Below are 123,906 nucleotides of genomic sequence, written 5' to 3'. Positions count from 1 at the left end.
GCTATATTTCCATCTACATTGTCTAAACTGAACAGTTAATTTTCTCCATGTTGCTTTTGGCATGTTTTTATTTTCTCACAGAAATTAGTTTTTAAAATGTTATTATACTATAAATTAAGGTGTGGATACACCTTGACATGAATGACATGACATGGAATGACATGATTGACGGATTTCCCTGAAGAGACTGGCTATAGCCAGCCAGCTAACTTCACCACAGAATTTACCGTTATATACCTACTTATTTGGACTTTTCTGGACACATGCACTCACCTCAAGAACGTGGCTAATAAAGCCTCCAAACACATTAACATCATCAAGAAGCTCAGTGGACTACAGTGGGGAGCAAATTTCACCACTTTACGAACATCAGTTCTCACCCTTGTGTATTCCGCTGCTGAATACACCGCAGCTGTCTGGTCTCACAGCATCCACACTAAGGCTGTTGATGTGGTTCTCAATGAAGCGATGGGCCTTATCTCTGGGACCTTGAAATCTACACCAACTGAGATGCTCCCCATAGTCTCAGGAATTCCTACTGCAAGCATCCAGCGAGACTATCAAGTCCTCAAGCTAGCAGAGAAGGCACTTGAGGAGAATAGCCCCGTTCCACCAACTCAGGATGACAACACCCCTCAACGGCTATCAAGGCAGCACTTCGCCATCAAAGCTGCAGCGCTCATGAGAGCTGGACCAGCCTCTGACTCCTGGGTGGAGCAGAGATGGCTGGAGGAATGGAGTCGCTCATGCACCATCTTGCTTTGAATATGCTCCATTCCTCCATGTAAACGCGCTTCCAAGAAATTGAGCTACTTTTACGCATAAAGCTCATCAGTTTTAGACGTCGTGTCGGTTCAGGCGACAGACTGGAAATCGATTGGACTCTCCCCACGCAGTTTGGGATCCTGCTGACTACGTCCTCAGGTTGGTGTGACAAGGGGGAAATTTGTGTGACTGCCAGTGGTATGACCTCGCTCTCATTTGACAACACTGCTGTGAGACTGGTCTGAAACACTGCGCATGGGTATTTCAACAGTGACCCAAGCGCATAGCCGACTCTTTTGGTCAGCATAAGGCCACCTGCGTACGGTCAATGAGGCATCTTGCTTGCGTGTTGGAGTGGCCAAGCGGTCTGAGGTGCAGCGTTCAGCTTGAAGTATCGCGTGTTCTTCAATCTTGATTCCGACGTTTGTCACATCCTCTTTGCTGGTCATTGGCATTGATATCGTACTGAAATCTGTTGTTGCACCTTAAGAAAAAACGGACGCACTGAAGTCGAGAGGTTCAGGCAACGGACTGTGACAACCATTGTCTGTGAAAACCATTCTTCTTTTCAGCTCACGTAAAATTATTCCAATTTTTTCAATGAAATTAAGCATTTTTACGCATAACGCTCAGCAGTTTTTTTAGTTGTGGACAAGAGGTTAAGGCGATGGACTCGAAATCCATTGGAATCTCCCCACGCAGTTTGTAATCCTGCTGACTACGTCCCCAGGTTGGTGTGACAATGGTGAACTTCACTAGTACTGGTTGCTCACAATCTTTTTGTTTTCTTTTTTTTTTTTCAAAATATTAAAAATTCCTTGTATTTTTCTGTGACCTGCTTTTGTTTATTTTTTTTTTCACTGAGAAAATCAGTCCTTTTAGATGGCAAGAATCATGTTGCTAGGACAACAGGATTGTTTACTGGTATCCGTGTCAGTGAGATTTCACTGAGTGAGATTTAATCTTCATAAATGGGAAGTCTCTTGAGTCGTGTATTTTTTTGCCAGTAAAAATTATATGGTTACAGAAAATTTCTGACTAGATTTTTCGAATTAGAAGCCTTTCTTGTCACATATACATTGCAGCACTCTGTAATTCTTTCTCTGCATTTAATCCACCTGAAGCACTGAAGAAACACACATACATACATACAGAGACAGAGACAGAAAGTAGTCATGCCAGGGGATTTTTTTTTTTAAATTAGAAGCCTTTGTTTGACACCTCTGTGTTACCAAGTTAAATGACATTCTCATGTGTTGGTTACATTACAGCCAGATATCCGGTTCCAACGCCAATTGCTGTGCCTAGAGAAGCCTATTTTTACCAATATCATAACTTATAAAATGGATAACTTTTTGTTATAAATTTTTATCATCTCATCTCATTATCTCAAGCCGCTTTATCCTTCTACAGGGTCGCAGGCAAGCTGGAGCCTATCCCAGCTGACTACGGGCGAAAGGCGGGGTACACCCTGGACAAGTCGCCAGGTCATCACAGGGCTGACACATAGACACAGACAACCATTCACACTCACATTCACACCTATGGTCAATTTAGAGATAAATTCATCTCATCTCATTATCTCAAGCCGCTTTATCCTTCTACAGGGTCGCAGGCAAGCTGGACCCTATCCCAGCTGACTACAGGCGAAAGGCGGGGTACACCCTGGACAAGTCGCCAGGTCATCACAGGGCTGACACATAGACACAGACAACCATTCACACTCACATTCACACCTATGGTCAATTTAGAGATAAATTTTTATTTTTTAATTTAAAAAATTAAATATGATCCTGCTACTGGATCCACAGCTTCCTTCACAACAGGCAACAGAGGGTGAAAATCAGCAACAACATATCTTCCCCTCTGTCCCTCAGTACAGGCGCTCCACATGGTTGCGTTCTTTCTCCATGGCTTTTCTCCCTTTATACTAACCAGCTCAAAACACACCATAGATCTGTCAACATGTACAAATATGCAGACGATACAACCATCATAGGATTCATCACCAACAACCAAGAATCTGAATACCGTGCACAGATCAACCAAGCAGTGACCTGGTGCACAGACCATAGCCTACTACTTAACACATCAAAAACAAAAGAGCTCATTGTCGACTTTAGACGCCAGCCATCTCCCAAAACTCCTGTGTACATTCAAGGTGAACCCATCTCCATCACTGACTCATTCAAACTCCTCGGCACTCATATCAGCAATGATCTCAAATGGAACATAAATGCAGACCATATCTATAAAAAAGCTCAGCAAAGACTCTTCCACCTCCGACAGCTCAAGAAATTCAGAGTGAAACCTCATCTCCTGGTCCGTTTCTACACAGCCATTGTTGAAAGCATTCTCACCTCATCCATCACAGTCTGGTTCAGTAGTCTTGACACACTCTCCCGGAAGAAATTGCAGCGCATAATCAATAGAGCCTCAAAAATCATTGGCTCTCCCCTTCCATCCTTGGAATCACTACATTACAAAAGAACAGTATGCAGAGCCCACAAAATCGTCTCAGACCCCACTCACCCTGCACACTATGCATTTCAGCTTCTGCCCTCTGGAAGGCGCTACAGGTCAATTGCCACCAAAACAACACGCTTCAAAAATAGTTTTATCCCTACTGCCATACAACTTCTGAACTCTTGCAGATAAACATTGATCATGGACTGAAAATTGTTTGATGTTGGAATTGTCTGTGTCTATCTGTATGTATATATGTGTCTTATATATGTTTTAGTTTGTGTCCCTAGTCTTTACATTATATGTTGGAACCTGTACCATGCCGTACTGAAAAAAAAATTCCACCTGCTTGCAGTGTGGTCATTAAAGAATCATTCATTCATTAAACATGCCACATTCAAGGAGCTTGCCATGATTGGCAAATGGTGTTTATTTTTGGGTTTTGTTTCACTTTACTAACCACACTGTCATCTTTTTAGTGTATTTTCACACTTGTCCAAATTAATAAAATCGATTTTAGGCTTCTTTGGAGAAGGGGGTTCTCCAGGCATGTTTGTTTTCACATGTCATCCTTTCCCTCGCTGCTTTGATGTTGTGGTTTTTCTTTGGTGGTATCTTTTCTTGGCTTTGTTTCTTTCATCTACGATGCATAATGTAGCATCAGAGACCCAATTTTTGATGAACTTTTTTGGTAGATACCCAACAATTTGTTGCGCCATTTCTCTGATGATACTGACTGTATTTCTATGGACTGTCTCGGGGTAATCATCCTCACTAAGAGCTTCAAAGTGTTTTTTCAATTCTAGCTAATATTGTCTGTGAGCCTCTGGATCTTCTATGACTCTTGCCCAGTTATATTTCTTTCTGTCTAACAGTTTTTGCTTTGCTTTTCTGAAATGAATTTTGAAATGGCCACTGACAATCCTGTGATCAGAACTAAGCTCAAGGATATTGTAGGCTCAACAGTTGGTGATCAATCTCACCCATTTGCCATCTCTGGGTTTCTTCCTTGTGTCATCTGAGGGAGTTTTTCCTTGCTGCCATCACCACGGGCTTGCTCATTGGGGATAGACTGGGGATAAAATTGGCTCATGTTTAAAGTTATTCAAATTCTGTAAAGCTGCTTTGTCTCATCTCATCTCATTATCTCTAGCCGCTTTATCCTTCTACAGGGTCGCAGGCAAGCTGGAGCCTATCCCAGCTGACTACGGGCGAAAGGCAGGGTACACCCTGGACAAGTCGCCAGGTCATCACAGGGAAGCTGCTTTGTGACAATGTCTATTCTTAAAAGCGCTTGTGGCAGCGGGGGTGTGGTCAAGCATCGGTCTGTGACTGGAGGGCAGAGTCAGGGAAGGTAAGTGGCAGAATCACTGCACCTGATGTTGGTTAATCTGTGTTTGTGTGTCTTCCCGAGTGACCGCGCCCTATATAAGGAGAGAGACAGCAGAGGAAGGGAGCTCTCTCCCCAACCAGACGACTGATGTGTGTGTGCGTGTCTGTGTGACTGGGAGTTTGTTAAAAAGCTGAAAAGCTGCAAATAAAGAGTTTTTGTGAAACTCAGTTCTGGCCTGCTATACTTCTGTGTTCCACCCACCCGCTCAACGTACTACAATGGTGCCGAAACCCAGGACAGGAGCACAGAGGAGAACAGCCCCATGGAGTCCTCCCCCTTCGCAGACCTGATCCACGCCCTCGCCACGGCCCAACAGAGCCAGCACCAGGCGCTGGTTGCCCTCCGAAAGGAGCAAGCGCAATGGTTCGAGGCCCTGGTGCTGGAGCAACAGGAAGATCGTCAGGCGTTCTGACACCTCCTCGCGTCAGCGGGGTCCACCACCTCCACCGCTGCGGGCCCTCCCCCCTCACCCTAGCGAAGATGGGCCCACACGACGACCCCAAGGCCTTCCTAGTGCTCTTCGAGCAAGCAGCAGAGGCCTGGGGCTGGCCGGTGGAACAGCGAGCGGTGCGCCTCCTCCCCCTGCTAACGGGCGAGGCGCAGCTGGCCGCGCTACAGCTCCCCGCCGACAGCCAGCTGGTCTACACAGACCTGCGCCGGGCCGTCCTCCAGCATGTGGGGCGCACCTCTGAACAACAACGCCAGCGCTTCCGCACTCTACGCCTAGGGGAGGTCGGCCAGCTGTTCGCGTTTGGCCAGCAACTCTGGGACGCCTGCCGGTGGTGGCTGAGGGCTGACAACCGTGACACCGAGGGAATCGTCAATCGGGTGGTACTGGAACAGTTCATCGCACGACTCCCCGATGGAACCGCGGAGTGGGTCCAGTGCCATTGCCCGGCGTCGCTGGATCAGGCCATCGAGTTGGCGGAGGATCATTTGGCGGCTGTTCCCATGGCAGGATCGCAGATCTCCTCTTATCTCTCTCTCCTTCTCTCTCTCTCTCTCTACCCCCCCTCCTGTGTCTTGTCCTCGCTCCGTTCCCCCACTGCAGAGGCAGGGGCTGGCTCCACCCCAGCCGGCCCGCCGCACCCGCGGTGCCCTCCCGTTTCCCGCTTCCGTGTCTGTCTCTCCCCCCCCCTCAGGTGAGTGAGCCCCAGAGCGCCGGTGCAGAGAGAGAGCCCGGGCCGGTTTGCTGGTGCTGCGGGGAACCGGGGCATCTCCAGCATCAGTGCTCAGCAATGGAGGTGAGTGCGGTGGTCTGGATCCCCAATGCACCAGGAACCGCCCTCGATCGGGCCGGAGCGTATCGCATACCGGTGAGTGTCCAAGGGGATATGTATCAGGCTTTGGTGGACTCCGGCTGTAATCAGACCTCAATCCACCAAAGCCTGGTGCAAGACGAGGCATTGGGGAGAGCACAATTGGTGAAGGTGTTGTGTGTGCACGGGGATGTTCACAACTACCCTTTAGTGTCGGTCCACATTCTATTTTGAGGGGACAAATTTAGTGTAAAGGCGGCGGTTAATCCTCACCTTACCCACTCGATAATTTTGGAGACTGATTGGCCGGGATTTCGGGAGTTAATAGCACATTTAGTGAAGAGTGGGTCCTGCCGTAGTTCAGCAGGGGGAGGTCCCAGTGTGGCATTGGCAGGAGCAGCTGTCACAGAGCTGTCTACATCATCTCCGCATCAGAGTGAGGAGCCGCCGGCTCCTCCTCCCTCTCTCGGGGAATCCCTCGCAGATTTTCCGTTAGAGCAGTCATGAGACGAGACTCTGCGGCATGCATCTGACCAAGTGAGAGTAATCGATGGTCAAATGCTCCAGCCAAACGCCACCCTGTCCTTCCCCTTTTTCTCCATTATAAAAGATAGGTTATACTGAGTGATGCAGGACACTCAGACAAAGGAGCACGATCACACAGCTTTTGATCCCAAAGAGCCGCCGGGAATTGGTATTCCAGGCAGCTCACTTTAATCCCATGACTGGACACTTGGGGCAGGATAAGACACTAGCCCGAATAATGGCCTGATTCTATTGGCCAGGGATTCGCGGCGATGTCCGTAGGTGGTGTATGGCATGCCGTGAATGCCAGTTAGTAAATCCAGTGGCCATTACAAAAGCACCTTTGCGCCCTCTGCCATTAATCGAGACCCTGTTTGAAAGAATTGGGATGGATCTCATCGGGCCATTAGATCGGTCAACATGAGGATATCGCTTTATTTTAGTTCTGGTGGACTATGCAACGCGATACCCGGAAGCAGTGCCTCTTCGCAATATCTCAGCACATAGTATTGCGGAAGCACTCTTCCACATCATCTCCCGAGTCAGAATCCCCAAAGAGATTCTGACTAATCAAGGCACTTCGTTTATGTCACGCACACTGTGCGAACTGTATGGGTTACTACGAATTAAGCCGATCCGCACCAGCATTTATCACCCACAAATGGACAGTTGAGTCGAACGGTTCAACCGCACCCTCAAGAATATAATTAAAAAATACGTAAGTGAGGATGCACGCAATTGGGATAAATGGCTTGAACCCCTGTTATTCGCAGTGCGAGAGGTCCCACAAGCCTCCACGGGGTTCTCCCCATTTGAATTATTATATGGGCGTAAGCCGCGCGGCATCCTAGATGTACTGCAGGAAAATTGGGAGGAGGGACCTTTACCGAGTAAAAATGAAATTCAATACGTTATCAACCTGCATGCAAAACTCCACACACTCACTCACCTAACCCAGGAGAATTTGCGGCAGGCCCAAGAACAGCAAATCCGCCTGTACGACAGGGGTACGCGCCTTAGGGAGCTCGCACTGGGAGACAAAGTACTCGTACTGTTGCCCACGTCAAGCTCCAAATTGATCACCAGGTGGCAAGGAACCTTTGAGGTCACACGGCGAGTCGGGGACCTTGACTATGAGGTGAGGCGGACGAACAGGGGCGGGGCGCTGCAGATTTACCACCTCAATCTGTTCAAACTCTGGAATGAGGAGGTCCCCGTAGCATTGGTGTCAGTGGTTCCGGAGAAGGCGGAGCTGGGGCCGGAGGTCCCAAAGGGAACATTGGCATCACGTACCTTTCCGGTCCCCTGTGGAGACCACCTCTCCCCGACCCAACTCACGGAGGTTGCCCAGTTGCAGACCGAATTTTCGGACGTGTTCTTGACCCTGCCCGGTTGCACCCGCCTCATAGAACACCACATTGAGACGTCCCCGGGGGTGGTAGTGTGCAGCTGCCCTTACAGGCTGCCCAAATACAAGAAAAAGGTGGTTCAGGAAGAACTCGAGGCCATGCTCAAAATGGGCATCGTCAAGGAGTCCCACAGTGACTGGAGCAGCCCGGTGGTCTTGGTTCCCAAGGCCGACGGGTCGGTCCGGTTCTGTGTGGACTATAGAAAAGTCAATGCGGTGTCTAAATTCGATGCGTACCCAATGCCTCATATTAACGAGTTGCTTGATCGACTAGGCACGGATCGCTTTTATTCGACACTGGATTTGACAAGGGGTTATTGGCAGATCCCCTTGACTCCACTATCCTGAGAAAAAAATAGCCTTTTCCACACCGTTTGGCTTACACCAATTTGTCACACTTCCTTTTGGGTTGTTTGGGGCGCCTTCTACATTCCAGTGGCTTATGGACAGGGTCCTCCGCCCCCACGCCACCTATGCGGCTGCGTACTTGGACGATATCACAATTTATAGTAATGACTGGCCGCGACACCTGCAACACCTGAGGGCCGTCCTTGGGTCGTTGAGGCGAGCGGGTCTCACAGCCAACCCGAAAAAGTGTGCTATTGGGCGGGTGGAGGTACGGTATCTGGGCTTCCACTTGGGCAATGGGCAGGTTCATCCCCAAATAAATAAGACAGCAGTGATTGCGGCCTGCCCGAGGCCCAAGACCATAAAGGGGGTGAGACAGTTCCTGGGGCTGACTGGCTACTATCATAGGTTTATACTTAATTATTCGGACGTCACCAGCCCGCTGACTGATCTCACTAAAAAGGGAGCACCAGATCCGGTCCAGTGGACGGAGCAATGCCAGCGGGCTTTCTCTGAGGTGAAGGCTGCACTGTGCGGGGGGCTACTGTTACACTCCCCTGACTTTTCTCTCTCCTTTACATTGCAGACGGATGCGTTGGACAGAGGGCTGGGGGCTGTTCTGTCCCAGGAAGTGGAGGGGGAGGACCGCCCCATGCTGTACATAAGCAGGAAGCTGTCGGTGCGTGAGGGGTGCTACAGCACCATCGAGAAAGAGTGCCTGGCGATCAAGTGGGCGGTCCTCGCCCTCCGCTACTACCTCCTGGGGCGCCCTTTCACCCTCTGTTCGGACCACGCGCCCCTCCAGTGGCTCCATCGCATGAAGGATGCCAATGCACGGATCACCCGTTGGTATCTGGCACTCCAGCCCTTTAATTTCAAGGTGGTCCACAGGCCGGGGGTGCAGATGGTCGTGGCGGACTTCCTCTGCCGTCGGGGGGGGGGGGGAGTTGGCTGCAGGCTGGGGGTATGTGGCAGCGGGGGCATGGTCAAGCGTCGGTCTGTGACTGGAGGGTGGAGGAAGGTAAGTGGCAGAATCACTGCACCTGATGTTGGTTAATCTGTGTTTGTGTGTCTTCCCCAGTGACTGCGCCCTATATAAGGAGAGAGAGAGAGCAGAGGAAGGGAGCTCTCTCTCCAACCAGATGACTGATGTGTGTGTGCATGTCTGTGTGACTGGGAGTTTGTTAAAAAGCTGAAAAGCTGCAAATAAAGAGTTTTTGTGAAACTCAGTTCTGGCCTGCCGTACTTCTGTGCTCCACCCACCCGCTCAACGTACTACAGCGTTATAAAAATAAACTTGACTTGACTTGACATTAACAAGTATATGGACTGGTTGAGCTGTTGATCCTTGTGGGTGCAGCCAAGTCCACTGACATTTTGCTGGTTGCGGGAAATGTAACTGAACTTGCCTCATGTTTGTTTGTTGACGCATGTTGACCAGACATTTGCTTTTGTCATTACTTTGCCCCTGGTAATTGTACTTGCTGATGCAATGGGGATGTGAAGCATGAGCATCGTTTCCTATACACACAGTATGACTTCAACGACTTACACCAATCATATGTGATAGCTGCAATGAGAGCTTCCCTGGTGGCTATAGTATCAGCTGAAAAGGGGTCAGCCTCATATTTCTCCTTGTAAGAGGAATATATGACTGCAGAGTCAGGGGAAAGGCCAGGCAAATATTCAGTGCAGAAACCTCAGAGAATATGTCTTTTTGATGATGCCCAAACTCTGCACAAATTGATCGTAGGTGCAGGTTCCACATCCCCACTCGACAGCGCAAGGTCTGTCGTAAAACCCTGCCAGTGTGCCTTTTTGAAGTTGAAATGCCTTCACAGGGGTGTAGTTTCAGGTTGAACAACAGCCTGAAATTGAATCCCTATTGGGCGATGTTGGGATTTGGGAATGGGATCTCAGACAAGTTTACAGCTCATGGGTGCTAGGTTGGAACTGATGAAAATGAGGTCTGGGTAATTGCCCCTTCTCTATTATCAGCTATTGAATGACAGTGGAAGCTTAGGGTCACGGATGAGATGTAAGTTGTGTGAGTCCATCCAGTTTTCCAGCAGCTCTTCATATTTGTCTGTGTCCTGGTTGCCCCCATTGATTGCTATGCAATTAAAATCTCTTATGAAGATTTTGTTTTTGCATGTACTAACCACATCAGGAGACAGATGAAACTCCTGAGTGGGTGGTTTGTAGAGAGAAGTGATTGTGATTTCTCCATTGAGATGCACTGTCAATACTTCAATATCATCCTCAGCAGCTACAGATGTAGAACAGACTGGAATGCCAGATTTAACAAAAATCACACTCCCATACTGTTCATATGGCCTTTCACCCACCAATCTCATGCCAGGAATACAGGGCCAGGTGTTATTTTGGCCGTGATGTGTCTCTTGCAGACAAAGAACTTGGCCTTGACTTCTGACACAGATTTCTCAGAGAAGCTCCTGCTTAGCTACTGAGATTCCTTCAATGTTGAAAGATAGAACTGTAATTGCTGGGCCTGAAAAGGATTGCCTGTCTTGTTCTTCATATGACATTGCTTTGAATTGGAGGTAGTAGTTGGTAGCAGTTAAAAGCAGTGTGGGGGCCATAGTAGGAGCGTTCATGTCACGGTGCCTGTCAGGTTCTACTGTACTGGAATCTGCAAATCCTGCTACCACGCCACACACTACTTTTTTTTAAATAAATACAAATAAATGAATATATTTTAGATGAGTTATGGATTGTATTATTGCTTACTTAACTTTTTTTTTTTGGTCAGGTTCCCTTGACGTTAGACTAAGTTTAATGTAGCCTGTTACCTTAAACGGTTTTGACATCCTGTTTTAAAGGTTCCATATGCATGCATTTTATGGCTTATACACACTCTGGTCTCCAGAAAATTGGAACACAAACTGATCTAATAAAACTGGTAGTGGAAGTTTGTGAGGTTTCTTTCAAACTGGAACTACCCTCCAGTCCAGCTGGTGGCGGTAACGCGCTCAGTAGCGACTTCTCCAACCGCCAGAAAACCCAGAGGAAGAAAAAGACTGTGGATTTCTCTGCTGAACAGCTGATTTATGTGCTTGAGCTAATCATTTTCATTACAGCATTTTATATTTACACGTAGATTCGATCCAGTTAGAAATACAAGCTCGTCACTGCGCTTATGTCTGAGGATTTAAACATTATTTCTGCTTTAAACCCTGAGGTAAGTAAAACTGAAGCTGCGTGGTCGAATCCCCGACTGTTTAATTCCACTAGAGAAGGAATGAAATAATTAAATCTTTATTCAAAACCAATAGATTTGTAATTCGACCTTAGCCATGGCTTTAGCTATGTGTAGGTAGCAAACTTATTGATTTTGTATGTTTAAATTATTTAAATAATCTTAAAGAGAAGTCACTCTGCTTGCAGTGATACAAACAAGATAAACTTACTGACTTCAACAGCTAAAGTACTTTGAGGATGATGTTTAAAATTTCATTTATTAATAAAACGTGTAAAAAAGAAAAAAAGATGCAAGAACAGCTTTACATTTTCCTCTCATTGACAGATATTTCTGTTTCACTGTTAAATTGTTGTTGTTACTGATATTTGTTGTTGTTGATCACTTTTCAGACCTGTTACAATGAGTTCAGGAGGAGATAGACAGCACTCCTCCAGAAAGTCTCAGGGTGCTGATTCTGCTCACTCACAGGTGAAGCTTAATGATGTGTCTCACAGCTTCATGATCTGTCTGAGAAATCAGAGTTTGTCTTTTTTTGGTTTAGTGCTTTGCTTCATTGCTAGGCTTTGACCTGCCCTCCTTAATCACTCACTGCCCAGTGATTCATTTTGCTCCTAATGACTATGAGTCAAACTGACTCACCACATATTAAATCAGTGAGTCAAAAATTTCCAAAGTGAGTCAAAATTACAATACACACTTTGAAAACAAAAAACACAATAGTTATCACTGTCACACTTAAATCACTTAATTCCAACATGTGAACAATTGTGTGAGCTATTCATCTAAGCAAACAATAACAATTTTCAGAATAAAAAAAAGAAAAAAAGTATGGAATTAAACAGAATAGTTATTATGGCTGTTTTGACTAGAATTCAAATGCTCCCGGACCCCACAAAGAAATCAATTTGCTTTGCACTTTCATGCGTTTATTTGGCATGATTTTCACATTAAATGCGTTTTCAAATGTACTGCAGTAGCGTTGTTAATGTAAACACTCCTTATCGTTGACCGATGCTACTTCCGCCTAGTGTTTCTGTTAACTCGATCTCGATTGGTCAGTCTTTTTATATCATCCAATGAAAAATTTTCTACTATTAATTCATATTTCCTAAATTTCTAAACCTTTTTACTGAATACCATAGCAAAACTTTAACTGAATTTCCCATTTGATAGGCGCTATTCATATGTTTGGTAAGTAGAAACAAATTTAGATCGATCTTTTATTACCGCAAAGAAATGCTTTGGCAAACATAAATTTTATCGATTAGTACGAGACAGCTATTTTCACTTGCTTCAAATCGAGGCTGGAAAGGATTTGCATATGCCGAAGCTTTCCAGCCAATGAAATTGCCGACACGTTGCTGACGGAATTAAACGAAGCTAAATATAGGCCCGCCAAGTAAAAAAGACTATAGTAGTCGATAAACGAAGCATTATAACAACAGTTCAGTCATGTTGAACGAGAAAAATATAGCGTCGTTAGGACCTTGCCACTCGGAACAACCTCGAGCTACATCCCTTCGCTCTATATCCTGAATGAAGAGAAGTAACTCGAGGATGTTCCGAGTGCGACCTTGCGTCAAAAATACGCACCACAAGTAAAACATCTGCGTCATTTATTTTAAAATTGCGTAAAATACGCATGACGCAGGGCAAAATGAATCACTGCTGCCTGATTATTTTTAATGAGGTGTAAAAATGAAAATCCAAGACTGTTTTCAGATGAGCAAGTCACAGTATACAAATGAATGTTATTGCTGTTTCATCCTTAGCTGTGTGAAGATGTGAAAACGGAGACTAAAGATGGAGGGACGGAGGTCTGTGTGAAGAAAGAAGAGACGCTAGACCTGAACATCTGCAACCATGAAGACAACTGCAAAAACAGACCTGAAGTCATGGCCATTAAAGAGGAAGAAACTGATAATGAAGACTACCTCTGTAAGATATCAGGCCTCTGGAGCTCAGTAACACTTTCACTGATTATTCTGCCCAACATACTATCTAGTGCACTAAATGCCGATTAGGGAGACATTTGGGATGTAACCTCTGTGAATTGTGTTTAAAAGCTTAAAGATCAGTTTTTATGCTGTAGTGTTGCTCAGATCTATAAATCAGTGAGCTGATCAACAGTAAATACCTTTCAGTAGAATTATAGACATGTGCAGCTAGCATGGATTGGACTGCAGACCTGACATCCTCATTTTGTAAAACAATTATAAAATAAAGTAATGAGTCAGGACAGGGCATTCATTACAGTGGATTTGATCATAGGTCCTTAGGCACAGCACGAAGTGGGGTAAAACTCGCTTACCCATGATAACATTTTTATTATGTATACTCTCAAGTGGATAATTATTTTATAAAATGGCCACAAACACAATGTGATAAAGGTCAGGTCTAAGAAATAATATATTATTAGTAGTATTGTTTGCTGTAAGCAACTAATTCACCAAGCAATATTTCTATTATCCCTTAACATTCCTGAAAAATCTGGAATATGTGGGGGGAAACCGTCATTTGACATGTATGATTACTTTTAAAAGTTATATTGTATTTGCTGTAGTTCTTCCCGTTATGTTTTCTCTCTTTCCAGACTGTGAAGTTTGCAAATCTTACTTCTTCAACAAGTGTGAGCTTCACGGTCCTCCATATTTCATCACTGATACCCCTGTTCCCATGGGGGTTACAGACCGAGCCAAACAAACTCTTCCTCCTGGACTAGAGATTCGGAAGTCCAGTATTCCTGATGCAGTCCTGGGAGTGTTTAATAGGGGGGAGACTATTCCAGTTGGTGCACACTTTGGACCCTACCAAGGAGAGCTCGTAGACAGAGAGGAGGTTATGAACAGTGGATACTCTTGGGTGGTGAGTTATTATATATTTATTGTAAATATTTAAAGGTTAGTTGTTTGGGTAGAGTGTGGTACATTACTGAAAATGTTCTGGGCAGTTTTGCTACTTTTACTGAGTGCATAATGTGTCATGCTCACCTTTTTTAGAATTTAGTGGTATAATTCGTTACAGTGGTGCTACAAAATGCATTTTTTTTCAGCAGCAGATTGCCATCACTAGATAAACATAATTCCAATTGGTAATTTCTTTGTGCCAGTGATGTATGGAGGCACGCACAAACACTTTAAGCTGCTTCAGAATGCTTATAATATACTGGCACTCAAACAAGTATTCACTCTAAACTCAATCCAGCAGAAGGAGCTAATAACATTGATCTAGACTAGGCTTGTGTAATATACCAATTTAATTGTCTTTATATGATCTTACAATGCTGCAATCTCTAGTGACGATTATATTTAAGCGGACATTGTTTAAGTGTTTTTTTTTCTTGTTTTTGAAATAAAATACAGTTTATGGAAGTGACAGAAGTTTACTTACTCTCATCATGTCTTGAATGTCACATGTAAGCTCTTTCAGACGGGCACTGGACACAGACACAGAAGGTAGCGGTTCCGTGCAAAGGAAAGTGGTCTTTTTATTATAAACTTTGGTGAAAGTGGGGGTATGAAGTGTTTAGCATGAAGATGAGGTGCTCTGGGGTTCATGATGCAGACCAGGTAGCTGGCTCTCGCTGGCTGGAGCACTTGGGAGGTATCTGGGCAAGGCAATGACCTCAGCATGCCTGGAGTCCTCATTGTGGCTGTCTGTTGGCACAAGAAAATGCCATTGATACAGGCTTCTTGACAACGAAGAGCTAAACTAACATTGTGCTGCAGCGGCATCTTTCCCTCAGTGCCTCATGGAGTATGAATGATCAGCGCAGTCTAGCTGTGTAGAGTCAGCAGGATCTGCTCTCTGGTCATGTACAACCCTAATTCCAAAAAAAAAAGTTGGGACACTGTCAATAAAAACAGAATGTGATAATTTGCAAATCATGGAAACCCTATATTTCATTGAAAATAGGATAAAGACAACATATCAAATGTTAAAACTGAGACTTTTTTTATTTTTTATTTTTTTTTTTTAAAGGCATGCTCATTTTCAGGGAATAATTTGTTTGGAAAAAAATGAATAGCAGTAATTGCTATACAAGATGGAAATTGAGTAGCAGTTGGTGAAGATTATATAGCACTGGTGGCCGAAGGCCAATAGCCAAGGCCGTGAAGTGGCCGAGCAAATCAGCCGGGGTCCAGAGCTCACCTTGGGGTCCAGGGTCCAGAGCCCGCCTTAGGGCCCTGGAAGCCAAAGGCTAAAAGATCCCCTGAAATGCATTCTCCTGCATTTCCAGGGAGCTTGCAGGTGATTCCAGTGAGTCACTTTTCAGGCAAGACTATTCAAGGAAACATGCTAGTCTTGAGTCAGAAATGCAACTGCTAAGTCACTGTGCAAAATTTCAAAATTTATTTCCAAGTTGAACATGTAAAATTGTTGGAAAGCAAACAGCTCAAGGCAAAACAGTCCAGGAACTGGTTGAAGGATTGGGCCTCTTCCCATAGGGCTGCATGGTGAGTAGATTTGGAGCAGTATACCTCATCACATTAATTTATAGTACGTGTGATCATGAACACAGATCCAAAAATTATCTATTACAAGATTAATATAAACACACTAATATTTTATTATTAAAAATTTTTGAAAATGAAATTAAAAAGGAACACACTATTTTGCAATTTACAGTCATGATCAACTACAGTAGACTGTGATTCTGAAATACTATTTAGATCTAGATGTAATATTAATTAATTACACTATTTTTCATGTATGACTGGCTTGTACATCTGCTGAAATGGTGACAGGTACTGCCTAGGCCAAGCAGACTATGTTACAGCCAAGACTGAAACGTTCACAAGTCCAAATTAAACAATATGAAATAGGCCTACCTGCAGGTGCATGTCAGATTTTTGCATACTTTTGAAACTGATCCTTTTTTAGATTGTGTCCAGAGATCCTGTCAATGAATAACGTGTTAAAGTTTCTCAGAGCCCCAGGGCTCAACAATAACTTTTTAATCCACTTGTCTAGTCGGACAAGCAGCAAGATTTTTCACTTGTCCTGACCATGTATTGTCCTGACCATAACCTTTTTTTATTACTATGTATTTACTAGTTCAATGAAAGGAAAGTGGTTATCACACCCATGCACACTGGTGCGCACAACGGACTTTCACTCACGCACAACGGACTTTCACTCACGCGCACTCTGAGCAGCGCACGCCTCTAACGACAAGCACCTGCCCTGGATTAAGCGCAATCAGTGCGTGCATAAAAGGATGCTGCACACACCTACATGGTGCGAAATATTGCGTTGTTTATCACCATTACTGAGCCGTTGTTATTGCATTGTCTTCCTGGTTATTGGCTGTCGTTTCTGTATTTTGGTTTCCAATCTTGTCCTGCCCAGTTTAGTCTGTTTGTGCCTCGCTTGACCCTTTTACCTGTTTATCGTTATTGATTCAGCCTGCCATTTTGGACTATATGCCTGTTTGTTTCTTTTATAATAAAGGTGCTCTTCCTGCACATGCATCTGTCTCCTCTCCAATCAACCTGTGCTTACTGACAGTGGTTAACAAAGTTTATCAAAAAACAGGTATAATTATATTATGCTTTAATGATTTATCATTTTTCAATAAAACTCAAACTGTAACAATAAGCAGAAACTATCCAATGCCCCATTATGGTGTGTGTGTTGTTATAACCCCATTACCTGATCTGCAGTTTTAAGGGTTAGACTCACTCAAATTCAAAGCTTCCAGAGGAAATAAAGTTAAATCTTGATTAATCCAGTAAAACGTGAAGTATAAATTAATTTAAAGAAATGAAACCGAAAGAAAACAAGTTGGACTTGATAAGGGTGACAGTCACTTTGTGAATGAAAACAAACCGTGAGTTTGGCACTGTTGTAAAATTCCCCTGAAGTATTTTACGATAATATGTTAATGTGAACCATACAAAAGAAAAATACAATAAGAAGTCCAAATGAAATGAAGATTCACCACAGATATTTATTTTATTGAGTTATTTGATCACCATTTCTTTGATTTCGATGAATTCAGAGTCTAATAATCTATAATTAGATATTACGATATGGTTGTTTTTACACATGCACCTGCTGTACTCGGCTTCACTGGAATTTTGTAAACTCTAACACAGCCGGATCACTGAGGGGCTTGAACTGGTTTTGCTGGAACTTTATTGATGTAACTCTGGAATAATTACTATAAAAATGATGATTTTCAACAATCCCCAAAAGATATAAAAGCATATGGTATTGTTACTATATTGTCTGGGGTAGTTCTACGTAACTGTATCACAGGGGGGGCACGGTGGTGTAGTGGTTAACGCTGTCACCTCACAGCAAGAAGGTCCGGGTTCGAGTCCTGTGGCCGGTGAGGGCCTTTCTGTGTGGAGTTTGCATGTTCTCCCTGTGTCCGCGTGGGTTTCCTCCGGGTGCTCCGGTTTCCCCCACAGTCCAAAGACACGCAGGTTAGGTTAACTGGTGACTCTAAATTGACCGTAGGTGTGAATGTGAGTGTGAATGGTTGTCTGTGTGTCAGCCCTGTGATGACCTGGCGACTTGTCCAGGGTGTACCCTGCCTTTCGCCCATAGTGAGCTGGGATAGGCTCCAGCTTGCCTGCGACCCTGTAGAACAGGATAAAGCGGCTAGAGATGATGATATGAGATATTCGATTGCTACTTTAAGCAAGTCTTCAAGGAGTTTGGCCTTATGTAGCCTTAGCAGCGAGCCAATGAGTGTAAATAATATGCATATAAACAAATGACATTGTTAAACTCACCTCAACATGTCTTTTACAATCGTTTACCCCACCATGGGCAATCCTGAAGTCACTATTACAAACAGCACGTAACACTGTCATTATTTTATATTGCCTATTAGGCAATGGTACACTTTTTCGTGCAGTCTGAGGTGAATTGCGTAAAATTTGTATTTTTTTTTTTTTTTTGGGGGGGGCACTCTGCCATGACGTTCTTGGATACACTGACCTGATGGACTCTCGGCCCAGGATAAAGGATGTAAAGCCCGCCCACACAGAACGCTGATTACTCTGTCTTGTTAAGTAGACCAATCAGGATTCATGGTCGCTCCCTTTCTTTCTTTCTTTCTTTCTTTCTTTCTTTCTTTCTTTCTTTCTTTCTTTCTTTCTTTCTTTCTGTCTGAGAAGCCATAAAGCCCGCCCACACAGAAAACTGATTGCTCTGTCTTGCTAAGTAGACCAATCAGCATGTGCTCACGCTCTCTCTGAGGGAGCCGCTATCAATATACGGGAGACTCCTGGAACTTCCGCGAGAGTTGGGAATAATTCAACTTGTCCCGTCAGACAGGCAGATACGGATTTGACTTGTCCGGATCAAACATTTAGTTGTCCCATCCGGTCAGACAAGCATTAATGTCGAGCCCCGAGCCCGCAAGCAAGATTTGTGAGTCTGACAGTCTGCACAATGTGCACTTTGCACATGTGCACCTTCTAAGTTGTACACAATCCAGACAGTCACACTTCCCTCTTTCATCTTGCAACTGTACTTAGCTGGGGGCTATGTACAGTGTTATTATTGTTGTTGTTATCGGAAACACATGGGGCTTCTGTCATTTTGTCATATGTCACTGACCAGAACCGAGCACACATGAACACAAACCTTCTCAACATTCATCACTTTTGTGTGACGAATGTTGAGAAGGACTTTCGTGTTACTCACCAAAACACAGAAGATCTAGGATCCACCAATAAGGTTTTACTAAAGACTTGGGCATCATCAAAATTAATTTACAGTGGCAATCCATCAAGAAAAGCAGACATAAATATGAATGGCGCCTGGCTTGGTCACAAGGAGCTCAGTAAAACAGCCCTCAACATTAACTTTTGACACGGTCTCAAAAAAATCCCTCCCCCGAATTTCCTTTTGCCCTAAAATTTTGCAGTATTTCCGCAAGTTTTCAAGTACACAGTTCAAGGCAACACTATGTTTTCTAGGGGCTTCTGGCACATTGGGTTAATTAGACAAAAGTACATGTTTAAAAAAATATTTTTAAAAACATTTTTTTCTGCAACAGAAGAACAAGACAAGCCCTGAAAACATGAAACATAAATCAATATCATATATTGAAGACTTGTGTACAGTACTAGTATGTAATACGTCTTTTTATATAGAGTTTAGGACACAACACAAAAGTGTTTTGCCTTGAACAATGCTGAGCAATATTGCAAAGATGAATTATAAAACTGCAACATCACTCCCTGTTACAGATGGGAATTTAAATAAATGCAATAAAACACATTTTTAGATTGTAGGTATTGTATTTAAAACTGTATAGATGTGCCAGAAGCCAAACCATGCATGCAAGACATTCTCAGTCAAAAGGGATTAATGATCCAAAAATGGAGTCTGATCCATTATCACAAGAACTTATTGCGATGTTTGTGTACAGCAAACAAGCAAGTTATTAAAACCAAGAAGTACACTCAAAAGAAGTGGATATAGAAACCACTCAATTGGATAGATCCCTACACACACATTAGGATTCTTCCTATGAAAGAAAAATTTCATCTCATCTCATTATCTCTAGCTGCTTTATCCTGTTCTACAAGGTCGCAAGCAAGCTGGAGCCTATCCCAGCTGACTACGAGCGAAAGGCGGGGTATACCCTGGACAAGTCGCCAGGTCATCACAGGGCTGACACATAGACACAGACAACCATTCACACTCACATTCACACCTACGGTCAATTTAGAGTCACCAGTTAACCTAACCTGCATGTCTTTGGACTGTGGGGAAAACCGGAGCACCCGGAGGAAACCCACGCGGACACGGGGAGAACGTGCAAACTCTGCACAGAAAGGCCCTCACCAGCCACGGGGCTCGAACCCGGGACCTTCTTGCTGTGAGGCAACAGCGCTAACCACTACACCACCGTGCCGCCCCAAAATAAAAATTTATCAGCTAAATTTGACATTAGGGGAACAAAATTTGATCATATTGTAGCCTTAAATAAATACAAAGATGATAGTGATGCATACTATTAATTAACTTAATATGAAGATAATTAACAGATAATCAACAGATTTTAAACTTTTTCTCAAAAGATTGTGTATATTTTTAGTCTTTTGTATTTGTACTTATTTGTATCTGTACATGTATGACCCCAGCAGCTCTGCTGATCAACTTATTGTGTTTCAATAAAGTTATTCATTCATTATGAGTTCGAAAATTATCCATCCGTTGAGTTCCCCGACATCTCAGACTACTTGGTGCTGCAGACATCATTCTACACGGACAAACAGATGAAAATCCGGAACAGCATGGAGGAGTACAACTTTTTATATGTGACTGGGTTAAAGATCTGGGGATCAGGACACTACAAGATACAGTGCCTTGAAAAAGTATTCATACCCCTTAAACTTTTTCACATTTTTCCACCTTACAATCATGAACATAAAAGTTTTTTTATTGAGATTTTATGTGATAGACCAACACAGAGTAGCACATAATTGTGAAGTGAAACGAAAATGATAAATGGTCTTCAAAATTTTAAACAAATAAAAATCTGAAAAATGTGGTGTGCATTAGTATTCAGCCCGCCTGTGTCAATACTTTGTAGAGCCACTTTTTGCTGCAGTTACAGCTGCAAGTCTTTTGTGGTATGTCTCTACCAGCTTTGCACATCTAGACAGAAATTTTTGCCCATTCTTCTTTGCAAAATAGCTCAAGCTCAGCCAGATTGGATGGAGAGCATCTGTGAACAGCAATTTTCAAGTCTTGCCACAGATGCTCAATGGGATTTAGGTCTGGACTTTGACTGGGCCATTCTAACACATGAATATTCTTTGATCTGAACCATTCCATTGTAGCTCTGGCTGTATGTTTAGGGTCATTGTCTTGCTGGAACGTGAATCTCCTTCCTAGTCTCAAGTCTTTTTGCAGCCTCCAACAGGTTTTCTTCCAGGATTGCCCTGTATTTAGCTCCATCCATCTTCCCATCAACTCTGACCAGCTTCCCTGTCCCTGCTGAAGAAAAGCATCCCCATAGCATGATGCTGCCACCACCATGTTTCACAGTGAGGATGGTGTGTGCAGGGTGATGAGCAGTGTTACTTTTCCGCCACACATAGCGCTTTGCATTTAGGCCAAAATGTTCAACTTTGGTCTCATCTGACCAAAGCACCTTCTTCCACATGTTTGCTGTGTTCCCTACATGGCTTCTGGCAAACTGCAAACGGCACTTCTTATGCCTGTCTTTCAACAATGGCTTTCTTCTTGCCACTCTTCCAAAAAGGCCAGATTTGTGGAGTGTACGACTTATAGTTGTCCTGTGCACAGATTCTCCCACCTGAGCTGTGGATTTCTGCAGCTCCTCCAGAGTGATCATGGGCCTCTTGGCTTCTTCTCTGACCAGTGCTGTCCTTGCTTGCTCTCTCAGTTTAGGTGGACGGACATGTCTTGGTAGGTTTGCAGTTGTGCCATACTTTTTCCATTTTTGAATGATGGATTGAACAGTGCTTCTTGAGATGTTCAGAGCTTGGGATATTTTTTATAACCTAACCCTGCTTTAAACTTCTCCAGAACTTTATCCTTGACCTGTCTGGTGAGTTCTTTGGTCTTCATAATGCTGTTTGTTCTTCAGTGTTCTCTACCAAACCACTGAGGCCTTCACAGAACAAGTGTATTTATGCTGAGAGTAAATTACACACAGTAGGACTCTATTAACTAATTAGATGACTTGTGAAGGCAATTGATTGCACTGGATTGTATTTAGAGGTATCAGAGTACAGGGGGCTGAGTACTAACGCACACCACATTTTTCAGATTTTTATTTGTTTAAAATTTTGAAGACCATTTATCATTTTCGTTTCACTTCACAATTATGTGCTACTCTGTGTTGATCTATCACATAAAATCTCAATAAAAAACTTTTAAGTTCGTGGTTGTAAGGTGGAAAAATGTGAAAAAGTTCAAGGGGTATGAATACTTTTTCAAGGCACTGTAAATCCTGTATCATTTTTGCTTGGGTAAATAGGAATTTCTGGGTTTTTTGTCTGTGTCTTTGCGATGGTTGCTAGGATGCTACAATTTATCAGGTGTAAACAAACGACTGCCACTTGATTCCCAATCCTCCCTGCTCTTCTCTTCCAGCAGGCATCACAGATCCATAGAATTACCCACAAATGTGTATCTCTATCTCTCTCTCTCTGTGTACATGCGTGCGCTCTGTATGTGCGCGTTTGTGATCTCCAGTCACTTTTGATTCTTTTGACTGCTGAGAATCCCTGGTCACAGATGCTACTTGATAGGGGGGATGGTAAACACTATATGCACCACTTTAAGAACACACTCACAAATGCACACGTGCACCTGAAGCGAGCCAATCAGAATCGCCATTACAAATCGTGAAGAAAAAAACCAAAACGACGATCACAGGGGATGCTGGTTAATATGTCTTGGTTTTTTTTTGTTTGTTTGTTTTTTTGTAATGTACTCGCTCGAAAATCATTTTTGTGTTGAAAGAAGCTGACCATAGGTGTGCCCGAACGGGCCTAACTCGCTAAAATATTTCTGCCTGAATGTCTTCGTCGGGCAGATTGGGAATTTGGGCAATGCTTGGTGTTGAGGCTAGTAAAAGCCTATCTATTATGCCCATGGTCATATGGTACTGTGCATGCTTCTCAGATTTATAGGCAGTCAGAATTCAAGAATCGTTACAGCCCACCACACAAGTCATGAGCTCTCGCACACGAGTGCTCATGTGTTGACCGTTCATCTGACCGCAGTCAATATGATATCTTGTCCAAATTGCAGTTTACAAGGGACAAAGGTGCCATAAATTTGCATTGCAGTTTTGTGCTATGCATTGTTTGCTTTGTATCGCAGTTGGGGGAATTTCAGTAGCAAATTGTGATGCGATACTGAACAAATTATTCCCTGATTTTGAATTTGGTGTCAGCAACACGTTAAAAAAAAGGTTGGGACAGGGGCATGTTTACCACTGTGTTGCATCACCACTACTTTTAACAACACTCTGTAAACATTTGAAAACTGAGGAGACCAATTGTAGTTTTGAAAGAGAAATGTTGCCCCATTCTTGCCCGATATACAATTTTAGTTGCTCAACAGTTCAGGGTCTCCTTTGTTGTATTTTGTGCTTGATAATGTGCCAAATATTTTAAATGGGAGACAGGTCTGGACTGCAGGCAAGCCAGTTTAGCATCTGGACTCTTTTACTACAGAGCCATGCAGTTTTAATATGTGCAGAAAGTGGTTTGGCATTGTCTTGCTGAAAGAAGGAAGGCCTTCTCTGAAAAATATTTTGTCTGGATGGCAGCATATTGCTCTAAAACGTGTGTGTATATATCATTAAGCATTAATGATGTCTTCCCAGATGTACAAGCTACCCATATCATGCACCCTTAGACCATTACAGATGCTTGCTTTTGAACTGTGCACTGATAACAAGCTGGATGGTCCCTCTCCTCTTCAGCCTGGAGGATGTGGTGTCCATGATTTCTAAAAAGAATTTCTACTTTTGACTCGTCAGACCTCGGGACAATTTTCCATTTCACCTCAGTCCATTATAAAATAGCTCAGGCCCAGAGAGTGTTTCTGGATATTGTTTATATATGGTTTTAACTTGCATTTGCGGATGCAGTAATGAATGGTTTTCACAGACGATGGCTTTGTGAAGTGTTCCTGAGCCCATACAATAATTTCCACTACAAACATGTTTGCTTTAATGCAGTGTCGCCTGAGGGCCTGAAGATCACAGGCATCTAGTGTCAGTTTTCAGCCTTGTCTCTTGCATACAGAGATTTCTCCAGATTCTCTTAATTTTTTAATTATATTATTTACCATAGATGATGTGATCCCCAAATTCTTTGCAGTTTTACAACCCCGATTCCAAAAAAGTTGGGACAAAGTACAAATTGTAAATAAAAATGGAATGCAATAATTTACAAATCTCAAAAACTGATATTGCATTCACAATAGAACATAGACAACATATCAAATGTCGAAAGTGAGACATTTTGAAATTTCATGCCAAATATTGGCTCATTTGAAATTTCATGACAGCAACACATCTCAAAGTTGGGACAGGGGCAATAAGAGGCTGGAAAAGTTAAAGGTACAAAAAAGGAACAGCTGGAGGACCAAATTGCAACTCATTAGGTCAATTGGCAATAGGTCATTAACATGACTGGGTATAAAAAGAGCATCCTGGAGTGGCAGCGGCTCTCAGAAGTAAAGATGGGAAGAGGATCACCAATCCCCCTAATTCTGCGCCGACAAATAGTGGAGCAATATCAGAAAGGAGTTTGACAGCGTAAAATTGCAAAGAGTTTGAACATATCACCTACAGTATATAATATCATCAAACGATTCAGAGAATCTGGAAGAATCTCTGTGCGTAAGGGTCAAGGCCGGAAAACCATACTGGGTGCCCGTGATCTTTGGGCCCTTAGACGGCACTGCATCACATACAGGCATGCTTCTGTATTGGAAATCACAAAATGGGCTCAGGAATATTTCCAGAAAACATTATCTGTGAACACAATTCACCATGCCATCCGTCGCTGCCAGCTAAAACTCTATAGTTCAAAGAAGAAGCCGTATGTAAACATGATCCAGAAGCGCAGACGTCTTCTCTGAGCCAAGGCTCATTTAAAATGGACTGTGGCAAAGTGGAAAACTGTTCTGTGGTCAGACGAATCAAAATTTGAAGTTCTTTATGGAAATCAGGGACGCCGTGTCATTCAGACTAAAGAGGAGAAGGATGACCCAAGTTATCATCAGTGCTCAGTTCAGAAGCCTGCATCTCTGATGGTATGGGGTTGCATTAGTGTGTGTGGCATGGGCAGCTTACACATCTGGAAAGACACCATCAATGCTGAAAGGTATATCCAGGTTCTAGAGCAACATATGCTCCCATCCAGACGACGTCTCTTTCAGGGAAGACCTTGCATTTTCCAACATGACAATGCCAAACCACATACTGCATCAATTACAGCATCAGGGCTGCATAGAAGAAGGGTCCGGGTACTGAACTGGCCAGCCTGCAGTCCAGATCTTTCACCCATAGAAAACATTTGGCTCATCATAAAACGGAAGATATGACAAAAAAGACCTAAGACAGTTGAGCAACTAGAATCCTACATTAGACAAGAATGGGTTAACATTCCTATCCCTTAACTTGAGCAACTTGTCTCCTCAGTCCCCAGACATTTACAGTCTGTTGTAAAGAGAAAAGGGGATGTCTCACAGTGGTAAACATGGCCTTGTCCCAACTTTTTTGAGATGTGTTGTTGTCATGAAATTTAAAATCACCTAATTTTTCTCTTTAAATGATACATTTTCTCAGTTTAAACATTTGATATGTCATCTATGTTCTATTCTGAATAAAATATGGAATTTTGAAACTTCCACATCATTGCATTCCGTTTTTATTTACAATTTGTACTTTGTCCCAACTTTTTTGGAATCGGGGTTGTATATTGAGGAATCTTATCTCATTATCTGTAGCCGCTTTATCCTGTTCTACAGGGTCGCAGGCAAGCTGGAGCCTATCCCAGCTGACTACGGGCGAAAGGTGGGGTACACCCTGGACAAGTCGCCAGGTCATCACAGGGCTGACACATAGACACAGACAACCATTCACACTCACATTCACACTTACGGTCAATTTAGAGTCACCAGTTAACCTAATCTGCATGTCTTTGGACTGTGGGGGAAACCGGAGCACCCGGAGGAAACCCACGCGGACACGGGGAGAACATGCAAACTCCGCACAGAAAGGCCCTCACCGGCCACGGGGCTCGAACCCGGACCTTCTTACTGTGAGGCAACAGCGCTAACCACTACACCACCGTGCCGCCCTGTCCCATCCCAACTTTTCTGAAATGTGTTGCTGACATCAAATTCAAAATGAGCATATATGGGGGCGTCGTGGCTCGGGTGGATGAGGCGCCATGCCATGGATCCGGGGACCCGGGTTCGATCCCGGCCCAGGGTCATTTCCCGATCCCTCCCCGTCTCTCTCTCCCGCTCATTTCCTGTCTCTACACTGTCCTATCCAATAATAGAGGTGAAAAACAGCCCCAAAAAAATCTTTAAAAAAAAAAGAGCATATATTTTTCAAAAAACAATAACATTTTTCAATTTCAGCGTTTGATATGTTGTTTTTGTACTATTTTCAATGAAATATAGGGTTTCCATGATTTGCAGATCTTTACGTTCTGTTTTTGTTTGTTTTACGTAGTGTCCCAGCTTTTTTGGAATTGGGGTTGTATGTGCAGTTGGTCTACAGCATTGATAGTGCAGAACTGCTGCAACAGAGCATGGTCGAGTGGGTGGGCTGTTCCTTCAGCACCACCTGAGCAGAATAATGAGGTGTGCTTTCCCTATTTGGAGGCACATGCTTCTGGTATGTCGCCACACATGCCAGTTAAAATTAGATAATACTGACTGTACAGCCGCTGCCAGTACCTTTGATCTACAGGTAGGGCTATTAAATATTAGATCTCTTACATCTAAAGGGCTATTTGTTAATGAACTTATTACTGACCAGGAGTTTAACATAATTGGAGAATAAAATTTATCTAAAATTATCTAGATTTAAAAAAAATCTAATGCTAATATTTGGGTTAAATATAGAAAATACAGCCACACTTCCACAGTTTGAAGTCATCTCAGATCATTATCTCATCTTATTCAAAAGATGTATGAGCAATAATATATGCACCTCACTATGCTACTATATTGAATGTATATTCACATCAACTACTGCACAAAGTTTTATAAATGATCTCCCAGAGTTATCAGCTTTGATTGGATCACTTGGACCACCCCCGCAGAACTTGATCAGGCAAATGAATGCTTAGAGTCAATGTTCCACTATACTTTAGATAATGTAGCTCCACTTCAAAGGAAAATGATTAGAGAGCTAAAATTAGCACCCTGGTATAATGATGACACTTGCGCTTTAGAACAGACCACTCAAAAATTGGAACATAAATGGCATCAAACAAAATTGGTAGTGTTCAAATTAGCTTGGAAGGAGAGCTTCCTGAAGTATAGAAAAGCTCTTGGTGCTGATTGAGCAACAAATCTCTCCACCCTAATGGAAGATATGAAAAATAATCCTAGATTCCTCTTTAATACTGGAGCAAAGTTAACTAGGAAAAAGACCACTATAGACACAGGCACACCTGCAGTATGTAGTATGTGACATCCCGAGAAGCTGCGTCTTGGAGTGGCGCTATATTCCACATAGATGGCTCCAACAACAAGCAGCTATAACTCCATCTGGTGGTGGAGTTGGGAACATCACCCCTCAGCACCAGTCTAATGTCAATCCTGAGATGAGATGTTGACCTCTTCTGCTCCTTGGACCTGCCTGATCCATCCTGTTGCCCTATGTCTGGTTGGAGTCTCATCACATCGCTCCTGTGGAGGATGGCCCCATATGGACAGTTGAAAGTCACACTTGGAAGATGGCGCTGGACACTTACAATAATGCTTTTATGTCTGAGGACTACAGTTGACTTGCTAACTTCAGGACTGCAGTTGTCATGAACAGTTTTGCACTTGAGTTTCCATCAGTGAAGAGTTATAACATCAACGAAACAGACTTCATGTTAAAACTGCTAATGTTCTCACACTATCATCACCCAAATGAGGATGGGTCCTGTCGAGGGTTCTTCCTCATATCATCTGAAGGAGTTTTTCTTTGCCACTCTTGCCACAGGCTTGCTCATTGAGGATAGATTAGGGATAAAATTAGCTCATGTTTAAAGTCATTAAAATTCTGTAATTGCTTTGCGACAATGTCTATTGTTAAAAGTGCTATAAAAATAAACTTGACAGTATTGGTCTATCAGTGGTTCCTTTTCCTGTGGCAGAATGATTGTATGTACAACATCCCCTTTCAATAAAAAAAAAAAGAACTTGGTGCACAAGTTTTAATTTATTTGGGTTTTCTGAAAACAACACATGGTCAAAATTATAAATATGGGATCAAAAATATACAACCCAGACTACATAAATGTTGGGATGCTGTGTAAAACATGAATTAAAAAAACAATGCAGTGATTTGCAAATACTTTTTGAACTATATTCAATTGAATACAAAGGCAAGATACTTCATGTTCAAACTGATAAACTTTTTCAGTGGCAGACAGGCAGGCCGGTTTAGCACTGACACTCTTTTACTAAGAAGCCATACTGTTCTAACACATGCAGAATGTGGCTTGGTGTTGTCTTGCTGGAATAAGCAGGGACATCCCTGACAAAGATCTTGTCTGGATGGCAGCATATGTTGCTCTAAAACCTGTATGTACCTTTCAACATTGATGGAGATGTCACAGATGTGAAAAAGTTACCCCTGCCATGGGTAATAACACCCTCTCATACCATCACAGATGCTGGCTTTTGAACTTTGTGCTTGTAACAATCTGAATGGTCCTTGTTGTCCACAATTTCCAGAAATAATTCAAAATGTGGAATTATCAGATCACAGCACACTTTTCCACTTTGCGTCAATCGATCTCAGATGAGCTTGGGTCCAAAGAATTCAATTGCGTTTCTGAATGTTGTTGAGCTATGGCTTTGCATTTGTAGACGGAACAGTGAACTGTGTTTACCGACAACAGTTTGATGAAGCGTTTCTGAGCCCATGTACAGTGTCTTGCAAAAGTATTCAGCCCCCTTGGTGTTTGTCACATTACAAGCTGGAATTAAAATGAGATTTTTGGGGGTTAGCACCATTTGATTTACACAACATGCCTACCACTTTAAAAGGTGCACAACATTTTTTATTGTGACACAATGAAGATGAAAAAACAGAAATCTGGAGTGTGCATTGGCCTTCACCCCCTCTCGTATGAAACCCCAAAATAAGAGCTGGTACAACCAATTAACTTCATAAGTCACATAATTGAATTAAGATCCATCTGTGTGCAAAGTGTCATATGATCTGTCACATGATGTCTGTATAAATCAGCCTGTTCTGGAAGGACCATGACTCTTCAACACTACTATGCAACCAACATGAAAATCAAGGAACAATCCAGACAGTTCATCGACAAAGTTGTGGAGAAGTATAGATCAGGGTTGGGTCATATTAAAAAAAAAAAATCCCAAACTTTGAATATCTCATGGAGCACCATTAAATCCATTATAGCAAAATGGAAAGAATATGGCATCACTATAAACCTGACAAGAGAAGGCTGCCCACCAAAACTCACAGACCGGGCAAGGAGGGCATTAATCAGAGATGCATCAAAGATAATGCTGAAGGGGCTGCAAAGATCCACAGCGGAGATGGGATTATCTGTCCATAGGACCACTTTAAGCCGTACATTCCACAGAGTGGGGCTTTATGAAAGAGTGGGTAGAAAAAAAGACATTGCTTAAAGAAAGAAAAAAAATAAAACATGTTTGAAGTTTGCCCAACAGCATATGGCAGACTCTCCAAACACATGGAAAAAGATTCTCTGGTCAGATGAGACTAAAATTGAACTTTTTGGCCATTATGGAAAATGCCATGTGTGGTGCAAACCCAACACTTCCCATCTCCCTGAGAACACCATTCCTACAGTGAAGCATTGTGGTGGCAGCATCATGCTTTGAGGATGTTTTTTTCATCAGTAGGGACAGGAAAGCTGGTCAGGACTGAAGGAAAGATGGATGGCACTAAATACAGGGCAGTTCTGGAGCAAAACCTGTTTGAGTCAGCCAGAGGTTTGAGACTGGGACAAAGATTCACATTCCAGGAGAGCAATGACCCTAAACATACTGCTAAAGCTACACTGGGGTGGTTTAAAGGGAAACATTTAAATGCCTTGGAATGGCCTAGTCAAAGCCCAGACCTCAATCCAATTGAGAATCTGTGGCATAACTTGAAGATTGCTGTACACCAATGCAACCCATCTAACTTGAAGGAGTTGGAGTAGTTTTGCCTTGAGGAATGGACAAAAATCCCAGTGACTAGATGTGCTAATAGAGACATTCCCCAAGAGAATTGTAGCTGTAATTGCAGCGGGGGGCTCTCCGAAGTATTGACTTGGGGGGGGATACCTATGCACACTGCAGATTTCTGTTTCTTTTTTTTTTTCATCTTAATTACCAGCACCAGCTGTAGGTCATGTAAAAAAAGATTTTGCACTGTGAAGGCTCAACTTGCAGTGCAACATGACACTTTTTAAACCAAGATTCATGCACCCACACATTATACAAACTTTGCCACACACATTTTCTGTAGCTCATGTGGAAAAATTTTTTTGCAGCTTGAGGTCTCGTGTCTGATCCAGTTTCTGTTGGTGACCATCTGCTACAGCTGAGCAAGCGCACTTTGTATTTTCTCTGTGGAAATACAGTCTAGTTCCAGCTTGTGCTTTCTTTTTAGCATCACTGTGGCATTTATATGCTCCACATCTAGGCATACTTATTTAAAAACTGATAAATTCATTTAAAATATTTGTAAAACTAGCAAAACTACAATGTAAATAGAGAATATAAACAGCTGAGTGGCTCCAAGCAACCACTAACTGATGTCATTGCATACATCACTACCACATGAAGCCCATCCATTATTCTAAAAAAATGCATTTTTTTTCGACAGCTATTTGGTCTCTAAAAATGAAAGTTTATTTTAGGTAAAAGTTTGAAAATCACTCCGCTGGAGGAGCCCTTTAAGCACAGGCCACATATTTTTAATAGAATTGAGGGCAGTTAATTCGGAAGGCCATTCCAAAAGTTTAATTTTATTCTGCATTATCCATTCCATAACCATTTTTGCTGTGTGTTTGGAGTCATTGTTCTGTTGCAACATACAATTCTTTCCAAGTTTCAACAATCCAGTTGATGGTTTGAGGTTATGCTGAGGAATTTCGAGGTAGTCCTCCTTCATTGTTCCATCCACTTTGTTTAACCATGTTTGTTTGTACGATGTTGGTGTTTACTTCTCCCAACATACCTCTGGTCATTGTGGCCAAACAACTAAATCTTTGTCTTGTCCGACCATAGACCTTTCCTCCAGAAGGTTTTTTCCTTGTCTGTGTGGTCAGCTGCAAATTTCAGTCTGTCTTGAATGTGTTGATTTTGGAGTAGGGGTGACTTTCTTCGACAGCAGCCTCTTAGTCCATGGTGATGTAAAACTTGCTTGACTGTAGACAGTGTTCCAACAGCTTCCAGTTCATGGCAGGCCTTGGTGGTTCCTCGGTTGTTCCTGACCATCTGACCCAATTTCCTTTCAGCTCAGGGGCGCAGTTTGGGTTTTCTTCCAGCAAAATGGCTTGGCAAAGTGGTTACACCTCCCAATAACTTGTACTTTTCAACAAACCCTTTTAATGTTGTGCACAGAGAAGCTACCAGCTGAAGTCAGTCATGATCACTAACAGGAAGTTAAGAGGCCTTGGCAAGTTAAAAGGCATTCTGAATCTTTCAGCACCACTGAATTAATAATCTAAGTGGGTGTAAGTATATTTTTGCCTCTGTATGTATAATTTTCATCCTGTGTTGATTTCAGAAAATCTAAAATGAAGGTTTAGGAAAAGTCCGTTTCTGCCTCAATTCACTTCCTACATCTCTTCACTTTCTCCACCATATTTCTGATCACACAAACGTTGCTTGCACGAGTCTCTCAACTCCTCTCTTCCTCGTTACATTTCACTCTGATTCTCTCTCCCTCTCTCCACCTCTGTCCCTCCTTTGTCCGTTTGCGAGCGCAGTTTTCTGTGACAGACTTTTCCTGAAAAGCCAGCTCAGCTAAAGGACACAAACCATGTTATATATACACAATGGTGCTTGAAAGTTTGTGAACCCTTTAGAATTTTCTATAATTCTGTATAAATATAACCTAAAACATCATCAGATTTTTACACAAGCCCTAAAAGTAGATAAAGAGAACTCAGTTAAAACAAATGAGACAAAATATTATACTTGGTCATTTATTTATTGAGGAAAATGATCCAATATTACATATATCTGTGAGTGGGAAAAGTATGTGAACCTCTAGGATTAGCAGTTAATTTGAAGGTGAAATTAAAGTCAGGTGTTTTCAATCACTGGGATGACGATCAGGTGTGAGTGGGCACCCTGTTTTATTTAAAGAACAGGGATCTATCAAAGTCTGATCTTCACAACACATGTTTGTGGAAGTGTATCAGGGCATGAACAAAGGAGATTTCTGAGGACCTCAGAAAAAGCGTTGTTGATGCTCATCAGGCTGGAAAAGGTTACAAAACCATTTCTAAAGAGTTTGGACTCCACCAATCCACAGTCAGACAGATTGTGTACAAATGGAGGAAATTAAAGACCATTGTTACCCTCCCCAGGAGTGGTCGACCAACAAAGATCACTCCAAGAGCAAGGTGTGTAATAGTCAGCAAGGTCACAAAGGACCCCAGGGTAACTTCTAAGCAACTGAACTCTCTCACATTGGCTAATATTCATGAGTCCAGCATCAGGATAACACTGAACAACAATGGTGTGCAACTGGGCCTCTCTCACATTGGCTAATGTTCATGAGTCCAGCATCAGGATAACACTGAACAACAATGGTGTGCATGGCAGGGTTGCAAGGAGAAAGGCACTGCTCTCCAAAAGAACATTGCTGCTCATCTGCAGTTTGCTAAAGATCACGTGGACAAGCCAGAAGGCTATTGGAAAAATGTTTTGTGGGGAGGCATAAGACCAAAATAGAACTTTTTGGTTTAAATGAGAAGCGTTATGTTTGGAGACAGGAAAACACTGCATTCCAGCATAAGAACCTTATCCCATCTGTGAAACGTGGCAGTAGTATCATGGTTTGGGCCTGTTTTGCTGTGTCTGGGCTAGGACGGCTTGCCATCATTGATGGAACAATGAATTCTGAATTATACCAGTGAATTCTAAAGGAAAATGTCAGGGCATATCTCCATGAACTGAATCTCAAGAGAAGGTGGGTCATGCAGCAAAACAATGACCCTAAGCACACAAGTCATTCTATCAAAGAATGGTTAAAGAAGAATAAAGTTAATGTTTTGGAATGGCCAAGTCAAAGTCCTGACCTTATTCCAATTGAAATGTTGTGGAAGAACCTGAAGCAAGCAGTTCATGTGAGGAAACCCACCAACATCCCAGAGTTGAAGCTGTTCTATACGGAGGAATGGGCTAAAATTCCTCCAAGCCGGTGTACAGGACTGATCAACAGTTACCGGAAATGTTTAGTTGCAGTTATTGCTGCACAAGGGGATCACACCAGATACTGAAAGCAAAGGTTCACATACTTTTGCCACTCACAGATATGTAATATTGGATCATTTTCCTCAATAAATAAATTACCAAGTATAATATTTTTGTCTCATTTGTTTAACTGGGCTCTCTTTATCTACTTTTAGGACTTGTGTGAAAACCTGATGTTGTTTTAGGTCATACTTATGCAGAAATATAGAAAATTCTAAAGGGTTCACAAACTTTCAAGCACCACTGTATAGATAGATAGATAGATAGATAGATAGATAGATAGATAGATAGATAGATAGATAGATATTTTAATATGTCCATGATGTGGGTGGAGTACAGAAGCACGGCAGGCGAGAGATGACATTCACACACACTTAGGCCAAGTTTACATTAGACCGTATCTGTCTCGTTTTCTTCGGGGATGCACTGTCCGTTTACATTAAAACGCCTGGAAACGCCGGGAAACGGGAATCCGCCAGGGTCCACGTATTCAATCCAGATCGTGTCTGGTCCGGTGCTGTGTAAACATTGAGAATACGCGGATACGCTGTGCTGAGCTCTAGCTGGCGTCGTCATTGGACAACGTCACTGTGACATCCACCTTCCTGATTCGCTGGCGTTGGTCATGTGACGCGACTGCTGAAAAACGGCGCGGACTTCCGCCTTGTATCACCTTTCATTAAAGAGTATAAAAGTATGAAAATACTGCAAATACTGCCCATTGTGTAGTTATGATTGTCTTTAGGCTTGCCATCCTTCCACTTGCAAGTGGTAAGTGACGCGCATGCCCGATATGCACTAGGATCACACACACAGCAGCTCAGTCCCGAATCACTGCTCGTGCACTTCACTCGCGCGCTCTGTGAGCTGCGCAGGGCCGGAGTGCACACCCTCCAGAGGGCACTCGCTGTTCAGGGCGGAGTGATTTGGAGCGCAGGATGCCTGCGGAGCCGAGCGTATCCGTGTATTGGCGTTGCTGTGTGCACGCGAATCGTGTATTGGTGTTGCTGTGTGCACGCTAATCGTTTTAAAAACGTTAATCTGATGATCCGCTGATACGGTCTAATGTAAACCCCACCTTATTTCCTTCTTGCTTTTCAGCTTTAACATTTGTTTTAGTCTCTCACACACACACACACACACGCACACACACACACACACACACACACACACACACACACACACACACACACACAGTTGTGCTCTTTTCTGGGAGAGCTCTTCTTTCTGCTCTCTCCCTCCTTTTCTTCTATCCTCCACTGTCACTGCAACACACACACACAACATTAATTGACAACAGGTGCATTGACTTTGCCGCTCACCTTCCCTGGCCCTGCGCTCCACTGACAAACTGATGCTAGGCCACGCCCCTGCTGCCACATACCCCCACTGCCTGACTCAGGATAGGATGCCTGACTCAGGATAGTCCGCCACCACCATCTGTGCCCCCAGCCTGTGGACCACCTCAAATTTAAAACAGCTGGAGGGCGAGATACCAACCGGTGATCTGCGGGAAGTGTGCCAAGGACTGCATTGTAGGTGGCTGATAAATGGTGTCTTGTGGTCTAAGACACCATTTATCAGCCACCTACAATGCAGTCCTTGGCACACTTCCCAGACAACTGAATGCACACCAAAACCCAGATGTTTTCAGTGACTCACAGGAGGACAGAGAGAACCAACAAACCATTGATCAGCCCAACGACTCTCTAGGCCATTAATGCTCAGCCCCCACTGACCCACACCAGCAGGATGACTCAATGACACCTTAGGATTGCTTTTCATCCATGAGAGGATAAATACCTGATACTCCCTATTAGTCAGACAGAACTGAAGAAGCCTTTTGGATGAAAGGTGAAACATCTTCAAGAATCTTCAAGCAAGTCCAGTTGCTCTCTTTTACCACCCACAGTTTACTATGATCTGGATGACTGAGAATCTTCACAGACATGAATAATTAGGTATGAACCTGCAATAGTAGCTAGCCAGTCCCAGGAACTGTCTCACCCCCTTTTGGGTCTTGGGCCTTGGGAAGGCCGCAATCATTGCAGTCTTGTCAATTTGGGGACGCATCTGCCCGTAACCCAAGTGGAAACCCAGGTACCATACTTCCACCCACCCAATTGCACATTTTTTTGGGTTCGCTGTGAGACCCGCACACCTCAGCTACTCTAGGTTGGCCCTAAGGTGTTCAAGGTGCCACGGTCAATCATTGCTGTACACGATAATGTCATTGAGGTACATTGCCGCATAGGTGGCGAGGGGACGTAGGATCTTATCCATGAGCCGCTGGAACATAGCGGGAGCCCCAAATAACCCAAAAGGAAGCGTGACAAACTGGTGGAATCCAAACGGTATGGAAAAGGCTGTTTTCTTGCAGGATAGAGGAGTCAAGGGGATCTGCCAATATCTCTTCATTAAATCCAGTGTTGAATAAAAGCGAGCAGCACCTGACTGATCGAGCGAATCATCAGTGCGAGGCATTAGGTATGCGTCAAATTTAGACACCGCATTGACTTTTCTATAATCTACATAGAACCGGACCAACCCGTCAGTCTTGGGTACTAGAACCACCGGGCTGCTCCAGTCACTGTGTGACTCCTCGATTATGCCCATGTTGAGCATGGCCTTGAGTTCATCTTGAACCACCTTTTTTTGTGTTCAGGTAAGCAGTAAGGGCGGCTACGCACTACCACTCCTGGGGGCATTTCAATATGGTGTTCTATGAGGTGGGTGTGGCCGGAAAGGGGCGAGAACATGTTGGAAAATTCCTCTTGCGACTTGGCAACCTCTGAGTTGGGCCAGTGAGAGGTGGGCTCCACAATGGACCGGAGCAGTTTGGGTTGTTGTTTTTACCTCTGACCCCAGCTCCACCTTCTCCCGAACTACCGACGCCAATGCCACAGTGACCCCCTCGTTCCAACGTTTTAATAGGTTGAGGTGATATATTTGCAGGGCCCCACCCCATCCATTCGCCTTACCTCATAGTCAACGTCCTAGATTCTTCGTGTGACCTCAAAGGGCCCTTGTCACTTGGCGATTAATTTGAAGCTTGACATGGGCAATAGCACAAGTACTTTGTCTCTCAGAGTGAACTCCCAAAGGCTGTTGTACAGCCAGGCTTGACGTTCTTGTGCCTGCCATAAATTCTCCTGGGTTAAGTGCGTGAGGGTGTGGAACTTTGCATGCAGGTCGAGAACGTGCTGAATTTCGATCTTGCTAGTTGAAGGTTCCTCCTCCCAGTTTTCCCACAGCACGTCCAAAATGCTGCATGGCTTTCGCCCATATAATAATTCAAATGGTGAAAACGCTGTGGAGGCTTGGGGGACCTCTCGTGCTGCAAATAACAGGGGCTTGAGCCATTTATCCCAATTACGTGCATCTTCATGTACAAATTTCCAAAATAAATTAAGCGTCTAATTAAATCGCTCTACTAAGCTATCTGTTTGTGGGTGGTAGATGCTGGTGTGGATAGATTTAATCCCCAATAACCCGTACAGTTCACGCAGCATGCGTGACATAAACATAGTACCTTGGACCATCAGGATTTCTTCCAGGACATAACACGGAAGAGCGCTTCCACAATACTGTGTGCGGAGATATTGTGGAGAGCCACTACTTCTGGATATTGCGTTGCACAGTCCACCAGAACTAAAATAAAGCAATATCCTCATGCTGACCAATCTCATGGCCCAATGAAATCCATACCAATTCTCTCGAAGGGGGTCTTGATTAGAGGGAGAGGGCACAAAGGCGCTTTTGGATTGGTCGTGGGATTTACTAGTTGGCATTCGCAGCATGCCACACACCACCGATGAACATCCCCGCAAATTCCTCGCCAATAGAACCGTGCTGTTATTTGGGCTAGTGTTTTATCCTGTCCTAAGTGTCCGGCCATAGGACTAAAGTGAGCTGCATGGAACACGAGTTCCCTATGGCTCTTAGGGATTAACAACCATATTATCTGTTCACTGGTTTGAGTGTCGTGGGTCACTTGATATAGCCTATCCTTAATAATAGCGAAATACATTTGGCTGGAGAGTTTGACCATTGATTGATTACTCTCACTTGGTCAAATGCATGGCACAGAATCTCATCTCGTGACTGCTGTAACGTGAAATCCTCGAGGGAATCCCCAAGAGAGGGAGGAGGAGCGGGCTGCTCCTCACTCCTCGTATCGCCGTGATGTTAGGGCTGGGCAATATGGGAAAAAGTCATATTGCGATTTTTTTTTTTATATCAGTCGATATCGATATATATCACAATGTAAAACAAATCACTATTTTGTGAATTTTAAATGTTCCCTGTTACTCTTAATTGAGATTTGAAGATATCTGAAGATTAATTTTTAATTAAATATTTATTTTCTGTTGAAGTTGAACATGACATGTAACACTATACAACTGTTTCAGATAAATACAGAACAGGTATTTTAAATTAAAATCCTATATCTGACCGGTCAACTCCAAGTAAATAAAAAATTCTAAAACTTAAATCTTAAAGCTTTCAAGTTTAACAGGAGAACATAAACAAAATAGACATTATTTTGTCAATGTCAAATGTCTCGACTCTCTCTCTACACTCATTATACATTTGTGGGAGTACGGTCTGGGAGAAATGTTTACACCCAGGCAGGCTGTAACGAGGGCCCATAACTTTTAGCATCCACTTGAACCCCTTATTTTCCACTGTGCTTATTGGTAGCATGTCTTTTGCAATACAATAAGCTACTGCATTTGTAATATCACGGTGTCTCTTAGATTTTTTGTCATACGGCATGGCACTGGACAATGCAGACTCTGTGGTCTTCTGTTGCTGCTGCACAGGTGTTGTTATTGGGGGAAGATTAGCACTTGTTCCGGGCTGTATTTGTAAAAGTTTGCATTCTCCGTGCTCAAATGGGTGGCACTGCTTCAGGTGATGAAAAAGATTAGTGGTATTCCCTGTCTTTGTCGGAACATGTGCTTGACATAATTTGCAGTGCACACTACTCTGTTTCATGTCGGACTTCAAAAAACCAAAATACCTCCACACCACCGAACTTTTCGGGCCCTTCTTATCAACAATCTCATCTCATTATCTCTAGGTGCTTTATCCTGTTCTACAGGGTCGCAGGCAAGCTGGAGCCTATCCCAGCTGACTATGGGCGAAAGGCGGGGTACACCCTGGACAAGTTGCCAGGTCATCACAGGGCTGACACATAGACACAGGCAACCATTCACACCTATGGTCAATTTAGAGTCACCAGTTAACTTAACTTGCATGTCTTTGGACTGTGGGGGAAAACGGAGCACCCGGAGGAAACCCATGCGGACATGGGGAGAACATGCAAACTCCACACAGAAAGGCCCTCGTCAGCCACGGGGCTCGACCCCGGACCTTCTTGCTGTAAGGCGACAGCGCTAACCACTATACCACCGTGCCGCCCTCTTATCAGCAATGTCATCTCTTACGCCTTGGGCTGTGTCTTCCATCATTTCTTCTGAGGGAGCACTCATTTTCTTTTTTTATACGGCTGCAGCAGCACAAACACACACACCACGACTAGCTGCTGGCATGGCTCTATTCCAGCCACGTGATTGGTTCAGCGCGGCGCAACTCTCGTTGTCATTGGCTACTTGTATTGTCTGTCAAAAGATGGATGAATGTAATCTATCGAAAAGTATATCAACCATGTTTCATATATCTATCAAGGAAAAGTTATTCCTCAATAGCTATTGTTATCGTTTTATTGCCCAGCCCTACCTGACGTGGTGCTGACTTAGACGGCTCTGTGACAGCTTCCCCAGTCAATGCCACACCGTGATCCCCTCCCCCCCATGATGTATCATTGCAGGACCCACCCCCTACTATGTATTCCATTAAGTTTCTAAATCCTGGCCAATCAGTCTCCAAAAGCAGTGGGTGGGTGAGACAAGGCCTTTATTCTATGCTTTTGTCCCCAATATAGAATATGGACAGACACTAGAGGATAATTGTGAACATCCCCATGCACACACAAAGCTTTCACCGCTTGTGCTCTCTCCAATGCCTCACCTTGCACCAGGCTTTGGTGGATTGAGGTCTGATTACAGCCAGAATCCACCAACCTGTGATACGTATCCTCTTGGACACTTACTGGTATACAATATGCTCTGGCCCGATTGGGGCGATCTCTGGCACATTGGGGATCCGAACCAGAGCTCCCACCTCCATCGGGGAACACTGACTCTGGAGATGTCCCGGCTCCCTGCACTGCCAGCATACCAGCCCAGGCTTTCCCTCTGCACCGGCGTTATAGGCGTCACTCACCTGGAAGGGGTAGAAAACACAGACATGGAAGAGGGAGATGGGAGGACACTGGTGCAGCGGGCTGCCTGGGGGGAGGCCATCTGTCTACAGCAGAAAAAAATAAAATAACAAAATGCGTCTGGAAAAATCCCAAGGGAGTCTGGAGCCAGATTCGTGACGTCACCTGTGGAACCACCAGCAGGCTGCGAGAGCTTGCATGGTTTCAGTGCACAGCCTGTGTAGACCAAGTTTAGCAGTCCAGCATGTTGTCTCCGCTTGTGGCACAGTTGACATGCTGGTAAAACTACAGTGCTACAGTTTTCAGTTTGGCATGGATGAAATCCCTGGCAGTAATGAAAAAGCCATCATGGTGGGCCATTTGTTGCTCACTGATGGCATCATGGAGCTCAGGCAGTGCTTCCTTAGCATTAGCGTGAGCATTGGAAGGGATGTATATTGCTACTACTATAATTGCAGTGAATTCCCATGGTAGAATGGCCGCATTTCACCACTGAAATTTCTAGCTATGGTGAGCAATGGGTAGCAGCTGCCGAGGTATTAACACAGCAGTCATTGTTGATTGAAACACGGAGTCTGCCACCATAGGTCTTACTGGTAGTCTCAGTGCTTCTATACACACACACAACGTTGTTCACCCAGGTAGCTGGATAGCTGTGTCAGGGACATTGTTCTGCAGCCACGTTTCTGTGAAAATAAGCACACAGCAGGTCCAAGTTTCAGACTGGGTGGTCATTCGGAGTCTGAGGTGGTCCATTTAATTGTCAAGAGAGTGCACATTAGCCAGTAGTACTGACAGGAGAGCTGATTGGCTAGCCTTTAACCTGCAGTGGACATCTGCTCATCTGCCTTGCTTCCAGTTCCTCTCGCACCGCTTGCAGTGCTTCTTTGCCCACGTAGCTGAATCACGTGACACCGTGTTGAACCTTTGTCCACGTAGTAGTCCTAGGCCACATATTTTCTCTCTTGGTGATTCCAGTATTACAAAATTGCTCTTTGAGCCCAAAACTATAAAGGCTTTATGGCTGTAATTGTGAGAGAGACCAACTAAACAACAGTCTTGACTACAGTGTCTATGATGGACATTAGCACAAAAACTAGCACCATTAGCTGGAGCTATAGAACCCACTGCATCCATGTGCACCGCTATCTTGCATTCTAAATATTTATGCCAATTTTGAGGAATATCTCTGTAAGTATTAATGTGACTTGGGGATGTATTGGCACTTTCAAAGTGGAACCTTACTTGTTCAGGCTGTAATGACCATAAGAAGAAAATAGGCAGAAAGAACAGGCCAATTACAAAAATGCATGAATCTTGCTCATTTTTTATGGTACCACCCCTTGAAAGCTGCACTCAAAAAGATTGAGAAGAATGTGGACTTAGCTTGAAAATTTGAAAGATTATAACTTCCAGGTCCCTCCTGCTCCTTCTCAATGTGCTCCAACCAACCCTGCCACCAAAGCCCATCCCTGCAGAGGAGCCTGCCTTGCAAGCTCAGGCTAACAACCATGACAACTGAAGTTTGATAACAGAAACTGTTCTGAATATTGCTAAATAAGCAGTAAACCACTTATGAGAACATTTAACTGTGAGAGCACAGGCACAAACAAATATCAGAACAAACACAAAATTGCCTGGGCACTTCACAAAGTTTTTCAGTGGCTTTCAAATAAAACAGTACTAACCAGTAGCTTAGCATTGCAAACAAGCTAATGTAACATTCTTCATTTTCCTCTTCTGACTCGGGTTCATGCATGTAAGGCAGTAATCCTGGAGCAGAAGCCATTGCTTACCTCTCAGTTCAGCTAAAATTCCACGTGTTGATAGTGAGGGTGTAGATGACAGAATTTATGTGGATGTTCGAGTGAAGTTAATACTAGTGCATCTCAAAACAATTAGAATATTGTGAAAAAGTTAATCAAATCAAGGAAGTTATTCCTTTAACATGTAACTCAGAGGGACAGATTTTTGGGTTTTTTTTGGGGGGGAGAGAAAACACAGGTTGTTAGATATGCCCAATGTCACTTGAATAAGTAGGAATAGTATACATTTTGCGCTGAGTACAAGCAAGGGACTCTGACAAAACTAACTGTGACAGCATAACTAAAAAGGGACAGCCAGAAGGTAACACAGGCATGAGGGAGCCCCGGGACATAAAGCAGCCAGCCACTACACCGTCAACAAACTCGAGTGAGCAAGTGAGTGGGGGACTGACAGCATCCATACATCCCAGTTTACCAAAACACTATATCTGAGGACCCTCCAGATCTACACCTTTACCTCATAAACACCATTAACAAAAGGCTTGACTAAACAGATATGTTTTCAGCCTAGACTTAAATGCCGAGACTGTGTCTGAGTCTCGAACACTACATGGAAGGCTGTTCCATAACTGTAGATGTAGGAGCCATAGGAGGAATTTCTGTTTATGCTTTGTTGACTTTACATATAATTTGCAACTTTATTTTGTTACATTAAGAACTGATTTAGTATTTCTATATCTAATATAAGTTCATGTTTTGAGTATGTGTGAGTATATATGAGTGAGTGTGTGAGCCCTCTATAGGTCAAAGGGGTGATATGCCAGAAGGTATATAGTGTGTCATCCTGACGCCAGGGGGAAGGTTTTCGGTGATGCGCATACCATCATAGACCGTGGTATGGCGTGCATGGAAAGGAAAAAGTACAATTAATGGACATTGCTAGAATTAAGGAACCTGGAACCGTTTGAATAGTTTAAGTTTCTTTCTTTATTTTTTTTGTATAATCGATTGTAACTAATAAATCACCATTATACTTTATTTTCGTTTCCTGGACTATTTCCACGAGTCGAGTGATCACACCGAATCCCAGATGTAATGCTCAAACAAATGTCAATGGGACTCATAAACATCACGGTTTTGAGCTTACAATAGTCTATGATGTCCGCACGAAGAATCACTTCATGGAATTCTGAAGAAGATCTTTTGGATTATTGTTCGAACTTGGGAAACTTTGCAACGCAAACTTGGAAATAAAGGCCGCTGGACGCGCGAAGACCAAACTATTTGAATCAAAGGAACTTTGGAGGTATGATGGATTTAAATTACTTGAACTGTCGGATTTAAACCTACAAAAACTGCTTTTTTGAATACCTTTTTTGGATTAACCTTTGAGAGTTGGATTACGGAGTATTTTAGTTTTGAGCCCCACCTTTGTTTGAATTGACGGCTGTGGAAGAAACGCCATTATTCTTATGAAATTTAGTCTACGTGCTTGAAAGACATTTTTTGTTGAAACTAAGTGGACGATTTGGATTATCTATTTTTATTGAAATGAAAAATTGCTTGTTTGCAACTGAAATGGCGTCGGATTCTGATAAAGAAACCTCGAACATTGAGGACACGTCAGCAAAGTTGCGCTTTTCCCGACAGGGCAAAATGTCTCATCTGACGAGAAGAATTAATATTGTGAACATGTTAATGGCTGATAGAGAATGTATAGATGAGGTCAAAGAAAATATGAACAAGTTTACTGTGCAATTAGAGGAGTTTAAGGCATTGCACGCCTCGTACCAGCAGACGTTAAATGCAAAGGACAAGAGTGACAACACGAAATCTTGGTATGGCCCGAGAATGGAAGAGATTAACGTTTTTATTTCCAGCGTGTCAAAGTGGATCTCTTCAGTTGAAAGTTGCGCAGATCGTTTGCATATTGCAATGTTTTCAAAGTTGCAAACAGCTGCTGTCCCTGATGAAGATGACAGAGCTTCGGTAACATCAATGTGCAGTCATGCATCAATGCGCAGTCATGCATCAACGCGCAGTCAATCATCAGTATCCTCTGTAAGGTCGGCGCGCATTTGCGCTGAAGCTGAAAGGGCAGCATTACTAGCAAAGGCTGCAGCCCTGGAGAAAAGGCACAGTATTGAAAATGAAGAAGCTCAATTACAACTGCAGAAAGAACAACTAAGGAAACAGAAAGAAACACTTGAAATGGAAGCAGAACTGAATGCTAATTCAGCCAAAATTCGGTACTTTAGAGATGCAGAAGTAAAACCGTTTGGTAGCAGTGCTGGAGATGCCATGAATGAATATCTTGAGGAACACCTCTCTGTAAGGCCCAAAGAAAACGTTACAGTTCAGTTCCCATTTACGCCTGTTGCAGCTAGACCAGCAGACAGAACACTACACAACACAACACACATTGCTCATACAGCCATTGGTAGTCATGGGCTACATGGGCCAGCACTTCGCACTCCCTTTCCTCAAACCCCGTTACCGAGAAGAAGAAACCAGGGCTCTGATGATATCGGGAGAATTCTAGAAAGACAAAATCAGTTAACCAGTCTGCTCATAAAGCAACAATTACTAACAACTTTGCCAAAAGGAAATATTGAAATATTTGATGGAAACATTCTACAGTATAAGTCATTCATTCACTGGTTTGACCACATTATAGAATTTAAAACAGACAATTACCAAGACAGACTGCTGTTCCTCATTCAATACACCAGGGGGAAGGCACAAGAACTCGTCAAAAGTTGTCAGCTCATAGATGATGCCAGCATAGGATACATAAAAGCTAGACAGCTGCTAGAAATACACTATGGGAATGAGTACAGGATTTCATGTGCTTATATTGAAAAGGCACTCTCATGGCCAGCAATCAAATCGGAAGATGTCAAAGCGCTGCAGGACTTTGCATTGTTTTTGAGGAGTTGCTGTAACGCTTTGGAGAATGTGGAATATATGGAGGAACTGGATACAATCTCTAATATGAAAAACATAGTGTTAAAACTACCATACAAATGGAGAGAAAGATGGCGTGTTAAAGCCTGCAAGATTCAAGAACAAAACATCAGAGTCAGAATGAAGGACTTAGTTGACTTTATTGAAAAACAAGCCACCATTGTGTCTGACCCAGTGTTCGGTGACATCCAAGAATCAAGCACTAAGATGAAATCAAAAACATCAGTGAAACCGCCGGCAAAAGGAAGCTTTGCCACCAGTGTGGATGTTACATTATCACAATCCGTTGCAGTACCATCAGCTACCACATGTCTGTTTTGCACTGGTCAGCATGACCTGGGGACATGTTCCCAGTTTACTACACAGCCACATAGGGACAAAATCACTTTCCTTAAGCAGAATGGAATCTGTTTCGGATGCCTGACCAAAGCTGGTCACATTAGTAAAGACTGCGCACAGCGCCTTATGTGCTCAATTTGTGACAAGCGGCACCCCAGTGCTTTACACATCAGTGCAAAAGCACCACAGTCATGACAACAGACAGTGGTGAGTACCATAAAGGCTTCATCTAATGGCATGGGTGAGCATGCTGGGGCCAGTAGCACACAAAAGGCCTCCAACTGTGCCATGTCTATTGTACCTGTGCAGGTGAAATGTTCGAAGGGTAGCAGAATCATCAAGACATATGCCTTCTTAGACTCTGGCAGCTCTGCAACATTCTGCACAGAAAAACTCATGCACAAATTGAACATCCCTGGAAAAAAGACCAACATACTGTTAAAAACAATGAATCAAGAAACACTTGTGGATACTTACCTTGTGAAAGGACTGGAGGTCAGTGCTTTAGATGAGAGCAACTTCATTGCACTCCCAGAAGCATACACTCAGACCTCCATGCCTGTAGATACAAAAAACATTCTTAAAACAGAGGAACTATCGAAGTGGACTTATCTGAAAGAAGTGCGAATTTCAACGCTGAATGCTGATGTGGAGCTATTGATTGGGAACAATGCTCCTAAGGCCATAGAACCATGGAACATAATCAACAGCCAAGGAGATGGACCATACGCGGTGAAAACCCTATTGGGGTGGGTTATCAATGGTCCCCTAGAAGCCACTCCCATTGCAGACATTGGTGAGTGTCTTACTGTGAATGTAAACAGAATATCTGTTGAAAAGTTAGAACAGTTGCTTGTACAGCAGTACAATCATGATTTTAATGAGACATTGGATGACAAAGAAATGTCAATGGAAGACCGAAGATTTCTTAAAATGGCTGAACAGTCAGTCAAACTGCAAAATGGACATTACAGCTTAGACTTACCATTCAGGAGTGACCGTCCAGTCATGCCCAACAACTACCAGGTTGCAGAACAGCGTCTAATAGGCCTTAAAAAGAAATTTGAAAGAAATGAACAATTTAGAGTTGATTACACAGGATTCATGGAGGATGTAATACACAAAGGACATGCAGAGGTGGTACCACAAGCTGAAGTCCAACGAGCGGATGGCAAAGTGTGGTACATACCCCACCATGGAGTTTTCCATCCAAAGAAAGGCACCATCAGAGTGGTTTTTGACTGTGGCGCCACATTCCATGGAACATCTCTCAATGCTGCACTCCTTCAAGGCCCAGGTCTGACGAGCACGCTCATTGGTGTGCTCACAAGATTCAGACAACACCCAATAGCCTTGATGGCTGACATTAAGTCAATGTTTCACCAAGTCAGAGTGTCCAGAGCTGATGTTGACTTCTTACGTTTTCTGTGGTGGCCTAAAGGTGATGTATCTCTGCTCCCTATTGAATACCGCATGACTGTGCATATCTTTGGTGCAGTGTCCTCTCCAAGCTGTGCAAATTTTGCACTGAGACAGATGGCTAAAGACAACAGAGGCACTTGCAGTCCAGAGGTGGTGAGCACAATTGAAACAAACTTTTATGTTGATGACTGTTTGAAGTCTGTTGAAACAGAAGCGCAAGCAGTGGAGCTGATGAGAGACCTTACCTGTGTCTGCCACAAGGGAGGATTTCACCTGACCAAATGGGTGAGTAACAGCCGCACTGTACTTGCACATATCCCAAAAGAAGATAGAGCCACTGAAATGAAAGAGCTGGATTTGGACAGAGATAAACTGCCATTAGAAAGAGCATTAGGCCTGTTATGGTGTGTGGAAAGTGACATGTTCACATTTAACATCTCTATCCCAGACAAAGCACCCACACGGAGAAACATTCTATCAATGGTCAGTTCCATATATGACCCACTTGGTTTCTTGTCTCCTCTAACTCTACCTGCCAAGTTGCTCCTGCAGGATCTTTGCAGACAGAAGTGCAGCTGGGACCATCCAATACCTCATGCTTCTGCAGAGAGATGGAGAAGATGGGTGGCCGGTCTGGAGGAGCTGAAAGACTTCAGTGTGGTGCGCTGTGTGAAGCCAAGTGAAGTTGGAGCATCTGTGGAGGCTGAACTTCATCACTTCTCAGACGCAAGTGAACAAGGCTATGGAACAGTGAGCTACCTGTGTCTTCATTCAGGAACACACACTGTGCATGTCGCCTTTATGCTTGGCAAGGCCAGGGTGGCGCCATTGAAGCAGATGACCAGCATGGAGCTGGTGGCGGCCGTCTTGGCAGTGAGAGTGGACATGATGCTTAGAAGAGAACTGGAGATGAAGCTCAACAGCTCAACATTCTGGACAGACAGCCAGTCAGTGCTGAAATACATTGGAAATGAACATACAAGATTTTGCACATTTGTGGCCAATAGGATTGCTGTTGTTAAAGAAAATACAGATGTCTCACAATGGAGATATATTGGAACAAAACTGAATCCAGCTGATGTTGCAAGCAGAGGAGTGAAGGCGGACACCTTTGTGAAAAGCAGTGAATGGCTCAACGGACCAGACTTCCTATGGATGTCAGAGAGTGAGTGGCCACAGGATCCTTTGCGGTCACCGTCACTTTCTGAAGATGACATTGAGGTGAAGAGTTCAGCCATATGCAGTGCTGTAATACAGCAGTGTGACAGTCCCACATGGCAGCTGCTGCAACATTATTCAAGCTGGAACAAGTTGAAGAGAGCTGTGGTGTGGTATCTGAAGCTGAAAGATTTCCTTATATTCAAAATGAAACGAAAAAAGCAGTTGCAGCATGTTGTCTCCCCCAGACATGGAGCCAAAACAAGACCCTGGATGATGAGAAGGCGGCTTTTAAGAAGAGACTGGGTGGACAGTGCATTTCCTTGGATGACCTGTGGAGGGCAGAGAAGTCCATTATTGTGTTCTGTCAACACCAGAGGTACCCAGAGGAAATTGCAAGGCTGCAAAAACCTGCTTCCGACAATGGTCTGAGCCAAAAGAGCACCATCTACAAGCTGGACCCTGTGCTGGAAGATGGAGTTTTGAGGGTAGGAGGAAGACTGAAGAGGGCAGCGATGCCTGATGAGGCCAAGTGTCCAATGATACTTCCCAAATACCTTCTTGTCTCCACTCTTATTCTTCGACACATCCATGAGCAACTTGGACATGCTGGAAGAAATCATGTGCTCTCTCAGCTCAGAAAAAGATATTGGATAGTGAATGCCAACTCAGCTACTCGCAAAGTCCTGTCAAAATGTGTAACCTGCAGGCGTGTGAGAGGGAAGAGAGGTGAACAGAAGATGGCTGACCTGCCAAAAGAAAGACTTGAAGCTGATCTTCCACCTTTCAGCAATGTTGGTGTTGACTACTTTGGCCCTTTTGAAACTAGAAGAGGAAGAAGTCTCATCAAATGCTATGGTGTCATATATGTTTTGTCCCAGTGCCTTTCGGTGCAGCAATGAAATATTGGCATGAAAGGACATGCCTTGGCCAGGAATCTCATCTCATCTCATTATCTCTAGCCACTTTATCCTGTTCTCCATTGTAGGATTGTAAAACAATCCTGTTTACAAAAAAGGAGGAGGAAAAGAAATACTATAAACGAATCAGTTAAGGAAATTGGGGTAAGTCTGATGCAACACTACATTCCTGATAAATAAATGCCTCACTGGTTCAGCTTGAGCTGCTAGCATGATTTGTGGTCCATATCCTGTTTAAATAATTTTGGACAAAAGAGAACACAGCCATTATGTGCCTTAAAGCTAGACAGCCTTTCGATTTCATAAAATCTGTGAAATTGAGTTCCCTCTGAAATTTGGTCATTGTGATATATTTATTTTTGCAATATCTCAAAAAAAGAGGCCATTCTATGGCCGGGAAGTTATTTAATTTGACGGGATTCCCGAGCAAATAACGTGCATGAAATTGCTCGCTTCGCACAATCAAACAGACAGAGGAAGTTCATGTGCACATGCACAGGTTTTACTTTCTTTTTCTTCTTCTTTTGGGTTTTACAGCAGCTGGCACCTACAGGTTTACCTTTGACCGTGCACTGACAGTTACATCATTCTGTTGCTAAACGAACAGCTGACCACACCGAGGTGCTCGCTGACCGCTGATATTTATTTATTAGTTTGGTCCTGCGTTTCCTTTCCTTCGCAACATAACGTCTTTTCTTCCCACTTTCCGTTACCGTAGTCGGTCTTTCACGTTTCATTCGCACACTCATGTCCTCCAATTTTCTCTCTTGTTTCAAATGTGTATCCCACAATGCCTTGCGCGAACAGGGAAAGTCCACCATGTGATGCATGATGTAGTATCTTGTATTGGGTCATGGTGAAGCAGGAAAAAAATAGTGGAGAATTTAGGGCCATGTGGCCCTAAATTAATCAATTATTCTATTTTTTTTTTAATCTCATTTTATTAGAAGGCTGTGATTCAAATTCAGTAGCTTTCGGTCCACTAAACAAAAATAATTGGGTGTCTGGGAAAATTCTCATGACCTACACTTGAAAAATCTGAAAGGCTGTCTACCTTTAAAGAAGGGAGCCACTATCATAGTGTGCTTCATAGCTTTGACGGTTTTCAGATTTTATTTATTTAAACAAGAGTCTGCATCCTAATCTTAGAGACTTTTGTGGTGTTTGATTAAATTAAAAAAGTCATATCAGTTAGCAGAGAACACATATGAAACCAAGACAAAACGAATTTTTTTCTTGTCTCAGTGGCTCCTAGTGTTAAAGCTTAAGAATACCCTGTATCACTGGGAATCCTGCAGATAACACCGTTGTAATGGTTACACATCCTCCTCCTGGTGTCTCCATCAGCAGGACTAGGGTAACAATACTTTGCCCCATAACAGATAACATCTTGGCACTGAACCAGTACATCTAAATTAGATCAGGACCTGCAGGTAGCACAGTTAACCTCCTTTTTTTTTTTTTAAAAAATTGACATTTTTTAGAAAACTGGCAGCCTGTTCTGTTCACGCTGGAGCCGAGCTATTCTGAGAAACCAAATGCTACAGTTAAGGACCTTGGTGTAACCTTGAATGCTAATATAACATGATTCAGTAACATTCCTAAAACTGGGTATTCTCGTTTTAATACAGCCAAAATAAGAAATATGCTAACCCTATGTGATACTCAAACTAGTGCATGCTTTTACAAGTTCTAGCTTAGTTTACTGAAATATCTGGCTTGTTGGTTGCCCTGTTGGCTATTTAAAGCGATTAAACAGGAAATTTTGAAAATACAGGGTTATGAAATATACATTAATACAAGATTATTCTAGGTGAAAAAACAAGCACACTTTTGCTTAAAAACATATTAAAGTTGTAACATCAGTCCGTTGGGCCATTTCCGGGGGCACGGCCATACTGGATTAGCCAGATACATGGATGTATTAGGAGACGAAAATGAGGGTGGCAGTGCGTGACGTAGGACTTCGCATGTCTTCCTCATTCCATCCTGCATCTAAGACCTTTGGCCAAATGGCTTCATCAAGTAAAGGGAGAAAACTTTACTCCTGGAAAGGGCAGCAACTTGTGCAGTAAACATTTTACAGAAGATAGTTTTGTGGCGGACTTGTATGAAAAAAAAAATCCACTGGGGAAAAAGTGAAACACGAGGCAGAAATGACTGAAGCCAGACACGATCCCAACTTTGTTTCACCACAGAACACCGACAGTATACCATGTGTCACATCAAACGCCTGGAAGATAAGCAGTTTTTTTTTTTAAACAAATAGCCAATAAACTAGTACCCCCTTCCTTTAGGTTGGTTTAATACTGCATTGCTATAATTCTTGTGGAGAAATGCAAACAAATTGACCAAGAAGTCATAATATACTAGACCATAATATACGGTACTATTGTCCAGTACAGCATGTACTTGTACACATCCCCCCCCAATGCTCACAAAGTGACAGTTACGTCAGCCTCTATGACTGAAAATAGACAGGGCTTTTTTTTTTTTTTTATAAAAGCACTTTAGTGGTTATGTCATTAAATTTCAAAACAGAGCTTTTATAAAAGGACAGACTTTTAGCTCAATTTGTTTGCAGGATTCTTTAAGAGAGGGCACTATTACAGTCCAGAAAGCATTAGAGATACCAGCCTACTAGATATTCCTAAAATTAAATTAAACCATGCTTATTTTGGCCCATCATCTTAAATATAGATATTACAACTGCATTGTCCATTAATGTGCCATTAAAGACTTGCAGGTCAAAGATGGGGACAAGAAAACAGATTGAGCTTAATGAAGTCCCACCAGGTACATTGAGCAAGCCTTTGTGTTTGGGGCCTTTAGTTTTTAGCTCATCTTGGACAAAACGAGCACAATTTGCACTGGTTTGACAATGGGCCATAAAGACTTGTTTCTGACCCAGTTATTGATACAGATTTTAAACTTGAAGTGGAAAAAACCAAAAGGCCTTACTGACCACTAAAACCTTTGAACTGAACACAGGGTGCAAGTAGAGATGACTGTTTCCAAGTCTGCTCATCACATCTACAATGTTTCAAGCTCATTTTAGATATAGTCCTACACATGCCCTTTTAAAATATGCATGCCATCAATAAACTGGGGAAGGGAGGAAAAAAAAGTCAAACACCAGAGACTACATGCTAATTTTTATTGATTCAGCATTTTGTACAAAAAGGCCTCCATTACAACAGAATAGTTCTAGTACTCTTCCTCACCATCTTCCTGAAAAATGGTGCACAAAAATAGAACAAACAAAATGACGATAGAATAAATTAAATGAACGTCCGTACAAAGTAGTTTTCCCACAATATTATCATTAATATCAGACAACAACATTATAAACTATATACAAAACAATTTGAACTATTAGGCAAACAGATAAAACTTGAATAAATAAAAGGCAAATGAATGCTTGCTTGCATGCGTGCACACACACTATTATGAATGATGTTTTTATATTTCATTTTCACCTGTTGCCAGGTGCGTTTGGTACTGCTGTTGCCTCTGAAATGTTCACAGGACATACACCAACTTAGTCAAAGGGACTGAACAGTCAGTCATCCTAATTCATGTGACTCTGTGCACATATCAGCTTAAGTAGGCTATTCCATGAATTTACCATACCAAATTTTATTCAGGATTTTTCGGACATTAAACAAGCTATATATGACTGGGGCCACGTTGAAGGACCATTTTCTGTGACTTGTGATTGATCATGAAGCTTTCTCTCATCCTATACTTCTGTTCTGGAGCATGTAGAAGGGAGAAATAGTACCTTAACTGTCCAGAGATTTATAAGCACGCAGTGCTTCACCACTGAACGCTTATAAATCTCTGGACAGTTATCTTTACAGAAATTCAGGATTTGTCAGCGACTCGATGTGGCATCTTGTAAACAAGAATCCTCATTGGATGGGTAAGTCACTTAAGTATTGAGTATAGCACTGACCAGCCGATTATAGAATAGAATAAGGTAATTCCAGCTGTAATTCCAAATCGTCCGTCTTGTTTACCATGGATCTGGCGTTGGAGAGGTAGAGGCTTAGCAGTGGAGGTTTGAGTGGCTGTTTTCTGAGCTTAGTCAGCAGGCCGGCTCTGCAGCCTCGCTTTTGCTTCCGCTCCCGGCACCACGTGGCCCTAAATTCTCCGCTATTTTTTCCTGCTTCACCCAATTCAAGATACTACTTCATACTTCATTCCTTTTGAAACTAGAAGAGGAAGAAGTCTCATCAAATGCTATGGTGTCATATTCACCTGCATGTCAAGCAGAGCTGTGCATCTAGAGATGGCGCATGCATTGGATACAGACTCCTGCATCAACACCCTACGACGGTTCATCAGCAGGAGAGGTCAGGTGACACACATCCGCTCTGATAACGGAACCAATCTTGTAGGAGCCAAGAAAGAGCTACAAAATGCCATCTCAGCCTGGAACTCTGAGAAGATCCACAATGCAATGCTCCAGAAAGACATCCAGTGGTCCTTCAATCCACCTGCAGCCTCACACCATGGTGGAGTATGGGAGAGACTCATCCGGATGGTGAGACAGATTCTCCTCTCAATAGTTCAAGAACAAACACTTGATGACGAAAGTTTACAAACACTGTTCTGTGAAGTGGAAGCAATTCTAAATAGCCGCCCCATCAGCACAGTCTCTGAAGATGAGTGTGACTTGGAAGCACTAACACCTAATCACCTCTTGCTCCTCAAAGGCCATCCTTCTTTTCCTCCTGGGCTGTTCGAACAGTCAGACATGTATGTCAGACGCCGCTGGAAGCAAGTTCAATATCTTGCCGATCTGTTTTGGAGAAGATGGACAAAGGAATACTTACCCTTGCTACAGGAAAGACAGAAGTGGACAAGATTGAGAAGGGGATTCCAAGTTGGAGACATCGTGATGGTGGTGGACAACATAGCCCCTCGTGGATCCTGGGTTCTTGGAAGAATTGAAGATGTTCTGCCAGACTCAAAAGGGCTTGTGAGAACAGTGAAGATCAAGACAAAGACTGGTGTATATGAAAGACCAGTGACTAAACTCTGTCTGCTACTGGAGAGTGCAGAAGGATGAGTATCTTTTAAGTTATGATTACAAGTTTTAAGTTAACAAAGACATTAAATGGCTCCTTTAAGATGTTTGTTTGATAATTGTTGCTTCTGCACACAATTAGGGGCCAGTGTGTAGGAGCCATAGGAGGAATTTCTGTTTATGCTTTGTTGACTTTACATATAATTTGCAACTTTATTTTGTTACATTAAGAACTGATTTAGTATTTCTATATCTAATATAAGTTCATGTTTTGAGTATGTGTGAGTATATATGAGTGAGTGTGTGAGCCCTCTATAGGTCAAAGGGGTGATATGCCAGAAGGTATATAGTGTGTCATCCTGACGCCAGGGGGAAGGTTTTCGGTGATGCGCATACCATCATAGACCGTGGTATGGCGTGCATGGAAAGGAAAAAGAACAATTAATGGACATTGCTAGAATTAAGGAACCTGGAACCGTTTGAATAGTTTAAGTTTCTTTCTTTTTTTTTTTTGTATAATCGATTGTAACTAATAAATCACCATTATACTTTATTTTCGTTTCCTGGACTATTTCCACGAGTTGAGTGATCACACCGAATCCCAGATGTAATGCTCAAACAAATGTCAATGGGACTCATAAACATCACGGTTTTGAGCTTACAGTAGGGCTTTGTAAGAAAAGGATCTATCCCCTGATGTAGCCTTCACTATACAAGGTACCAGCAGATAGCCTGCACCTTTTGATCTAAGTAGGCATGGCGGGTCATAAAGGACCAGAAGTTCACTCAGGTACTGTGGTGCGAGACCATTCAGTGCTTTAAAGGTCAGTAGTAGTATTTTATAATCAATACGAAATTTGATTGGGAGCCAATGCAGTGTGGGTAAGACAGGGGTGATGTGGTCATATTTTCTAGTTCTAGTAAGGACTCTTGCTGCTGTATTTTGAACTAACTGGAGCTTGTTTATGCACTTATTGGAACATCCAGACAGTAAGGCATTACAATAATCCAACCTGAAGGTAACGAAAGCATGAACTAGTTTTTCTGCGTCGTGTAGTGACATTAAATTTCTTATCTTAGCAATATCCGGGTAATGTTATCAATGTGAGTTTTGAATGAAAGACTGGGGTCAATAATCACTGTGAGGTCTTTTACTGCTGCACATGAAGAAACAGAAAGGCCATCCAGAGTTACTATGTAATCAGAAAACTTATTTCTAGCTGCATGTGGTCCTAGTACAAGTACTTCAGTCTTGTCAGAGTTAAGCAGAAGGAAGTTAATAAGCATCCAGTGTCTAATGTCCTTTACACATTCCTCTTCTATTAAGCTGGTGTCTCTCATCTGGTTTTGCAGAAACCAGAGATGCCTACTAGTACGGATTGGCCGTATTTTGTACGGAAAAGTTACGTAAATACGATGTTACGGCAAACAGTGTTATTCTGTACGGAATTATTATAAAGTCTTAAATTCCAGTGAGTTGTTTTTAAATGTCCAAGTGACTTTTTCAATCCATGCGCGATTCACGGCTAGGCTATTTATTTTTACGACAACCACACATGCTGTGTGTGACATACGCAGATTCCGCACATTTGTTCGCGCTTTTTTCGATACGGTAGAATGGCCGTGCATTACACCCAGTCAAAAGGGCAATGGATACGCGCACTGCAAACTGTGTAGAACTGACATTAACATCACTCGTGGTGGTCGCGATGACTGCACGTGGCATGTCAACTACAAAAAAAAAAAACATGGAGTATGCTGAAATGGCGAGTCAGGCGGAAAGTAAATCTGGGGGTATCCAGCATTTTTTTACGAAATCTGTGGATGAAAAGACACGGAACGTGACACGTGCTGAAGCGGTGATGGTTGACCTATGCTTGGAGTTGAACTTGCCAATTAGTGCCATGAAATGTGAGTTAAACTTATTCAGTTTCTTTTTACATGTCTGATTTTTATTCACTGAAATATCAAACACTGGCTGTACTTCTTTAATTCAAAGTCTTTTCAATGTTGCAAGTGCAAATGTACATGTAGTATGATCAAAAACAGAATTTTATGATTAGTGCTGTTGGGATTGTGGCAAAAAATTGATCATTCCACTGTTTTAAATACAATTATAAATGTCATTTTATTCAATGTCTCTTCTGAAGCATTATGCTGAAGTATTTATATATTGGGACATTAAGATAACAATGTCGGACTCTCTTTGGCATGAAATAAGAAATTTTTTTTTAATTTTATTAGAATCCGTTAACAGGTAGAACATTTTGCCAGGCAATATAATATAATACTTTTGAGGAGTTACATTCAATACCAATGATTGGTAGTCAACCATAATGTCTGCAAACAGGGAACACTATTGTATTTATAAAAATGTGATATATTGTATGCTCTAGAAATTTGTCGAGTGGAAATTCAGTTGAGATGGCTGCTCGCGTTTTGTTTATTCAATTCACACAAAACAGTTCTTTTTAATAATTTAAATGTTAAACATATTGGTATATATACCTCTTATAATTGAAATGCGCATAAATTAATGTTACTGAAAGTCATTCCAAAATACTGAAAAATTTTTTCAAGAATACTGAAATTCAAAATTTGGGGTAGGCATCTCTGAGAAACATACAACTGTGTGTCATCAGCATAACAGTGGAAACTAATACAATGTTTACGAATAATATCACCCAGAGGTAACATATATAAAGAAAAAAGCAGTGGACCTAAGACAGAACCTTGTGGAACACCAAACTTTACCTCAGTATGTCTAGAAAAATCACCATTTACATCAACATACTGATAGTGATCAGTTAAATAAGAGCTGAGCCAGAAGAGGGCTGTTCCCTTAACTCCCACAACATTTTCTAGTCTATCCAGAAGAATGGAATGATCAATGGTATCAAATGCTGCACTAAGGTCAAGCAACACAGCCCTCATCAGATGTCAACAGTAGGTCATTTACTACATTAACCAGAGCTGTCTCTGTGCTATTATGAGGTCTAAATCCTGACTGATACATTTCATGGATGTTATTCCTATGTAAATATGAGCATAACTGTTATGCCACAGCTTTTTCAAGGATCTTGGAGATAAAGGGGAGGTTTGATATTGGCCGATAATTGGACAGCTGACAGGGATCAAGGTCAGGTTTTTTAATCATGGGTTTGATAACTGCGAGTTTAAAGGATTTGGGTACATAGCCAATCCTAAGAGAAGAATTTATTATTTTTAGAAGCAGTTCAATTACTTCAGGTATTATCTGTTTGAATAGATGTGTAGGTAAGGGATCTAGAACACAAGTTGAGGCTTTTGATGCAGAGATTAATGAAAGTAATTCAGTTTCTCTAAGGGGAGTAAAACATTCTAATTGCTGATCTGATACAGTTATATTGTTAACTACAGGGTCACTAACATTGTCTGACCTTAAATTAGTAGTTTGAAATTTTTGTCAGATATTTTCAATTTTGTCATTAACAAATTCATGAAGTCATTGCGACTACATACTGCAGGTGTGCATGTGTCTATAGTGGACTTATTCCTGGTGAATTTTGCTACAGTATTAAATAGGAATCTAGGATCATTTTTGTTATCTTCTATTAGGGTGGAGAAATATGTTGATCTTGCAGCACTAAGAGCTTTTCTATACTTCAGGAAGCTCTCCTTCCAAGCTAATTTGAACACTACAAATTTTGTTTGATGCCATTTACGTTCCAATTTTCAAGTGGTCTTTTTTAAAGTGCAGGTGTCATCATTATACCAGGGTGCTAATTTTTTTCTCTCTGATCATTTTCCTTTTAAGAGGAGCTACATTATCTAAAGTATAGCAGAACATTGACTCTAAGCATTCAGTTGCCTGATCAAGTTCTGCAGGGGCTGACAGTGGCTACATCCACACGACAACGGCAACGAGATTTTTTTTTTTTAAATATCGCGTCCACATGGGCAACAGATCAGTAAAATATCAGGTACATATGGCAACGCAACGCTTGCTGAAAACGATGCAATACACATGCCGCACCTCTACGTGCGCTGTAAGACGGTCCCATCGGAGACACCAGAACAATAGAAGAAGTAGGACGCATGCGCATAAACCCCTTCTTCTGTAGCATCAGCCACATAAAGTTTTGATTATTAATCAGTAGCGTAAAATAGTATCTATTGTCTAAGACACTTATTTATATTTCATATTAAAACGTCTATGTAAATTAATACATAGAAAGCCTGGCCAGGTGCTGAACGTTCTTCTGCCTTCACTTTAAGAGAAATTCAGGGCGAGCATGAGCCTAGGTTCTTCCCTGTCACTCACCCTGTCACTGTCACACGCACACACCTTCTCACTCCCTATCCTATGGATAGTCCCTTTAAATCACGTGCTCGTTTTTTGAATGGAGATGTGGAAAGAGGAATGAAATGGGGGTAGATGGAAGCCGGTACGCCAACATTCTGATATCCTCCAGAATTCTTTAATGGTCCGGAATAAATTGAATGCTACACGTTGATGGATTACTTTGTTCTTCTACGCCCTTTTTGAGGAATGTATTGTCGGACTTAAACCAACATCTGAAGAGGTGAGATCGCTCCTTTTTTTCCCTATTTTTGCTGGCGGGATTGTTTTTTTTTTTTTTGGAAAGCGCACGGGCGGTGCGCGGTTTTGGTTATACTGCTTCCGCAGTGTTTGGACTAAAGACTCTGCCCTAAGGGCTATTCTCTCACTCTCTCTCACTTTGCACCATTACACAATAAATATTCACAGTGAAAATATTTTGTAAGCACGTTTCATGAACCAAGTTATAGGATTTGTTGACAACTCGCATCGAGTTCGTTACACTTCTACCTGGCGTGAAGCACTCGCAGTCATGTGGTTGTGACGTCATCGTACACAAATCCGTTCTACTCATCCAGACGGCTTCGCAACGACGCCGTTGCCAGATTTTTCCACTTTGGAACCCGTTCTCAAAAGATTTAGTTTTGGGGCACCCAAAACGCCGGTGCCGTGTGGACGCCAGGCCGAAATGATAAACAATTTTATCAGATTCACCTGAATCCGTTGCCGTGTGGTCAGGGCCAGTGACCCAATCAAAGCTGATATCTCTGGGAGATCATTTATAAAACTCTGTGCTGTAGTTGACATGAATGTATGTTTAATACAATAGCGTGGTGAGGTGCATATATTATTACTCAGACATATTTTGAATAAGATGAGATAATGATCTAAGATAACTTCAGACTGTGGAAGTGTGACTATAATTTCTATGTTTAACCCGAATGTTAGTATTAGATCGAGGGTGTGACCACCATTATGGGTCGGTCCTATGACATTCTGATTAACCCCTACTGAATCTAAAATGGACACAAACGCTGTTTTCAAAGGGTCTTCTGGGTATCGAAGTGAATATTAAAATCTCTGACAACTAAAGCTTTGTCTAAGGAAATGAACAGGTCTGAGAGAAAATCTGCAAATTCAGAAAGAAACTTAGAATATGGCCGGTGGGCCTCTAAATAATAAGTAATGGAATTAACTGGGTAGACTTATTTTTCGAGGCTACATACAGTGCCTTGCAAAAGTATTCATACCCCTTGAACTTTTTCATATTTTTCCACCTTACAACCACAAACTTAAAAGTTTTTTATTGAGATTTTATGTGATAGACCAACACAGAGTAGCACATAATTGTGAAGTGAAACAAAAATGATAAATGGTCTTCAAAATTTTAAACAAATAAAAATCTGAAAAATGTGATGTGCATTAGTATTCAGCCCCCCTGTGTCAATACTTTGTAGAGCCACCTTTTGCTGCAATTACAGCTGCAAGTCTTTTGTGGTATGTCTCTACCAGCTTTGCATATCTAGACACTGAAATTTTGCCCATTCTTCTTTGCAAAATAGCTCATCTCAGCCAGATTGGATGGAGAGCGTCTGTGAACAGCAATTTTCAAGTCTTGCCACAGATGCTCAATGGGATTTAGGTCTGGACTTTGACTGGGCCATTCTAACACATGAATATTCTTTGATCTGAACCATTCCATTGTAGCTCTGGCTGTATGTTTAGGGTCATTGTCTTGCTGGCAGGTGAATCTCCTTCCCAGTCTCAAGTCTTTTGCAGCCTCCAACAGGTTTTCTTCCAGGATTGCCCTGTATTTAGCTCCATCCATCTTCCCATCAACTCTGACCAGCTTCCCTGTCCCTGCTGAAGAAAAGCATCCCCATAGCATGATGCTGCCACCACCATGTTTCACAGTGGGGATGGTGTGTGCAGGGTGATGAGCAGTGTTAGTTTTCTGCCACACATAGCGCTTTGCATTTAGGCCAAAAAGTTCAACTTTGGTCTCATCTGACCAAAGCACCTTCTTCCACATGTTTGCTGTGTCCCCTACATGGCTTCTTATGCCTGTCTTTCAACAATGGCTTTCTTCTTGCCACTCTTCCAAAAAGGCCAGATTTGTGGAGTGTACGACTTATAGTTGTCCTGTGCACAGGTTCTCCCACCTGAGCTGTGGATTTCTGCAGCTCCTCCAGAGTGATCATGGGCCTCTTGGCTGCTTCTCTGACCAGTGCTGTCCTTGCTCGCTCTGTCAGTTTAGGTGGACGGCCATGTCTTGGTAGGTTTGCAGTTGTGCCATACTTTTTCCATTTTTGAATGATGGATTCAACAGTGCTTCTTGAGATGTTCAGAGCTTGGGATATTTTTTATAACCTAACCCTGCTTTAAACTTCTCCAGAACTTTATCCCTGACCTGTCTGGTGAGTTCTTTGGTCTTCATGATGCTGTTTGTTCTTCAGTGTTCTCTAACAAACCACTGAGGCCTTCACAGAACAAGTGTATTTATGCTGAGAGTAAATTACACACAGTAGGACTCTATTAACTAATTAGATGACTTCTGAAGGCAATTGATTGCACTGGATTGTATTTAGAGGTATCAGAGTACAGGGGGCTGAATACTAATGCACATCACATTTTTCAGATTTTTATTTGGTTAAAATTTTGAAGACCATTTATCATTTTCGTTTCACTTCATAATTATGTGCTACTCTGTGTTGGTCTATCACATAAAATCTCAATAAAAAACTTATAAGTTTGTGGTTGTAAGGTGGAAAAATGTGAAAAAGTTCAAGGGGTATGAATACTTTTGCAAGGCACTGTACATTATAATAGTATGAAGAACTTCAAATGTATTACATTTATAACCAGGTTTGTGTGTTACACCTAGATAATCATTATAAATAACCGCAACGCCTCCTCCTCTGCCAGTTAGACAAGGCTGGTGTATATAACTGTATCCAGGAGGACTAGCTTCATTTAATGCTATTTATTCATTTGTCTTAATCCATGTTTCAGTTAAACAAAGTAAATTAAAGTGCACATCTTGGGTATATTTAGGAGCAAGATCAATGTAATTCTTTTATTTTATATTAAACTTTGGTCAAATATCTGTCACATTTTGCATTTTGTGCAATTTTTTTCCTTGCGCAATACCAGAAAAATTCAGTTGAAATCAAGCCATTTGAGGCGAATTCGTCTGCTTCTGAAAAAACTTGGCATTTGGATTTCCCGGCAAACATTGATTTTCATGACGTCACTCGCGGGACACCTCCTTCTGAATCCCATGTCAGCGTTGGTTTGTTTATGAGAATACGACCTGATGGTTTTCTGCAAATTTCTTCAATGTTATCACGTAATTATTAAAATGGTTAACAGATGTATCGTAGGAGGGTGTAGCAACACCAATCATGATGGGATTAGTACTCATCGTTTTCCAAAAGACCGGACAATGAGAGAGAAATGGGAGCGCTTCGTGCGAGGCACCCGGAAAAAGCCGAGGACCAAGGAGAGCCAAGAAAAAGACCAAGAAAATCTGCAATTCACAAGTTGACTGTTGCCAGGGTAAGAATTAAGAGAGACTATACTCTAAATTAGGTGTTCCTGTGTTTGTGTGGTACACGGATAGTGTTATTTATTGACACACACACAAGTAAACAACACAAAAGCGCTGGGTGATAATTCACTTACTTCACATGTATCAAGGGATATGCGTGTCAGGGCTTGAGATCTTGGGACCTGTCAAACACATTAAATGTATATACAACCCAATTCCATGTGTGTAGCTTATGAAATCTTTCTCCTACATTAGCCAGTACTCTTCTAAATGAAGAAATATATAAATACATAATAGTAATTAGAAAAAATATGATTTATGTAACAATAGATAGATGAGCATTGATACATGAATCCATGGGTTTAGAAGCTCAGGCGACAATTCCATATTTCAATGCAAAATCGCTAGCTACTAAACTTGGCCTACACAGACTGTGCACTGAATCCATGCAAGCTCTCTCAGCCTGCTGGTGGATCCGCACGTGACATCCGAATCTGGCTCCAGACTTCCTTGGGATTTTTCCAGACGCACTTTTTTATTTTATTTTTTTCTGCTGTAGACAGATGGCCTTGTGCAAAATTACCCTTCTGGATGAGTGTGTAAAGGGACATACTTTTATATAAAAAAACACTAAATTGGTTCAGGATATGCACTTTAAACAGTTGATCAGTAATAAGTTCATTCACCATGAGCGCTTTAGATGTAAGAGGTCTAATATTTAATAGCCCCACCTTTAGATCAAAGGTGCTGGCAGTGGCTGTATAGTCAGTATGATCTAATTTTATATTGATTAGGTTACTGGAAAAAACTGTCTGAGTATTTCTACGTTTTTGTTGAGCTTGGGGAACAGACACAGTCTCGATGTAGTGGACCTTGAGTGATGACTCTGTGCAGCTAGCAGACAGTCGGTTTAGCCTGTTCGTCTGCTCCCTGGCCTTGGCTCTGGATTGTCAGAAATTAACTAGGCCTGTCCTGAGACTATGAGCTATGCTGCAAGAAATGAGAGCAGCACCTTCCCGAGTGGGATGGATACCGTCCCGCCCTAACAGGCCAGCAGTGCCCTCAAAATTAGCCCAATTATCTATAAACCCCACACTGTTTTCAGAGCACCACCTGGACAACCAGCAGTTCAGCGACCATAATCTGCTGTAAGCTACATCGCCATGCTGCATTGGGATGGGGCCAGAGCATACTCCAACATTGGACATCACCTTTGCTAATTTAAACACGTCTACAAAGTTACTCTTAGTAACCTCAGACTGACGAAGGCATATATCATTAGCTCCTACATGGATAACTATCTTTGAAAACCTGTGCTTGCCTAGAACCCTAAGATTACCTGCTATGTCCAGTGCCCTGGCTCCTGGTATACACCTAACTAAAGCTGCTGGTGCCCCTACAGGCCTAGCTAATTTCATGTGCCGTATGATAGAGTCCCCTATAACCAGAGCTCTTTCAGGTTTCTCAGTGGGTGCATCACTAAGGAGAGCAAACCTATTTGACACATTAAGCGGAGAGGAGTGGTGCTCCCGTGGGCAAGCCTCAGCGGTAGCTTTGGCTCTACGCTTATGCCACCGAGTCGTCACCCATTCGCCCTGCTGTAAGGGCTCTAATGCTGGATTTGGGGGATTACTAACTCCACCTAGGGCATCCAGACTTTCCCCTACAGAAACTACACTGTTCTCATTCTCACTGGCCTTCTCTAAAGCCTGGATACGCGCTTCTAAAACTGCAATCTTCTCCATCAGAGAGCTAACTAATTTGCAATTTTCACAAATAAAGCTGTCACTAGCGACGGAGAAAGAATGACTAAACATCCTGCACTCAGCACACTGAACAAGCTGAAGGTGTGCTGTGATGAAAAGATTCACGTACCTTCATCGAAGATCTGTTGATATTAAAGCAGATCCGATGTGGGTGGCCTCCACGAAATTAAACCTTTTTTTCATGGCAGAATTTTCAGCAGTGTTGCTCAGCTCTAGAAGTTAATCATATGTTGAATACTTAAAGGAGATATGCAGAACCATGGCCTCACTTTTTGTTTATAAATGCCTTGAGACCTCAAGAATGGCATAGGAATAGTTTTAAGCATTAACAATAAATCCAATATAGTAATTTTTATGATTAAAATTATTCATACAGGTAGTGGTCTGAGTGAATGACTTTGACATCTTTGACGTCACAGCGGGAAGGCTATCAGTCGTTACCATTTTCGCTATATTAAAACACAGCTAACTGCAACTTCGATCCTCCATTTTGAGCTAATTTATTGCCATGCTACATAGATATGTTGCTAGTGGGTGCAGCAGCATAACAGAAGGTGGATTTATCTTGCATTCATGGCCCAAGAATGTTCAAACTGCAAAGATTTGGACGCGTTTTGTGAGAAATTCATGGATTGGGCACCAACGAAGTGGTCTCTCCTCTGCTCTGCACATTTTACTGACGACTCATATGAAACCTCTGATCTGTTGAGGAGTGTTGGCTATTAGCCCGTATTGAAAGAGGGTGCAGTACCAACAATTAAAGGAAAAGAAAACTACAAGAAAAGGAAAGTAAGTTCAGTTGCACCAGTTCTCCCGGAGTGTGAGCCGAGCAGTAATGGTGGAGTACTCAGTATGGAGAAAATGGAGAATGAGTGGCCCAGTCATCAGATTTCTCCACTGGATATGCTTGCCTCAGCAGCAATATCTCGCCCTTACGTGGAAGAAGCGAATGAATGAAGAACTGAACAAAGAACTGAAAGTCAGATTGCTTCAAAATAATTGGCCACAAGCTCAGCCTTCAAGAAGTGAGAATGCAGACGGGTAAGATGCGACTCTCATTTAGTTACTTGTTGTGTACCTGCATTTAGATTAATACATGTAACTTGTATTGTGTATTTAAGTTACTGGTATAATATTATTTAATTTGCTTCAGTGTGTGATTGTCTCAGTTCGTTTGATTATTTAATTAGCCTTTTACGTTTTATCAGTGAAAATGCATGCATGTACGGTACATGTATGTTGCATAAGTTATAACACCTGTCCTGTTTTAATGAGAGTCACATGAGACTGTCAGTTCAATTACATCCAATTCTCTAAACAGCTTTGTTCTCTGGCTTTATTTCGTAAGGTGGGGGCCTCCATGGCCGACATGTTACTATCAGATTCACTTTCCGATGGTTTGAACTGATACGGTTCTACGTGTATAGCAGTAGCATGTACACACACTCCAATTTCAGGACTATCACAGTCACAGGGACAATCTGAAGAATCTCCAATAAATCCTAATGAAGAAGCCATTGCAACCACTCTCGCCTGCCGAGTCTGGCTTTGGTCTATAGCACCGGTTCCCACTGTAACATCACCCACCCAGGGCTGGCTGGCACAGCGGGGCAGCTCAAATGCCAACTTTCCAGTGATTTTAACTCTCAAAAAAATATTTTTTTATTCCCAATTATGCAGTAAACAAGAGTCAAAGATGGAGATACTGTCCACCCAGAAATGTATTTAAAAGTGAAGGTTCTGCGTATCTCCTTTAACCCTTTGGGGTCGAGAGCTTTGCTGGTGAAGCTCGGCAGGTTTACAATGAGTAGGTCATGTATTGAGATACAGTAAATATCTTCATGAGTTTATCATACAAGCATGATAAACATATTGACAGAAACTTTATACTTTACACTTTCCTATGTGCCCACTGCCAAATATTATTATAGTTTTAAAAATACCTAAATTAGATTAAACATAAAACTTGTCACGGGCGGCACGGTGGTGTAGTGGTTAGCGCTGTCGCCTCACAGCAGGAAGGTCCGGGTTCGAGCCCCGTGGCCGGCGAGGGCCTTTCTGTGCGGAGTTTGCATGTTCTCCCTGTGTCCACGTGGGTTTCCTCCAGGTGCCCCGGTTTCCCCCACAGTCCAAAGACATGCAGGTTAGGTTAACTGGTGACTCTAAATTGACCGTAGGTGTGAATGTGAGTGTGAATGGTTGTCTGTGTCTATGTGTCAGCCCTGTGATAACCTGGCGACTTGTCCAGGGTGTACCCCGCCTTTCGCCCGTAGTCAGCTGGGATAGGCTCCAGCTTGCCTGCAACCCTGTAGAACAGGATAAAGCGGCTAGAGATAATAGGGGCGTTCACACGGCAACTTTTACTCCGGTGTAGCACCGGGGCTGCCCCGGTAGAGCGTTCACACGGTACAAAGTTATACCGGTGTAGCTCCTGAAAGCTGCTTAAACCGGTGCAAATCTAACCCTGCTCGGGAGGTGGTTTAAGAAATTTACTCCGGAGTAAATGCTAGTTTGCGGGGCAGCACCGATATAAAATGGGCCGTCTGAACGCTACAGGGGTAGACTCACTACGCGCGAGGAGAGTTGATTACATACGGGCATTGCATAACTTGCATCCTGGTATTTTGCGCTTCCAAAATGGCGAATATCAACAACAACAGAACTGCGTGTCTTCCAGTGTTGCCAGATTTGGCAGTTTTAAGTGCATTTTGACGGATTTGAACATATTTTGGGATGGAAAACGTCAGCAATATCTGGCAACACTGGTGTCTTCATCCACGTTGTTTTCCCGGCGCTTGGTGATGCCATGACAACCGGGAAAAAGAAGTACATTTTCACGCATGCGCATATTTCATTTCCGCATTATTACTATCGGAAATGATAGTAATAATGATAGGAAATGATAGTAATAAAAGGAAATATCAAAACTTTATTACTATCAAAGGAAATGATAGTAATAAAGTTTTTGCTACTATAACACGGTCGCAGAAACTGCCGTGTGACCGCAAGTGGGGCTGCACCGGTGCTAACACGCTTCTCTCTAGTAAGCAGGGTTGTGACGTGTGAACGCTGCGCAAAATTTACACCGGTGTAAGATATATCGCAACAAAATACATCGGTGCAGCATCGATGCAAATATGTGCCGTGTGAACACCCTAAATGAGATGAGATGAGATAAAACTTGTCACCTTCCTCAGTCACACGGGCATTGGAGCACAGAGCATGCACTTATGCATTCATAAAAGACTATTCACATGGTAACCGCATGATCACTTTCACTCTTTTGCTTTTGATTGGTTTCTCTCAGAAATGTCCACCATAATCAGGATAAAATCTGTCAGACAGTTCAGGCTATTTGGAGGTAAAACTTGTTGCGAGACGGCATGCGGATTTTATGCGCTTCGGATGATTTAGAACAGTGACGCAATTTCAGGACAGTGAATCAATTTATAATTCAGGACAGCAATTCAGTTCAATCTTCAGCACTGCAACACTGGTGATGAACAGTGCCTTATTTATTTATTTAACTTCAACTCAATCCAGCCAAAGATCAGCTCGAGTAAGTGTAAATATTTTTATTTATTACGAGCAGATCGGTTGATATGTGTGCACTGTAGTGCATACACAGGAAAAATGGCTGAGTAATTTTTCCCTAGAATTAAAAATATTTTCCTCAAAACAGTTAATTTTGCTCTAGTTTGAGTTTAGAGAGTAAAAGTTGGAGTAGGAACAAAATCTCATTCTCATCTCATTATCTCTAGCCGCTTTATCCTGTTCTACAGGGTCGCAGGCAAGCTGGAGCCTATCCCAGCTGACTACGGGCGAAAGGCAGGGTACACCCTGGACAAGTCGCCAGGTCATCACAGGGCTGACACATGGACACAGACAACCATTCACACTCACATTCACACCTACGGTCAATTTAGAGTCACCAGTTAACCTAACCTGCATGTCTTTGGACTGTGGGGGAAACCGGAGCACCTGGAGGAAACCCACGCGGACACGGGAAGAACATGCAAACTCCACACAGAAAGGCCCTCGCCGTCCACGGGGCTCGAACCCAGACCTTCTTGCTGTGAGGCGACAGCGCTAACCACTACACCACCGTGCCGCCTGGGAACAAAATTACAGAGTAATTGTGTAACAGACTAACAGAGTTGGTTGTGGCTCTGAACTGAGTAAAATAGTACAAGAGTTAATTTCAAGACACACTGAATAGAGTCAAATACCAGATAAATGAAGCTGCTGTAAATATCAGTTTTAGAACTGTGTTGGAATGCGTGAAAAAACATGACCTTACCCATTGTGACTTGACCTGATGGGATTAAGAGTTAATCTGATGGGATTAAGAGATGACAGTGGGAGGGGTTTTCCTTCTCCTCATTGAATGAATAGAAATGTTTTTACCCCAATATCCCTCTCACTACCAACTCTTTATCCCAAAACAATAGGACATAATTTTTTTTGATGGCCAGTTAATTGTCCAAATCAATGGAGCAGATTTAAGTTTTTGTGCTTGATACATTCCTCAGACTGAACAGAATAACCTCAAGTGACCAAAACAGTTTGACAGAATGAGTAAAGTCATGTTTTTTTTCACACATTCCAACACAGATATAAAACTGCTTTTTACAACATCGTCATTTATCTGTTATTTTTTTTAAAAAGTACAATCATGACATACGTACTACATATATATTATTGTAGCTGAACTTGTGCTGAATACAAAAAAGTCATATGACTTTGAAAGTACTGCTTAGATTTGTTGAAATTGATAAAATCAAAGCATGCCAAAATCATTAGAGTGCCAGAAAATACGATTCCATGACAAAAGCTCACAAGACATAAGCTCACACCCTTATTGAAAAAAGAGACAAAAGCTCATAACTAAAAGTAATTTTATTTATTTATTGGAAAAAGAGACATTTATTGTATAAATACTAAGAATAACAAACATTACTGACATAATTTCAAAGCTTTTATGTCCAAGTCAAGTTTTCACACTTATCACACCTCTAGAATCAAACTTAAAGCATATACGCAGAGCCATGGCCTCACTTTGGTTTATAAATGTCTTGAGACCTCAAGAATGGCACAGGAATAGTTTTAAGTATTAACAATAAATCTAATATAGCAATTTTTATGATTAAAGTGATTCATATAGGTAACGGTCTGAGTGAATGACCTTGATATCCATAACGTCCGCTATACTAAAACACAGAGCAAACTGCAACTCTGATCCTTCATTTTGAGCTAATTTATCACCATGCCATGTAGATGTGTTGCTGCACCCACCAGCAACACAACAGAAGGTGGATTTACATTGCATTCATGGTCCAAGAATGTTCAAACTGCAAAGATTTGGACGTGTTTTGCGAGAAGTTCATGTGCACATTGGGTGCCTATGAAGTGGTCTCTCCTCTGCTCTGCACATTTTACTGAGGACTCATACGAAACCTCTGATCTGTTGAGAAGCACTGGCTATAAGCCCATATTGAAAGAGGGTGCAGTATCAACAATTAAAGAAAAAGAAAACTACAAGAAAAGGAAAGTATTTATTTTATTTATTGATTTATTTTTAAACGCAAAGTTCAATTGTGCCAGTCCTCCTGGAATGAGCCGAGGGTTATTGCTAAAACCCAGGATGGAACGGGACGTGACGTATAACTCGGGCAGTGACCTCCCCACGGTTGTTGCTAAAACCGGTGACGTCCCATTCCGTCCTGGGTTTTAGTAATTGCCTGAGCCGAGCAGTAATGGCAGAGTACTCCGTATGGAGAGAATGGAGAATGAGTGGACCAGCTGTCTTATTTCTAAACTGGATATTGCTGCCATCTTGCCCTTACATGGAAGAAGTGAATGAATGGAGAACTGAACGAACAACTAAAAGTCAGATTGTTTCAAAACAATCGGCCACAAGATCGGCCTTCAAGAAGCGAGAACACAGACTGGTAAGCTCCGACTCTCATTTGCATAAAAAACAACAACAAAAAAAACACTCGTTGTTGACCTGCATTTAGATTAATACATGTAAATTGTGTATTTAATTTACCGGTATAAGATTATTTAATTTGCTTCAGAATGTGATTGTCTCAGTTCATCTGATTATTTAATTAGCCTTTTACGTTTTATCAGTGAAAATGCATGCATATACGTGCATGTTGCATAAGTTATAACACCTATCCTGTTTTAATGAGAGTCAACCCACAATCAATTAAGTCAAATCAGTTTTAGTTGAGCAAGTCGGTAACGGTATTTCTTACTTTCACCATAATTTTTTATTTATATAACTTTGGTCTATAGCTGTGAAAGCCCTTGACATTAAAACTGGTTACCGCAGTGACGTCACGCACTCAGGGCTGGCTAGCTCAGCGGGACAGCTCGAATGCCAACTTTGCGGTCGATTTTAACTCTCAAAAATATGTTTTTTTTATTCCCATTTATGCAGCATACAAGAGTCAAGGACGGATACACTATCCACTCAGAAATGTATTTAAAAATAAAGGTTCTGTGTATCTGCTTTAAGTACACAGCTTCAGTCAGGTAATCTTCTAGAGGTGTTACCTGTGTTCATTTGTCCTCACCAATCACACCTCATTTCACACCTCTTGAATCAAACATATATACAAAGCTTTGGTACAACACATATTCTCAGAGTCATTTGAGCAGTTCCTAGTTTACTAGGTGAAGAGTACTTTGAGCAGCTCTTGCAAGTGATGAGCTACAATTCTGTCAGTATATAAGGATGTCAGGCTGAGACTCACTCATAAACTCAATCAGCATGCAGATCATCAAAATCAACAAGGGAGGAGACAAGCTTTGTCTGGATGGCTACATGTACCGGTACCTGAAGAAGAGGAGCTACAAGAACTGGATCCAGTGGCAGTATAATCGGCCGAGAACAACTGGGTGTAAGGGAGCACTCACAACAGATGACACATATGAGGAACCCTCTGTCTCATGTGAACCACAACCATCCAGCAGACAGAACAGGAGTTGAGGTCACCAAGTTGCACACAACCATGAAGGCAGTGGCCAAGCAGTCAAGAAGTTGGCCGAACCAGATCCTCACACAGGCTCTCCTTGAAGCAAGTGAAGTCTGTGCCAACACTGGGAAGATTCAGACATGTCAGCGGTATTGTTAGGACTAGGACTGTTTTGGCCTCTAGAGGCCGCTGTTATTTCCTTTTCATGTCGTGTTTATTTTGGCCTCTAGAGGCCGCCACTGTTCCTGTGTTTTGTGTTTGTGTTAATTGCCTAATTATCTTCACCTGTGTCCTTAATTAGTTTGTCTATTTATACCCCTGAGTTCAGTCCTCTTGTCACGGAGTCTTTGTGCTGTTATGTTTATCTCCAGTTTCCTTTGTACTGTGTTTTTTGATCTTCTTAAGCTTTTGAATTTTTGCACTTTGCTTTTCTTTTGGATTATACTCTTTGGTTTTTTTTTTGCCCTGTATATAGTGTATATAGTTTAAATAAACCTTTTGATTCTTTTTCTACTTCCGCCTCACGCCTCTGCATTTGAGTCATCCCCCTGGTGGCCTAGTGGGGGTTTGCTGGATTATCACACCAACGAACCAGGTTCGAATCCCAGCAAAACCCTAACAGAAAGACTCCGTCATGACCGACTCAGCAGAGGCTGCTTCAACTGTCTACCCGGCCAACCTTCAGGGAATTATGGCAGCTTTGACACGCTTCGGAGCGACCATGGACGCTCATGGACGTACGCTCACCAGCCAACGTGAGGCCCTCGCTCGCCACGAGGAACTGCTTCAGCAAATTGGGAAAACCCTGGCACAGCTGACATCTCTGCCTGCATTTCCTGCTCCTGATCCAGTTCCTGCTCCTGATCCAGCTCCCACTCCTGCTCCAGTGCCTCCTGCAATGCTGCCTTCTTCACCTCGCGAACCCAGCCTTCCTGCACCACAGAGGTATGACGGCAAGCACAGTGAGTGCCGAGAGTTCCTTACCCAGTGTCAACTCACCTTTGAGCTTCAGCCTACCACCTACACTACGGATCGCCGCAAGATTGCCTTTGTGATCACCTTATTAGCTGGTAAGGCGCGAGCCTGGGCTACTGCTATCTGGCAAAGACAGGGACCTGAGTGCTTTGATTTCCAGCTGTTTTCTGAAGAGATGCTTCGGGTCTTCGATCAGGCAGACATCAGTACCGACGCAGCCCGAAAGCTCATGTCCATCCGGCAAGGAGGAAGCGTCGCAGATTACGCCATCTCGTTCCGAACACTCGCAGCAGTAAGTGGATGGAACGAGACTGCCCTGGTGTCAGCCTTCCACCATGGTCTGTCTGACCCCATCAAGGACGGTCTGGCCTCTATTGGATGCCCAAGTGACCTCGAAACCCTCATCTCACATGCTATTCGTCTGGACAACAGGATGAGAGAACGCCACCAAGCCTTGAGCCCCCCCAGCCTCCCTACCTCTACCTGGAGACCGTCTACCTCCTTCAGTGACTGTCCAGAACCCATGCAAGTGGGTCGTACTCGCCTCTCCGCATCTGAGAGGGAACGCAGAAGGAGGGACAAGTGCTGCATCTACTGTGGCAAGCCTGGTCACTTCCGAGCATCATGTCCCGAACTCTTGGGAAAAGGACCGCCCCGTCCAGCCGAGGGAGGGTTGTGACGGGGCCTACCCTCTCTCCCGGACTCCCTGGCCAAGGAATCTACATCCCGGTCTCCATCTCCTGGGGTGAGTCTGTCCACTCTTGTCAAGCTTTGATAGACTCAGGGGCGGCTGGGAACTTTATGGATATTCACTTCGCCCAAAGCATCAATATTCCGACTGCACCTCTTGAAGTCCCACTGTCTGTGTCTGCCCTCGATGGCCAAGCGTTAGGTGATGGAAGAGTCACCCAAGTTACTTCTCCAGTCTTCCTCCAGTCTCAAGGTCACAAGGAAGAAATATCCATGCACCTGATTCCTTCACCTGAGTTCCCAGTTATTCTAGGCCTTCCTTGGCTTACTCGCCACAACCCTCGCATAGACTGGGTAACAAGCCAGGTTGTGGAATGGGGCCCTGCATGCCATGCCTCTTGTCTGCTCTCTAGCTCTCCTGTGTCTCCTGCCGAGCCCCCTGATCTCACCGAGTTATCTCAAGTTCCCACAGAGTACTGGGATCTCAAGGAGGTATTCAGCAAGAGCAGGGCCGCCGTTCTTCCTCCGCACTGGGCCTACGACTGTGCCATCGACTTGCTCCCTGGGACTACCCCTCCTCGTGGCAGACTGTTTTCACTCTCTCAGCCAGAACGCAAGGCCATGGAGGAATACCTCAAAGATGCCCTGGTCTCTGGGTTTATTCGACCCTCCACTTCACCTGCTGGAGCCGGCTTCTTCTTTGTCGGCAAGAAGGATGGGGGGCTCCGACCATGTATTGATTACAGGGGCCTGAATAAGATCACTGTGCGCAACCGATATCCCCTTCCGCTGATGTCCACAGCTTTCGACCTGCTCCAAGGCGCCACCGTCTTCACCAAGTTGGACCTACGGAACGCATACCACCTCATCCGTATCCGACAGGGAGACGAGTGGAAGACTGCCTTTAACACCCCGTCTGGGCACTACGAATACCAGGTGATGCCCTTCGGACTCACCAACGCACCAGCTGTTTTTCAGGCCCTAATCAACGACGTCTTAAGGGACATGATTAACCTATACGTTTTTGTCTACCTCGACGACATCCTTATCTTTTCCAAGACCGTGCAGGAGCACCGCCACCATGTCCGCCAGGTTCTCCAGAGGCTGCTACAGAACAATCTGTTCGCCAAGGCCCAGAAATGCGAATTTCATGTTCCCGAGGTCTCCTTTCTGGGATTTATTGTACGGACAGGCCAACTCCAAATGGACCCTGCCAAGACCCTGGCCGTCCGGGATTGGCCTACTCCCAAGTCCGTTAAGGAGGTTCAGCGGTTCTTAGGATTCGCTAACTTCTACCGCAAGTTCATCAGGAACTTCAGTTCTGTGGCAGCACCCATGTCAGACCTCACCAAAGGGACAGGTGGATCTTATGGCTGGTCTCCTCAGGCAGAAAAGGCGTTCAAAGACCTCAAGGACCGCTTCTGCACGGCACCCATTCTGGTTCTCCCGGACACCTCCCAACCATTCATCGTGGAGGTGGACGCCTCGGACAGTGGTGTCGGCGCGGTGCTCTCTCAACGTTCGGAAGGAAAGCTGCACCCCTGCGCTTACTTCTCCCACCGCCTGAGTCCTGCTGAGTCCCGGTACGATGTGGGGGATCGAGAACTGCTAGCGGTCAAACTGGCCCTTGAGGAGTGGAGGCACTGGCTGGAGGGAGCACAACATCCATTCCTGGTTTGGACTGACCACAAGAACCTGGAGTACCTCCAGCAAGCCAAGAGACTGAACCCTCGACAGGCTAGGTGGGCCCTGTTTTTCAGTCGGTTTGACTTCACCCTCTCATACCGCCCCGGCTCCAAGAACACCAAACCTGACGCACTGTCCAGACTGTTCTCTGCCACTAACAGGGAGAATGAAGTCGGGCCTATTATCCCTGTGTCCCGGATTGTGGCCCCTGTCCGCTGGGGTATTGAGGAGGCTGTCCGACGAGCCCAACGCCAGGACCCCGGTCCTGGGACGGGGCCACCAGGCCTCTTGTACGTCCCACATCAAGCCCGGGCCAAGGTTCTCCAGTGGGGTCACTCTTCCCCTCTCACCGCCCACCCGGGAGCTCGGAGGACCCTGGACTTCCTGAAAAGACGCTTCTGGTGGCCTAACATGGAGAAGGAAGTAAGGTCATTTGTCCTGTCCTGTGAGGTTTGCACCAGAACCAAGAACCCACGACAGCGTCCCCAGGGTCTCCTGCATCCTCTGACCATTCCCCGGCGTCCCTGGTCCCACGTGGCAGTCGACTTTATCACGGGTCTCCCTGAGTCACAAGGTAACACGGTCATTTTGGTCTTAGTTGACAGATTCTCCAAGGCCTGCCGCTTCATACCACTGTGCAAACTCCCCTCTGCTCTTGAAACTGCGAAACTTTTGTTTAATCATGTCTTCCGAGTCTTTGGTCTTCCACAGGACATCGTCTCAGACCGAGGGCCCCAGTTCTCCTCCCGAGTGTGGCACGGGTTCTGCAAGGTCATCGGAGCCACTGCCAGCCTCTCCTCTGGGTTTCACCCACAGTCCAATGGTCAGACGGAGAGGCTCAACCAGGACCTGGAAACCACCCTGCGAGGCCTGGCTATGGATAACCCGACATCGTGGAGCACCTGGCTGCCATGGGCGGAGTACGCCCACAACACCCTGCAGTCATCGGCCACCAAGCTGTCGCCATTCCAGTGCCAATTCGGGTTCCAGCCACCTCTGTTCCCGGACCAGGAGGAGGACGCGGGGGTGCCCTCGGTCAACCAATATGTGAGACGGTGTCGCAAGACCTGGAGCAAGGTCAGGAAGACCCTCATACAGACCTCCAGAACCAACCAGACTCAGGCCAACCGCCATAGAAGACCTGCACACGCTTTCCGCCCTGGGCAGCGTGTTTGGCTGTCCACTAAGGACCTTCCACTGCGGGTGGAGAACCGCAAGCTTGCTCCTCGCTACATTGGCCCCTTCAAGGTGGTGCGCAGGGTGAACCCTGTCTCCTACCGGCTCCAGTTGCCCCGGACTCTGAGGATCAACCCCACTTTCCATGTTTCCCTGTTACGGCCCGTACTGACGTCTACGTATGCCCCTGCCCCTAGGAACCCCCCACCCCCCCGCATCTTCCAGGGGCAGACTGTGTTCACTGTGAATCGCCTGCTTGACTCCCGCCGGGTCCGCGGCGGGTTGCAATATCTGGTGGACTGGGAGGGCTATGGTCCTGAGGAGCGCTGCTGGGTTCCTGCTCGGGATGTCCTTGATAAAGAACTATGTCGGGACTTCCATTCGGCCCATCCGGATCGCCCTGGGAACGTCAGGAGACGCTCCTAGAGGGGGGGGTCCTGTTAGGACTAGGACTGTTTTGGCCTCTAGAGGCCGCTGTTATTTCCTTTTCATGTCGTGTTTATTTTTGGCCTCTAGAGGCCGCCACTGTTCCTGTGTTTTGTGTTTGTGTTAATTGCCTAATTATCTTCACCTGTGTCCTTAATTAGTTTGTCTATTTATACCCCTGAGTTCAGTCCTCTTGTCACGGAGTCTTTGTGCTGTTATGTTTATCTCCAGTTTCCTTTGTACTGTGTTTTTTGATCTTCTTAAGCTTTTGAATTTTTGCACTTTGCTTTTCTTTTGGATTATACTCTTTGGTTTTTTTTTTGCCCTGTATATAGTGTATATAGTTTAAATAAACCTTTTGATTCTTTTTCTACTTCCGCCTCACGCCTCTGCATTTGAGTCATCCCCCTGGTGGCCTAGTGGGGGTTTGCTGGATTATCACACCAACGAACCAGGTTCGAATCCCAGCAAAACCCTAACAGGTATCTTCAGCGTCAGCACCGTGGATGTCTATCCAAGGACCCAGCAACTACTCAAGAGCTGGTCATCACTGACAAATAAACTACCACCAGTGGAGCAGACCCACAGCCATTCCTCATCTACAACTCTGGCCCTGGGCAGTGTCAGTGTGTTGTGGTTTATGCTGCAGAGGAGCAACTCCGTCACTTAAGCCAGGCTGACACTTGGTTCATGGATGGTAACTATGCCATGTGTCTTTGAACAACTCTATCTGATCCGTGCCCACCTTGGAGAGTCTGCGATTTCCTGTGTGTATGTGTTCTTTTCTGGGAAAAGTACACAGATTTGCCAACAGATGCTTCAAGCAGTGCTCAACAAAATGGAGATTATGCAGATCTACCCAGACCCCCATGTGGTCATCACTGACTTCGAATTGGCAGCTATTCAGGCAGTAGCCCTGGAACTTGGACCTCAAGTCACAACACAGGGATACTTTTACCACCTGTCTCAGAGCACATAGAAGAAGATTCAGGCATTGGGAAAGACTGTACTGTAGTGATGAAGACGTCAAGCACTTCTGTGGGATGCTGGATGGGCTGGCCTTTCTTCCCGAAGACAAGGTGTAGGATGGCATGGCATATCTGAGGGAGCGCACACCAGAAGGGATGGAGGAGTTATTCGATTACTTCAATTCCATGTATGTTACCGGAGCCTTTCAACGTGTTCAACAAGGACAAGTGTGGCCTGGAGCTCCTCCAACACCACAACGCGTCCGGAACATTCCACCACGGTTCAGCGTACCCATCTGGAATGTGCATCAAGTAACTCTAAATGGACAGGATAGGACAAACAATGCCTGTGAGGGCTGGAATACCTCCTTTTCACAGCTCATTGGGCATCAACACCCATCCTTCTGGACTGCAGTAGATGGACTCAGGACTATGCTTTAGTAAGCACGCAGCTACTGCAGCATGCCAGAGGGCAAGTCATCAAAAAGCGCAAACGATGATGCCAAGTGGAGCTACAAAAGCACCTTCAGATCCTCTGCCAGGACTTTGTACAATGGTGCTTGAAAGTTTGTGAACCCTTTAGAATTTTCTATATTTCTGCATAAATATGACCTAAAACATCAGATATTCACACAAGTCTTAAAAGTAGATAAAGAGAACCCAGTTAAACAAATGAGACAAAAATATTATACTTAGTCATTTATTTATTGAGGAAAATGATCCAGTATTACATATCTGTGAGTGGCAAAAGTATGTGAACCTTTACTTTCAGTATCTGGTGTGACCCCCTTGTGCAGCAATAACTGCAACTAAACATTTCCGGTAACTGTTGATCAGTCCTGCACACCGGCTTGGAGGAATTTTAGCCCATTCCTCCAAACAGAACAGCTTCAACTCTGGGATGCTGGTGGGTTTTCTCACATGAACTGCTCGTTTCAGGCCCTTCCACAACATTTCGATTGGATTAAGGTCAGGACTTTGACTTGGCCATTCCAAAACATTAACTTTATTCTTCTTTAACCATTCTTTGGTAGAACAACTTGTGTGCTTAGGGTCATTGTCTTGCTGCATGACCCACCTTCTCTTGAGATTCAGTTCATGGACAGATGTCCTGACATTTTCCTTTAGAATTTGCTGGTATAATTCAGAATTCATTGTACCATCAATGATGGCAAGCTGTCCTGGCACAGATGCAGCAAAACAGGCCCAAACCATGATACTACCACCACCATGTTTCACAGATGGGATAAGGTTCTTATGCTGGAATGCAGTGTTTTCCTTTTGCCAAACATAACGCTTCTCATTTAAACCAAAAAGTTCTATTTTGCTCTCATCCATCCACAAAACATTTTTTCCAATAGCCTTCTGGCTTGTCCACGTGATCTTTAGCAAACTGCAGACAAGCAGCAATGCTCTTTTGGAGAGCAGTCCCTTTCTCCTTGCAACCCTGCCATATACACCATTGTTGTTCAGTGTTCTCCTGATGGTGGAGTCATGAACATTAACATTAGCCAATGTGAGAGAGGCTTTCAGTTGCTTAGAAGTTACCTTAAAAGGTAACCTTGGGGTACTTTGTGACCTCGCTGACTATTACACGCCTTGCTCTTGATCTTTGTTGGTCGACCACTCCTGGCGAGGGTAACAATGGTCTTGAATTTCCTCCATTTGTACATAATCTGTCTGACTGAAGATTGGTGGAGTCCAAACTCTTTAGAGATGGTTTTGTAACCTTTTCCAGCCTGATGATCAACAATGCTTTTTCTGAGGTCCTCAGAAATCTCTTTTGTTTGTGCCATGATATACTTCCACAAACATGTGTTGTGAAGATCAGACTTTGATAGATCCCTGTTCTTTAAATAAAACAGGGTGCCCACTCACACCTGATTGTCATCCCAGTGATTGAAAACACTGACTTTAATTTCACCTTCAAATTAACTTCTAATCCTAGAGGTTCACATGTTTTTGTCACTCATAGATATGTAATATTGGATCATTTTCCTCAATAAATAAATGACTAAGTATAATATTTTTGTCTCATTTGTTTAAATGGGTTCTCTTTATCTACTTTTAGGACTTGTGTGAAAATCTGATGATGTTTTAGGTCATATTTATACAGAAATATAGAAAATTCTAAAGGGTTCACAAACTTTAAAGCATCACTGTAGCTGAATGAAGATCACTGGCAGACTTCCTCAGTGCAGTTGGGCACTGCATCCACCTAGAGTGATTTTGTATACAATATCTGTGACATGTAATATGTAATATATTTCTATTGTGATACATAAACTGTGGGTGGTAAAAGAGAGCAATTGGCCTTGCTTGAAGATTCTTGAAGAAGAAGAAACCTTTATTCGTCACATGCACACTTCAAGCACAGTGAAATTCATCCTCTGCATTTAACCCATCTGAAGCAGTGAACACACACGCACACCCAGAGCAGTGGGCAGCCACACCAGAGCGCCCAGGGAGCAGTCAGGGGTTCGGTACCTTGCTCAAGGGCACCTCAGCCCAAGGCCACGTCAACCTAGCTGCATGTCTTTGGATCGTGGGGGAAACTGGAGCACCCGGAGGAAACCCACGCAGACACGGGGAGAACATGCAAACTCCACACAGAAAGGCCCTCGCCGGCTGCTGGGTTCGAACCCGGAACCTTCTTGCTGTGAGGCGACCATGCTAACCACTACACCACCGTGCTGCCACCATGAAGACGTTTCACCTCTCATCCAAAAGGCTTCTTCAGTTCTGTCTGACTGGTAGGGAGCATCAGGTATTTATCCTCTCATGGACGAAAAGCTCATCTAAGGTGTCATTGAGGTGGTGTTTACATTAGACCATATCAGCGGATCATCAGATTAACGTTTTTAAAACGATTCGCGTGCACACAGCAACGCCAATACACGATTCGCGTGCACACAGCAACGCCAATACACGGATACGCTAATCACATGACTAATTAGACGGCACGTCACATGATCCCAGTGCATATCGGGCATGCGCAAGTCACTCACCACTTGCAAGTGGAAGGATGGCAAGCGAACACCTTCTCCAGCAGATAAACACACCTGGCTGTGATGTTCATGTTCTCACTGAGTTTAAGCGCCTGAAGGAGGTAAATAAGTTGAAATGTGTAAATAAACCTCAGTGCGGCTCAGCGCTTCCTCCTGCGCTCCAAATCACTCCGCCCTGAACAGCGAGTGCCCTCTGGAGGGTGCGCACTCCGGCCCTGCGCAGCTCACAGAGCGTGCGAGTGAAGCGCACGAGCAGTGATTCGGGACTGAGCCGCTGTGTGTCGTTTCCTGTAGTCCGCGCCGTTTTTCAGCAGTCGCGTCACATGACCAACGTGGCATGACCAACGCCAGCGAATCAGGAAGGTGGATGTCACAGTGACGTTGTCCAATGACGACGTCAGCTAGAGCTCAGCACTGCGTTTCCTCGTTCCTCAATGTTTACACAGCACCGGATCAGATACGAACTGGGTTGAATACGTGGGCCCTGGCGGATTCAAGTTGTTCCACCTGTGGAGTCATTTCCCGGCATTTTAATGTGCACGGACAGTGCATCCGCGACGAAAACGAGACGGATACGGTCTAATGTAAACACCACCTGAGTCATCCTGTTGGTGTGGGTCACTGGGGGCTGGTTGTGAACGGCCTCGAGAGTCGTTAGGATGATCAATGGATCACCCGTTTGGGTGATCAATGGAATGCTGATTCTCTGTGTCCTCCTGTGAGTCACTGAAAACAGCTGGGTTTTGGTGTGCATTCAGTTGTCTGGGAAGTGTGCCAAGGACTGCATTGTAGGTGGCTGATAAATGATGTCTTATGCCCCTTTTCCACCAAAGTAGTTCCAGGGCTGGTTTGGGGCCAGTGCTTAATTTGGAACCGGGTTTTCTGTTTCCACTGACAAAGAACTGGCTCTAGGGCCAGAAAAACCGGTTCCAGGCTAGCACCAACTCTTTGCTGGGCCAGAGGAAAGAACCGCTTACATCAGCGGGGGGGCGGAGTTGTTAAGACCAACAACAATAGATAGTTTTCACTGACGTCATGGCATTCCAGGGAACGTCCCCCAGCTGCCATCTTGCGGGGCAAACAAAACGGACCATCGCCACTACCGGCTACATTATCTCGGACGAATTTATTATTTATTTATTAAACTTTATTACAGACTCGAGGCCCACAAAGAATGCATTACAATACATACATCAATAAAACAATACACCACACATTCATATACATAAAAAAGCTAATAAAGGCACTCATACCATTGTTCCCAAATCACAGACATGTACCTAACAGAGCTATGACTTGGATCAACTAATTGTGCAATAAGTTGATTTGTAGAGCGGTCCAGCCTGCTCATAAACTTTAAAGGTGAGATTTCTCACCAGTGCTGTGAATTTATGAAGTTATATAGTCAGTTTTCTAAAATAAAGATCAATGTCGGCAAAATCAAGCAAACAGAAGTATATAGATACATTAGACGACATCTCAGGACAACGGTATGCAGCCAAACTGGCCTTGATCGGGGGAATTGACCCCTACGAAGTGGACAAAGATGCATTTTCAAGTGACTATGCAGGGCTGCCAAAGACTGAAACTGCCAAAGCCTGCTCCAAAGCCTGAAACTGACTTCATCAAACTTTAAAGGCTGTCTGATATATACAACTTTATATATTCACAGCGCGCCTTTTGGCGGATGCCGCCTTAATCGCGCAGATCCGATTTTTTTTTTTAGGGGGGGCGTTGGAGTGTCTGATTATAATTTCAAAGTAAATTCTGTATTAAAATTACTAAATAAGCAAATCTGTTACAGTCCATGAGAAAAAAAACAGTTTAAATCGGAAAGCTGCGCACATTTGCGCAGTCCTGCACACCGCTCGGGCTGCGCAAATGTGCGCAGCTTTCCGATTTAAACTTTTTTTCTCATCCTTATACTTCCTGTTTCATGGACTGTAATGGATTTGCTTATTTAGTAATTTTAATACAGAATTTACTTTGAAATTATAATCAGACACTCCAACGCCCCCCCTAAAAAAATAAATCGGATCTGCGTGATTCAGGCGGCATCCGCCAAAAGGTGCGCTGTTTGCATCCCAAACACAAATCAAATCATACAGAATAGACCTAAAATGTTTTTCAAAAATGACCCTTGCATGAGTGAAGTGACAAGTGTCAAATAGAAACGTGACAAACGAGCGATATTAAGTGTACATTACAATGTAAACGTACACTCAGCGGTTCCAGTTAGGCATTCTCCAGAGATTGTTTACATGATGTTTTGGTTTCCAAAAACAAACTTAAACACAATTGATTGTTTATTTAAACAACTTACCACTTATAAAATGATCGGAGCAGACTTTGCTGTGTTTGGAAGGCTGATAATCCTTGCGGTTGATTCTCGCAAGCCATAGATTTCTCCTTTGCATGCTGAGTTTGTTTGCTTGCCTTCGTGCTCCCGTACAGTGGGAATTCCATAAAAGCTCCGCTTGACTTCATCATTTGACCTATTATGACAGCCGTGAATACAACAGGTGTGCACCATTGCTAGCTTTAAATAGCCTGCTTGGGTTCTTTTGAAGACTTTGTACTCGCGCGTTACAATGTGTGCTCAGTCACCCGTACGGTAAGCTTGACCCGCAAGATGGCCGCCACTAGGGAATCCCCGACTCTGTGATGTCATGTGAAAACTATAACAAGACCGCGAAAGATCGCCATTTTTAAGCGACGAGAAGCAGCAGCTGTACAAACGCGAAGTCATTTATTATTATTATTGTTGTTGTTGCTGCTGCTGCTTCTTCCGTGTTGTTTTTGCTTTGATATTCGCGCCAAGGTTTAAGCAAACGTAGCGACGTAACTGACGTATACAGCGACGTAATGACGTATACAGCGACGTAATGACGTGGCACCGCAAGCTATGGAAAAGCAAACTGGTTCTCAGCTGGCTCGCAAGTTGAACGAGTTGTGAACCAGCACCAGCGCTGGCTCCGAGCCAGCCCTGGAACTGATTTGGTGGAAAAGGGGTATTAGACCCCCACCTCTGTTCAGTGATGGCCATTCCAGGTTGACAAAAATGGCTTCTTTAACTCCTCGCTCATACCAACGATCCTTTCTGGCTAAAATGCGTACGTTGCAATCCTGAAATGAGTGTCCTTTGTTGTTAAGATGAAGGTAGACCGCAGAGTTCTGGCCTGAGGAACTGGCTCTCCTGTGTTGAGAGGACAGAGAGAATCAGCATTCCATTGATCACCCTAACAGGCGATCCATTGATCATCCTAATGACTCTCGAGGCCGTTCACAACCAGCCCCCAGTGACCCACACCAACAGGATGACTCAATCACTACATTTACATGCACATAGAGAGAATCGAATTTTTGCCGTTGCTCGACTGAAATCGAAGTTCAAAATGCCATGTATACACCTTAATTCGGCTGAAATTGAATCAAACTTGATTTCTCGGAATCGAGCTACACGACCTAGTTTATGCGATTTCTGCCGAGCTACTTTGTGCATGTATACCCTATCGAGCTAGTTGTCGAGCTACTTCCGGAAGTGACGAGTGACGAGACCACAAGCGGGAAACACAACAGCCTCGGTCGGCATGACAACAGTAGTAGCGAGCAGCAGAAGAGGTCAGGAGGAACAAACGAAGAAGAGAAAATGTGGATGTAGAGCTCTCTGAAGTGTGGGTGGAGCACAGAGGACGGCAGGACAAAGCTTCTGGTACTAATAGGCTTTTTATTGTCAGACTTTTCAGTTTAACAGCCTACTTTTATTCTTGAGAGAAGCGCGCGCACACACACACACGCGCGCGCTGTGTTCTAGTCCCAGGATGAGCTGTCCCCTCTGCTCTCCCTCTGCCTCCTTAAATAGGGCACGGTTACTGGGAAGACACACAAACACAGGTTAATTACCGTCAGGTGTACCGTCGTTCTGCCACTCACCTTCCCTGGCTCCGCCCTCCTGTCACAGACCGGTGCTTGACCACTGCCACAGGCAAGCAGAAACGTGCACTTCTGGAGCAGTGAGGAGAAAGAGTTCATGCTCATTCAGCTTAAGGAGCTGAATATATTAAAATTCATGGACGGGAGAAAAACGCGCAATGGAGAACACGGAACTGATAACTTTGTTTACACTCTTGAATAGCTCTTCTTCATGACGACAACCGGAAGTGTACCAACACGATGGGGCGTGTAGCGCCACCTGTGGCTCGGGTGCACAATGCACCTCACACAACAGCCCGATTTCATTATGTGCATGTAGGATTTCTCTGGCACCCTGCTGGGACCTTCAGCTCGATTACCGACAGCAGCTCGATTTGGATGTGCATGTAAACGTAGTCAGTGACACCTTAGATGAGCTTTTCATCCATGAGAGGATAAATACCTGATGCTCCCTACCAGTCAGACAGAACTGAAGAAGCCTTTCGGATGAGAGGTGAAACATCTTCAAGAATCTTCAAGCAAGTCCAGTTGCTCTCTTTTACCACCCACAGTTTACCATGACCTGGATGACTGAGAATCTTCACAGACATTGTGATACATAATATGTGATATGTATATGGGTCTGTCTCAGAAACTGGGTACTGTGGGTACCCCAATAATATACTCACAGTCAATAAACTACGGTTTTGAATGGTGATGTTGGTTTTAATTTGAAATAAAATGATGAAAGAAATAATACAGATAAAACTAAATCTTTGATGTGAATACTCTATTCAGAATTTGGCAAAAGTTCTGCAAATTTGTGGAAAAATGGCAGCTTGATCTGGGACATGATAAATGGTTGACTACATCGCATTCCCTTAAAAAGGTTGTAGTCCACTGAAAAGTCTACAGTTATCACTAATTGTATTTTAAGTTGTAACTTTATACACCTAAGGATTGGTGCGCTCAAGGAATAATCAAACTGTAATAAAACATCATGCAAAATATTTGATCACCGTTGTAACTCCATTTTCCGCATACCCAAAGCCAATACAATCGTGTGTTTTGATCTAAATGGAAAGCCTCAGGGTCAAGGTCACTACCTCACCAAAAGTAGTAACTTAAAATCACTACGCCATATAAAAATTTAGTTATAAATCTGCGATTTTGTTTTTTTAAATGAAAGCTGAAAGTTAGGTATAGAATATGTTTCTTACAGAATATGTTACGATGGTAGCTGGTCTTGTATGAATTTCTGAGCTATAAAATGAGTTCTGGTCTATTTTTTACTGTAGCGTGTTATTTGTGTGCGGGGAAGGACACACATTAACAATTTGCATGTGTAGAATGGAATTTTCCACTCCAACAGTTAGAAGTTGATCGTGCTTCCATTTGCGGTCTTTCTGTTACACAAGTGATCTGTTCAGACGTTATCACTGAAAAGGTGAGTTTTGACAGTTTTATTTTGTTTTAGTCTTGCAGTATAAGGCAATAGAATGTTTCTTTTTCATCTTACTTTCATATTTCATAGTGTTTGCGTATTTTTGGCCAATATTTTGCAACCATGGTCAATTTAGATCGAACTTTTGATAGAATCTACGGCCAGTCATTTTGCCCCGCCCCTGCCTTGCGCTCCGTCTGGTGCGGTAGTGATGTCCCGTTGTTCGCGCGCCGCAGCAGAGACCCGCGCAACCTTCAGCCGGTACAGTCGCTGTTCTTTTACCACCACCGTTATTCTCATCTTTCCGGTGTGTTCTTGATTTTTCCATTGTGTCCTATTTCACCATATCAAATCCCCAAAATGTATCATCATATTCATATTTAAGTGAATAATCAATTCAGTCATCATAACTTGGCATTTTTAACCCAAGCAATCAAAAAGAGGAAATTTATTCAATATTTTCACTCATCTGTGAAGGAGGGGCTTTAATTCTTCATTATGTACTGTAGTTATTTTATATGTAAATCAATTTTACAAAAGCATTTGAATTGTAATAAAAAAAAATTTCCACAGTGGAGGCCAGATAAAGCAAGATACTATCTTTATTCTTATTAAACATGACAAAAGAAACATTGAGTGTTAGGTAAATGCAAAAAAATAGTAAAATTAGAAAAAAAAATTTTTGACCATAATGTCCCATATGAGAGACCAGTTTCTGAGACAGACCCATATGTTTGTATAATAAAAAAAATTAAAATGATTGTGAGCTTTTGTCTCATTTTTTCATTAAGGGTGTGAGCTTTTGTCTTGTGAGCTTCTGTCTCTTTTTTCATTAAAGGATATGGGACATGGATTTTTACCTGGGCATAATTATGTATAAAGGACATAAGAAATGCCATCTAAATCACTGCAGGGCGTCAAAAATGTGAAAATCATCACATTATTCAAGTTTTTCTATACATCAGCGTAAAACAAGGATTCGTTAATGAGCTAGGTGGTCACGTGACCCGTGACGTCACAAAAACTTTCCAAGGAGCCAGCGCTTGGGAATCTAATGTAAACAGGTTACCGAAATGGACACCATCGACAGTGATATTCCCGATGGTTCACAGAGATGTGAAGTTAGACCCTATCAATTCGAACCGATAGCTGGAAATTCACATGAACATAGATCTTGTCTTTACTCTGATGGGTCAGATGATTCTGAGAGTGAGAGTTCATTCAGCCCTCATGAAACTGAAAGCGGCCGGCTCAATAACACATCCTGGTAAGTTAAAAACAATTCTGCTCAAAGGCTAATGATCTGTTGAAAGAAGTATTATTTTTGTATCATACATTGAAAGTTCATCATAGATCTAGCTAAAGTCCGTTGCAAGCTAGTTTTTTTTATTGCTGATATTTTTCGAGATTGATTGAGATACAATGCTTCCAGAGTCCGAGATGAAAACATTCAAAATGGCGAAACGAGTCAGAATTATGATAATCAATAATTGATACACCCAAAATTATAATACTAATCCTTACCTCGGCTTTCAGTCGCTTAGCGCAGAGGTCTTCAACAGGGGGGTCGCGAAATCGCACCGGATCACTCATATCAACAAAAATATTCCTGTCCTGTCCCCTGGCCTCCGTGCAGGGATGCAAACAGCGCGCCTTTCAGCGGATGCCGCCTTTTTCACGGCTGAATCGCGCAGATCTGATTTTTTTTAAAAAAATAGCGATGTTGGTTCATGGAGCATGAGGCATGAAGTGTAAGGATGAGAGAGAGGCGGTTTGGGTCGGGAAGCTGCGCACATTTGTGCAGCCTGGCGCAAGTGTGCGCGGCTTCCCGATTTGAACTTTTTTTTTTTCTCATCCTTATGCTTCCTGTTTCATGAATTAATATCGCTCAGTACCTGAGTATTAATGTTGAAAGAATCCTCAGTGAAATGGTCCGAATACAGTTTGTGGGAAACAGTAGGTGCAAATTTTTTTTCAACAGGTGTTCTGTAAAGTTGTCCTACCAAGCCTACTGCGCATGCGCAGGTGAGCACACACTTTCCTCAGCTTCGGGTCCTTGGGGAATGCAAAAAAACTTACTCCAAGGCATTTCCCATTGGAATTATTGCAACCATAAGCAGCACAATACACCATGATGTCCAATGTATGATGTCCAATGTACTTTAAAGACTAGAAAAACAATTTTCTTGTCATCCACTTCTCCATTCATCTACCCGCTTGTGCTGTGCCCGAAAGTTTTTGTGACGTATGATCACGTGACAGCGGCTCTTCCGGTTGCAAAAAATGCATATCGGAAGTCGAGCAGAAATGCCATATAATCACGAATATAACGATTTTGCTGAATTTAATAGATGATTTTGTATTTGTTGATGCAATTAATTCATATTTTTAATGGAAAGAAACTGATATAGCGTGCTTTTATGTTTCATGTCCCATATCCTTTAAGGGTGTGAGCTTATGTCTTGTGAGCTTTTGTCTTGTGAGCTTTTGTCTGCACACTGAAAATGCCCTCAGACACCAGAGAACACAGCCACAAAATCAGCCTGTCTTATCCTGTAGGGTTTTCCTCTCAGGCTAAAATGGCATGAGGAAAAAAGAACCAAGATGATTTTTTTTTCAATAAAAAACCTTGTGAACTTTACAAAAGCATCTCAGGGAATAATATAAAATAATTGACAAGTGTATGGCATGTCCCCTTTAAATTAGTAGAACCTGCCAACCTTTATGCAATTTGCATAGGAGTTCTGCACTTTAACATCAGACTAAGCTAAAATGAGTTGGGAATTTTATTGGGGGGAAAAAGACCGTTCTTTTATCATGTTGTTTAGTGATATCTAATACCAACTTACTCTACAGTTTACATTGGAAGGTATTTTAACTCTATTTTTGCACAGTGAAATGTTACAGCCTTGAGGTATTTAAAAGTAATAATGACCATACTGTATATTGTGCAGTTTATGAACATAAAAGACCAGCTCTTATTAAAGGGCTGACAGGGCTAAGCACTCCCTGTTTTTCAAAATCGAAACCAAAAACCATCAATAAAAGGTTTGATTTTTTGGCATCCACATCAGATTATTTGTCATTAATATTTTCTTCAAGCAGATTGTTTTGGACTTTTTTGGAACCAAGTGCAACAGCACCACCAGTCATAAGAAAAACACAAAAAAGTGACGCTGTGTAAAAAGTCCACCATAATAGAGTTCTGCAGCCCAACAATGACAGTCATGTCAGGTGATTACAAAGAGTGAAACACCCCTATATTTTATGTGCTTTTGGCTTCTGATACTTTTCAGCCCACTTTAATGACAAGTCCATTACACATCATCAGTAGTCATGTTAGAGAATCAGTGGCAATTGTAATGAATGCAAATGAGGTGGATTTATTGCTTCATGGTTTGAGCCCCCTTGTGTGTGACTGAGATGTAGTCCAATTTCTAGATTGGATTATTCTCTGGTTTAACTCCAGTGTATCATCTAAAGCAGTATAATCCATCCCTAAGCTGAGGCAGGCCTACTTTTAATTCCAAGGACCATATGCAGCTCAGCTTGTGATTGATGTGTTTCTTATATCATCACTAAACTGCAGATTTATTTCAGAAACTAGTGGATGTGTCATGTTTTTTGAGAACAAGAAACAGACTTTTTGATTTACTCTACTCTCTTAGGTCATGATGAGGCAGAAGTGCTTAGACTGAAGACAGAAAAATTAACAGTTAAAGGAGAACTGAAGTCATTTTTAAACTTGCTTTATTTCTTAATTAACATGTTATTCAATTACATTTTCGGTTTTAGTAATCTTATATCGTGACTCATATTGGCAACTAATTGCAATTAAATATTATACTTATCGGCCTATTCGGGTTTTAGCCATGTTGAATTTAGTTCGTTTGGTCCATGGTAGGCGTCACTTATCCGCGCGATCTTCACGACACTTGAGCAAGACTTCGAAATGTGAAGTGTCAGCCAGGTGTCAGTGCTGCCATTTTGAAAACTGTTTTCCAAATGATATACTGCACAAAAATGAGTTTAAATGATGATTACTGCCTACTTTTTTCAAACTTTTCTGATTGCTATCAAAACAAGCAAAACTTCTGGCTTGATTACATCAGCATTCGAAAGAGGGAGCACGCATCTTTTGACAACGTTGGCAGATGTTGTTCACTTTGATTTCCGCTGTACGTTTTACTTCCGTCCTACGATGTCTTGCACAAGTCTCAATGAATCTTATTTACAGCCATTACTTTGACATATGGACTGATATATTACATAGCATATTTCAAGCACTCATAACTTGCTATAGCAGTGACAAAATAGCTATCAAAAATGCATTCCTATATTTAATAAAATGAGATAAATATAATTTTGATGATTAAAAAATTGTCTTCAGTTCTCCTTTAAAGGTAAATGTGTAATCTTTTGCAGATATACAGGAGCGGGCAGTGTGAGGAATACGTAGATGCCAAGAGAGAAATGCATGCTAACTGGATGAGGTGAGGAAAATCCTTGTTGTTCCGTCTTTGTTTTTGCAGTTTCTTATTTGTTGGCAGATATTTATCATTCTCTTATCACTGATCTCTCCCTTTGCTTTCTCTCACTCTCTAACTTCTGAGAGTTTTTAGTACCTTTTTCAGACTCCAATTTGCTTCATTCTCTTAGGTATGTGAATTGTGCTCGGAATGAAGAAGAACAGAATCTTGTGGCATTTAAGTATCGAGGAGGGATTCTGTACCGTTGTTGTCGACCCATCAATTCAGGACAGGAGCTCTTGGTGTGGTATGAGGAGTATGCCAAAGATCTCGGGCATATATATGACTGCCACAGGAAAAAAACCTACTCCACAAATGGTAAAGTCTAACCACAGTGATTTTATGTTTCTCTTTTCTCTCCACAGTGAGAATATCCATTACTTTTTCTGTTGGACTGTTAGCTGTGACCTGCTTGCTAGAATTGCTGCTACATTCTTAGCTTGTCAAAGGAAAGCTCCAGGATTTTTAACCTGGGCCCTATTTTCCCATCACTTTGGGACCAAATATTCACTAACGACAAAAATGTTTAAAATTGGTCCAGTAACTGGCAACTGAAAAGCTGCTTTCTCTTTTTTACTGTCTCTGACACAGCACCCCGTTCAGTGCCTCTAGACAATTGTCGCATGAGGCCCAGGTTAAAAAATCTTAAAGTTTTCCTTTAAGTCAGTTTGTGATGTCTGAAATTCCTAGACTTTTATTTGCTATCTTTTAGTGGCTCACTCCGGCTCATGCTTGGAGCTACAGGACTGAAGCGTGTGATTCCATTCCCTGCCTATTTAGCTGCACTGGTGTGCATGGGATTGGAGTGGTGCTCCCATCCTTTCCCTCACACATCCAGAGCTAATAGCCCTAATAAACTTGAAGGTACTTCCTAGGTTTCTCTGGGCTACAACTGTTTATACACTGCCCCCAGTGTTCAGACTTGTGGTTACTGATCTGAATGGACCACACATGTTCTGCACTCATGCTGTCAGTGCCCAAACCTCCTTGAGCCAGAAGATGACCATTATCTGTGTACCCAATGTCTGTGTATCAAGAATTTGCAACACATAACCATTTGCATCCTCTGCATTGAATGTGGGGCTAGATGTATGCAAACTCTTCAGTGGTACATAGAGGGCCAAGACATTGTTGGAGGCATCCACATCCAGCCTGGCCAAGATGCAACTTGCACATATTCAGACTCCGTGTTGGCCATCACACAGAGAAAAAAGCCCAAGAAAATAAAAATTTTGACATGTCTCATAGTTGATTTTGGAGCTACACACAGTGGCTCAGATATCATTATACAGCTCACTGATAGCCAGAAGAATGAGCCCCCTCATGGTGCTTGACTGAAATACATGAGGACAGCATGTTCATCTCTTGAAATCTGGTATGTGACCAGATTCACCTCCTAGCAGCTTACAGACACAACTATTCAAATCAGTCATGGTGGCCACACTTAAAATGGTGGTTGGTTGCCACAGAATTCTCGGTAACTCCGTCCAAGTTTTACATGGACAGTTATGTGGCAGGTTTCAGTAGCTGTCTTCCACATGCCGGTGCTCAGAGTTGATGGAGGCCTCCCTTCTAACAGCAGGGCACAAGGCTAGAGTTTGGGAAACCCTGTGACTGTTTAGTTAACACAGTCTTGACATCAGTGGAGCTACACAATGCATACTTCCATTGCTCCAGAACAGAGGTGCTTCTTGAGGTTCTCATTCCTGGGACAGGTGTACCAGGTGCATATTCTTACCTTTGGCAATCCGAATATTCATGGTTTCCCTGGTAACCAATACATTGCTGTTAATGTGATCATAATAGCAAACTAATTTCAGACTGAGACTGCTAAGCAGTATAGTCTGACACAGAAGTAAATCTCAGCAGTTTTGATAGCTATTAATTTGATTTGTCTACTTAAAATAATGATGCAGAAAAAAAATTTTTGGGCTTGAGACTATGGCTAAAGGATCACTTGCAATATTGTAGCTGTTTTTTATTTAATAATTTTCTTTGGAGGGAGGCGAAGGTGAGAGAGGAAGAGGTGAGGTGCCCAAGAGCTTGATTGAGGTGCAACATGAGGAGGGTGAGATGCTCAGCCAGTGCATCAAGTGTTCAGGTGGTGGAGTACTGATGGGCTTTGGGTGGTCTCAGTTATCGGGTTGGAACTTTTCTTCCACATTGGTGAGTCTTCCTGGCTGGGAGGTGTTTTAGACTTGGTGCTTCATCATCGTCACCAGTGCTCTCTGGAGACAAAGAGAGAAGTATCAGTCTCTGGCTCACAAGATGAGTGAACTAATCTTGGGTGAGAGAGAGGCCCTTTTATACTCCCCTGGAAGCTGCCAGAGGGGAGAGAGCAGCACTGATTAACTCGCTGCAGCTGTGCAAGCTCTGCCCTTTATCCATGTGCTCTGTGGCTGTCCACAACACCAGTGGTGCTGAAGCAGAGTTGTCCTTTCAGCACCAAGAGAACAGTAGCACAAGGAGCGATGTTTATCCTGTGCAGGGAAATGCATAAGCCTCCTCCACAGTGCCCCCCAGCTCCAAGCTGACTGTGGATGGTATGCATGCCCAGACACTGTACCTTCTAGAGAGGCTATCAGCATTCCCATGCTGGATCCCTGCTCAGTGCTGTTTCCGTAAAGAGAAGTTTTGTGAAGAAAGGAACCGGTGTGTTATGCAGGAGTTAGAATCTTTGGCTTCTGCCATTTATTGCAGGAATGTGTGATCTGTTACCACTGTGAAATGTTGACCAGTGAGATAATACCTGAGATCATAATTCCCTCCACCTTAACTAAAGCCTCTGTTCCAGCTGAAGAAAAATAACCCCAAAAGATGATGCTGCCACCACCATGCTTCACCGTGGGTATGGTGTTCTTTTGGTGATGTGCAGTGTTGTTTTTGCACCAAACGTACCTTTTGGAATTGTGGCCAAAAAGTTCAACCTTGGTTTCATCAGACCATAACACATTTTCCCACATGCTTTTGGGAGAGTTGATGGTTTGTTTGTTTGTTTGTTTATTTGTTTGTTTGTTTGTTTGTTTGTTTTTTGCAAAATTTAGCTGGGCCTGGATGTTTTTCTTCGACCCTACCTTGTAGTCCAGACATATGAAGAATATGGGAGATTGTTGTCACATGCAGTACACAACCAGTACTTGCCAGAAATTCCTGCAGCTCCTTCAGTGTTGCTTTAGGCCTCTTGGCAGCCTCCCTGACCAGTTTTCGTCTTGTCTTTTCTTCAATTTTGGAGGGACGTCCAGTTCTCGGTAATGTCGCTGTTGTCCCATATTTTCTACACTTCTTGATGACTGTCTTCACTGTGCTCCATGGTATATCTAATGCCACGGAAATTTTTTTGTACCCTTCTCCTGAATGATACTTTTCAACAATGAGATCCCTTTGATGCTTTGTAAGCTCTCTGTGAACCATGGCTTTTGCTGGAGGATGCAACTGAGTAAATGTCTGAACTTTATTTTGGGTTAATCAGTCATTTTAATTGATGGCAGGAGTGTACCTAAAAAGACTGAATGCTGTAATTAAATCAAAAGGTGCTTCAATAAAGTATTCGTTTTAGGGTGTGCACACTTATGCAACCAGCTTATTGTACATGTTTGTTTATTTGTTTGTTTGTTTGTTTGTTTTTCCCCTAACCAATTTGTTTGTTTTTCAATTGAATTGTACAGGTTATAGGTCACATTAAAGATGGGAAAAGTTTTGAAATTATTTATTGTGGTCTCATTTTTTTACATCAGAAAAACCTATCATTTTAATGGGGTGTGTATGCTTTTTATATCCACTGTATGTGCACTGTGCAGGTTGAAATCTGGGTTGCTGAGCACCAGGGAACTGGTGAGGGCTGTCTTCAGGGCCTGGAATGCCTGCCCTGCCTCAGTGGACCATCTAACCCAGTTAGGCTGTCCTATCTTCATAAGGTCAGAAAGGGGGTTGCTAGAGATGGGCAGTTAGGGTCAAATCTTCTATAGTAGCCTGCCAACTTCAGAAAGGCACTGTCATTTGGTGCTCAGTTGGGGCTACTCCTTCATAGCCTTGATCTTCTTTTCAAGGAGCCTGAGCAGTCCTCTCCTTATGCAGTACCCCATGTACTGTGCCTTAGTCAGCCCCAGGTAGCACTTCCAGGGGTTCACGGTCAACCCAGCCTTGAGGAGTTCCCCCAGTACTGCTCTCAGCTGATGGAGGTGCTCGGTCCAGGTGGACGAGTGAATGGCAACGACGTCCAGGTAGGCTGCTGCATACTGATGATGAGGCTGGAGAACAATGTCCATTAACAGCTGGAATGTCACAGATGCCCCATGGAGGCTGAAGGGGAGGATTCTGTACTGCCAGTGCCTTGAGGGAGTCAGGGAAAGTGGTTTTAGGTCAAGCCTTGGGGGTCAGGGTCACTTACCAGTATCCCTTGGTTAAGCTGAGAGTGAAGATGAAACAGGCCCTCCTTAGGCAAACCACAAGGTCGTCCACCCAGGGGAGAGGGTAGCAGTCAAACTCTGTGACTTGGTTTAGCCTCTGAAAATTGTTGCATATTCTGAGGCTTCCACTGGGCATGGGGACCACAATGGTGAGGCTAGAAATGGGGTTGAGGGCTGCTGTCTAATAACAGTCCTGGAGGAGTCTTGATGTTGATGTAGGATCAGCCGGGTTCCACTGAGAACACATCCCCAAACTGTTCCACAAGCTCCCTGATTTCCTGCTGTTCAGTGTGAGTGAGATCTTCACCCCAGTGGACCATGGTATGCCCTGGTGGCTCTGTGGGGACAGACACAGAGGCTGAGAGCACAGGTAGAGGTTCAGTCCAGCAATTTAGAAGGTTAATGTGATAAAGTTGAGTGTCTTTGTGCTTATGGGGCTGTTGCAGGTGGTAGTTCATGGGCCCCACATGCTCTGTGATGGGGAAGGGGCCTTGCCAGTGAGCCAGGACCTTACACTTGGATGAGGGGACTCGCAGCAAGACTCGGTTGCCTGGCTGAAACTTGCTGGGCTGGTTGTAGACCCAGTACTGGACAGCTTGTGGTTCATGCATGTGCTGTTTAACAATGGGGTCACCTTGTCAATTCTCCCGTGCATTTCCTTCACATGTTCCACCACCATCTGAAATGGCAAGCTTCTCCTTCTAGGTGTCCCAGACTATGTCAAGCAGACCCTGTGGTCATCTTCCAAAGAGGAGCTTGAAAGTAGTGAAGCCACTTGAGGCCTGAGGTATCTCACGGATGGTGAAGTGAACATAGAGAAGAAGGAGATCCCAGTTTTTCCCATCTTCTTTCTCCACCTTTTGGAGCATTAGGGTTTGGTTGAATTGCTTGACTATCCTGTCCATCTGGAGGTGGTACATGGAGGTACAGAGTTGTTTCATTTGCAAGAACCTGTACATATCCACCATTAGTTTAGATACAAACTGCATACCTTGGTCTGTGAGCAGGTCTTTCAGGAGACTGACTCTGGAGAAAAGCAGGACCAGTTCTCTTGCGATGTTCTTGGAGATGGCCTTTCGGAGGGGGATTGTCTCAGGGTAGCAGGGTGGTGTGGTCCACAATCATCAAGATGTATTGATGGCTGCAGGCTGAATTTGGGTGCAGACCCACCAGAGCCTCTTTCAAAGGGTACACCGATGATGGGCACAGGAATGAGTGGTGTAGAAGCAGGTTTTGCTGAGGTGGTGTGTTGAAACTTAAGCCCATGCTGGCAGAAGTTGTTGACCTCTGCTTCCATCCCTGGCTAGTGGAAGCAGTCCCTCAGTTTGGTGAGGGTGTTGCAGGCTCCCAGGTGGCCCCAGAGAGGATGCAAATGGGCAGGATACATGACAACATTGGTCTTGGACCAGGGGACTACCAGAAGGTTGCACAGTTGCCCCTGGCATTCAGTGTGACAGTACAGCTGGCCCCATTGAATGGGGAAAATATGCCAGGGGTAGGGCATGCCCAGCTTGTTGGTCCTTCCCCTCAACCATGCACACATGTCCCCAGGAATATTTCAGTCAATCGTCCTTCCATTCTCAACTAAAATCCCCCTCACAAGTGACCTGCCTAAACACAAGACAGTGGGGGTTAGTGGCAGAGGGGGACTCATCCTCAGCTGTGGTATCTGCACTGTCATCCAGCTCATCATTGAGGAGAGCTCTCCTGACTGCAGGGCATTGTTGTCAAGGTCTCTGGGCTGGCCTAGGGGACCTGTCTGCCTCCAGGAGAAGTGGTAGCTCAGTGGGGAATCTCAGCCAGTCTTTTGCTATAAGCAAAGGAACAGGCAGATCAGGCATAACTCCATCTAACAGCACCCACTCACCTCGGCAGTTCCCTAACTGCACTTTGGCATGCATGCAGGTAATGTGTACAATACCACATGGGTGGTAGGTTCAGGCGAAGTGTGTGCTGCAAAACTTGCCAGCCATGGCTTCCAGGCAGAGGCTGTTGGAGTGAGCTCAGGCTCCATGGGCATGGACTCATCTGGTTGAGTGGAGCAGTGAGGTGAGGTTAGGATGTTGCTAAGGAACATCAGCCCAGGCCAGCCATGGTGAGAGGTGCTTGGAATCAGCGTAGCTCCTTCTCAGTGCTGGGTGGCTAATCTCCAAAATTGTGAAAGCTCACTCAAGTGCCTCCACCATCTTTGCTGGGGTGGTGGGCACCTTCATGCCCACAGCCCAGGCCTTTTCTGGAGGCAGACCTTGCAGGAACTGGTCCATGGCCACGCACTCCATCACCTGAAGGGCTGTGTGAACCTTTTGTTGAAGCCAGTGTTTGGTGGTGCAGAGGAGGGCATCTGTTTGGCTCCTGGGGGTGAGGCCTGTGTTTCAAGCCCAGTGATGGTATTCTGCCACCACCTGACAGGGCTTGACATTAACTTTTTAATCCACTTGTCCAGTCAGACAAGCAGCATGATTTTTCACTTGTCTTGACCATGTATTAACTTGTCCTAACCATAATGTTTTTATTACTATGTGTTTACTAGTTCAGTGAAAGGAAAGTGGTTGGCGCATGCAGTGGACTTTCACTCATGTGCGCTTTGAGCAGTGCATGCCTCTAATGACAATCACCTGCCCTGGATTAAGCACAATCAGCGTGCGTATAAAAGGATGCTGCCAACACCTACGTGGTGCAAAATACTGTTGTTTATCACCATTACAGAGCCGCTGTTATTGTATTGTTTTCCTGGTTATTGGCTCTCATTTCTGCATTTTGATTTCTGATCTTATCCTGCCCAGTTTAGTATGTTTGTGCCTCGCTCAACTCTTTTGTCTCTTGTCAATTGTTATTGATTCAGCCTGCTGTTTTGGACTGGATGCCTGTTTTTTTTTCCTTTTATAATATTCTTCCTGCACATACATTCATCTCCTCTCCAATCAACCTGCTCTTACTGACAGGTATAGTTATGATAATCATTATGCTTTAATGATTTATAACTTTTCAGTAAAATTCAAACATTAACCATAAGAATAAAGAAAAACTATCTAATGCCCCATTATGGTACACGTGTTGTTATAACCCATTACATGATCTGTAATTTTATGTAGATTCTAGACGAGTGTCATAGCAGCAGCCACATTGAGATTTTAATCTAACAGACATAGCCAAAACTGTCATTGACTGTCATTAGTCACAGTCATACTGCATCAGTCACCTGTGAGCAGATCACATTTTACTTCTCGAGGGCCACTAGTCTCAACTCACAACCAAAGATTAGAACCACCTGTCTCAACTCATGAAGTTCGCAGTGTGTGATTGTGCCTGCAACAGCAAAATTGGGCTGAACATTATACAGTGTTAACCCAGCTTAACTTTATACATTTCTTACAGAACAGGAGAATACTGATAGGCTTTGTAATCAATACACTGGTTTTTGGCTGGTTCACTGGCTTTAGCACTCAAGTGCTGGTTGTCTTGTTTTGTTTTGTTTTTCACCTCATCTTTGGTAGCTCATAGTTGCCAAAAATGTTCAGGTTCTTATATATTGCTGGATAATGTTGCTTTAGATGGGGTGGTGGTTGTTATTTGCTACTCGTCTTCCAATTCCCATAAGTCTGGCCATAAGTTGATGAGCTCTAGTGGTGTGGACAAGTCCTGTAGAAGAGCCTTTAAGGCCTCTGCATGCTCTTGCGACAAGGCTTTCGCAGACAGCTTTTCGCAGACAGTTGTAATTTATCGTTGAGCGGGGAGTAATAGGCGTGCACGATGTTATTCACCGCTACAACGCAAGGGGGCGCGAAGTCGCGAAATCGCTAGGAGTAGTTGGTGGGTGTGGTTAGTGGAGTGTTTATCCTCCGGTTACTTATACTGACTAGAACTGGAGTCGTATAGATGTACGTACTTCCTCGATCAACCGCTCTTCGTGCTGCTCCATCTTCGCTCGTGTTTTTAAAAATGGCGGTCGTGAAAACAAAACAACCCGGGAAAGTAGGGAAGCGGAAGTGTGTGTACAGCGGATGTAGAGTGGACCAATCAGAGCCCTCTTGTCTGCGACGCTGTCTGCGAGGCTTCTGCAGTGGTCACAATTTTTGGGAGGTGTGCGCAGAGCGTCTGCGAAGGTAGGGGGGCTACGCAGACGCTATCTGCGACACCGTCTGCGAGGACTGCGTTGTCAGCATAAATTGGCCTTTACTGAGCAACCAGGGATAGGCTAGATTATTTTTTATGTGATCTGTTTGATCTCCTAAGCATTTTCCTGGTGGCATTTGTGCGATAGTGGGCTCCAAGTGAATGTATATGGGTCCGTCTCAGAAACTGGTCTCTCATTTGGGACGTTATGGTCAAAAAATACATTTTCTAATTTTACTATTTTTTTTGCATTTACCCAACACTCAATGTTTCTTTTGTCATGTTTAATAAGAACAAAGATAGTATTTTGCTTTATCTGGCCTCCACTGTGGAAAATTTTTTTATTACAATTCAAATGTTTTTGTAAAATTGATTTACATATGGGCGGCACGGTGGTGTAGTGGTTAGCGCTGTTGCCTCACAGCAAGAAGGTCCAGGTTCGAGCCCCGTGGCCGGCGAGGGCCTTTCTGTGCAGAGTTTGCATGTTCTCCCCGTGTCCGCGTGGGTTTCCTCCGGGTGCTCCGGTTTCCCCTACAGTCCAAAGACATGCAGGTTAGGTTAACTGGTAACACTAAATTGACCGTAGGTGTGAATGTGAGTGTGAATGGTTGTCTGTGTCTATGTGTCAGCTCTGTGATGACCTGGCGACTTGTCCAGGGTGTACCCTGCCTTTCGCCCGTAGTCAGCTGGGATAGGCTCCAGCTTGCCTGCAACCCTGTAGAAGGATAAAGCGGCTGGAGATAATGAGATGAGATGATTTACATATAAAATAACTACATCATGAAGAATTAAAGCCCCTCCTTCACAGATGAGTGAAAATATTGAATAAATTTCCTCTTTTTGATTGCTTGGGTTAAAAATGCCAAGTTATGATGACTGAATTGATTATTCACTTAAATATGAATAATATGATACATTTTGGGGATTTGATATGGTGAAATAGGACACAATGGAAAAATCAAGAACACACCGGAAAGATGAGAATAACGGTGGTGGTAAAAGAACAGCGACTGTACCGGCTGAAGGTCGCGCGGGTCTCTGCTGTGGCGCGCGAGCAACGGGACATCACTACCGCACCGGACGGAGCGCGAGGCAGGGGCGGGGCAAAATGACTGGCCGTAGATTCTATCAAAAGTTCGATCTAAATTGACCATGGTTGCAAAATATTGGCCAAAAATACGCAAACACTATGAAATATGAAAGTAAGATGAAAAAGAAACATTCTATTGCCTTATACTGCAAGACTAAAACAAAATAAAACTGTCAAAACTCACCTTTTCAGTGATAACGTCTGAAAAGATCACTTGTGTAACAGAAAGACCGCAAATGGAAGCACGATCAACTTCTAACTGTTGGAGTGGAAAATTCCATTCTACACATGCAAATTGTTAATGTGTGTCCTTTCCTGCACACAAATAACATGCGACGGTAAAAAATAGACCACAACTCATTTTATAGCTCAGAAATTCATACAAGACCAGCTATCATCGTAACATATTCTGTAAGAAACATATTCTATACCTAACTTTCAGCTTTCATTTAAAAAAACAAAATCGCAGATTTATAACTAAATTTTTATATGGCGTAGTGATTTTAAGTTACTACTTTTGGTGAGGTAGTGACCTTGACCCTGAGGCTTTCCATTTGGATCAAAACACACGATCGTATTGGTTTTGGGTATGCGGAAAATGGAGTTACAACGGTGATCAAATATTTTGCATGATGTTTTATTACAGTTATGATTATTCCATGAGCGCACCAATCCTTAGGTGTATAAAGTTACAACTTAAAATACAATTAGTGATAACTGTAGACTTTTCAGTGGACTACAACCTTTTTAAGGGAATGCGATGTAGTCAACCATTTATCATGTCCCAGATCAAGCCGCCATTTTTCCACAAATTTGCAGAATTTTTGCCAAATTCTGAATATTCACATCAAAGATTTAGTTTTGTCTGTATTATTTATTTCATAATTTTATTTCAAATTAAAACCAACATCACCATTCAAAACCATATAGTTTATTGACTGTGAGTATATTATTGGGGTACCCCCACAGTACCCAGTTTCTGAGACAGACCCATATGTGCCAGGTACATCACCCTGTCAGTCGGTGTGGAAGTAAAAAGCATTAGATTGACATAGTAGTAGTAGTAGTAGTATAGCGTGATTTAAAAATGTTTTAAAATGATAAATCTTTCTTTACAGTCCTGTTGTCACTTTTATTTTTGCTTTTTTGGCTACCTGATTGAGTTTGGTGCAAAGAAGAAAGGGTCTGGATAGAGTTCTTTTAGTCCCCCATGATGAACATGCCTGCAGCTATCAAAAAGGCACATTGCTTCTAAATACTTCCAAAATCATGTACAACACCAAAGGCATATTGAGAAATACATACAGTGTAAATCATAGCGGTACAACCAGAAACTAGGATGCAGGCATTAGTCAGAGCCACTAGTTCAGCAACTTGGACTGAGAGATGATCAGGGAGATGACCTTCAGCTATCACTGTGTGATGAGCAGACATCCCATCCAGCACATGTGCATTCATTCAGGACTTGAGCTGAACCATCTGTTGACAAGTCAAGTCTAGATTTTCCATAGGAATCTCAGAAACATTTGAAAGTAGTGCGTGTGAAAGTATCACCCAATCGTGATCACTCAATACCCTCTCATCTTGTGTATCAGACATTTTAGTCATCGTTAAGGATGAGGGGTTGGTGACCTTGGTCCTTTTCAGTTTAACATTAGGTGCTGTGTAAGCATCAAGCCAATTTGCCCCACCTTTTGGAATTGTGATCACACAAGCTGAGGACAACAGAGGAAGAACAGCATTTGGACAATGTACAGCGAGATGTGTTAACGCTACTCGAGCACAGGTAGTAACAGTTAAATAAGTGGCATAAACAACATGGACCAAAACCACTAGCATTATTATCCAATTTGGCTGAGTATGACTGAACGGAACACAGTCAACATCATGGTCTTGCATTAGATATGAAGTCATAAACCCATCATGCGCATGCATGTGCAGAATGAAGGGTAGCTTGGATTGTCTAAAACCTAAAGCAGGAGCAGATGTGAGACCAGTTTTAAATTCTGTAAATGCAGTTTTGGCCAATTCAGAAACCTGAATGCTGTCTGTCTCTTTCGGAGATCCCTTTAACAGATCATATAATGGCTGAGATATTTGGGCATAATCCTTAATTCATGGGTGACAGTAATTACACATGCCGAGGACAAGTAAAGCCCTTCTTTTATTGACAGTGTGGTGAGTATACACACGGCTACAGTTTGATCAGGGAGAATGGATCTCTGTCCAGCTGTTACTGATTGTCCTAGAAATTGAACCAGAGCAACAGCTAATTGAGCTTTAGCAATATTAGAATTTATGATCATGTACATTAAGATACATGAGCAATACCAATATTTCTGAAGCCTGAACTGCAAGAGCAGGGTGTTTAGGTTTACCAAAATCCAGTTGCAAGTGTAATCGTGAAATAACATCAATACTTAAAATATAGCTGTTAATCTGCACTGCCATAAGAGAACTGTCAAGGAACTTGGGACCAAAACACAAACAAATAGGTTCAGTTCTGTAAGTGTAAGTGTCATCAACTTGGTGGCATTTCCGGTATGACAGCTCAGTTCATCGATTCGGCAGCTGTTCTGGCAATTTTGTAATGAGCATACCACATCTGGGGCAAAAGAGGATGTCAGTTTGACATCTTAATGGCCTGTATGCCTGGGTCAGCCTTGTCAAGGTCAGCCCCTGACCCTACCAGTCATCAATTGACCAGCTGGTACTGGTTTTGGTGGAGATGATTTGTGTCACTATGTGTGTCCACTCTTCACCGTGTCCAGCCCCAGGACGCAAGCATGGAAGTGGGCAGCCTCCTTGCCCACTGGTTTCCAGGCCAGCAACCTGGAACCACGTGGTATCTATATCCCGCTAAAGACTCCAGGAATAAAACACTACATCATTCCTGGCGTGTAAACGGACAGCAACACTGCATCCATGATGGCCCCCAAGTAAAGCCAACCAGACCTCCTGGGCCCGAAAAGTCTAGACACACCCGGACAAAGAATATCTTTTCACAGATCAGGCTAGCCTCTTGGAATGTAAGGACACTTTTAGATTCTAACACTAGCAGGCAAGCTCCAGAAAGATGTTCAGCACTGGTGGCAAAAGAACTTAAGCGTCTCAACATCGACATCATTGGCCTCAGTGAATGCAGGATCCCTAGCACTGGCGAGTTCATTGATGGTGACTATACTTTCATTCTTTCTGGACGCCCTCAAGATCAACCTAAGCTCGAAGGTGTAGCTATCGCAATTAAATCCTTACTGCGTTCATGTGTTATCAGTTGGAAGGGACTCTCTTCTTGTGATATGACAGCAAGGCTTGTCCTCGCAAATAAGTGCCACGTAACTGTCATCAGCGTCTATGCACCCACGTTTAAGAGACCAGCAGAAGAAAAGAACCAATTTTATGATCTGCTGGCTGAAGCACTTGACCAGGTTCCCCGTGGCGACCGGGTACTACTTGTGGGTGACTTTAATGCCCGAGTCGGCAGTGACCCTAGCACCTGGCCCAACGTTGTGGGAAACTACGGCTTTGGAGCTCAGAACGAGCAGGGCCTATTGCTCTTACAGCTGTGTGCAAGATTTGAGTTGACTATCACCAATACCCTGTTCCAGCACAAAGACATCCACAAAGGCACGTGGCAGCACCCTCGTTCGAAGCAGTGGCACATGATTGACCACATAATTGTGAACCAACATCACATCTCGGATGTCCTCGACTCGCGAGTACGCAGAAGTGCCGACTGTTGGACAGACCACAAGCTGATGTGCACTCGTCTGAATCTGAGAATACATACCTCCCGTCAAAAGCGACATCATAACACCCAGAAGCGACTCAACACGGCAAGCCTCCGTACGGAAGCTGTTCAACAACAACTAGCACAAGCCCTGACTGATAGCCTCACACAACCTGAAGGTAACGTTGAGCGGAAGTGGTCATCCATTAAGTCAACAGTCTACGACACTGCCAAAGCTGTGCTTGGCACTAGGAAAAGAACACACAGAGACTGGTTTGACAAAAATGATGACGAGATCCAGACCCTCCTCACAGACAAGTATACTACTTTTAAAGGAATAATCCAGAGTGATATGCTTTCTAGGTCTATTTTCGCATTATTGGGAGTGCATACGTTGAGTTGCTACCACAATCACGTCAATCAGATGTGTTTTGAGACAGTTCGTTTTTTGTGATTTCAACCGGAAAGCTCCAACACGGCAGTACCTTACCTGAAGCCAGTACCTTACCTGAAGTTGTTCTTCTCCAGATGCCATCTTCAGGGGAGAGTCCGTAAAAGCTGAGTGCAGAGCCCATCCCGCTGGAAATGCACTCCGGATTATTCCTTTAAAGCCATCATGCAGGTTGAGACTCCAGCAAACAGAGCACGCTACAGACAGGCACGGAACAAATGCCAGCTTGTCATATGGCGACTGAAAAACGCTTGGTGGACTGACAGAGCCCTGGAAATTGAAGAAGCTGCCAAACAACACAATACCAGGAAGGCATTTGATGGCATCAAACTAGTCTCTGGCCGTAGGTCAACTGGCCTAGACCCCATTGATTCCGCTGATGGTGTTTGATTAACACAAAAGGAGGCTATCTTAAACAGGTGGAAGGAACACTTTTCCACCCTCCTCAATCAGCTCAGTAATGCCAATCTTAGTGTGCTTGACAGCATTCCACAAGCTGACATAGTAGAGGATCTCGAAGCAGATCCACTCATCGAAGAGATCTCCCAGGCCCTGAAACAGCTATCCTCAGGTAAAGCCCTTGGGCCTGATGCCATCCCAGCTGAAGTACTGAAGCATGGCGGTCCATCCCTCCTGTTGAGATATATATATATATATATATATATATATATATATATATATATATAAGTGCTGTCAAACGATTAAAATATTTAATCGCGATTAATGTCGTGACTGTCATAGTTAACTCGCGATTAATCGCAATTTAATCGCACATTTTTGTCACACGAAAAACCATTGTAATTCTCTTACCAGCATAAAAAAGTGAATGGGCTTGTTTTATACCAATGTTTTTCTTATTGCAAAGCATAACACGTCTTGACACAGCCACTGCAAACTGAAACCTAAGCTGAGCACCGGGGCTCTTCGTCCCGAGACTAACAAGAGAACCATGAGTGAAGTAATCTACTGCTTGAGTTAGTCTATCAGAGAGACAGGTTACACAGTGACGGTAGGCTTGACATGCTTGATTATAATATAAAGTACACTATTATATTAACTTTAAGTTGTTCGTTGATAAATATTGCATTGAATCTGATCTTTACTGTTTCAGCTCACTTAACACATTTTGTACTTTTACACTTTCTGCCTGTTGATGCGTCGCGCTGTCCAATCAGAGGTGGCCAAATTTGCATATTACAGGAAGGATTTCTGGGATAGCATTGAGTTTACAATTCAGAGGGATCTGGCTTCTTTAGACGCTGTCTTCTTAAAACTGAATAAATATTTAAAAAGAGCCAAATGAGCCAGTCTTTTGAACGGCTCTTTTCAAAGAACGGATCACAAAGATGCGGATCCCATCAAAGAGCCATAAATCCCATCTCTACTAGCGCGCCCTGCCCGCGTTGGTTCTTTGAGGGAGGAGGGCAGAGGACTCTGGCTGTGCGGGGCGTGGCTAGCTGCTATCGTTTTTCTAAGCAAAGTCTCTGTTCCAAGTTCCTGGCAGTTTCAAAAGCTTATGAAAAACCTACATCGTGTCACAGAGCGTTAATCTCGCAATAAAAAAATTATCGCCGTTAAAATTGAGTCAAGTTAACGTGTTAATAACGCGACATTTTTGACAGCACTAATATAATGTATATATGTGTGTATATATAGAGTCTACCTGTAATGTGCAATTTTCCGAGCCTCTCAATGAGGCAATTTTTCTATACTTTTTCACGGTAGATAATGCAAATAGCCCTCTGTATTTAATCTTTCGTTTGTCTAATTTTTATTTCAGTTTTATTTGTTATCTGTATGACATTTTCTTGCTACTGTAACACGTGAATTTCCCCGATGTGGGATGAATAAAGTTAATCTAATTTAATCTGGCCTACAATTGAAGCTTATTTACCAGAAGCACAATGTAGTTTCCATGCAGGCAGATCAACAGTGGATATGATGTTTGTGCTCAGACAACTACAGGAGAAATACAGAGAGCAAAATCAAGAGCTGCACCTTGTGTTCATTGACCTTGTCAAAGCCTTCAACACTGTCAGTAGACCTTTCATGTGGAGACTCCTTGTCAAGGTCGGGATACTTCCCAAAGTGGCCAATATCATACAGAGACTACACAAAGGCATGGAGGTGACAGTGTCGGTTGGCGGTGAATCCACCAACGAGTTTCAAGTCACAACAGGCCTACGCCAAGGTTGCACCCTGGCACCATCCTTGTTTGTCCTGTTCTTCGTCTTCGTCGTACGTCACACTACTGAGACCCTGCCACCTGACGATGGTGTAAACATCAGGCACCGCACAAATGGCGATCTGTTTAACCTAAGATGTCTACGTGCCAAGGTGGCAAAAACAACTACAGTCAGCGAACTCCTGTACGCGAACAATGCGGGTGTAGCGCGGATAATGTGTGGGTGGAGCACAGAGGACGGCAGGACAACGTTTGGAGGTAGAGAAAGTGTATTTATTAAACAACTTTTCAGTTATACTACGGCGTAAGCACACGCACACAGACACACACACAGCCTCCAATCCCGGGTCGCGCTTCCTCTGCTCTCTCTCAGCCTCCTTAAATAGGGAGCGGTTTACTGGGAAAACACACACAAAACACAGGTTAATTACCGTCAGGTGTAGCGATTCTGCCACTCACCTTCCCTGGCTCCACCCTCCTGTCACAGACCGGCGCTTGACCAGGCCCCCGCTGCCACATACCCCCACCGCCCGACTCAGGCCGGGCGCCCGTCCGGCCCGCAGCCGACTCCCCCCCCCCCCCCTTGACGGGAGAGGAAGTCCGCCACGACCATCTGCGCCCCCGGCCTGTGGACCACCTTGAAGTTGAAGGGTTGGAGTGCCAGATACCAATGGGTGATCCGCGCGTTGGCATCCTTCATGCGGTGGAGCCACTGGAGGGGCGCGTGGTCCGAACAGAGGGTGAAAGAGCGCCCCAGCAGGTAGTAATGGAGGGCGAGGACCGCCCACTTGATCGCCAGGCACTCTTTCTCAATTGTGCTGTAGCGCCCCTCACGCACTGACAGCTTGCGGCTGATGTATAGGACCGGGCGGTCCTCCCCCTCCACCCGCTGGAACAAAACGGCCCCCAGACCTCTGTCCGACGCATCCGTCTGTAACAAAAAAGGGAGAGAGAAGTCAGGGGAGTGTAAGAGTGGCCCCCCACACAGTGCAGCCTTTACCTCAGAGAAAGCCCGCTGGCACTGCTCCGTCCACTGGACTGGATCTGGCGCCCCCTTTTTAGTGAGGTCAGTCAGCGGGCTGGTGATGTCCGAATAATTAGGTATAAACCTACAATAGTAGCCAGCCAGCCCCAGGAACTGTCTCACCCCCTTTTTGGTCTTGGGCCTTGGGCAGGCCGCAATCGCTGCTGTCTTATTAATTTGGGGACGCACCTGCCCGTTGCCCAAGTGGAAGCCCAGATACCGTACTTCCACCCGCCCAATTGCACACTTCTTCGGGTTGGCAGTGAGTCCCGCCCACCTCAGCGACCTAAGGACGGCCCTCAGGTGTTGCAGGTGCCGCTGCCAGTCATTACTATAAATGATGATGTCGTCTAGGTAAGTGGCCGCATAGGTGGCGTGCGGCCGGAGGACCCAGTCCATCAGCCGCTGAAATGTAGCGGGCGCCCCAAACAGCCCAAACGGAAGTGTGACGAACTGGTGTAAGCCGAACGGTGTGGAAAAGGCCGTTTTCTCTCGGGATAATGGAGTCAAGGGGATCTGCCAATATCCTTTCGTCAAATCCAGTGTTGAGTAAAAGCGAGCCATGCCTAGTCGATCGAGCAGCTCATCAATACGAGGCATTAGGTACGCGTCGAATTTAGACACCGCGTTGACTTTTCTATAGTCCACACAGAACCGGACCGAGCCGTCGGCCTTGGGAACCAAGACCACCGGGCTGCTCCAGTCACTGTGGGACTCCTCGACGATGCCCATTTCGAGCATGGCCTGAAGTTCTTCCCGAACCACCTTTTTTTTGTGTTCGGGTAATCTATAAGGACGGCTCCGCACTACCACCCCCGGGGGCGTCTCTATGTGGTGTTCTATGAGGTTAGTGCAACTGGGCAGGGGCGAGAACACATCCGAAAACTCGGCCTGCAACTGGGCGACCTCCGTGAGTTGGGTCGGGGAGAGGTGGTCTCCACAGGGGACCGGAAAGGTACGTGATGCCAATGACCCTTTTTGGACCTCCGGCCCCAGCTCCGCCTTCTCCGGAACTACCGACACCAACGCCACGGGGACCTCCTCGTTCCAGAGTTTCAGCAGATTGAGGTGGTAGATCTGTAGTGCCCCCTCCCTGTCCGTTCGCCTAACCTCATAGTCGACGTCCCCGACTCGCCGTGTGACCCCAAAGGGTCCTTGCCACTTGGCGATTAATTTGGTGCTCGACGTGGGCAACAGGACGAGTACCTTATCTCCCGGAGTGAACTCTCTAAGGTGCATGCCCTTGTTGTACAGGCGGGCTTGCCGTTCCTGGGCCTGCCGCAAATTCTCCTGAGTTAGGTGTGTGAGCGTGTGGAGTTTTGCGCGCAGATCCATAACGTACTGAATTTCGTTTTTGCTCTGTGAAGGTCCCTCCTCCCAATTTTCCTGCAGTACATCTAAGATGCCACGCGGCTTACGCCCATATAATAATTCAAACGGGGAGAACCCCGTGGAGGCTTGGGGGACCTCTCGCACTGCAAACAACAAGGGTTCGAGCCACTTATCCCAGTTACGTGCGTCCTCACTTACGAATTTTTTGATAATATTCTTGAGGGTGTGATTGAACCGTTCAACTAAACCGTCCGTCTGTGGGTGATAAACGCTGGTGCGGATCGGCTTAATACCCAGTAGCCCATACAGTTCGCTCAGTGTTCGTGACATAAACGAGGTGCCTTGGTCAGTCAGAATCTCTTTCGGGATTCCAACCCGGGAGATGACGTAGAAGAGGGCCTCTGCAATACTGCGTGCTGAGATATTGCGAAGAGGCACCGCTTCCGGGTATCGCGTTGCATAGTCCACCAGAACCAATATAAAGCGGTACCCTCGTGTTGACCGATCTAATGGCCCGACGAGATCCATCTCAATTCTTTCGAACGGGGTCTCGATTAATGGTAGGGGGCGCAAGGGCGCTTTTGGAATGGCCGCTGGATTTACTAACTGGCATTCGCAGCACACCGTACACCACTTACGGACGTCGCCGCGAATCCCCGGCCAATAGAATCGGGCCATTATCCAGGCGAGTGTCTTATCCTGCCCGAGGTGTCCAGCCATGGGATTAAAGTGAGCCGCCTGGAATACCAATTCCCGGCGGCTCTTTGGAATTAACAACTGGGTGACTCGCTCTTTCGTCTGAGTGTCCTGCGTCACTCGGTATAACCTATCCTTCAAAATGGAAAAATAGGGGAAGGACGGGGTGGCGTTCGGCTGGAGCGTTTGACCATGGATTACTCTCACTTGGTCAAACGCGTGTCGCAGAGTCTCGTCTCGCGATTGTTCCAGTGGGAAATCCATGAGGGATTCCCCGGTAGAAAGAGGAGGGGCCGGCGGCTCCTCACTCTGTCGCGGAGATGACGTAGACGGCTCTGCGACCGCAGCTCCAGCCAAAGCGGTACCGGGACCTTCCCCCGTCAACCGGCAGGTCCCACTCTTTACTAGGCGTGCCATTAAACCCCGAAATCCCGGCCAATCAGTCCCCAAGATCAAAGAGTGGGTAAGGCGAGGATTAACCGCCACCTTCACTATCGATTTTTCCCCTCTGAAATATATGTGGACCGACACCAACGGGTAGCTGTGAATATCCCCGTGCACACACAACACCTTCACCCCTTGTGCTCCCCCCAATGCCTCGTCTTGCACCAGGCTTTGGCGGCTCGAGGTCTGATTGCAGCCTGAATCCACCAACGCCTGATATGTAGCCCCTTGTACACTTACCGGTATGCGATACGCTCTGGCCCGATCGAGGGCAGCCTCTGGCATGTCGGGGATCCGCACCACCGCCCCCACCTCCATCGCTGCACACTGTTGCTGCAGGTGGCCTGGTTCCCCGCAGCGCCAGCAAACCGGCCCGGGCCTTCCCTCTGCAGCTGTGTTCTGGGTCTCACTCACCTGAGGGGGGGGAGAGACAGGCACAGAAGGGAGAAACGGGGGGGGCACCACGGGTGCGGCGGGCAGGCTGGGGTGGAGCCGGCCCCCGCCTCCGTGGTGGGGGAATGGGGCGATGACGGGACACGGGAGGAGGGGGGGGAGACAGAGAGAGAGAAGAGGAGAGAGAAGACGATGTCATCCGTTGTCCTGCCGCCGGAACAGCCGCCAGGTGATCCTCCGCCAGTCCTACGGCCTGATCCAGCGACGCCAGGCGGTGGCACTGGACCCACTCCACGGTTCCGGCTGGTAAGCGGGTGATGAACTGTTCCAGCGCCACCTGGTCGATGATTCCCTCGGCGTCGCGATCTTCGGCCCTCAGCCACTGCCAGCAGGCGTCCCGGAGCTGCTGGCCGAACGCGAACGGGCTGCTGACTTCCTCCATCCGCAGCGCATGGAAGCGCTGGCGCTGCTGCTCCGGCGTGCACCCCACGCACTGGAGGACGGCCCGGCGAAGGTCGGCGTAGGCCAGCCGGCGGTCAGCGGGGAGCTGTAGTGCGGCCAGCTGCACCTCTCCCGTCAGGAGGGGGAGGAGGCGCGCTGCTCCATCGGCCACCCCGAGGCTTCGGCGACCTGCTCGAACAAGGTGATGAAAGCCTCAGGGTCATCCTGCGGGCCCATCTTGGTCAAGGTGAGGGGAGACGGGCCCGCGGCCGGGGCGCTGGTGGACCCCGCCGACGCGAGGAGCCACCGGAACACCTCTCGGTCTTCCTGCTGGGCCAACACCAGGGCTTCGAAGTGGCGCTCCTGCTCCTTTCGGAGCATGACGAGTGCCTGGTGCTGGCTCTGCTGAGCCGTGGCGAGGGCGTGGACCAAGTCCACGAACGGGGAGGATTCCATGGAGCTGCAGAACTGGTGCTCCACCTTTCCCGGGTTTCGGCACCACTGTAGCGTAGATAATGTGTGGGTGGAGCACAGAGGACGGCAGGACAACGTTTGGAGGTAGAGAAAGCGTATTTATTAAACAACTTTTCAGTTATACTACGGCGTAAGCACACACGCACACAGACACACACTCAGCCTCCAATCCCGGGTCGCGCTTCCTCTGCTCTCTCTCAGCCTCCTTAAATAGGGAGCGGTTTACTGGGAAAACACACACAAAACACAGGTTAATTACCGTCAGGTGTAGCGATTCTGCCACTCACCTTCCCTGGCTCCACCCTCCTGTCACAGACCGGCGCTTGACCACGCCCCCGCTGCCACAGCGGGCTTCTGCAGACATGAGCACAAAGCACTCCAACTCCTCATCAACCACCTAGACAGCGTTTGCAGACAGTGGGGCCTGACCATCAGCAAGGAGAAAACTGAGGTTTTCCATCAACAGTTACGAGATCCACCCCCTACCTTGCTAGAGGATAAAACACTCACCGTCTCTTCAAAGTTCTGCTACCTCAGTGGCACTGTTTCCAACGACTGCCAGTTAGATAAGGAAATAGAGGAAAGGATCACCAAAGCCAGCCGTACTTTTTACTCCCTTAAACCTAAGATCTGGGACCGCAGAGGAATTTCCCTCAAGACAAAGCTCCTTGTGTATAACGCTGTTATCCTTCCAACTCTACTTTATGGGAGCGAAACGTGGACCACTCTTGTAAGGCACCTCCGCAGGATCGAGAACTTCAACCAGCGCTGCCTATGCCAGCTGTTGGGAATCCACTGGTGGGATAAAGTCCCAAATGTTGACGTGCACGTGAGCGCAAGGTCTCAACCTACTGAGGTCCTTATTCGAGGCAACAGGCTGCGCTGGCTTGGCCATGTTTGTAGAATATCTGAGGACAGGCTTCCCCAGCAGCTGCTGTTCAGTGAACTGAGCACGGGAAAAAGGAAGAGAGGCAGGCCTTACAAACGGTGGAAGGATTGTATCAAGGAGGACCTAAAGCTGTTCAACATGGGAGAAGATTGGTATAAATCCTCCCAGGACGGAAGTGGTTGGAGGGCCCTCCTCCATAATGGAAAAATGATCGTGGCGATCACCCTGGCTCAGGCAGCTAGGGCAAGACGCGAAAGATGGCATGCCAGACGGAGTCGGCATCATCAACCTTGATGGCCATATCAAGATCAAGAGAGAATTTCCCCCAGTTAAACCAGAAATGGTAGTGTCAGTTCTAATTGGATTAAGCACAAAATTTCTAGCCATCTCTATTGGAAGTATTGATGCTTGTGCACTAATGTCAATCAAAAAATTGCATGCATGATCATTCACAGTGATTATCACAATGTTGTGATACAATAGTTGGCTGCAAATAGGCTGTAAGTAAGTAAAATTTATTTATATAGCACATTTACAACCAAAGTGCTTAACAATCAGTGTATGAAATAAATTTAAATTTACATAAAATCAAAATAAACTAAAATACAAGACACATTGAATTTTAGCCAAAAGCTACACAGAGAACAACCAAGGACAATAACAGCAACACTGACAGAAAATACAATACAAGAGAAAGAGAGACCTCCAACCAGAAATCGCATACAGAATCAGAGGCAGTCAAATGCAAGGCGGAAAAGATGTGTTTTAAGTAAAGATTTAAAACTAGTTAGAGATGTTGCAGACTTCAGTTCGCTTGGTAGACTGTTCCATAGCTTTGGAGCAAACACACTGAAAGCATGGTCCCCTTTCTGTGTCAAACGGGATTGTAGAGTATTAAGAAGTGCCTGTGAAGCAGATCTTAAGGATCGTATTTGGGTGTATGGACATAGCATGTCCACAACATACAGTGGTGCTAGACCATTTAAGGCTTTAAAAACAGTCAGTGCCACTTTGTACAATATTCTGTATTTAACAGGGAGCCAGTGCAGAGCCTCCACGATGGGAGTAATATGTTCCCTTTTTCTTGTACCAGTGAGCAGTCTGGCAGCTGCGTTCTGAACCAGCTGTAAACGGGAAAGGGAAGATTCACTGACTCCAGTATACAGTGCATTACAATAATCAAGTCTTGTAGTAATACAAGCATGTATAACTTTCTCAAAATCTGATTTAATTAAAAATGATTTCAATTTGGCAACTGTTCTGAGTTGGAAAAAGCTACCCTTTACTACAGCATTTATTTGTTTGTCAAACTTTAGTTCGGCGTCAAACAAAACCCCAAGATTTTTAACCTGTGTTTTAGTAAAAGGAGTTAAAGGACCCAGGTTTCCCCTCAGACGTTCAGTTTGCTTAGGGGGGCCAAAAAGAATAACCTCAGTTTTGCCCTCATTTAATTGTAAAAAACTGTGTGCCATCCAATTCTGTATCTCTAGGATGCAGTCATTGAACCCAGTTATAGAGCACTGACTACTGAGAGATAGAGGTACGTATAATTGCAGATCATCAGCATAGCAATGAAATGAGATATTATGTTTCTGAATAATCTGACCAAGGGGAAGCATATACAGGGAAAACAGTAGCGGTCCCAATATTGACCCTTGAGGCACTCCTGATGACATGATGGCAGGCGCTGAGGAGTAGGCCCCAATATTGATTCTGAAAGTCCTGTGCTTAATGTATGACACAAACCAGTTTAAAGCCATGCCCCTAATTCCAACCCAATGCTCCAGACGATCAATGAGTAAGTTGTGATCTGCAGTATCAAAAGCTGCACTCAGCTCCAACAGAACTAAAATGGAACAGTTCCCAGTCAGCATTTAGTAACAAATCATTTGTCACCTTCAGAAGAGCAGTCTCAGTGCTATGAAAAGCCCTAAAACCTGATTGGAAAGTCTCATAGATCTTGTTATTATGTAAAAAAGATGAGAGTTGGATGGAGACAACTTTTTCTAACACCTTTCCTAGAGATGGTAATTTAGAAATGGGACGGTAGTTACTCAGTATCTTTGCATCCAGATTTTGTTTCTTTAAGAGAGGTTGGACTATAGCCTGTTTAAAGTAGTCAGGAACTGACTGTACCAGTGGTTAGACTGGAGTTTATTATAGCTAGGACATCATTGCTGATTGTATCAAAGACCTCTTTAAAAAACCAAGATGGAAGTACATCCAATGCAGAAGTAGAGCATTTCATCTGAGAGATGATACGAGATAAGTTTGACAAAGAAATTAAGTCAAAATGTTCAAAAACTGCGTCAACGGACTTAAAGAGAGAGGGCCTGGTCCCAGTTATAGTGATGTTAGCTCTAATATTTTCAACCTTACTTATAAAAAATGTAAGGAAATCATCACAGATCTTATATGATGCTACAGGGCCATTGCAGGGGCTAGGATTCAAAACTGAGTCTATAGTTTTAAATAAAAAAGCAGGTTTATGCTGATTTTTTAAAATTACAGCATACAGCAGACTTCTAAAAAGAATGTACAGCAGGATGTGAGCGTGATGGAGGTAAAACCTCTGAGTGTTGGGAGGTGTGTTGTACCAGCTGAATTATTTGCCCTGCCACCTCTGGCAAGATAGTCCCACCCAGTGTTTTGGGCTGAGAAACAAGATGAAGCATATTTGCCATTCTGCTTTTTCAAGTCACACTTCTTACAGTACACATGCAGCCAATGTCCCTGTCTATAACAATAATGGCACATATCCCGCTGAACAGATGGAGTATTTACAGTACATTAGCAGTTGTTTGCAATGAAACAGACACCTGCATTTTCACATTTGAGTCTCATATGCTGTGAGGCTGCCAGCAAACTCACAGACTCACCTTGAGCCAGTTGGGCTTCAAAATTAGCAAAATTTTGCATAAGTCAGCCTTTAAACCATCAGCCCATTGACTTACAAACATGGTTTCCAAGAACTTTAGAGATGGGTCTTGTATTGAGGTTTTTCACCCACGTGACCAAGTCATGTGATGCATCGTTAGGCTGCCATTTTGGACGTCACGACTCGAATCAGTTTGAATGCGAGGAAGGCGACAAACGAAAAACATAAAAGAAAAAGGAGTGAGATGCAGAAAACACCTTCACTATCCAGCGATGTAGGGCATTTACAGGGCGAGCAGAAGGAGAGGTATTTGCAAAAATTGAGGTTAGCAGGCTTAGAGAACGACGTTTACCTGCTTCCACCAGGATTGTTCACTGACGTACGGAAGTATACGAAGCCCTCGTCTTTACCTGACTTCGGCCCACATGATCTGTATACCTATGTCGTTAAAAACCCATCGCCATACATAGGTATTGATCTGAAAGCGTATAAGAGTTTGGATGCCTACAAATATTTTGTGTCAGGCTGGGTAACATGCCTACATCAGTGGGTCGTCCCTGGAGCCGGTGGTCGCCATCTTATTACAGCTAAGGTTTGTTCACATTTTCATTTACTTTCGGTCCTCAGGATAAACAAAATGTTATTAAATGTCATTGAAATAACTTCTTAGTCTGTTGAGACATGGCCCGTTATAAATTTGCTGTTACCAGGCAATGACCAAGAACTGTATTATTAGGGTCGGTGTCTGTGTTGTAGCAGTGTACTAGCAGCTAGCTGTTAGCACTAGCTAATGTCAACAACATAGTAGCTAGTATGTTACTGTAGCAATGTTTACGTTCAGTCATTTGGATGACTGTTAAAACCTTTCAGTCTCAAGTTTTTCCTTTACTGTATTTACTAGTTTACTGTAATTATGATCCGGCAGCTATTTACACCGGATCCAGTGTAAATAGCTGCTGGAGCGCGCTCCGGCTTGCTCCCCCTCAAATTAAGCAGCGCGCTCCGGCTTGCTCCCGGAGCGCACTGCTTAATTTGAGGGGGAGCAAGCCGGAGCGCACTCCGGAACCTCGGCCGGAGCACTCCGGGAGCAAGCCAGAGCGTGCTGCTTAATTTGAGGGGGAGCAAGCCTGAGCGCGCTCCGGAACCTCGGCCGGAGCACTCCGGGAGCAAGCCGGAGCGCGCTGCTTAATTTGAGGGGGAGCAAGCCGGAGCGCGCTCCGGCAGCTATTTACACTGGATCCGGTGTAAATAGCTGCCGGATCATAATTACAGTAAACTAGTAAATACAGTAAAGGAAAAACTTGAGACTGAAAGGTTTTAACAGTCATCCAAATGACTGAACGTAAACATTGCTACAGTAACATACTAGCTACTATGTTGTTGACATTAGCTAGCTTGACCTTCAAAATGGCGGACACTGGGGTGTCACGTGACCCTGTGACATCAGGTGAAATACCTCAATTGTAACCACCTGAGGAAAATGCTGGGTATACTCCATCAAAGGCTTGTTTATGCTCTGTTGACAACCAACAACCTTATGCCAACACTCAGCACTGTCTACAAACCCTTGAATGATTTCAAGAAAACTCAGTACATTTCTCTAGCGCTCTTGTCAAAGTGAGCAAATGCTTTTCCTCTTTGTTATTATAATGAGCATTCAACTTCTCCACTTCAATAGGCAAAAAAAAATATATATAAGAGCATGTGGAAGTGACAGCCAAAGAATGCAAGTTGTACAGTTGAATTTTACATGTCATCTGAGTCAGAAATGGACCCATGCCCATTTCTTTGGGATGTTTAAAATCTTTTGCCATGCTATAAACTTGCTCAGGACTCAGTGGCTGACTTTGCCTCCGTAATGGCCATCTGGGCTACCGCAACGACTGTGGGATCTAAGTCAGGGTCATCCGGATCATAATCGTGCCTTTGAAAGGTGTTTGAGGTTTTTAAGAGTTTCAACTGCTTAGCTTTAGGTAAAGGTCGTGTCTGAGAGAGTTAATAGAACATTGGGACTGCTTACAATTTTTAGAGCAGAGACAATGGCACATTTATGATTAGCCCATTCCAGTTTATTGGCGGTTATGATCCATACAAAATTCCTTGAAATGACTGGAGTGATGGTGCAGATTTGTGGCCTCGTGTTAGCATTAGCTACATGGTGGAATGTACCTTTTTTTTTTCCCTGAAGAGTCTCTACATGGAAGAACAGTTTTAAAAAACTACCAAAACAAGAAACCCTTTGTGTAAAAAATTTTCCCAACATCAGCTTTTGGGAACAGAGTGCTGCGAAAGCCAAAGCATTTACTCTCAAAGGACTTTCCTACCTGAACTGTGGACTATAGTGGTGCTTGAAAGTTTGTGAACCCTTTAGAATTTTCTAGATTTCTGCATAAATATGACCTAAAACAACATCAGATTTTCACACAAGTCCTGAAAGTAAAGAGAACCCAGTTAAACAAATGAGACAAAAATATTATACTTGGTCATTTATTTATTGAGGAAAATGATCCAATATTATACATCTGTGAGTGGCAAAAGTATGTGAACCTCTAGGATTAGCAGTTAATTTGAAGGTGAAATGAGAGTCAGGTGTTTTCAATCAATTGGATGACAATCAGGTGTGAGTGGGCACCCTGTTTTATTTGAAGAACAGGGATCTATCAAAGTCTGATCTTCACAACACATGTTTGTGGAAGTGTATCATGGCACGAACAAAGGAGATTTCCGAGGACCTCAGAAAAAGCATTGTTGATGCTCATGAGGTTGGAAAAGTTTACAAAACCATCTCTAAAGAGTTTGGACCCAACCAATCCACAGTCAGACAGATTGTGTACAAATGGAAGAAATTCAAGACCATTGTTACCCTCCCCAGGAGTAGTTGACCAACAAAGATCACTCCAAGAGCAAGGCGTGTAATAGTCGGCGAGGTCACAAAGGACCCCAGGGTAACTTCTAAGCAACTAAGGCCTCTCTCACATTGGCTAATGTTAATGTTCATGAGTCCACCATCAGGAGAACACTAAACAACAATGGTGTGCATGGCAGGGTTGCAAGGAGAAAGCCACTGCTCTCCAAAAAGAACATTGCTGCTTGTCTGCAGTTTGCTAAAGATCACGTGAACAAGCCAGAAGGCTATTGGAAAAATGTTTAGTGGACGGATGAGACCAAAATAGAACTTTTTGGTTGAAATGAGAAGCATTATGTTTGGAGAAAATGAATTCTTATGCATTCCAGCATAAGAACCTTATCCCATCCGTGAAACATGGTGTTGGTAGTATCATGATTTGGGTCTGTTTTTCTGCATCTGGGCCAGGATGACTTGCCATAATTGATGGAACAATGAATTCTGAATTATACCAGCAAATTCTAAAGGAAAATGTCAGGACATCTGTCCATGAACTGAATCTCAAGAGAAGGTGGGTCATGGAGCAAGACAATGACCTTATGCACACAAGTCATTCTACCAAATAATGGTTAAAGGAGAATAAAGTTAATTTTTTGGAATGGCCAAGTCAAAGTCCTGACCTTAATCCAATCAAAATGTTGTGGAAGGACCTGAAGCGAGCAGTTCATGTGAGGAAACCCACCAACATCCCAGAGTTGAAGCTGTTCTGTTTGGAGGAATGGGCTAAAATTCCTCCAAGCCGGTGTGCAGGACGGATCAACAGTTACCGGAAACGTTTAGTTGCGGTTATTGCTGCACAAGGGGGTCACACCAGATACTGAAAGCAAAGGTTCACATACTTTTGCCACTCACAGATATGTAATATTGGATCATTTTCCTCAATAAATAAATGACCAAGTATAATATCTTTGTCTCATTTGTTTAACTGGGTTCTCTTTATCTACTTTTAAGACTTGTGTGAAAATCTGTTGTTGTTTTTGGTCATATTTATGCAGAAACATAGAAAATTCTAAAGGGTTCACAAACTTTCAAGCACCACTGTAGATGGTATTCCTGCCCCACCATGTCTCAACAACCCCAAGGACATCTAGTTACATACGGTAGCTATTTGCACTGTCATTTATACATTGATACTTATTTCTGTTAAAACAATATCTGTGTTTAAGTGGTTAGCATGGTCGCCTCACAGCAAGAAAGTTCTGGGTTTGAGCCCAGCAGCCGGCGGGGGCATTTCTGTGTGGAGTTTGCATGTTCTCCCTGTGTCTGTGTGGGTTTCCTCCAGCTGCCCCTGTTTCCCCCCACAGTTCAAAGACATGCGGTCAGGTTAATATGGGACAGCCTTGGGCTGAGGTGCCCTTGAGCAAGGCACCAAATTCCCAACTGCTCCCCAGGCACTGTTAGCATGGCTGCCCAATGCTCTGGGTATGTGTGTGTGCTCATTGCTCATGTGTGTGTGTATGTGTGTGCTCACTGCTTCAGATGGGTTAAATGCAGAGAGGAATTTCACAAGTGTGTGATGAATAAAGTTGTTCTTCCTGAAGTGTTATTATATGTAAAATAACAAAATATCTTGCTCTAGACTGTCAAACAATGTAAGATTTTGTTTTAATTTTATCTAATAGTGGATGTTACAATTACAAACGCTAACAGAATCAGCACATTCCAATTTTAGCTATAGTCATATAGTAACTATAATCACCCTTGTAATAATAATTTCAATAAATAGTTAATGTTCAGTTCCCTCCTCGTTTATTCTCTGTTCAAAAGGCACAACTGAGTCACACAGGTTGATTTGTGCAACACACAGTAACAACTTTATCCAAAATAGTTTTTCCTGCCCTAGTCGATTTATTTCCATTTCACATGTGTGCAGCTGTTGTAAAGTTAAGTCTGTGTAGAACACTCTCAAACTGTAGGGTCATTATTACACTCTGGCTCCATGGTGACATTTTGCATAGGACTGGGTTTCTCTGATCACAGAAACAAAGCTTCAGCACTCTCTGTTCTTAATCTTTTCTGTTTTTCTCAGGCTATATCTTGCATGTCGCTCCTTGTTGGATTTTTTTTACTGAGTTATGTCCAAGTTGTTTGTTTGGTGTCCAAGCTGGGTTTTCTTTGTCAAATAAGGAAGCTGGTTCATCTGTAAGAAAATCATTTGATTTTGTTTGAACACTTTTATGAAGAAGCTAACTCGAATGCGAGCAGAAATAAAACAAGATTCTTAAGCAAACTCTTCCATACTTCTGACTTTTTCTATTTAAAAAAAAAAAAAATCAATTTTAAATAGAATCGCCAATTTCTCTGGAGTTTTCAGGCTTAGCTCCTCTCGTCATGTTCTCTTTAACCACTAATTTCTTCATTTTTCTTGAAGCATTTGCTTCTCTTTGTTAACATTTTTCTTGATAATGGGGAGACGGTAATACCTTTTATCCATTTCCCTATTTGAATTATTTGAACAACCAAAAACAGCACAAAAATGAACCATATTGAAGACAGATTAAGCCTTGCTTACACGAAAGACAGTGTCTGTTTGATCCCAGGTGAAATTATCATGTGATACGTGATGTTATGCACAAGGGGTCTATATACAGATGTTATGCTACACACTCTAGACAAAGAATATCCAAAGCTGCTGCTGTTTCTTTTTCTTCTTCTTCTTCTTTTTTCAGCTGCTCCCATTAGGGGTCGCCACAGCAGATCATCCAATTTATGATCCGCGTATTTGATTTGGCATAGGTTTTACATCAGATGCCCTTCCTGGCACAACCCTCCCCAGTCTATCTGGGTTTGGGACCACTAAGGCCCTGTCCACACGGCAACGGATTCAGGTGAATCTGATAAAATTGTTTATCGTTTCGGCCCGGCGTCCACACGGCACCGGCGTTTTGGGTGCCCCACAACGATATTTTTTGAGAACGGGTTCCAGAGTGGAAAAATCTGGCAACGGCACCATTGCGAAGTCGTCTGGATGAGTAGAACGGATTTGTTTACGATGACGTCACAACCACATGACTAGAACAAGCAGCACTCTCACTGTTTTGTATGAACCACTGCATTGCATTCACTTTTGTATACAGCTTTTCTTTTAAATAAACAAGTAACTGAACCATTTCTTGAATTTCTTTTTTTATTGGATAAGACTGCTTTTCAAAATGTTCACACACAATATAAAAAGTTATATAAATTATATAAAAATGCTTTTCAAAATGTTCACACACAATAAGAAAATTAAGTTATATAAAACTATGCACACTAATAAAACTAATTTGTACACACAGAAGGCACGATTTCCACGCGTAGTCGCAGCCATCTTCTTCTTGTTGTGTGTTTGTTCCTGACAGTGCTTCACACCGGGTAGAAGAAGGGGTTTATGCGCATGCGTCTACTTCTTCTATTGTTCTGGTGTCTCCGATGGGACCATCTTACAGCGCCCCTAGAGGTGTGGCATGTGTATTGCATCGTTTTCAGCAAGCATTGCGTTGCCATATGTACCTGATATTTTACTGATCCGTTGCCCATGTGGACGCGATATTTTTTTAATAAAATCTCGTTGCCGTTGTCGTGTGGATGTAGCCTAAGTATGCACTGGCTTGTGCAACCCCGGTGGCTGGGTATTTTACCTAATCTGCATGTCTTTGAAAGAATACCCAAGGCTAATTACGAGGATAGCCTTCCCATGTTTTTACACGAGGTTTCCAAAAAACATCCCGTAATCAAAAGTCTACGAGGATCCCCAAAATAAAAACGTCCCATGCCTCTACACGAGGATTACCAATAACATAACCAAAATAATAAACAAGTGGGTTTTTTTTTCTGAGACCTCCAACCAGGCGGAAGTCCAACCAGTCAAACTAATCAATTAAAAGAGACCCCTTACCTGATTGGGAGGTCCCCGTACGGGCCACCAAATTGTTAGGGTTCAACCCAGTCTGAAACGGTCAATCGGTCAACTTATTTCTCGGGACCCCCGCCTTTGTACCACCCAGACGTCTGGGACGGAACACCGCAAAAAAACAGAGAACCAGAGATCGGTTTCACTGCTGTTTAATCGCAGTATTCTCGCCAAAGATGAAAGATTACAAACACCTTTTATAACAAATTATAATCTCTCTAAACGGCTATTGTGTCTGTCGAATGTGTGTGTGTGTGTCTGTCTATGGGAGGGTGTGAGTAAGTGACATCATTTTGATATCTGTGTCTATGTGTGTGTGTGTGTGTGTGAGCAGGTCACATTTTAATTACATCACTGTTCTGATGGAATGTTCAGATATATGTGTGTGTGGTTGACTTGCGAGCAAGTGAGCAGCTTGATCTTGGGGCAGGTCAAATAATCATAACATAATAACACATTTCTGATCATAAAGGTCATTGCTTACGCACATACGGAATTTTTCAACAAAGATATGTTATAAGAAAGTAAACAAAAAATAAGAACAAACCTAAACAAAGACAAGCAAATCTCATATCAAAACAAACAAAATGTTCCCAAACAATGTCCAGCTGAGACAGAAGGTCATTTTAACTGAACCGAAGTTAATCCTTAATTTTGTCACCATTTTAATAAATTACTGCCTTCTTGGTCAAGAATAATACTTATATAAACCTAACACTAAGTTTAAAAAAAAAAAACCTGAGCAAGAACAAAATCATCATGACCCAAGCAACAGAACAGATATGTGTATATTATGAGTGAGCAAAGTACAGACACATATGCACTGAGTGAACTAAGACCCTTACTGAAATTACACTAATTGAATTGCTCTTCATGATTAAATCATTAATAATAATCAGTAAATAAAAGAAAATAATATATATGTTTGCATCACATACCAAGAACATTTCAATAGTGACCCATCTTTGAGATTATCCATTTACCGCATTTGACATGTTTGTCAAAGCTGGTTCAGTTGCTGACAATTTCTAGAGCAACTGCGGGCAACCACAAATAGGCCAAACTGTTGTGACCGGTTAGGCAGTGATGTTGCGTGAGGAAGCCTGGGGTGCTATCAGCATTCTACTTCATCCCAAAGGTATTCAGTAGGGTTAATTTCAGGGTTTTGTGCAGGCCACTTGAGTGCTTCCAAACCAACCTTGGCAAACCATGTCTTTATGAACCTCAAGCAAAGAAATTAACACTAAAATGAGCTGTTCTTGTGTGTCCCTTAAATATCCTGTAGTGTGGTGAGCAGGGGGCAGGTGTCACTATGCACCCGTCATGGTCCACATTGTGGGTATCTTATCTAAGTTACAGCACTGCTGGAATCCGCCAGTGCACCAAAAGCACCCCACACTCCACCTCTTACTGTTGCATCCTATCAGACAAGACTACCATGTATCTTTTTTTTTTTTAAATTAGAGAATATGGAGACTGCTTAGGAGTGTCATCATGCTCATTATTACAGTTGTCTTGTGGTATTATGGAGTATATTTGGTGCACTTCCTGAGCCTACTTTACTTTAACTCTCTATGTTTCTTGGTGCTAGTTAGTGAGTTTACCAATACTACTACTACTACTAATAATAATAATAATAATAAATTTTACATAGCAATAATTTTAACACTCCTTTATATTTTGTTAATTCCTTACAATTTTTTATATTTTTGTTGCATTTCTAATACATTATATTCTTTCACTGCTCCAGAAGTAAACAACGGCCTGTTGCAAGTCTTCTCCTGCTCCTTGTGTCTGCTTTCCTATACATCTCAAATTGACCTCAACAAACATGTCCAGAGCTACCACTATGAGGAGTATGTGAGACAGCAGAAATCAAGCGAGATTAAATATGAGGTCCAGGTGCCCACAAATTTCTCCAGTGATCAGCAAACTTCATCTAGTACTCTTAGTTCTAACACCTCTCAGAAAGAAATACAAAAGAAAATTTACCACTGCTCAAAGTGTGGAAGGAGTTTTACTAATCAGAGTGCTCTCAAAGCACATCAGTGCAGTCAGACTGGAGAGAAGCCGTATTGCTGCTCACAGTGTGGTAAAAGTTTTAAGCAAAAATGTGATCTCCAACACCACCAACACATTCACACGGGAGAGAAGCCATATAATTGTTCACAATGTGGGAAGAGTTTTAATCAAAAGAGCATTCTCCGAAAACATCAGCGTATTCACACAGGAGAGAAGCCACATCACTGCTCACAATGTGGGAAGAGCTTTATTCAAAAGAGTGATCTCCAACAACACCAGCGCATTCACACAGGAGAGAAGCCATATCACTGCTTACAGTGTGGGAAGACTTTTAGTCACCATAGTCATCTCCAACTCCACCAGCGCATTCACACAGGAGAGAAGCCATATCACTGCTCACAGTGTGGGAAGAATTTCACTCAAAAGAGTAATCTCCAAGTCCATCAGCGCGTTCACACAGGAGAGAAGCCGTATCAGTGCTCACAGTGTGGGAAGAGCTTTACCCTTCAAAGTAATCTTCAACTACACCAGCGCATTCACACAGGAGAGAAGCCACATCACTGCTCACAATGTGGGAAGAGTTTTACTCATCAGAGTACTTTTCAACGACACCAGCGCATTCACACAGGAGAGAAACCATATTACTGCTCACAGTGTGAGAAGTGTTTTAATCATCAGAGTCATCTCCAACGACACCAGCGTTCTCACACAGGAGAGAAGCCATATCACTGCTCACAGTGTGAAAAGAATTTCTCTCAGCAGAGTAGTCTTCATGTCCACCAGCGCATTCACACAGGAGAGAAGCCGTATCACTGCTCCCAGTGTGGGAAGCATTTTACTTATTCACTTACATTCAAGACGCACAAGTGCACTAACACAGATCCAGTACGTTATTTGAATTATTTGTCAAATTAAATATGATAATGTTTAGAACAATTGAAGAAAAAAATTTGTTTCAAAATAATCTATGTAAACTGTATTTGTTCATTTTATTTATTTTGATATTCTGTGATAGGCACTGTTATTTTAATTATTTTTATTTTAATGTTTGCTTGTCAGAACTCTTGGATACTCTAAAGATACACTTAGAAGCTGGCTTTGAACCCTTACAGTTTTGCTATTATTGCTTGGGACTGCAATTGCCATAATAACTTTAGGACTACAGTTGTCATGAACAGTTTTGTACTCAAGTCTCCATCAATGAACAGTTGATAATGTCAACAAAATAGACTTCATGTTAATAAAACTATAATGAATTTCCTAGTTACACAACTGCAATTTTTGACCATATGGGGCACACTTTTAGAAGTGAGTTATTTAGAATCATGCTATTTGTTATCACCCAGATGAGGATGGGTTCCCTTTTAAGTCTGGTTCCTCTCAATGTTTCTTCCTCATGTTATCTCTCAGTTTTTCCTCATCGCCGTCACCTGAGGCTTTTTCATTAGTGATTAAATGTATTAATTCATATGTTGAAAATCCTTATTTTTTCTGTAAAGCTGCTTTGTGACACTGTCTATTGTTAAAAGCACTAAAAAAAAGAATGAAAGAACTCTGTGGTGGCCAATTCATGTGTGAAAATTATTCCTCATGCTCCCTGAACCACTCTTTAACAATTTGAGCCCAATGTTTGTCCTGAAATATG

The 123,906-nt window shown here is 43.6% G+C and overlaps 1 protein-coding gene across 1 annotated transcript; it reads left to right on the top strand.

Moving 5' to 3' along the window:
• Nucleotides 1-11,187: 11,187 nt before the first annotated feature.
• LOC132897226 (histone-lysine N-methyltransferase PRDM9-like) lies at nucleotides 11,188-123,695 on the top strand. Its single transcript, XM_060938693.1, has 8 exons — nucleotides 11,188-11,366; nucleotides 11,777-11,855; nucleotides 13,160-13,325; nucleotides 13,981-14,252; nucleotides 88,793-88,860; nucleotides 89,027-89,214; nucleotides 121,990-123,146; nucleotides 123,672-123,695. The coding sequence occupies exons 2-8, from the start codon at nucleotides 11,787-11,789 to the stop codon at nucleotides 123,693-123,695; spliced, it is 1,944 nt and encodes a 647-aa protein (XP_060794676.1). The 5' UTR covers nucleotides 11,188-11,366; nucleotides 11,777-11,786.
• The last annotated feature ends 211 nt before the right edge of the window (nucleotides 123,696-123,906 follow it).

This window comes from Neoarius graeffei, chromosome 13 (assembly GCF_027579695.1).
Source record: "Neoarius graeffei isolate fNeoGra1 chromosome 13, fNeoGra1.pri, whole genome shotgun sequence".
Taxonomy (NCBI): Eukaryota; Metazoa; Chordata; class Actinopteri; order Siluriformes; family Ariidae; genus Neoarius; species Neoarius graeffei.
The sequence above is the reverse complement of the archived record's forward strand: the minus strand, read 5'-3'. Positions and strand labels throughout refer to the sequence as shown.

What these genes read in the sequence shown, in the direction of transcription:
- LOC132897226 (XM_060938693.1), top strand. Translation starts at nt 11,787, where the DNA reads ATGAGTTCAGGAGGAGATAGACAGCACTCCTCCAGAAAGTCTCAGGGT. An exon ending in ATGCATGCTAACTGGATGAG is followed by an intron (nt 88,861 to 89,026) that starts GTGAGGAAAATC and finishes TCATTCTCTTAG; the next exon opens with GTATGTGAATTGTGCTCGGA. An exon ending in AAAAACCTACTCCACAAATG is followed by an intron (nt 89,215 to 121,989) that starts GTAAAGTCTAAC and finishes TCACTGCTCCAG; the next exon opens with AAGTAAACAACGGCCTGTTG.